Source organism: Palaemon carinicauda, chromosome 24 (assembly GCF_036898095.1).
Source record: "Palaemon carinicauda isolate YSFRI2023 chromosome 24, ASM3689809v2, whole genome shotgun sequence".
In the NCBI taxonomy this organism is placed as follows: Eukaryota; Metazoa; Arthropoda; class Malacostraca; order Decapoda; family Palaemonidae; genus Palaemon; species Palaemon carinicauda.
Genome location: NC_090748.1, coordinates 3,424,364 through 3,568,542, shown reverse-complemented (window position 1 = coordinate 3,568,542; position 144,179 = coordinate 3,424,364). Strand labels below are relative to the sequence as shown.

General features: G+C 41.0%; 5 protein-coding genes across 12 annotated transcripts in view; 2 read left to right on the top strand and 3 right to left on the bottom strand.

Annotated features, from left to right (window-relative positions):
* LOC137618047 (uncharacterized) overlaps nucleotides 1–10,643 on the bottom strand; it is a 590,306-nt gene extending 579,663 nt beyond the window's left edge. For 3 of the 7 annotated variants that reach the window (XM_068347975.1, XM_068347979.1, XM_068347981.1), the window contains exons 1-3: nucleotides 10,298–10,643; nucleotides 1,105–1,176; nucleotides 545–882 (exon numbers count right to left, since the gene is read on the bottom strand). In XM_068347975.1, coding sequence (XP_068204076.1) covers nucleotides 545–867 — 323 coding nt within the window. In that variant the 5' untranslated portion in view covers nucleotides 868–882; nucleotides 1,105–1,176; nucleotides 10,298–10,643. The remainder of the gene's footprint in view (nucleotides 1–544; nucleotides 883–1,104; nucleotides 1,177–10,297) is intronic. The other 4 variants (XM_068347977.1, XM_068347978.1, XM_068347976.1 and 1 more) reach the window with 3 other exon arrangements.
* A 19,192-nt stretch (nucleotides 10,644–29,835) lies between these two features.
* On the bottom strand, nucleotides 29,836–58,065 carry LOC137618046 (uro-adherence factor A-like). Its single transcript, XM_068347974.1, has 2 exons — nucleotides 57,936–58,065; nucleotides 29,836–35,982 (listed from the first exon to the last, which is right to left on the bottom strand). Exon 2 carries the CDS (start codon nucleotides 35,848–35,850, stop codon nucleotides 29,863–29,865), a length of 5,988 nt encoding a protein of 1,995 aa, XP_068204075.1. The 5' UTR covers nucleotides 35,851–35,982; nucleotides 57,936–58,065; the 3' UTR covers nucleotides 29,836–29,862.
* LOC137617987 (NHS-like protein 3) lies at nucleotides 45,612–54,262 on the bottom strand. Its single transcript, XM_068347911.1, has 3 exons — nucleotides 54,184–54,262; nucleotides 51,113–51,280; nucleotides 45,612–46,510 (listed from the first exon to the last, which is right to left on the bottom strand). The coding sequence occupies exons 1-3, from the start codon at nucleotides 54,260–54,262 to the stop codon at nucleotides 45,612–45,614; spliced, it is 1,146 nt and encodes a 381-aa protein (XP_068204012.1).
* Nucleotides 58,066–61,914: 3,849 nt separating the features above from the next.
* On the top strand, nucleotides 61,915–133,001 carry YL-1 (Vacuolar protein sorting-associated protein YL-1). Of its 2 annotated transcripts, none has more exons than XM_068347972.1 (11): nucleotides 61,915–62,055; nucleotides 86,337–86,483; nucleotides 87,231–87,369; nucleotides 95,383–95,473; nucleotides 108,381–108,572; nucleotides 109,144–109,307; nucleotides 113,111–113,310; nucleotides 116,150–116,273; nucleotides 117,038–117,404; nucleotides 117,618–117,880; nucleotides 132,617–133,001. In XM_068347972.1, the coding sequence occupies exons 2-11, from the start codon at nucleotides 86,350–86,352 to the stop codon at nucleotides 132,710–132,712; spliced, it is 1,770 nt and encodes a 589-aa protein (XP_068204073.1). In that variant the 5' UTR covers nucleotides 61,915–62,055; nucleotides 86,337–86,349; the 3' UTR covers nucleotides 132,713–133,001. The 2 variants fall into 2 exon arrangements, with proteins under 2 accessions (XP_068204073.1, XP_068204074.1); XM_068347973.1 differs by lacking the exon at nucleotides 61,915–62,055 and adding an exon at nucleotides 68,538–68,875.
* On the top strand, nucleotides 62,075–68,343 carry LOC137618044 (uncharacterized). The gene has a single exon (XM_068347971.1). It carries the CDS (start codon nucleotides 62,387–62,389, stop codon nucleotides 68,087–68,089), a length of 5,703 nt encoding a protein of 1,900 aa, XP_068204072.1. The 5' UTR covers nucleotides 62,075–62,386; the 3' UTR covers nucleotides 68,090–68,343.
* Nucleotides 133,002–144,179: the final 11,178 nt, after the last annotated feature.

Below are 144,179 nucleotides of genomic sequence, written 5' to 3'. Positions count from 1 at the left end.
AATGTGTAAAGACTAGGCCAGACTATTCGGTATGTGTAGAAAAGAAAAAATGAGCCGTGAACAAAGAGGGACCCAACGTAATACTATCCGGCCAATCAAAGGACCCAATAACTCTCTAGCAACAGTATCTCAATGGGTGGCTGGTGCCTTGGCAAGCCTACTACCTACAAACAGAATTGAGATTTAGAATAATAGACAGACTAACTACATATCTGCAATCATAATATTAAATACTGTATGAGTAGCCCTATTCTATTTCTTACTATCTACTACAATACTGGCTATCGTAGTCTTAAAAGACTAAGTGCCATACGCTAGTTTCCATTCAATTATTAGTAGTTAATAACTTAACTCTCAATTATAAGTAATTTTTCTATACAATATATCCTAACATGCTAAGCAAATGAAATATATTCAATATCAGATACTGTACAGTCATCCTACATGCTAACTATCATTGTGTAATGTTAGGAATATTAGTACGCATATAATAAAATCAAAAGCTTAATCTTCATCAGATTATCCATCAATTCAAATACTATACCTGTATAAAGCCTCCATTTTATCTTTTGGCGACTGAGCCTGGGGACAAAACTTGACCATGTTCATTACCGACTCTTTAGAAAACATCCACAAAAGCCACATTTCTTTTCTAACGCGAGCATGAGTTCCAAGCTTACATTTGGATTCCTTAGGTATAGCTCTCCTCGCTACCCTTCTAATGGCTGTAGCAACAAACTTTCCACTTTCGATATCTCTTCTACCAATCTCCTCCACATTTCCATCAAGGTTTGCCTTCCGCATCCCTTCAGTTCTTTTAGGGAATCCATGCACAGATGGAAATTTCAGTTTATGCTTTTTCTCCATCTTTTAACATTAATTCTAAAAGGAAGAGAAACAAGGAGTAAGAGCCCACACGGTTATCTGAAAGCGAGATCGGTAAGCAAATAAAAGGAACAGAGAAGCTGAATGACTTTAATTATTAATGACTTAAATTTCCTGAAAGCAAAATTGAAAAAGCTCATACTTAATTCAAACTATGGAATAATTGGATCTAAATTCCAACAAATACTGGAAAAAACAGTAGAAAGGTCTCTAACTTACAAACTTTCAAATCTTCTGTGGATAATCAGTAACTCTAGTAAAACACAACTTGTGTCAGTCCGAAAATATTACCTGAAAAGGGAACTTTGTTAAGAGTTTACAAAAACCAATTCGGTTATAGGAATATACAGTAGTTGTGCACCTGCCTCGTGTTGTCATCTACAATGAGCTGCAAAAAAAAAAATCATTTCAAGTAAAGCCATGGCCCCTCATTCACAGCGGTGTCTGAGAGGGAGTGAGAGAGAAGAAAGAGACGGAGAATACTAATACAGTATTGTTATTGTTTTCATTAATTGTCTTTCACGCTAGGATTACAGTCCAGAGCAATATACCTTGTTTTAAAACTATACATACATACATACATATACCAAGGCACTTTCCCCAATTTTGGGGGTAGCCGACATCAAAACAAAAGAAACAAAAAAGATGAAGCTTCATAACGCAGAATCTCCTACTGCTGCTACCTCCGCAGTCATCTAAGGCACTGGAGGAAGCAGTAGGGCCTACCGGAACTGTGTCACTATGCAGACACATATACATCCAATACATAATTTTAAACTTACACTATAGTGTATACCAGTTTAAAATCATCATATCTTCCTTAACCTCTATGAACAAGCCACTAAACTCATCCACAATACTAATTAATTTGGATAAAAATAAATTGATGACATCTCTCCTTTGATGTGCTACTCTTTCTTTCAAAAAAAAAAATTCCCATCACCAATGTTGTTTTAGTCCGAGTTGCAAGATCTGCATAAAATCTTTATTATAATTGTTGACAAAGTCATAAAAAGCCACATTACATTGAAAGTCCTCATTCAAATTAAGCAAAATACTTTGGATAATGAAATGCAATGCAATATAGGAAGTAGGTTGGCCTGGGCACCAGCCGCCCGTTGAGATACTACCGCTAGAGAGTTATGGGGTCCTTTGATTGGCCAGACAGTACTACATAGGACCCTTCTCTCTGGTTACGGTTCTTTCCCTTTGCCTACACAGACACCGAATAGTCTGGCCTATCCTTTACAGATTCTCCTCTGTCCTCATACACCTGACAACACTGTCATTACTAGACAATTCTTCTTCACCCAAGGGGTTAACTACTGCACTGTAATTGTTCAGTGGCTACTTTCCTCTTGGTAAGGGTAGAAGAGACTCTTTAGCTATGGTAAGCAACTCTTTTAGGAGAAGGACACTCCAAAATCAAACCATTGTTCTCTATTCTTGGGTAGTGCCATAGCCTCTGTACCATGGTCTTACACTGCCTTGGGTTAGAGTTCTTTTGCTTGAGGGTACACTTGGGCACACTTTTCTATCTAGTTTCTCTTCCTCTTGTTCTGTTAAAAGTTTTTATAGCTTAAATAGGAAATATTTATTTTAATATTGTTACTATTCCTAAAATGTTCTACTTTTCCTTATTTCCTTACCTCACTGGGCTATTTTCCCTGTTGGGGCCCCTGGGCTTATAGCATCCTGCTTTTCCAACTAGGGTTGTAGCTTAGCATTTAATAATAATAATAATTCAAGTTACCAGTGCAATGATACTGTAGGCTCTTTAAGACATCTCGCAAAATTATTAATGATGAAGTAATAACAGCAACTTGTCTTAAAGTATTTCTGATACAATAAAGTAGTTTTGTTGCTTATCTCGTTAATGGTAGTAGGTTGGCCAGGGCACCAGCCATCAGTTGAGATACTACTGGTAGAGAGTTATGGGGTCTTTTGACTGGCCAGACAGTACTGCATTGTATCTTTCTCTCTAGTTACGGTTCTTTTTCCCTTTGCCTATTCTCTACATATTATTCTCTGTCCTCTTACACCTGACTAAATTTAGATTACCAAACAGTTTTTCTTCTCTCAAAACTGCACTGTAATTGTTCAGTGGATACTTTCCTCTTGGTAAGGGTAGACGAGACTCTTTAGCTATGGTAAGCAGCTCTTCTAGGAGGAGGACACTCCAAAATCAAACCATTGTTCTCTATTCTTGGGTAGTGCCATAGCCTCTGTACCATGGTCTTCCACTGTCTTGGGTTAGAGTTCTCTTACTTGAGGGTACACTCGGGCACACTATTCTATCTCTTTTTTCCCCTCTTATTTTGTTAAAGTTTTTATTGTTTATATAGGAGATATTTATTTTATGTTGTTACTCTTCGTAATTTATTTTATTTTTTTCTTGTTTCCTTTCCTCACCGGGATATTTTCCCTGTTGGAGCCCCTGGGCTTATAACATTCTGCTTTTCCAACTAGGGTTGTAACTTAGCAAGTAATAATATACTTCAAATACAGCCTAGTATCTTGGCAAGACAAAAATCTTAAGTGACACTTCCCTCTCTTGTATATAATCAAGATAAAATACTCCTGGAAAGTTAAGTGAACAAACGTAGAAAGAAAACTTTGTTGATGTTAAAGAGATACAACCTCATTAAGCAAAAGTTAAAGGAAAATTCAGATTAAAGTTATGAGAATCAAACCCTGACGATATCATGCCATACAGTATTGTATTTGCATACATTCTGCAATCAACAGCCAATGGGTACTGTACTTAAATCCTTCGCATATATTTTTGGCTATAGATCCCATTCTATGAAATTCCCTTGATGTTCATATAGTATTGCTTCTTCTCTGAAAGCTGTTTAATTGTAATTCCCCGTATAATTTCTAAAATGTTCTAAGTCTCCCATTTTCTCTCCCTTCATTAAACACATGCCCGTAGTAAAGAATTAGAACATTCTAGGGGTAAATGGTAAGAAAACAACTCGCCAGTCTTTTTGCCCTTAAAGTTTCTCTGTAATTACGGTTTAGTTTAGCCGTTCTCCAGATTGCTTACCTACTACTGCGCATCAAGATGTTTTCCCCTAAATTTGATCATGATCTGCATTCTCTTTGTATATTATTTTGAGAGCAATACTGTGATTCGAATATCTGTTGTGAGGAGTGGGCTTGCCTCCCATTTCCTCTCATTGAAAACTATGTTTCAACGGTTACCGATCAAGTTAAAAGTTTACAATACAAAAAAGGAAAATCCAGGAATGACTAGACTGTTAATTATAGTGGAGATGACGACGATAATGACACGTATCCACCTTTATACAATTAACATAATCAGCCAATTTTCAAAAGCGATGAGCTTCAAAAGCTCTTGACATCACTAGATTCCTTTGTTAAAATTCTCAAGTTTTAAATCCTCTCTTGAAAAGAGGTAATTCTGAGCCTAAATGCCTGGTTGCCAAACCTGATCGAAATTCCCAAGTTGAGTCTAGTGTAAATGGTTTTTTTTTTCTTTTAATATAGTTTCTGGAAGTTCAGCAGAGATTCGAAAGCTTCGCATAGTGTCAAATTCATTCATTACTTTAGATCCTTCTGCTACTAAAACCTTGCATTACCAAAATCCTAGGTGCTCTATTAGACAACTATACTCAATTTTTTTTAATGAGGCGCATTTGAACTGACTCGCAGCGGTGCCCTTTTAGCTCGGAAAAGTTTCCTGCTATCTGATTGGTTAGAATTATCTTGTCCAACCAATCAGCGATCAGGAAGCTTTTCCGAGCTAAAAGGGCACCCTTGCGAGTCAGTGCAAATCTACCTCACTAAAAAGAATTGACTATAGATTGTGAGGCAGAAGACAAAGGATCCTAAAATCCCTCCACTCGCTAAAGTACGGGCCCATAAAATATTTCAAATTACATATGTGGATAGCATGGCATTATTATTATTATTATTATTATTATTATTATTATTATTATTATTATTATTATTACTTGCTAATCTGCAAACCTAATTGGAAAAGCAGGATGCTATAAGCCCAGGGGCTCCAACACGGAAAATAGCTCAGTGAGGAAAGGAAACAAAGAAAAATAAAATATTCCAAGAAGAGCAATAAGATTAAAATAAATATCTCCTATATAAACTATAAAAACTTTAACAAACCAAGATAAACATAAACAAGATAGAAAAGTATGCCCAAGTGTACCCTCAAGCAAGAGAACTCTAACCCAAAAGACAGTGGGTGACCATGGTACAGAGGCTATGGCACTACCCAAGATTAGAGAACAATTTGGAGTGTCCTTCTCCTAGATGAGCTGCTTACCATAGCTAAAAAAAGTCTCTTTAACCCTTACAAAGAGAAAAGTTGCCACTGAACAATAACAGTGATGTAAGAAGAATTATTTGGTAACCTCAGTGTTGTCAAGTGTATGAGGACAGAGGAGAATGTGTGAAGAATAGGCCCGACTATTCGGTGTGTGGGTGTGTGTAGGCAAAGGGAAAATGAACCGTAACCAGAAAGAAGTAGTACTGTCTGGCCAGTTAAAAGACCCCATAACTCTCTAGCGGTAGTATCTAAACAGGTGGCTAGTGCATATCGTACAATTCCCTTAAATTTTGATGGGGTGAACAAAGTTTCAACTAAAGTTAATCGTTTGTATCATGTTTCGGATGACTGTTCCGTTCGTTTACAAGCTCAGCCGCTAGCTCATTACTTGTTAACTCCATCAAGGGAAATGTAGGTGCTAGTACATCTACTTTCAAAACGAATCCTCTGCACCCATGTGCAGCATTCCCCGTATCAAGTTGTAAATAAACTGGGAAACCAGCTGATTTTCCCCCGTTTCAGCCTACAGTAAAGGAGGAGGAAGAAAACACAGGCAGACCCTTTTTAAACCTTACATAACGTTATTGCTGAGATATACCGTAGTAAGTTGATTAAGCTGATCTTTGAGGCTTTATTTTTATTCAGAGAGAGCAGAGCTCAAACTAATGTCTGTTTCTAAAAATATTACAGTTTCCACATTTAGATCAAATGCTTTAACATCAAAATTGTCAACAAGGAGGCCTTTGCATTCCAGTGGTAGAACATGAGTAATCTGTTATAGAAATTCTGGAAGGGTTACCAATCAAACTTGAAAACCCTAATGAAGAATAGTACGACAGTTCTTTCAAGTGAATTCCAGTGGAAGGGAAGACACTGTCAGTTCTTCCCTGTTTGGGAAAGCCTTCATCCCAATAAGATGGTACTAACTATGATCAAAGAAGATTATTGGATTCCTCTACTTCCCAATTCTCCCTTGTCAAAGAAAGCAGTTCAGTATCCAATCTATCTCTCCAATACCATACAGCAAAAGATCAGTTGTTAAACTAGAATTTGCAAACCATTTAGAGAATGATGTTTATCAGAGACCTGTTCTAGATGTCTCAGCCCTCGACAATTTAACAGAACAGTGCTCACAAAATTTTCGATGGAAACACCCTCAACAGTTCTGAGGGTAATCAAGCATAATGATCAGATGCTGTCAACAGACCTCGCAGATGCATATTTTGACATTCCGATTCATCTCAATTCAAGGAAATAACTTTGATTTGTCAACAGGTCAAAGGTTTACCGATTCAAGTGCGTGTGTTTCAGGCTCAGGATGGCCCCTCGCGTATTCACCAGAACGATTGGCTCTCTCTCAAAATATTTATGGTTCCTGGAACTGAAAATTTTTTTGTACCTGGACAAATTTCAAGTGATTCATTGAAAATAATTTAAAAGGTTATGATAATGGTAACAGTTCTTTTTCAGTCATCAGAGAAGAGGATCCGGTATTTTTCTTTTGCTACAAAAGTACAAAACATCAAAGCCCATGTCAGTTAGGATGTGGATGAGGCTTCTAGGAACTATGGCCTCCTTTAGAGAAATCCATCCCACTGTCCAGCCTGGAAACGAAGGCTTTTCAATTTCATCTCAAATCACATTGGAACAAGAGTACCGATCAAGATGCTGTCACATTTTTAGCAGTGTAAAACACGCAACTGCTTACAAGTTGGTGGGACAATTGCTGATGTTTATCTCAAGCGGTCTCTTTGGCCTTGAAAAACACAAACATACCTCTGCTTTGAGATGCTTCACAGATATAGTGAGGAGCAACTCTGGACTATTTACTTCTCTGAGGGGAATGGAATCTGCAAGAGACAGAATTGATTATCTGTTGTCTAGAATTACTAGCAATTTTCAAAACTCTTCATGATGAGAATGGGTCCGAGTCAAGACATTTCACGCACTCGGAGATGTATTGCTCACGAGCAGGTGTAACAGAAGTTGACAGGGCACGCTGCTCTACACACTAGCAGGAACAAGCAGGCTTATCACAATTAGAGGCGCTATGGCATCTCTTGTGGGAAGGAGAGCTAGTTCCTTCAATCATCGACTCCGTAGGGTGTAGGGCAAACAGGAAAGTCTGCCTCGAGGACCTAATAATAACCAGCTGCCCGAGATCAGGCTGATAGTCAAAATCTTGTGAAGACATTACAACCTCCTTAGCAGAATTAAATGCTACAGGTAGCCATTCTGTAGATGGAGTACCCTTTAGTCCATAAGGCCAAGTCCAAAGGTGTAGCATAGCTTTGTTAGTTGTAACACGGATAAACACAGGAGAGGCTCACCTGTTTTGCAAGGGAAAACAAGCAAATATCTTAGCCGAGAGATTTCACCAGGAGTTAATTCGTCACCTCTCTTCCCGGTCTTGCCTCCGGAAGAGACCAACAGTGAAGGGTCAAAGGGCAGAGTACCAGGGGTTATAAGAGCAAGTTTATTTGCTTTTTTAGACCTCAAAGATGAGCCCGAAGGGGGAAGAATTACATTTAGCCCTGTTCTTTCTCCTCCTACCATACACCTGCCACTGGGAGGGTGACCACTCCCTGCAATCCTCACATGAGGAATTTAAAATGCAAACATGCCCCCTGGCATTTAGGGGACAAAGAATGAAGATCAACCTCTATGCCATTCATGAAAGTGCTGCATTTATTCGACATTCCCAGGCAAGTTCGCATGTCCACCTAAGCACAAACATTCAATCTGGAAAAGAAAAAGAAGAACAACCTAAACCAAGTTTGTATGAGCGCCGACATTAAGTCTGTGCTGATCGGCTGCCAAAATCAAAGTGACTTCAGTGTACAAGCGAGGGGGCAAGGCTTCCCAGCTACTGGCCATCTACTGACACCTTGTTAAAAGTGAAATGGCCATGTTCCAGCTGTATTACAAAAATCTCTTGATAAAATGACATATTTTGTATTCGTGTAAGAACAAACCATACTTTAAACAGGAAACAAACACAAGGGCATCACCTAGCATATGGTCCTTCACCTGACCTAACCTAGGAGCTGTATCCTTATGGGGGGGGGAGGCTACGCATCCTGTAACCCCACCCCCTTAGACTGCCATATCTTTAGCTTACCCTAAGACCAAGTCTTAATCCTGCGCTTGCTTTCCAACCAGCTACACTCCTGAAAATGGATTTTCCAGACGTATTTTCTAGTTCAGCACATCCATAACATTTTAAAAAGAAGTATCTTTAACAATTAACAACATTAAAACCATTCAAAATTCAGTAACTGGTAACACACCTGTAACAATTTTTAACCTCAACGTGGGTTAAGACCACTTGTTTAGGTTTATATGAACATCTTTCTTAAACGTGGATGACAGATAACAGCTTCAAATGTGTGATGTAGTCAGAGGAGGAGCTAGTATTAGAAGGAGCGGAGCTAGTATTAGAAGGGGTGGAGCTAGTATTAGAAGGGGTGGAGCTTGTATAGTAGATGTGTACGTAGGATATTGGCCAAGAGAAAGTCACGTGACAGTAAAAATAGTTCTGACTGGAGATTACACATGGCTACCAGTACTAATAATACAAAAAATAGCAAATTCTTATAAATAATTTCTGGTTAAATAGGAAAATGAGTAATCAAAGTTCGGACAGAACCACCTGTCAACGATTTTACGAACTGTCATGTGGAACACTTTGTCATTAGAAATCAAAATAAAATTAATCTTTATTCATCCACATTCAAATTACTACTTACTGCTGATTATGAGTTATGGCATTTAAACTAATGATTTAGGAAGGATATATTCCGGTAAAATTATAGTTACGGACAGGCCAATATTTCAAAATAAAAAAAAAGTGTGTCCTTTTCAAAGAAAACGGGCATTTTTCTATTATAAACACCTATTTTAGTTAGAGAAGCTTGTCCCGTCCATAACTATAATAAAACATATATTCAATTTTGTTGGTACAAATCAGATCACGAATATTATACTACGGTAAAGTAAAACCAGTTAGGACATTTGCAAAATCAGGTTAAATAACCTCCTTTATTACAATGACCGAGCCAAACTGTATCTGCCATCCTACAAACTTTCTAAATTCGGTTTCTATGATAGATTTCCATGATAGATACTTTAGGTTAGGTTGTTTCTTTGGTATGATGTCGGCTACCCCCCCCCAAAAACTGGGGGAATTGCCTTGGCATATGTATGTATGTCCAATGCTACATTTCGGTATACAATTTATAGCGTCAGCTATGGTAGTCTTGCTTAATCTACCGGAAATAACTGTTCCTTGGTCCTCACTGGGTAGCCTCCGTTGCCAGCCGATACTTTAGAGTATACCTCAATAAATATTTAATTTGCATTGAAAATAAAGGTAATTTTCGAAGTAATTGGATGTTTTCCTGAAGGAGATAAGTTTATTAGTAAAAAAAAATATTGCTTTTATTATATAATATTTCTTTTATTAGAAAATATTGCACTGACTGGAACTATAAATACCAACTTGATTCAAAACTTTAACAGTACATTTGTTTGTACACAGAACAGAATATCAGTAAATACTAGGTCAAGTTCCTTTAACCTTTGCAGTATAGGGTAGGCCTATAGGCCTTGACAGCTGGAAAAAAAATAAAATTGAGAAATACGTGAAAAATACAAATTGGCAACTGCAGTCCCACACAAAATCCCACTTAAAACTTGAAATGAGACCAAACTGACCCTTTTATTCGAGATTTCAAATACCAATTGACATTTTAATTAATAAGATAAATGAACAAATAAATTACCTTCGTTTACGATAAATGAAAAAAAAATTTACGTGAAAAATACAAATTGGCAACTGCTGTCCCACACAAAATCCCACTTGAGACCCGAAATGAGACCAAAAATGAGACCAAACTGACCCTTTTATTTGAGATTTCAAATGCCAATAGACATTTTAATTTATAATATGATGAATTAACTGATAAATGACCTTCGTTTTTGATAAAATGATTTGAATGCAGAGGTCACACCCCATGTAAACAATGAGGACATAACATCACTTATCACGCCCATTATGGGCGTGATAAACCCCCCCTAATCAAAATAACACCTCCTTACCGGTCACCCATTCTGGAGGGTCATTCCTCAACATAAAATCCAAGAATTGTCCGATTAGCATAAGAAGAATCCTCTCCAGTTTTAAATAATCACCCCAGGAGTGCTTTTGGCAATACACAAACTTTGTTGATTTCACACAAGGTTATTTAGGCCGATATTAACTTTCACATGGTAGACACTCGATAGATTTCGTTTGATTCTGATTAATTTATCTTTCATGGGCAAGTTAACACATAATCCAGTCCTTAAATGGAGGCTGGGACACGTGAATTAACACGACCACTTCTGTCATTAACACAAACATAAGGCTGCCATATTGGTCGCCGCTCAACTACTACTACGCAACATAAACTAGGTCGTCACTTCTATAAATTCTATAAAATTTCCCCTTTAAATTGACTATTTCCTTTTTAAATATGTTATGTTTGTTTCCATTATAGGTTTCTTCTTATTTGATAACTTTCCAACGGCTATAGGAAACATGATTTTATGGAGTGAGATGAGATGTTCAGTTTTTGGCCGACTAAACAAGTTGGTGACTTTTAGATTAAAATATACAAAATTGGCCATTTCTTTGATCAAAAGTTTAATCAACATGTTTGAAACTTAAAATTAACCTCTAAAATGTATGATTTTGCGTCTATATACACGACATTGACATATCGCGAAAGTTAATTCCTGTGAAGTTTGCCGCTGACATCACTGTTAATAAATGTGAGTTGCTTACTTTTATCGTAATGATTAAGATGAAACAATTTCTTGTGAAATTACTTTACTTAATTTTAATATCTGAAGACATTTCTTATTTGCTATTAATAAAAAGATTATCTAGACAACGAACAAAAGAAATAAAAACAAGGTCGCGCCCATGAAGTTTTAATAAATGAATCACATGACAGCCATCATCTTGACATATACTTCAGCATTTCGGATTTCACCTTAAAATTCATCCCCTGATTCATCATGGCAGTTGGGAAGTAAGAGAAGCGTTTCAATTGCATTTTCAATTATATTTTCAAGAATGATTAGGCTATGCAAGACAAAATTTCTCAGAGGACATCCACCCACTCAGGTAAGATTCTAACAAGAATTTACCACATACTTGAAAGTATTCACTTCTATCTTTTATCAATCAAACAATAGTCCCCTAGAATGCTATTGATAAAGATATATCCTCTAGCGAAAACTAGGACTTCAATAGCTTTTATTCGTGGACTGTGTTGGCGATATGTTAGCATCTCAAGTGCCCGAGGCAAGACACAATGCACTATGAATGATGCACCGTTATCTAGCATGTTATAATATCTACATCTCAGCGTTCTTCCCTTCTTTTGTATTTCCAAGCAAAGTTGGACAGTATGCACGATAGCATACATAAATCTTTGCTCTAATTGGTATAACTGTTAATTTGCAGTGCATTACGATTGATGATATCGTAGTTTTGTGGCCAAAGCAAAGTCAGTTTGTTGACCTCGTACTTAGAATGATTAACTTAATAAAAGAAAAATAACCTCATGATAAGGATGTAATTTGAAATGAAATATATCCCGAAATATGTTGCTCCAAGGATCTCGAAAAGTTTGTGATTAATTGACTAGAAGGAATTAAACCGTCTTATATATATGTAAAAGTCATATTCCACTTAACGAAATCCTTCATAAGAAAAAAAAAAACCTTTTAACTGTGATTTTTGTTGAGATCTACATTCATCCTTAGCTGCTATATATCAGGAGTCAGGACGAATGATCTGTGATCAATCCTTGGTCCTTACCCACTTACTAAACCCCGTCCTCAACCCCCTCCCCCCCCCCCTCCCCAACCCACCCCCACATACAAAATCTCCTTCTCTCTCACTTGAGGTTTAGCGCCGCAATGACGCCCTGATCATGCCTTGCCCATTCACGTCACGTTGGCTCTCTCTCTCTCTCTCTCTCTCTCTCTCTCTCTCTCTCTCTCTCTCTCTCTCTCTCTCTCTCTCTCTCTCTCTCTCCTTAATTTCAATTGGTTTTCCTTAAAGTATCTCGGTGCATAACGGTTTAATAGTTACCCGTAGATTGGGATAAAACTTTAACAAGAATCTCTCTCTCTCTCTCTCTCTCTCTCTCTCTCTCTCTCTCTCTCTCTCTCTCTCTCTCTCTCTCTCTCTCTCTCTCTCTCCCTTAATTTCAATTGGTTTTCCTTAAAGTATCTCGCTGCATAACAGTTTAATAGTTACCCGTAGATTGGGATAAAACTTTAACAAGAATTGTCTGAGTATTTATGGAATTTATTCACACATATATTCTGTTTTATTATCAATTTTCTTATTTGTTCTTACATTTGTTGATGATATATTTTCTTCAATTGCAGTCCATCAAATTCCAAAATTCTCAAAACTGACTTGTCCTACTTTCTTGTGTCATACAAACAATTCTTAAGTTTTTCTCCTTCCTTCAGCTTTTCGCATTTCTTAAGCTTTTCTCCTCTCTTAAGCTCTATCCTTTCTTAAGCTATTCTCATTCCTCAAGCTTTTCTCCCTCCTTAAGCTTTTCTTCTTCCTTAAGCTTTTCTCATTGCTTAACCTTTTCTCCTTCCTTAAGCTTTTCTCCTTTCTTAAGCTCTATCCTTTCTTAAGCTATTCTCATTGCTTAAGCTTTTCTCCTCCCTTAAGCTTTTTTCTTTTCTTAAGCTTTTCTCCTTTAGCTTTTTTCCTTAAGCTTTTCTCCTTACTTAAGCTTTTCTCCCTCCTCAGGCTTTTCTCTTTCCTCAAGCTCATCTCCTTTCACAAGCTTTTCTCCTTTTTTAAGCTTTTCACCTTCCTTAAGCTTTTCACCTTTCTCAATGTTTTCTCCTTCCTTAAGCTTTTCTCCTTTCTTAAGGTTTTCTCCTTCCTTAAGCTTTCCCTAAGCTTTTTTCCTTCCTTAAGCTTTTCTCCCTCCTTAAGCTTTTCTCCTTCCTTAAGCTTTTCACCTTTCTCAATGTTTTCTCCTTCCTTAAGCTTTTCTCCTTTCTTAAGGTTTTCTCCTTCCTTAAGCTTTCCCTAAGCTTTTTTCCTTCCTTAAGCTTTTCTCCCTCCTTAAGCTTTTCTCCTTCCTTAAGCTTTTCACCTTTCTCAATGTTTTCTCCTTCCTTAAGCTTTTCTCCTTTCTTAAGGTTTTCTCCTTCCTTAAGCTTTCCCTAAGCTTTTTTCCTTCCTTAAGCTTTTCTCCCTCCTTAAGCTTTTCTCCTTCCTTAAGCTTTTCTCCCTCCTTAAGCTTTTCTCCTTCCTTAAGCTTTTCTCATTGCTTAAGCTTTTCTCCTTTCTTAAGCTCTATCCTTTTTTAAGCTATTCTCCTTCCTCAAGCTTTTCGCCTTCCTAAAGCTTTTCTCCTTCCTTAAGCCTTTCTCCTTTCTTAAACTTTTCTCCTTTCTTAAGCTTTTCTCCTTTCTTAAGCTCTATCCTTTTTTAAGCTATTCTCCTTCCTCAAGCTTTTCGCCTTCCTAAAGCTTTTCTCCTTCCTTAAGCCTTTCTCCTTTCTTAAACTTTTCTCCTTTCTTAAGCTTTTCTCCTTTCTTAAGCTCTATCCTTTCTTAAGCTCTATTCTTTCTTAAGCTATTCTCATTCCTCAAGCTTTTCGCCTTCCTAAAGCTTTTCTCCTTTCTTAAGCTTTTCTCCTTTCTTAAGCTTTTCTCCTTTCTTAAGCTCTATCCTTTCTTAAGCTCTATCCTTTCTTAAGCTATTCTCATTCCTCAAGCTTTTCTCCTTCCTTAAGTTTTTCTCCTTCCTTAAGCTTTTCTCCTTTCTTAAGCTTTTCTCCTTTCTTAAGCTTTTCTCCTTTCTTAAGCTCTATCCTTTCTTAAGCTCTATCCTTTCTTAAGCTATTCTCATTCCTCAAGCTTTTCTCCTTCCTTAAGTTTTTCTCCTTCCTTAAGCTTTTCTCCTTTCTTAAGCTTTTCTCCTTTCTTAAGCTTTTCTCCTTTCTTAAGCTCTATCCTTTCTTAAGCTCTATTCTTTCTTAAGCTATTCTCATTCCTCAAGCTTTTCGCCTTCCTAAAGCTTTTCTCCTTTCTTAAGCTTTTCTCCTTTCTTAAGCTCTATCCTTTCTTAAGCTCTATCCTTTCTTAAGCTATTCTCATTCCTCAAGCTTTTCTCCTTCCTTAAGTTTTTCTCCTTCCTTAAGCTTTTCTCCTTTCTTAAGCTTTTCTCCTTTCTTAAGCTCTATCCTTTCTTAAGCTATTCTCATTCCTCAACCTTTTCTCCTCCCTTAAGCTTTTCTCCTTCCTTAAGCTTTCCTCCTTTCTTAAGCTATTCTCCTTCCTCAAGCTTTTCTCCTTCCTAAAGCTTTTCTCCTTTCTTAAGCTCTATCCTTTCTTAAGCTCTATCCTTTCTTAAGCTCTATCCTTTCTTAAGCTATTCTCCTTCCTCAAGCTTTTCTCCTTCCTTAAGCTTTTCTCCTTCCTTAAGCTTTTCTCCTTCCTAAAGCTTTTCTCCTTTCTTAAGCTCTATCCTTCCTTAAGCTTTTCTCCTTTCTTAAGCTCTATTCTTTCTTAAGCTATTCTCATTCCTCAAGCTTTTCGCCTTCCTAAAGCTTTTCTCCTTTCTTAAGCTTTTCTCCTTTCTTAAGCTTTTCTCCTTTCTTAAGCTCTATCCTTTCTTAAGCTCTATCCTTTCTTAAGCTATTCTCATTCCTCAAGCTTTTCTCCTTCCTTAAGTTTTTCTCCTTCCTTAAGCTTTTCTCCTTTCTTAAGCTTTTCTCCTTTCTTAAGCTTTTCTCCTTTCTTAAGCTCTATCCTTTCTTAAGCTCTATCCTTTCTTAAGCTATTCTCATTCCTCAAGCTTTTCTCCTTCCTTAAGTTTTTCTCCTTCCTTAAGCTTTTCTCCTTTCTTAAGCTTTTCTCCTTTCTTAAGCTTTTCTCCTTTCTTAAGCTCTATCCTTTCTTAAGCTCTATTCTTTCTTAAGCTATTCTCATTCCTCAAGCTTTTCGCCTTCCTAAAGCTTTTCTCCTTTCTTAAGCTTTTCTCCTTTCTTAAGCTCTATCCTTTCTTAAGCTCTATCCTTTCTTAAGCTATTCTCATTCCTCAAGCTTTTCTCCTTCCTTAAGTTTTTCTCCTTCCTTAAGCTTTTCTCCTTTCTTAAGCTTTTCTCCTTTCTTAAGCTCTATCCTTTCTTAAGCTATTCTCATTCCTCAACCTTTTCTCCTCCCTTAAGCTTTTCTCCTTCCTTAAGCTTTCCTCCTTTCTTAAGCTATTCTCCTTCCTCAAGCTTTTCTCCTTCCTAAAGCTTTTCTCCTTTCTTAAGCTCTATCCTTTCTTAAGCTCTATCCTTTCTTAAGCTATTCTCCTTCCTCAAGCTTTTCTCCTTCCTTAAGCTTTTCTCCTTCCTTAAGCTTTTCTCCTTCCTAAAGCTTTTCTCCTTTCTTAAGCTCTATCCTTCCTTAAGCTTTTCTCCTTCCTTAAGCTTTTCTCCTTTCTTAAGCTTTTCTCCTTCCTTAAGCTTTTCTCCTTTCTTAAGCTCTATCCTTTCTTAAGCTATTCTCCTTCCTCAAGCTTTTCTCCTTCCTAAAGCTTTTCTCTTTTCTTAAGCTCTATCCTTTCTTAAGCTATTCTCCTTCCTCAAGCTTTTCTCCTTCCTTAAGCTTTTCTCCTTCCTTAAGCTTTTCTCCTTCCTAAAGCTTTTCTCCTTTCTTAAGCTCTATCCTTTCTTAAGCTATTCTCCTTCCTTAAGCTTTTTTCCTTCCTAAAACTTTTCTCCCTTCTTCCCCTGAAGCCAATCTATGCTCACTATAACAATTTTAACCTTAAGTGACACAAGGTCAATGCGGTAATTCTAAACATCTCATGATGACAAATTTACTTTAAATGTAGAAGTTTCTTGTTTCAGTTCCAGTTTCATCACAATACATGCTCACCAGAACGTCAGGTGGGCAAGCCTGAGCCTCCACTGTGGTGCCCTACCACAGCAGTGGCCTCCCTAGTAAACAGCTTGAACTCACGGTCCCGGGCGGGGATCGATCTGTTGTCACGCGAATGCAAGGCGAACACATTACCACTGTACTAGCCAGGAGCGAATTAATTTTCTAAACACGACGGTAAGGCTAATCATGAATTTCTTGATTTGCTGACTTCCATTTGGGATAGAGTTCTCTTGATTGAGGGTACACCCGGGCACACTATTCTATCTAATTTCTCTTCCTCTTGTTTAGTTAAAGTTTGTATAGTTTATATAGGAAATATTTATCTTAATGTTGTTACTGTTCTTGAAATATTTAATTTTTCCTTGTTTCTTTTCCTCACTGGGCTATTTTCCCAGTTGAGGCCCACGGGCTGATAAGCATCCTGCTTTTCCAACAAGGATTGTAGCTTAGCAAGTAATAATGATAATAATAATAATAATAATAATACTAATAATAATAATAATAATAATAATAATAATTATTATTATTATTATTATTATTATTATCATTATTATTATTTGATGGTATAAATGCCATATCTAAAAGATCTATAGGTGTATTGCAATGTCATGATCCACGTTTTTTTCTTTTCTTTTTTTTTAATCTAAAGTCATTCTGTCACTTTAATCATTTTGATACTTGCAATACCACCCTCAGGTGACAAACTCTATTGCAAAATCTTCAATGGAATAGTTATTCGTTTATTTGAATATTTATTCATTAATTCGTGCGTTTATTTATTAATACACTTATCATTTGTAGTCAGGTATATAATTATATGTTACTTGCTTTTTATGCAAGGCCTTCTGTATAGTGGTAATTTTGAAAGCAATTTGATATCATGTGGATTCTTTCTGGCTGTAAGAGGCCTAGACTTTAAAAGAAATTATTATTATTATTATTATTATTATTATTATTATTATTATTATTATTATTATTATTATTATTATTATTATTATTATTATTATTATTATTATTATTATTACAAACTAAGCTACAGCCCTCGTTTGAAAAGCAAGATGCTATAGACCCAAGGGCTACAACAGGGGAAAACAGCCTAGTGAGGTAAGGAAATAATGAAATAAATAAACTACAAGAGTAGCAATAAACAATCAAAATAAAATATCTCAAGAACAGTGGAAGATCATGGTACAGAGGCTATGGCACAACACAAAGACTCGAGAACAATGGTTTGATTTTGGACTGTCCATGTGCTAGAAGAGCTGCTTACCATAACTAAAGAGTCTCTTCTACCCTTACCAAGAGGAAAGAACCCACTGAACAATTACAGTGCAGAGGTGAACCCCTTGAGCGAGCGTCGAGTATATTTATATTGTATAGCCTGATGATTGTAGATGATGCAATGTTAATTAGTAGAAACTTTAGATATTGAAGAAACTAGAGATTGCAAGGGCATAAGAGGAAAAGATGACGATGCAAGTTAGCTACTAGCGCTGCTGTAAGAGTTAGACATGCTGATGACCCACATAGACTATTCGAAATTAGTGTGAATCATGCAATAGGAGGAAGAACGTTCAGTTATGCTGCACCGAGACTCTTCAACGACCTTCCACTTGATGTCAAGAATAGCAAAAATGTGGCAGCTTTCAAAAAAACCTGAAGACTTATCTCTTTGGAAAGTGTTATAATAGTGATCTGAAAACTATTAAGCCTGAATGCAAATGGTAGCGAATAACTGATAATGATACAGAGCAAAACATAAACTGGAAAGAAATTATTTTCACACACTAAGGCCCGCCTGAACAGACTCTTAGTGTCTGATGGAGGGCGAGAAATAAACCCCTCAAAGTAAAAAAGTAAAAGTAAGAGAAGAAACCCGAGGTAAAAGAAAGATTGAGAAAAGAACGCCACATTGGAAGGTGATATTTTTAAGGTGATTTATTTGTATATAGGTATAGGTAAGCATATTGGATGATAACAGTCGCAAAACAGGAACTGGGCAACGATAAATAAGCAAGAGGAAAAAATATCAAGAGAACGTCCTTGCACAAACAACTGGGTTATTGAAAAGGTTTTTTAAGATGTTCGGTGGTCAGTCAATTTTGAAGCGTTATCATTCTTACAGTCTACCTTGTTTCGAGAATTGTTCTCCTGTCTGGTCTTCAGCTCCTGAATCTCATCCTAATTTGTTGGACAGGACCTTACGGTTTATTAAACTTACCATTCCTCTTCTAGATCTTAATCTTTGGCACCGTCGATCAATTAGTTGATTATGCATGTTGCATAAGATTTTTCACAATTCTGACCATACTTTGCATTCAGATCTTCCCGGACAGTAGTCTATCCCTCTGTACGTAAAACTAGATACGCAGTTAATTCTAATAGCCAGGCCTTCTCCACCATAAGGCTCAATACTGCACAGTATTCTAGAAGTTTTATTCCAGCTGTGACCAAGTTATGGAATGATCTTCCTAATCAGGTAGTTGAATCGGTTGAACTTTAGAAGTTCAAACTTGCAGCAAAGGTTTTTATGTTGAACAGGCTGACGTAAGTCTTTTTTATAGTTTATATATGAAAGATCTATTTTAATGTTGCTACTGCGCTTAAAATATTTATTTTGATTGTTCATTACTTCGTTTGTAATTTGTTTATTTCCTTATTTCCTTTCCTCACTGGGCTATTTTTTCCTATTGGTGCCCTTGGACTTATAGCATCTAGCTTTTCCAACTAAGATAGTGGGTTTGCTAATAATAATAATAATAATGATAATAATAATAATAATAAGATAATAATAATAATAATAAGATAATAATAATAATAATAATAATAATAATAATAATAAAATAATAATAATGATAATAATAATAATAATAATAATAATAATAAAGATCCTTCTAATACTAATAACCAACAGACTAACATAGTCTAACGAGCTTCTGGGTGAGCAGGATCCTTCTACCCTTTAGTAGTCTTACCTAAGATTTATACCTCTTCTTACTAACCTGTTGACAGAACCACCTCAAAATACCCAGATGTATCCCTTTCATTCGTGTTATCCTTTTTACCCATTATTCTTTCACTAGATTTATTAAGCAAACTAAATATTCTGCCAAGCTTAGTGCTTCCTATACGAATATTCTACCAAAATTTTGTTTATTCTTCCCAGACAATTCTATCCTGTTCGTAATACCAGGCAGTCAGTTAATTCTAATAGCCAGGCCTTCTCCATCACGAGGCTCAGTACTACACAGGATTCTAGAAGCTGTATTCCAGCTGTGACCAAGTTGTGGAATGATCTTCCTAATCAGGTAGTTGAATCGGTTGAACTTAGTACAAACTTGCAGCAAATGTTTTTATGTTGAACAGGCTGACATAAGTCTTTTTATAGTTTACATATGAAAGATCTATTTTAATGTTACTACTGCGCTTAAAACATTCATCTTAATTGTTCATTACTTCTCTAGTAATTTGTTTATTTCCTTTCCTCACTGGGCTATTTTTTCCTATTGGTGCCCTTGGACTTATAGCATCCTGATTTTCCAACTGGGGTTGTAGCTTAGCTAATAATAATAATAATAATAATAATAATAATAATAATAATAATAACTAATGTTTCGATGTTTATCGAAACTGTAATTTCTTACCTCAACTTCTACCAACATTGATATGAACACCATGTTTCTGATGACGCCACTTAGCTTCACTGATTTGCTTTCCTTCAACTAGATCTTCCATGAAGCAACATTCGGATTCTTATCTTATACCTCGGTGATTTCGTCAACTTAGTAGTCCAATTTCTTTCCTCCCCAGGCAACCAGAACGAACAAGGTCTGCTTCATAGAAATCTGTTTGTTTTGTTCTTCTTCTTTCTGTGGGTCATCGATTCCTGTTTCTCTTTTATGGGAGAAAGACTGGCGTATTCTGTGATCAACGCCATGTATGGAACTGTGGTCATGTTCAAAAGGAGTAAATTATAGTTTTAAGGTCATGTGACGAAGATAGACATCTGTATCGTCATTTTTTCACTATTAATTCATATTGATAATATATGTAAAGTGGATATGCATGTTTACATATTGAAAATAATAGAAATGTACTGAAAAGGAACAATTCAAAAATAAGGGAAGGGAAAAATAATATTAAAGCTCACAAATATTAGCATAATATGAATATAGTTCACAGAGTGATCTTTCAAGTTGTTGGAGATTTTATGGAAAATACTTAATGGGAGATTATGAGCAAAAGTGAAGATAGTGAAATGCAGTATGGTCTCAATAGAGGGAGAGGTGCAGTTGAGGCTGTCTTTCCTATATAAACTATAAAAACTTCAAAAAGAGGAAGAGAAATAAGATAGAATAGTTTGCCTTAGTGTACCTTCTAGCTAGGGAACTCAACCCTAAGATAATGGAAGACCATGGTACAAAGGCTATGCCACTACCCAAGACTAGAGAACAATGGTTCAATTTTGGAGTGTCCTCTTAGAAGAGCTGCGTGATATAGCTAAAGAGTCTCTTGTACCCTTACCAAGAGGAGAGTAGCCACTGAACAATTACAGTGCAGTAGTTAAGGTAAGGAGGTGTATGTTGCGTTTATGGATCTGGAGAAAGCGTATGATAGAGTTGATAGGGAAACAATGTGGAATGTGATGAGGTTATATGGAGTTGGGGGAAGGTTATTGCAAGCAGTGAAAAGTTTCTACAAAGGTAGTAAAGCATGTGTTAGAATAGGAAATGAAGTGAGTGATTGGTTTCCAGTGAGAGTGGGGCTGAGACAGGGATGTGTGATGTCACCGTGGTTGTTTAACTTGTATGTTGATGGAGTGGTGAGAGAGGTGAATGCTCGAGTGCTTGGACGAGGATTAAAACTGATAGACGAGAATGACCATGAATGGGAGGTAAATCAGTTGTTGTTTGCGGATGATACTGTACTGGTTGCAGACACAGAAGAGAAGCTTGACCGACTAGTGACAGAATTTGGAAGGGTGTGTGAGAGAAGGAAGTTGAGAGTTAATGTGGGTAAGAATAAGGTTATGAGATGTACGAGAAGGGAAGGTAGTGCGAGGTTGAATGTCATGTTGAATGGAGAGTTACTTGAGGAGGTGGATCAGTTTAAGTACTTGGGGTCTGTTGTTGCAGCAAATGGTGGAGTGGAAGCAGATGTACGTCAGAGAGTGAATGGAGGTTGCAAAGTGTTGGGGGCAGTTAAGGGAGTAGTAAAAAATAGAGGGTTGGGCATGAATGTAAAGAGAGTTCTATATGAGAAAGTGATTGTACCAACTGTGATATATGGATCGGGGTTGTGGGGGAATGAAAGTGATGGAGAGACATAAATTGAATGTGTTTGAGATGAAGTGTCTAAGGAGTATGGCTGGTGTATCTCGAGTAGATAGGGTTAGGAACCAAGTAGTGAGGGTGAGAACGTGTGTAAGAAATGAGTTAGCAGCTAGAGTGGATATGAATGTGTTGAGGTGGTTTGGCCATGTTGAGAGAATGGAAAATGGCTGTCTGCTAAAGAAGGTGATGAATGCAAGAGATGATGGGAGAAGTACAAGAGGAAGGCCAAGGTTTGGGTGGATGGATGGAGTGAAGAAAGCTCTGGGTGATAGGAGGATAGATGTGAGAGAGGCAAGTGAGCGTGCTAGAAATAGGAATGAATGGCGAGCGATTGTGACGCAGTTCCGGTAGGCCCTGCTGCTTCCTCCGGTGCCTTAGATGACCGCAGAGGTAGCAGCAGTAGGGGATTCAGCATTATGAAGCTTCATCTGTGGTGGATAACGGCGGAGGGTGGGCTGTGGCACCCTAGCAGTACCAGCTGAACTCGGTTGAGTCCCTTGTCAGGCTGGGAGGAACGTAGAGAGTAGAGGTCCCCTTTTTCTTTTGTTTCATTTGTTGATGTTGGCTAACCCCCAAAATTGGGGGAAGTGCCTTGGTATATGTATGTAGTTAACCCCTTGAGCAAAGAAGAATTGTTTGGTAATCTCAGTGTTGACATGTGTATGAGGACAGAAGAAAATGTAGAAAGAATAGGCCAGACTATTCTGTGTATGTGTAGGAAAAGGAACAGTGAGTCGTAACCAGGGAGAGCGTTCCAAAGTAATACTCTCAGGCCAAAGGACCCAATAACTCTCTAGCGGTAGGCTATATCTCGACAGGGGCTGGTGCCCTGGCAACCTTCTAGCTTTGGATTAAACGTCCAAATGGAAGGTTATTACTCATCTACGTGCAAAAATCCTATACAAAACCATTATCAAGGTGGAATGGGATAAAATTAAAGATCTAGATTTTCATTAATAATATCATTTATGGTACAAGTAAAAAAACTTAATTCCATTAAGAAGCATAAGCTTAAAAGCTCTGCGCATATCTATTATGCGATAGAGTGCCCGCAAACTTATTTTGCGGCGTGAGCAAGAACCAGGACACATTAACTTGATGACCGGACACGACATGAATAAATTAACAAATAATGTAAAAACGTGAAAAGATCAAATTGACAAAAAATGGAAGCATTGATGTAGAGAGAGAGAGAGAGAGAGAGAGAGAGAGAGAGAGAGAGAGAGAGAGAGAGAGAGAGAGAGAGAGAGAGAGAGAGAGAGAGGGGTAATTCATCGTCATAAATTTTTAAGAATAACTATCAACCTCCGTCCCTATTCACACAAAAATTAAAATGAAGAGTAAAAGAATGAAATAAAAAGTATATAGCACTATTTGGCCATATTCCCAAAGCATGATCATTATAGACACATCGTTTCTAGATGTATAGCCTAATATTCTTAAATAAAAATGGCTAGCATCTGACAAATTTAAGTTGGGACTATTTATTTCATGGAAAATGAAAATACCCTCATAGACAACAATCAAAGCATAAAATCTTAGAGGAAATAATCTAGTATTATTACTGTTGGATCTTCTTCTATACATTTTAAACAATATCTGCAGGACACCGAAAGATTGCAGCATTAAAAATGGGAAAATCTTCCACAAAGGTAATTTAAAATGATGGTGGAGAATAATTTTCTTGATAAAAGAAATGGAGATTTAAATGAAGTAACATTCTTTTTAGATTAGGATAGAAAAATTTTATCATTATGCTAGACTTATAGTTATCAGTTTTGCTAGCTTGTCTTTATAAAACACTTTACTGTTGCAAGATTAGAAGACATACACGATAAATGATTTATATGATTAGTGCGACATGAATGAATTCGAAAGTTAAGGGAATAGAAAAATAAATATCCTACTTACCATCAACTTAATGCTGGTGTGAAATTTCTTTCAACGCTTTAGATTAGTTACGCTTCCTCTTCCGTTTTCTATTCAACATTTTCGATTCCATGTACTTTGTCTAATTTCCCCAAATTCCCTCAAATTGTTATACCCTTAATATCAATTTCTGTTCACATGTTTATCATCCAACTGTAGGCTACTGTTTCACTTTTCATAACCCCATTCTTGTTTGCAGATAAACTTATTTCAGTAGGCCTACCTTGCGCTCACCTGAAGTAATTTTTAACAAGCAACCCATCCCATCTGGTTGTTTTCTATGCAAGATGTTCATTCACATTGGATGTTTAACCTGACTTGTCCTGTATTCATATAACTCATTATTTTGAATAATTTATTATCATTATTATTTCTTTTTTATTCCCAGGAGACCAATTGCTACAACACGCACAAGGCCAGACCTAAACAAGATTAAAACCAAATTCAGAATCATATGCTTTAATGTTACGACCAAATTGGAATTTCATGATAACTTAGGGGCAGATATACTCTGTCTATAGGAGACACGCAAGACTCTGGTTCCCCCAAGAATGCTTGGAATGTACCTATTAATGTCCCACTCAAGTCCTGTCCATGGGAGTTCAATCTTTGCCCGGGATAAATCCAGCATCGTGAACAGCAGACATTTCAGCTGGAGGGCTGGAAATCGTCCAGGCGGACACTGAACACTTCAGAATCACGAATGTGTATAACCCACTAACAAACTTCACATGGCCACAAACTCACCAACTTGGAAACAAAGCATGCCTTGTTATTGGTGATTTTAATAACCGCAACACTACCTGGAGCCATACAAACAGTGATGGTGAAGCTGTTGAGAACTGGGCTAAAACCCATGACCTAACATTCTTGCATGATGCAAAGGATAAAGCATCCTTCCAGAGCACACATTGGAGACTGGGATATAATCCAGACTTAGGATTTGCCTTATCAAGACGTTGAAAAATCGATTGGGTACCCTATACCAAAATCTCAAAAACCGACCAATAATAATCAACACAAAATTATCAAATCCCAGCAAACTAAATCTATACCCAGTTTCAACTTGCGCAAGGCAAATTGCAAAAGCCTTGAGTCAGATCTGGAGACTGGGATATCCAATATCAGTACTACGATGACTTCTAATCACTGGTTTGGGAAGTTTTAAAGAAACATCCCTAGAGGTTGCAGGAAGAGCTACATCGCATGTCTCAACGACCCCTTTACCGAAAGTACCATGGAACTTGGAGAGGCCCTTCTGGCCAAAATCAGCAATGAAAGAAAAGAACACTGGCACAAAGTCATAACTATCATATCATGACCCATATTGCTATCATTATTACTAAGCTACAGCCATAGTTGGAAGAGCAAGCCTGCTATAAGCCCAAGGGTTCCTACAGGGAAAAATAGCCCAGTTAGGAAAGGAAACAAGGAAATAAGTAAAGTACGAGAAAGGTAATGAACAATTAAAATAATTATTTTGAGAACAGTAATAACAGTAAACTAAATCTTTCACATACTGTATAAACTATAAAATGAAATAAAAACATGAAGAGAAGTAATATGGAATAGTTTAAAGTTTAAACCGGGTGTGCCCTCAAGCAAGAGAACTCTAACCCAAGACAACGGAAGACCGTGATACAGAGGCTATGGCACCATCCAAGACTAGAGAACAATGGTTTGATTTTGGAGTGTCCTTCTCCTAGAAGAGCTGCTTACCATAGCTAAAGAGTCTCTTCTACCCTTACCAAGAGGAAAGTGGCCACTGAACAATTACAGTGCAACTTCTGCATTGTAATTGTTCAGAGGCCACTTTCCTCTTGGTAAGGGAAGAAGGGACTCTTTAGCTATGGTAAGCAGCTCTTCTAGGAGAAGGACACTCCAAAATCAAACCATTGTTCTATAGTCTTGGATGGTGCCTTAGCCTCTGTATCACGGTCTTCCGCTGTCTTTGGCTAGAGTTCTCTTGTCTGAGGGTACATTATTCTATCTTATTTCTCTTCCTCTTAGTTTGTTAAAAATTTTTAGTTAATATCTAAAATATTTATTCTAATTATTGTTTCTATCTTAAAATATCTTCTTATTTTGATTGTTAATTCTCTTATTTCCTTTCCTCACTGTGCTATTTTCCCTGTTAGAGCCCTTGGGCTTATAGCATCCTGCTTTCCTGACTAGGGTTGTAGCTTAGCAAGTAATTTAACAAAAATAAGTGGAAATAATCATAGAGGTTCTGGGATTCTTAAGAACCCTCCATATTTCTTTAGAGCACATATTCAAGATTTCTTCATTGTTAAACTCATAAAGGTCCCTGTTAAAATCACCCCTCTTCCCTACCTAAAATTCAAATGCAGTATGATATGGGACATTAAAATTTTCTATTCTTATGTCATTTAGCATAAAAGAATGCATTTTTTATCGTTTGTCACTTTAAATTCATCCTAATTTTGCTAATTTTACCCTATGGTTTAAAAGTCATCCATAATACTTCATAATAACAATTTATTGGCATTTCACATATACGAATGACTTTCAAATTCCTTACTTTAGTATAACTTTTCTGAACATTGGAAGAGTGATCCTTTTTACTGCCTATGTCATTAATAAAAAAATTTGTAATTGAATTGGTAGAGGTAGTCAAAAGTGTCGGGGGCTCATCAAGGAGTTCATGGATAGGGTTAATTGTCAATGTTATTCATTATATTTTTTGGGGGGGATAAAAATATGAATGAACCAAAAATATAGAAACAAGAAAAGTTTAGGGGAGAAAAATTCTAGATCCCACTAACCTTTCATGCAACTAATTCCTACACTCATGGCACCTGTGAGAGATGACTCCTAAATTTCCACTCTCTACCCTACCAAGGTGGGATGATGCCACTATGATTAGAGTGGCTCAAGTGTAAGTCAAACCCAATTGATGGGACTGGGAGCATTTCAAGATTACAATCATCCCAACTTTTAAAAGTGGCAAGACCACTACAGTTCCCACAATTGGTTTTGCAAAAATTCCAATTCCAGCAATGGTAACCCTTCCCGAAAATCTAAAAAAATAAAAGGGGAAGAGAGGTTGAATAGAATCATGTTGAAGCCAAATGACTACCCTACAGTAAGCATCCTCTCGTTAAGAGGGAGGTCCTAACGAGGGTCGTTGTCGGGCAGCACAGCCATGAGAGTACTTTGAGAGAGGCCGGGGGAATTACCTTTGCTGGGGAATGGTGATACTTCTGCCTCCTTCAAAGCACTCCTCAGGGGCACGACAGGGTCTCCCTTCCCTTTGAAGATTCCTTCCGAGGATTCAATCCTTGAAGAATACAAAGGCGATACAGTAGGCTTCAAACTCAAAGATGAGAAGGAACTATAGAGCTTCTTCCGGATCAGATTATGCGTTGCTAAGTAATCTGCCAAGGAATCCCTCTTAGGCTGCTGCTGCTTCTTCGTGCGCTCCACCCACCGAAGGGGAAGCTACATCATACACTCGTCACTTGGGGGATGACCGAGAACAGTTGTGGCCCCTACACTAAACGCACAGTTCATGGGGATCCAGCTCCAGCTTGCTCATCTACCAGCTGCAGTTATGGCTGGATTTCCCTGGGTAAAGCCGAATTTCTACCTGTAGAATCTCCATCAAGTACAAGCACTCTTTAAAGAGAAAAGAAAAAGCATCCAACAAGCAAGACTCAAGATGCGGAAGTACGTCAGTATAGAAGAGAGGGTTGCTCCACCTGACGGTGGGTGGGGCCTACCTTCCACTAACCAACAACCATACGGTATTTACCTCGTTAAAAGTTCAACGGCCATTCCGCCTTTACTGAAGTTATACTCCTATTGAGGGACAATGGTTTGTATTTGTGTAGGAACCAATACGAGCTCAAACCAAATGAAAGTCTGTGGGATATTTTCAATTATGATATCTGACATTTATTTTATCCACTTGAGCTCTTTAAATATTTTCTGCAGGCTGACATATGGTCCTTTCTTCTACAATTTCAGTGGGATGAATTTTGGTTTCAAAATACAAACATTTAACCTAGAACTTTGATGCTTGTAGCATATGGTCCCTCATCTCTCAAAACTTTTTCTTTTATTAATTTTTGGAATGACAAAATAGAATTTCTTAACTACCTAGTCAATAGAGTGGATTAATCAATCATACCAAGAATCTGTTTTACTGCACATTCAATTATAAAAGGAATCAAACTACTCCTCTAATGCAAAGAAACAACTTTTCTTCCACTCAGAAGAAATCTGTTATCCTTATCACATTCCAAACAATTTAGGGATCTTTGACAATAAATGGTTCTTTTATGAGAAAAGAAGACTAAGAAATCTCAAACCAAGGCTTAGAAAAGGTAACTTACTTATTTTCATCAAGTGATAATTTACTTAATAAATGAGGAGGTATTGAGAAGTGTGTATCAGGAGAGATCACTTCTAAAAGTGATGAGGAGGAGGCAGGTGGAATTTCTTGGTCATGTAATAAAATGAGAAAAGATCAAACTGTTGAGCCTTATGGGAAAGAAAGAGGGGAGAAGAACAAGAGGCAGGCAAAGAAAAAAGTTTTTGGTCAGTTTACAGGAGGATATAAATGAGAATGTAACAGCCGGACAATTTATAGAGAGCTAGAGACAGGACCAGGTGGAGGTAGTTGACAGCCCACGTCGAGGACATGGCACCGAGATATAGATAAACTTACATATTTCTCTCTTATCTAAGGCACTTTAATTCTTGTTTTTACAATAATTTTCCTATTATTTCAGGTCACAGATTCAAGAAATTTACCAGCACTTCTCATAGATTAGGATATAGCAACACCCAACGCAATTCAACCAAAGAAGCTAAACTACGATCACTCCCTTGAAGAGATGAATTAAAGGCTTACATTCCTCAATAATAATAAATGGAATGACTAAAGTATTAGTTGTGGTATATTTTGAACGATCAAGTGTTATGGCTATACTGAACTCTACACAAGGACCAAGCTCCCAAGGCATCTGACCAGTTGAAAGGCTATTGTACAAAAGGAACTAATTCTGAATCTCTTTCACTTTACTGTATTTTGAAACCTAATAAATATTAAAGTATAGTACAAGGAATTATAATCATAATTATCTTATTTTGTCATGAGATAATATTCATGTACACATACCAAACACATTTTTGTAGAATACATTAACACTACTTTAATATACAAATAAATATTGAATGGGATAACTAGATAGAAAAATATATACTATATCAACTTTCCTAATTATTTCTCACAAACTTCCCTTAGGTAAAGTTTGGCATGAAAATCTATAACAAATTTTAATTTTCAATAGTAGTTTTATTTCAGAGATCATTAACTTTGTACAATGTAGAGCATTGTAAAACGTAATGCCATAAAAAAATTGGTTCTTTGTATCGGCTAACATTCGATTCTTAAACTCCAGATTGATCAAATTTAGTACATTTCATCCAATCCAACCACTGCAATTTTCACAACTTGTATTCATCTGAGGAACTTTTAGTTTCTTCTAAACTATAATTAAGAATCAACAACTGAATGTGCTATAAAGACAGATAAATGGTTATTCATTCAAAAGTATATGTGATATGCAAAAACCAAATTTAGCACCTAAAAAAGGTAAGACAAGGAGGGAAACATTTTAGATTGCATAATACACCCAGCCTTTAGAATAGATTATGATTTTAATGATAGCAAATTGCAGTTGGCCACCTACTTATAAATAACCACTGGTACGCAACTATCAGTTGCTTAGAGTAGACAGCAAAATCATTTCTAAGGTTAAGATTGTCACCCCAGTCTATTAAAATAATGATTTTAACTCCCACAATCTGCACTACAGTTAATAATGATTTCAACTCCCACAATATGCACTACAGCTATCAAATACAAAAAATACAACAGCAAGAGTGGGTGTCATAATGCCCCAAATAATAGTTAAAATTGATAAATCATTCTTTGTGGGATTTATATAAAGTAACACCAAAAAAATATAATCATAAGCTTTCATAAGATACTGTACTAAGAATTTGGAGCTTTAGTTATAAATGTTTTACAAATAAAATTGATAGAAAATAATGACAAACTTTTTGTACTAATGTATATTAAACGATACATACAAGACTGTTATATCAAATGATACAAATATGTAATCGATTTCCTAATAAAAAAAAAAATGTACTGTATAATGGATTTTCTTATCAAGTGTCAACTACATCTTGTGAAAGAAAGGCCTTCTTTCAATTTCCCATATACAGTACAGTACTGTAGATTTATACATTACTCATTTCTATACTGAGTAGCATACAGTACTGTATCTAAAAAAAAATGCACAAATAAAATTTGCCTGGACAAATTCTTGCAACGCAACAAATTATGAGTAAATCTATATACTGTACATACCAAGTATGAAATATTATTCTAATTTATGAATTCATCTGAGCAAAATTTAGAATCCACTTTTCACTTGGCATTTTTAACATGTTCTCTTCTTTAATAATGCCACTCACAATACCTATAACATGTCGGACTTTGTCAGGTTTGACACCTTTAGAAAATAAATCTTTTATAAGTTCCTTGATGTGGGGCGAAACTTCTTTGCAAGAGGGATCCATATCAGAACCATTCATATCCGAGTCCCTCTTCCGCCTTTTGATGCTTCTCTCGCTGCTGAAGTGTTCTTGGCGTCTTTTCTGAGCCGCCTTGTGCAATTCAGATATTTTGGCTCGCATACTTTGTACAAGCTTCTTGGCTTCCGAGCCCTTAATTTCTCTCAGTAATTTTTCTCTTTTTCCAAGCAAATCTGTTAACCTGTCACCAATCCCCTCATAACTTTCCATGAAATCTTTTATTTTTCCTTGACCAATTATCACCTGAGCACAAAGATCTCTTAATACAGGTGCAGTAAGAGTTTCCTGTGCCATTTTTTCTAATTCTTCACATCTTTCTACAACAGATTTAAACTCTTCATCATCACAGTTTGGCAAACTTAATTTTCGTTTGTTAGAATTAACTAAATTTTGAAGATACTTCTTTGATGCAAAACTAAACCCGCCACTAAAAGGCTCATCTAAGAAAACTTTGGCCAATTCAAAATCTTTCTCCTCGTAAACAATTCTAATGAATTTGGTATACAATCTAAAACATATTCCAAAGTAGTCACCATTCCTTACATTGTGAAACTGCCAAATAGCATGCAATGCTTTAGACAGTGACTGGTTACTGGGGTTTTCCTCAAGGTTTCTCCAAGTGCAAAATATTGAAATAACATCTCTGTTGGTTACTTCTTCGGGATTTTTACCTTCAAGCCACACATCGTCTGCTGAGCATATGCTAAAGGGATCCCAGTTTTCATTCAAAATTTGGATACTCAAATCTTTGGACTTTTCTCTGTTGTATTCTCTTCTGATATCTTCAGTTACAACTAAAAATGTATGGCTATCAGGTATTAGCAAGACCTTCTTTCTAGATAGGAGAATTTGTACGAAAACCTCATAAAAACGACTTATATCTGGTGTCTCTGGGTTTAAAATGAATATGCTCTGTAAAGTTAAGAGTTCCCGCTTGGTTACAAACCTTCTTTTAGTAGATCCATATGGTGCTATTGAATAATGATTGTTAGACTCATAAAGCAAGAGATCAAATGCAATCAGAGCATTACCATTCAGAGCTTCCCGTTCCTTCAACATGCTCAAATAGCATGGGGATGTTTTATCATCATCAGAAGGGCATTCAAATTTCATTTTATTAGTGACTGGTTTGCTACAGTATGAAGAATAAATGTTCACATCTTCTATGTCTAGATTTAAGGCCTTCAACATTTCTCGTATTGCAGGGTCTCTACTAGAAATCCCAGATTCAACTCCTATTGCAGGACTTTTTACCCCTTCATGTTCACCTTTTCTGATGATACCCCTTTTGTCACTTCTTTTCCCAGACACCACTTTGTGCTCATGGTAATCTCTACTATCAACAGTGTTGTCAAAAACTGCTGCTTTGGTAGATTTAGAATTCCTTCCCTTTAAACTGGACTGATACATGGATGAAGAGGACACAGGAGATGATTTTTTGCTGCTGTTATTGCTACTAGCAAATTTACTGCTAACTACTTCTGTATTTTCTTCAGATGTCAAGCCTACAGATGAACCTGATGGAAACAATTTTGACGGTGCAGGTACCCTACGTGCGTCTGAAGCATTACTGAGGCTCTGGTTACTTTCCTTAGATCCCAAACGTACTGGATTTTTAAGAATTATTTTACAAGGTTTCATTAATGACGAAGCAGACTTTGGGAGAACGGTGCTTTCTTCGTGGGGTACTGATTTTGAAGCGAGTGCAGATGGCAAAACTGAAGCCACCGCAGGGGCTGGTACTAAAAATACTCTTCCTTTTGGCAATCCCTGGCATCTAGCCACTACTGGAGGTCGGCCTCTATTGGCTACTGGTCTTTGACTTTTTTTACCAGTTGGACTCTGACTTTTAGCATTCAAAGGCCCCTTACCTTTAGTATCTAATGATCTTTTACCTTTTGAAACAACCGAGTTCTGATTTTTAGCATCATAATTACTTTGAGTAGTTTGCGCAGCTTTAAGCATGTTTGCTTTTGCTTTAGTCTTGTGTAGCTTCATGTTCTTGCCTGGTTGGTAAACGGCTGTAAAAACCTTACAGCATCTATTTCTCCCCTTCTGAAGAAGTTCTTCCAGCCACTCATCTAGTCTGCTAATATTTAACTGGGCAATATTACTTCCCAAATCAGTTCTTTCAAAGACTTGCGTGATTGCTTCTTCCTTATCTCCACTGATGTTACGGTTGATCCAGTTATTAATACATACAATGGCACCATATGTAATTTTGGACTTTACAGTAACAGATTCAGTGCCTTTAAAAATGATACGTAACACTTCATCGTTCCAAATACTTCGACACTTTTTGCAAACCATATCAACAACATTCACCCGTTGACGGTTTAGCCGCCGTCCCTCTTTCTTCGAAATAACTACACATTCTACTCTCGTATCCATTGGGAAAGTTCCAGAGGAGGATGTTTCTACATCACTTTTTATATGATGATCACTGTGTTTTTTGGTGTCCAAAGAAACTCTGGAGTGCTTAGGTTTAGAAACACTCTGACATGTGCCAGGATCAGTATCCCTTAACCGTTTCTTATTTTGTGTCAGTTGTGTATTACCAGAAACCTCTTCTTCATGAGTGCCTCCTGTTACCTGCGATGTTTCACCACCACTTGTGCCTGGCAAGCTACTTTGGACTGTGTCTGGAGGTTCTAAAGTGTCTTCATGAGTGCCTCCTGTTACCTGCGATGTTTCACCACCACTTGTGCCTGGCAAGCTACTTTGGACTGTGTCTGGAGGTTCTAAAGTGTCTTCATGAGTGCCTCCTGTTACCTGCGATGTTTCACCACCACTTGTGCCTGGCAAGCTACTTTGGACTGTGTCTGGAGGTTCTAAAGTGTCTTCATGAGTGCCTCCTGTTACTTGTGATGTTTTATCACCACTTGTGCCTGGCAAGCTACTTTGGACTGTGTCTGGAGGTTCTAAAGTGTCTTCATGAGTGCCTCCTGTTACTTGTGATGTTTTATCACCACTTGTGCCTGGCAAGCTACTTTGGACTGTGTCTGGAGGTTCTAAAGTGTCTTCATGAGTGCCTCCTCTTACCTGTGATGTTTCATCACCACTTGTGCCTGGAAAGCTACTTTGGACTGTGTCTGGAGATTCTAAAGTGTCTTCATGAGTGCCTCCTGTTACCTGTGATGTTTCATCACCACTTGTGCCTGGCAAGCTACTTTGGACTGTGTCTGGAGATTCTAAAGTGTCTTCATGAGTGCCTCCTGTTACCTGTGATGTTTTATCACCACCTGTGCCTGGCAAGCTACTTTGGAGTGTTTCTGGAGATTCTAAAGTGTCTTCAAGCGTGCCTCCTGTTACCTGCGATGTTTCATCACCACTTGTGCCTGGCAAGCTACTTTGGACTGTTTCTGGAGATTCTAAAGTGTCTGATTTAGTTAACAAGTTTTCTTTATCAGTATCTACACAAGGAGGTGAGCCTTCTCCGCCACAGGTTCTCATTTCCGCACAATTCTCACTTCTGTTAATTAACCTACCCTTACTGTTGTCGTCTGAGCCTTGATCACTTTCATCAATTCCTACTTTTTTATCATCTCCCTGAATCCTTTCATTGCCTGTTGCTTCCTCTTCCTCCTTACCAGGTGCTGTGTCAATTCTTTCATCTCTGTCTTCCATTTCTACTTCATCTGTTTCTTGGTTTAGCAATGATTTTCTTTCACTAAGAGAGAGATCATCCTTAGGGTTGTTTACTTCACCTTCGTTCATGCTTGGTTCTTTTTCATTACAATCTAAAAGTTCTTTAGAATCATTTACTTCACAAGCTTTTTTATTCTCACCTGACTGAGAACAATCCATCAATTTTTTATCTCCCTCTTGAGAACATTGGTTTACAGAATGATTTGAATCTACAAATTTAGTCTTACCCAGTTCTTTACAGCAATTATTTTCATCTGACAATTTTTCTATTTCATTCAATTTATCAACTTCTTTATCCACACATTCAGATTCAGCAGGAGCATTTCCACTTTTGTTAACCTCTTTAACATCACAATCTTCCTCACAGACAGAAACCTTTGTTTTCCTATCTACTACATCTCCATCCAGAGGTCTCGCAACTTTCACAGGATTTTTGCTTTCGTTGAAATCTTCTTGACACTCGGTTCTATTTGAGGGATCACTTTTATTCTGGCACTCATTTGAAAGTAAGATTTTCTTTTCTGTTATACCCAAATCAGTAGTGTTTTCATTATCCACTTCCGTGTGTTGTGTCTCCGGTAATTCATAATTTTTCTTAACAGTTTTTTCCTTGATTTCTAAACTACTGGTATTCCCCTTTTCAACACTAGAACATTCTTTGCTATCCAATAATTCTTTTTGGCTGCAACTACTTTCTTCTACAGAAGAATTTCCTTTTGTTGTCACTTTTCTATCTGCCTCTTGCATATGGTTGTCATCACTGTTTTCATTTGAAATATCAGCACTACAATGAACTGAACTGCTCTCTGAGTCATTTAAAAATGTGTTACTTTCCACATCTTTTTTGTCATGACTGTTTTCAATTTTGTCTTCAGGTTTTGTCACACGAGTTGCAGAATGAGTTTCCCCCAAGGATGAAATACTGTTTTCAACTTCCTCACTTAATGAGGATTCACTTTTAACCTTATCAATGCCTGAAGAGGTGTGATCAAGAGAGGCTATACTAACTTCACCCTTTTCAGAAACAATCTCATTTTTCTTACAAATGTCTTCAGAAGATGAACTTTGTTTTTCTATATTATCAATAGTTTCCTTAGCTGATGAAGATGAATCTTCTGACCCTTTGCAAACTGGTGGTTCCTCTTGGTCCGGTAAACAACGTGATGTGGTTTCAGTATCAGGCAATGGCAAAGATGCCTTTTCCCTAACTTTTGTCTCCTCGTCCTTTCCCGAAATAGTTGGGGCTTGTTCGCTACCCTCTTCTACAACACTTTCACTATCTTTTCTTTCACTGGACTTTTCTTGTTTACATGTAACATCACTTGCAGTACCTAATTCTGTGTCAAAGACATGTACTTTCAGCCTCCTTCTGCCACCTAACTCAGGTGACCTGATACCTTTTTTGTCTGTCATTTGCGGAGATGTAACTGGAGATGAAAAAGGTGAAAACTGACCAATACTTTTTTTCCTAAAACCAATTTCTGGTGATTTTGGTTCCATAATCACAATACTTGAATCAATTTCAGAGCTTTTACTATCATCTGTTACGGAGCTTTTATCTAAATCATCTTTTTGACTTTCACCAACTAATTCATTTGTTGAATTTGGTTCATCATAATCTTCACAGACTTTCCTTATGTCACCAGGTACATTTTCTTTCGCAGCAATATACGTTCCACTATTTGGATCTTCCACCTTTTCATTACCACTCTTTTCATTTTCCGCTTTAGCAAGGGTTTCTCTCGTTCCCAAAGTACTTCCACTACTAGGATTATTTTCATCAACTAATTCATTTGTTGAATTTGGTTCATCATATTCTTCACCGACTTTCCTTACGTCCCCAGCTACAGTTTTTTTTACGCCATTATGTGTTTCACTTTTTGGATTTTCCACCTTTTCATTTTCAGTTTTAGCAAGGTTTTCTTTCGTTCCTAAACTACTTGCACTACTAGGATTACTTTCAGTCAAATCATTATTACCTTCAGGTTCTACATCAATATCTTCTTCATTGTTCTCTGAACACACTTTTACTTTCTTCTCATCCTTTAAGCTAACATTCTCATTAGATTCTTGTTCCACAAAACTTCCATTAGAACTTGATATATCATCAGGTTGTCCTTCAACGTCAGCCTCCATTTTTCCCGCTTATTCTAGTTTTCGTGCAAGGTGAAACAGTAGCTATAATTTTCAGCCAATCCGCTAAAACTTCTTGAAACTTGTCATCCACGTAAGCAAACTGTTTTCATGGGAATGCTTTTGTTTCCATTCCTGTCAAAAAAGAGATGGCATATATTTCTCAATAATGTAAATCATATTAAAGGAAATAATTCTAAAACTATTTTTGTTTCAGGGAAATAAATTCATTTTAACTTATGACTACATGCCTAGCCACAAAAAGACTGGCTAATAGCAGCTTATACTGACAAAAAGATCCTTAACCATGTACTGTATATGAATAAAACCTCTAGAGGAATTTAAGACATTTGCATAATTACTCCGTACTTTCATGGCTTTGTTTATCTAACCAGAGGTTTACAGTACACAAATGAAAATTCAAAACAATTAGTGAAAAATTGTGGCCTCTTACATGCTACCACAGAAAGGTAAACAACGGTATGCCATATGTACCTCACTTTCTAGCTGTCTAAATGTCGGTACAAAGGTTATGTGGGTTTTATGTGTCTATAGAAGGTCCTCAAATTACAAACTTAACCCTTTTACCCCCAATGGACGTACTGGTGCGTTTCACAAAACTCATCCCTTTACCCCCAATGGACGTACTGGTACGTTTCACAAAACTCATCCCTATACCCCCATGGACGTACCTGTACGTCCATGCTAAAAACTGCTATTTACATGTTTTTGCATATTTTTGATAAATTTATGAGAAACTTCAGGCATTTTTCAAGAGAATGAGATCAACCTGACCTCTTCTATGACAAAAACTAAGGTTGTTAGAGCAATTTAAAATAAATATATTGTAAAATGTGCTTGAAAAAGAAAAACGCCTGGGGGTTAAGGGTTGGAAAGTTCCAAATAGTTTGAGGGTAAAAGGGTTACTAGGTTCCAAGAAGCTGTTTGTAAATGGAATTGTCTGCAAGTCGAATTTTGTTAAATTTTGACCTGAGGTAGGCTTGACCCTTTCGCCCCCAAAGAACGTACCAGTACGGTCTTGCAAAACACCTTTATGTACATGTTTTTGATAACTTTATGAGAAACTTCAGGCATTTTCCAAAAGAATGAGACCAACCTGACCTCTCTATGACAAAAATTAAGGCTGTTAGAGCAATTTAAAAAATATATATTGCAAAATGTGCTCGAAATTTAACCTTAACTTGGGGGTAAAAGGGTTAACCTAACTCCCAAGCCTACAGTTTTCAGCAGCAAAAATCAGCATATAGTCCCGTTTTATATGAAATAAATATCAGGTTACTGTATTGCAAATGTTGTTTTGCTTAATGTATTAGATTATACAATTTTGTTTTATTACAGTATTTCTTTATCTTATTACAGTATACAAACTTTTAATATAATATCCCTTTTACCCCCAAGGTAAGGTTAAATTTTGAGCACATTTTGCTATATATCTTTTTTAAATTGCTCTAACAGCCTTAATTTTTGTCATAGAGAGGTCAGGTTGGTCTCATTCTTTTGGAAAATGCCTCAAGTTTCCCATAAAGTTATCAAAAATATGCAAAAACATGTAAATAACAGTGTTTTGCAAGAACGTACCGGAATGTCCTTTGGGGGCGAAAGAGATATCTGAAATTTATGATTTCACTTGGATTTGTGTTTGTACCTCTGAATGTTTGTAAGTTGAGGACCTTCTGTAAGTATAAAAAAAATAAACCCGTTTAAATTTAATTGAGATTTTTCTTGCCTAAACACACCCACACACCCGAGTCCTTTAAAATATAGGTATGTCTTCAGCAAAGCTGGAAGAGCCACCGAATCATTGACAAGGTTAATGGAAGATGTTGCGAGGGGGAAGCCCTGCCCACCCACTCGCAACAGACAAACGTACTCTTCTCCTAAGGCCTAAGACTGAAAGTGGTGGAAGAGGTTGAAAATTAAATTCTAATGATTTTTTTTTTTTTCAATTTATCTGATATCATGAGCTATAAACCTTTCATTCTTTGAAATAGCGAGCCTCATTCATAGGAGGGAGGAAATCCCCTAAAACCAAACTGAAGGGTTTTTCTATTTTTGGAGCAAAGAAAGTGACCCCCTTTAACCTTCTCATGGCTCCATCTAGGGACGTAGAAGCTGTGAAGGCCTCAGCCAGAACTGCATTAAAATGAAGTCAGTACATAACTATGACAAGGATACCTAATCTCCCGTTACAAATGCTTGGTAAGACACTGACCCATCCATCCCTTTACCAGCAGGATGGAGAAGTAGCTTCTTGGCAGGTGTATTGTACAAGAAAATTACTCTTTCAAGTAACTCACCAACATCAGACGTCTCACTAGCTGCTACTACATCCCTTCCAGAGGGGAACAAGATGGAGGTAGAGGAGGCAGTCATTCTATCTTTCCTTGAGACCTATGCTAAACACATCAACCTAGTCGAGAGGCATACTAGTCCGTGAAGGTACTAGGAGTGTTGCACAACTACTGAGGAGCCACCTGTGGGCAACATCCAAAAGGTTCAGAGAGGCAAAGGTGGTTTGAAACCTTCAGTTATGAGTAACCAACAGGTAAACCAGAAGTATACTGACAGGGATAAGGTCAAGATTTCTTCCCTGAGATGGAAGACGTATGCACAAACCAAAGTTGGATCTGCAAGCAAGTAGCCTCACCAATCCAGAACGAACATTGTCCGCAAACTTCCTTCTTGTTCCCGCTGGGGCTAATGACAAGGCTACATTACTCATAGGGAAGGTTTCAAGTCCTCAAGTAGGACTGCATGGCCCTCATGTGACACCAGGCATCTTCCTGTCAGCTTACACAGAGGGATAAGATTGACAAGGTCCTAAATTGGTGTTTGAGTGTGACTGGTACTGGCCTTTCACCACAGTCTGTGAAATGACGAAGGCAACAGAATCCCAACTCTCAAAAGTTCGACAACATAAAGTGTGCAGAGAAGAGAGACAATCTTGAGTGAAAGATTCTTATGATACATATCGAATGAGGATCTAATTACAACAATACAGTAGAGTGATAGCCAATTCATTTTAAAATCTACACATAATCTTCTTCTCCATACATTAAAAGTGAACAGAAAGTATAACCTAACATTTAGAGTGAACATAAATAAGAATACAATATAAAATATCTTTTTAATTAATTTGTATTTTTCCTAACTAGACAAACCGAAGACTTTTAACAGGAGTATGATTTCAGCAAGATAGAGACAACTGGTGAAATCTAACCGAGGCCCTTTGCGTCAACAGACATAAGGGAGGAGGATGATGATTGAATGATTGATTGAGAGTTTTCTGGCATCCAGAGATGATGATGATGATTTTGTCAGTAGTTACTGGTGGTTGGTGTAGAAGAACCTCCCCTAGCCAGCACACTGAATAGCCACTTTGAGCTGCACCTAGGACTTGTGGGGTGCCTGAAGCGTGAAGTGTAATTTAAAGGAATCAGATTTTTATGGTTAAGAAAATTACAAATTACATTTAAAATTAGTGATTTGTTCTTACACAGATACAAACCCTCAACCCTCAAAATGAGACTTGTCCTTAGGAATGAGGAAGTTCCTATAGCCAAGCTGACTGGTTTGAAATCACAGGATGTCACAACACTCGGACCTGTAGAGATACGGAAGTATTGACTCCTATCCACCTCCTTACAACCTGAGAAAAATTTCTTGGGTGACAGGGTAGGTTTTTGTTGAAAAGACAAACTGTCACGGAGAAACCTATATCCTAGGTGATATGATGCCTGAAATGACAAATTCGGAGATAATTTGTATTTTTCCTAACATTACAAACCTTAGCTATTTACATAGGGGTTTCTTTCGGTGTAGCTGAAATGACCAGCCATTAGATTTTTAACGAGGGTTAACTACCCCCCGCTAGTTAGCAGGGGGTAGGGAATGGGTAGCTTGCTACCCCCCCCCCCCACACACACACACCGGTGAGTTGTCTCACTTCACTTAGAGGTAGGACTTGACTTGGGGGACAGGGCTGGTGGGCAAATATGTGTAAATAGCTAAGGTTTGTATGGTTAGGAAAAATACAAATTATCTCCGAATTTGTCATTTGTTCTGTAACCGATATACAAACCACGCTATTTACATAGGGTGACTTACCCCTTAGGAAGGGCGGAAAGTCCCCAGCCTTAGTGGCTTTGGCTTTCACCCGGGGACCCGAAATCCGAGTGAGCAGCACTCGAGAAAGGGGGTACCTGCACCTCGCACTTATCGTTGCTTGCTACGAACGTGCAGCCTACATAAGTTGTGTGTGGAGGAAGTTGTGACTCGTCCTAGAAAGTTGACCTGGAGTTCTTTAGATAAAAATCTAGGCTAGGAAGTTCCCAATACCACCTCGTCAGGGTATGGGGGACGCAAACAGTATTATAGCTAATACTGTACTAGGAGCACAAGGGAGCATGGTTTACCTGCAGAGGTTGAGGTCAGCTATGCAAAGACCAGGCTGCTGCTTTCCCCAAGGGAGGGGAGAATGAAGAAAGAAGTAAGGGCCAGACATACTCTTTCAATCATGCAGACTAACACCGGGTAACAATGCCCCCAACCTTCTGCTACTTGTCCATTAAGGAGCTTGAGGTTAGACCAGCTGTTGTGCAGCCACCACAGGGCCAATAGAAAAGGTATCGAGGCTCCTGTGGGTCACGTCCTGCAGGTAGTGGGCTGTGAGGGTTGTTTGGCGCTTCCACACCCCAGCTTATAAGACCTACGGCACAGAGAAATTTCTCTTGAAAGCCAGGGACGTAGCGATGCCCCTGACATCGTGCGCTCTAGGGCGACGTGACGGAGGAGGGTCAGGATTCAAGGCGTGTTGAATAACCTTCCGGATCCAGGCCGAGATGGTGTTCTTGGTGACCCTCCTCTTCGTCCTTCCTGTGCTTATGAATAATGCTTGCACATGAGGACGGACTGCAGCTGTTCTTTTCCAGTAACGCCTCAGACTCCTCACTGGGCAAAGTAACAGATGGTCTTGGTCACTTGTTACAGAACGAAGACTCGTTACCCCGAAGGAGTCGAACCTAGGGTCTGACACCCCAGGATTCTGAGTCTTGGCAACAAACTCAGGAACAAACCTGAACGTTACCTCCCCCATCCCCTTGAATGGGCGACATCGTAAGAAAGACCATGAAGTTCACTGACCCGCTTGGCCGAGGCCAAAACGAGCAGGAAAGCCGTCTTCCAAGACAGGTGGCGATCAGACGCCTGGCGTAATGGTTCAAACGGGGCTCTCTTCAGAGCCCTGAGGACCTGACCCACGTTCCAAGGAGGAGATCTTACTTCTGACTGAGGGCAGGTAAGCTCATAGCTATGTATGAGTAGAGAAAGTTCTAACGAAGAGGAAATGTCCACTCCTTTCAGCCTAAAAGCCAGGCTTAAGGCTGAGCGATACCCTTTCACCGCCGGAACTGAAAGGCGCATTTCCTCCCGTAAATACACAAGGAACTCCGCTATTGCTGGAATAGTGGCATCGAGCGGAGGGATATCCCTCCCACGACACCAACCACAGAAGACTTTCCACTTCGCCTGGTAGACTCCGATAGAGGACTTGCGCAGGTGGCGAGACATCCTGTCCGCAACCTGTTGCGAAAATCCTCTCTCCGTGAGGAGACGCTGGATAGTCTCCAGGCGTGAAGCTGAAGCAACGCTACGGCTTTGTGGAATATGTTGCAGTGTGGTTGTCTGAGTAGCTCGTGTCGTGGGGAGAGTTCCCTTGGAAGCTCCGTCAGGAGCTGCAGAAGGTCAAAAACCATTCCGCGTGATGCCACAGCGGAGCTACAATAGTCATGGAGAGATTGACCGATAGTCTGGTCTTGTTGAGCACCCTTCTCATCAGACAGAATGGTGGGAAGGCGTAAACGTCGATGTTGTCCCACCTCTGCTGAAAAGCATCTTGCCAGAGAGCCTTGGGGTCCGGGATTGGAGAACAGTACAGGGGCAGCTTGAAATTTAAGGCTGTCGCGAACAGATCTACTGTCGGGGAACCCAACAAAGTCAGGACTTTGTTGGCTATCTGAGGATCCAAAAACAACTCGGTACCCACTATCTGCGTCACTCTGCTCAGACTGTCGGCGAGCACATTCCTCTTGCCCGGAATGAAGCAAGCCGAAAGTGTGACCGAGTGGGCTTCGGACCACCCCAGAATCTCTACTGCAAGATGGGATAGCTGTTGAGAAAAGGTACCTCCCTGCTTGTTGATTAAGCCACTACCGTGGTGTTGTCGCTCATCACTACCACGGAGTGGCCCACCAGGGTCCGTTAGAACTGTTGAAGAGCCAGGAAAACGGCCTTCATTTCTAGCAGGTTGATGTGGAGGTACTTTTCTGATTCTGACCAGAGGCCTGATATCCTTTGGTTCAGAATATGGGCCCCCCACCCTTCTTTTGACGCGTCCGAAAACAGAGTCAAATCCGGGGGGAGCACGAGAAGATCCACTCCCTTTCGAAGGTTCACGTCGTTCAGCCACCACCGAAGATCTGTCAGTTCCGTGGGTCCTATAGGAACCATAAAGTCCGGGGGATCGGAGCCCTGATTCCACCGGGACTTTAGCCGCCATTGCAGGGATCTTATCCTGAGGCGACCGTTCGGAACTAGACGTGCCAAGGAGGAGAGGTGACCTAGAAGACGTAACCAAGATTGGGCCGGAAGCTCTTCCCGCCTGAGGAAAGATTCTGCGACCCTCCTCAGCCTTGCTATCCTGTCGTCTGATGGAAAGGCTTTGTGGAGATCGGTGTCTAATATCATGCCTAGACATACCAGTCTTTTCGTCGGAAGCAGAGAGGACTTCTCGAGATTTACCATGATCCCCAGATCTCGGCAAACCTCCAGAAGCCTGTCCCGGTGTCGAAGAAGGGTCGACTCCGAGTCTGCCAGGAGCAGCTAGTCGTCCAGATAACGGAGGAGACGTATGCCATTCCTGTGAGCCCAAGGTGAAATCAGTGTGAACACCTTGGTGAACACCTGGGGTGCTGTGGAGAGACCGAAACACAGCACCTTGAACTGGTAGATCTTGCTGTCTAGGCTGAATTTCAAGTACTTCCTGGAAGACGGATGGATTGGGATCTGGAAGTACGCGTCCTTCAGATCCAGTGTGCACATGAAGTCTTGCGGTCTCACTGCAAGTCTGACCGTGTCTGCTGTCTTCATGCTGAACGAAGTTTGCTTGACAAACTTGTTCAGGGCTGAGAGATCAATGACCGGTCTCCAGCCTCCAGACGCCTTCTTTACAAGAAAGAGTCGACTGAAGAAGCCTGGGGAGCCGTTGTCGACCTCCTGGAGAGCATCCTTCTTGAGCATGGTCTCGACTTCTGCCTGAAGGGCTAACCCCTTTGCCGATCTCATGGCATAGGAGTTCAGCGACACTGGATTCGCTGTTAGGAGAGGTGGAGATGTCGTGAATGGGACGCGATAACCTTGGCCGATCACAGAGACCGTCCAAGAATCGGCCCCAAGTTGCTGCCACCTGTGCCCGCAACTTTTCAGGCATCCCCCCACAGGTGGACACGTGGGGGGATTGCTGATCCTAGAGCTTGCGGCCTCGGCCGCTGCCCCTAGGATTCTTTCCTCCCCTAGAGGACTTGCCGCGCCTTCTGTCCTTGGTCTGAAAGGGCTGCGGCTTAGACACCCCTGTCTTAGCTGCCGGAGTCTGCTTCGGAGTCTTGCGAGGCTGCTGTTGCTGTTGAGGTGCCGGAGGCCTGTAGGGCCGAGATGTCAGGGCCCTCTGGAGGAGAGAATCTTGATTTGATCTCCTCCACCTCTCAGCCGTACGTTCTATGTCCTTGGGCTCAAGCAGATCCCTCCCAGTGACGGAGGAGTGCCTGAGCCTGCAGACGTCCACGGCGGGGACCTTCGGATGGAACCTCTCGGTCACTGCGTCGCAACGCTTGAGGATCGAGTTAGCCCACAGGTTAGCAACCTGGTGAGCGAGGAACTCGATCGAATGCGTGCCCGAGAGGAGGAAGGTCTCCAAAGCCTTCCTATTGCTCTCCTTGGACAGATCCTCAAAGCGCAAAAGGATGCCCAGAGATCCCAGCCAAACGTCCAGCCACAAAGTTGCCTGCATGGCACTCTTCGCGACCTTCTCAAGGTTCAGGATCTCCGACGCCGAGAACGTCACCTGCCGGGCGGAGAGCTTCTCGAGAGGAGTTCCCCTGGTCAGCTCTTCCACGGAATGGTGGAGCGGAAGGGCCATACTGGACTCCCCCATGATCTCAAAGTACCTCCTCTGATGTACTCGAGAAGGCGGGAGGAGTTTGAACCCGGCAGAAGAACGACCGGAGGAGGCGAGCTCAGTGAGCTGGGCTTCGACCCTGTCCCTGGCCCCTTTCACCCCTTTGGACCAAGGCAAAGCTGCGCTGGACTTAGGGGGTTTCTGGGTGCCGTAGACTTGGTCTAGCACCGTGTCCTTGCCCTCACGAGGGGCAGTCTCCAGGTCCTTAAACTTGTTGAGTTGCCTCATCAAGCCTAGGACCTGCCAGAAAGCATGCTCCGACTCGAACTGATCTCCTCATTGCGGACTGGCAGCTAAGTCTCCGGTCCCCAAAGGCTCATCTTGGGGAGATACGTGGATATCCTCCCAGGGTCTAGTTTGGCTCTGGACAGATCCTGGATGACGATTTAGGAATCGTCTTGGAGTCCTTGGACTCCCTCCCAGGAGGAATACAGGACTCCAGCAAAGAGGTCCGGAAGGGGGCTTCCCCGCGCGAAGCTTCTCTCCAAAGAGGAGGAGTTCCTCCCATTGGTGCCGTGGGGGACAACTCCTCCTTGCTGGATTCTTCTGAGGACGGGACCACACCGTCAACAGGAGACGGAGAAACAGTACGCGAAGGAGAAGGTGAAGGAGTCGTCCTGACCGACCTCCGACCTCTTGGGAGCCAACTTCTCCCCAGGAGAAGTCACCACGAAGTCCACTCCTCTCCTTCTCTTCAGCGGGGATGAGTCTGCCGTTGGTTTAAAACCATATCAACAAGGGCAGGCTTCACAGCCTGAACCACTGCGTTCATTATGTGACGGAACCAAGGTTGACGGGTAACTGACACTGTGTCAGTTATCCCTGCCTGAGAGAAGGGGATCTCCTGACCCTTCGGAGTGGACACCACGGGGCCTGCCTGAAATGAAGAAAAAGAATGTTGCGGTGGCGATCCAGAGGCTGATCTGGAAGTATGCGTCCCTATCAGTTGGCCGCGCTGATGATCCCTGCGAGAATGGGGATCGTGGTGTTTCTCACGCGAAAAGGTATTTGAGGAATCGTGCACGAGCGATTTCCGAAGCGCGGGCGCATTGCCGCATGTGGAAGAATGCGCGTGGGTACGTTCGCTCGCGGGCGAGGGGGCGCGTGGGCGAAGAGACACGATGGCGCATTGGCGAGCGGTCGCGTTGGCGAGGGAACGCATTGGCGCGCACGTGACCGTGTAGGTGAGGGAGTGCGCTGAGCACTAGGCGACCAATGGTGGCGCGTAGGAGACCGGCGATGTTCGGGCGAAACAAGCCGCGAGCGACTTGGAGAGCGTTTGCCAGGCGGGGAGCGCTGGCGCGTTGAAGAACGCTGGCTCGTTGGCGAGCGATGACGCGTGTGCTCCGGAGAACGACGGCGCGTACCAAGGACGGGCGAACGACTGCGCACAGGCGATTTATCACGCTGGCGAGTTGGAGACCTGGGGCGATCAGCCTTAAGGGGGTGATGGCGTTCAGAAGAGCGTTCGCGCACAGGAGATCGTTGGCGCGTAGTAAGATTACTGCGCACATCAGAAGAGGTGGAAGGAGACAAACGCGCAGGTGAACGCTCGCGAACAGGAGCTTTGCGCCGGAGCAGAAGGGTGCGCAGAGGCGCATGGGCGAGGCGACGGGATGGAACCCTTGCCTAAGTCCAGATCTGGCGATCGTGGACGCGGTGGTGGTTGTTGGCGCGCTTGGCACGCATCAGGCACAGGCTGAGCAGTAGTGCGGCTGCGCACAGGAGAACGAAGGCGCTTAGGAGAACGTGGGTGCACCTTGAGCACATCAGGAACATGAGGGCGCTGCTTCGCAGGAGACCTGCGAGTAGGAGAGCGCTGGCGAGCAGGAGATCGCTGGCGAGTTAAGTCAGAAGACTGTAACTCGGGGGAGTGCTTATGCGCTACTGCACATGAACGCGCAGGAGGGCGTGCAGGGGAACCCTGACGCGCAAGGGACTTACCCACACCGTGAGTAGAGTCCCTTTTCCCTGAAGGGATCGGTGCCTGTTGGATAACAGGGTGAGAAGGCGCCCAAAGCGCATCTGCAGCCAGGAACGGAGAAGGTAGGTCGGAAGATCTGGCAGGCGTAGGGGATCGCGAACGATCCGCGGAGAGGTCAAGGGTCGCTGCAGCGAAGGTCTGCTCCAGACTGGAGGGCTCCTCCTTAGGGGGAGGAACAGGAGAAGACGACCCAAAGAGGCACCTCTTCACTCCCTTATAGGGAGAAGGAAGTCCTCTGCTGCGGAGAGGCCGACGGGCCTTACGTCGAATACGACCACGAGGAAGGGTGTCCGGGTCATCAGTCCTCCTAAGAGGAGTCTCTGTAAGCGCGCTCCCCCAAGAGGAAGACCCGTCCGGAGGAGAGACCGTGGGACTCCCCTCCCCCCTCAGTGTATCTTCGGAGGGGGGCGGAGAGCCTTCAGCAACGTCTGCAACAGGAGCAGTATCAAGGGTTTGACCAGACCCGTCGGAAGGCTCGGCCAAAACAGTGTTGACAAAATCCGAAGGGAATACCTCCGGTATTACCGGCGACTGTTTGACCGCAGCCCCCTACTGGATCAGGTCAAACAGGGCTTCCTTGGAGGGTGAGCCCTTAAGCCCCAAGGAAGCCCAAAGCTGGAACAAATCATTAGACACAGTTTGGTCATATTCATCAAATTCCAAATTATCCTCCCCCGGAGGAGAAGAGGGAGCTGCCACGCTAAGGGAGGCAACGCCCTCTCCCGCACCCCGAGGTCGGGAAACACCACTAGGGCCTGCGCTACCACTCGGCAGTCTCTCAGGAGAGACCGATCGAGTGGGAGCTTCCGAGGAGGTTCGGGCGGCGGAAGAGGAGTCCTTAGAGCCTTCCTTCTTCAAGGTTGCCCCTGAAGGAGAACGGTCTCTCTTGGACTTCTTGCGCCGACGGCCGAACTTCTCCCACTGGGAGGCAGACCACTCCCTACACTCACTACAAGTATTCTCCCTATCACACCGTCGGCCTCGGCACTGCGGGCAAAGGGTGAGAGGATCGGTGTCCTCCGCAGACATGAAGGTCCCACAAGGGCGGCCATCGAGTCCAAGGCACTTGCGCATAACGACGATAACGGTCGAGGCCAACTTCCAAACACACAGACACTAGAAAAAGCAAAGAAAAACAAATTAAGGCTGTCATTAATGAGGACGAAAACAGCAACGTCTGTACTTTGTCAGAGGCAAAAGTGAAGTGAGACAACTCACCGGTGTGTGGGGGGGAGGGGTAGCAAGCTACCCCTTCCCTACCCCCTGCTAACTAGCGGGGGGGTAGTTAACCCTCGTTAAAAATCTAATGGCTCGTCATTTCAGCTACGCCGAAAGAAAACCCTATGTAAATAGCGTGGTTTGTATTTCGGTTACGGAACAAATGTATGTTCAATTTAAAGAAATGAGTTGTATACAAAAAGGAAGAAGAAGAAGAAGAAGAAGAAGAAGAAGAAGAAGAAGAGTTGTCTACATTGTGTTCATCCTCCTCCTCATAAGGAAGATGAGGGAGAGATATGCTTCTATATTTTATAAACCAAAAAGTTGCTCAATACGTAAGATTACCTGCATCAACGTACAATCCAGCAAATAACGGCACAATCTCTGCACTCCAAGGGGGGGAGGAAAATAAGAGAAAAAGGGCCACCACATATTCTTACCTCTCATCCTATCTCAGATGAGATGTTACATGACCTGCTGTTCATGGTGCTATCAATGGCCCATGAGAGAACGTGTCTGAGGACTTTTGGGTATACAGTACTCCCACAGATAGTGGGCCAAGAAGGATGTCTGGCCTTTCCAGACTCTGGCCTTCAAAACTTACACCAATGACAGGTTCATCCTAAAGGCTAGCGTTGAACCAATCATTGTGAGCGTGTACTTGAGAGGGTTCATGTGGATTCAGAGCTGACAGTGGCTATGCTCTCCTAATATTTTCTTGGCAATCTTCTTCTTAAACCTGCTTGTGCTAAGGAAAATATTTTGGTGCTGCAGTCTAAAGGGCTGAGTCCACTACAGGTAGCACTGTAACACCCTCACAAGACAAAGAAGCAAACTACCTGTAACTCTGGTTGCATCTTTAAGGGACGAGATGGAGAAGGACTTGAACCTGAGATCATGAATGGAGAGGATCTGAGTCTCATAATAAACTCAGGAGCAAAGGAGAATGAGACCTTCTATCCTTTAGTTTGACTATTAACATATGACATGCCATAAAATTTACCTACTCTTGAGGTACTGCACTGTACCTAAGAATTTGGGTGACGTCCCATGTAGGTGGCTCGAGTTCCCTAGGAGGACAAGACTGCTTGAAGCTTCTCATGAACATATACAGTTCTATGAAGAAGAGCTTCGAGCAGTCGTGTTCCCCCCAGGCTGCTAGAGTGCCCCAGTGGGATGTGGCTAGGGTATTGAAGATGCTCTCGGAACCTCCCTTCGAGCCCCTCAAAGACATCTTGGACAAGGAGCTCACCCTCAAGACGGTCTTTCTGTTAGCCCTTGCATCAGCAAAAAGAGTAGGTGACATTTATGGTCTGTCTTACGAGGTCTCACACTCTAAGAGCTGGCGAGAAGCTACCTTCAGATTCTTACCCTCCTTTGTAGCCAAGACTCAGAATCCAGCTGTTTGGGAACCCAAGTTTGAAGGGTTCTCAGTGCCAGCTATCCCGCGTTCGGACAACCCGAGGGACTTGCTCCTGTGCCCAGTCAGGGCAGTACGGAAGTACCTAGAGAGAACGGCCAAACTTCGTCCCGAGACCAAGAGTCTGTTCGTTTCCTCGGGACTGGTGAAGAAGCCGGCCTCCAAAAATATGATCTCCTTCTGGCTACGACAGGTGATCATGACAGCCTTCAGTAGTGCAGGGGTCCCTCTTCCAGGAAGGCCTAGACCCCACAATATTAGAGGACTGAGTACTTCATTGGCCTTTGAAAAGAACATGGCAGTGGGCCAAATCTTGAGAGCAGGTACATGGTCTAGACAGTCTACCTTTATAGCTCACTACTTAAAGGATTGTTCGAAGAAATCCTTGGATGGGTTCTCTCTCGGACCCGTCATTTCCGCACTCCAAAAGATTTAAGGTGTAGCCCCGGGGGAACCGTAGGCGGTAAGTCCAAGAGACACGGGTTCCTTCCTTACCCTTTTTTCCCCTATCACCTTCCCCTACATAACCCTTAAATCCTTCAACTGCCATGGGATACACTGTCAGTGAAAGAATGCGTCTCCAAGGATTTTTGCAGAGGTGAGTTACTTAGACACTAAGATAGTTTTTTGCGTAGTTTTCCTTATTTTCTGGTTTTCCTTTGGGGTCAGTAGAACCTAGCCTCCTATCTAGGTCCCTCTTCTCTCTTCATCAACGGTCTCTAGGTCCGGAAGGCCACTCCCACCTCCTAAAGTATAAGTCTCCTAAGAAAATAGTTCAAGGTAAGTACTCCATGTTGGAAAAAAATCACAAATTTTAAGTAATTTGTATTTTTCCAACCAGTACTTACCTCGAACTAGTTTCGGGTTATGCCCCGAGTGCCTTACAGGACTTCATAGAAACCTATCCATCAAAACTTACTGGAGCTCGAGACCTGAGCAAGCATGCTCTCTGACCCCGGGTCGCCTCATGGCGCGTATCACTCCGCCAGAGGTTACCCCGCATAGAAAACGGGAGTAGGGTAAACTGGTCGGTTGGCAGGAGATCCCAGATACTCCTAAGAAAGTAGTTCGAGGTAAGTACTCCATGTTGGAACAAATACAGATTACCTTTAAAATTTGATACTTGTTCCTACGCGGTATACAAACCCTCGTCCTTTAAATAGGAACCCTCACTGCTTGGATGCTTGAAAGTCCCCAACGAATCAAACGGTGAAATTCTTGTAACTTTTCTCAACGTGTTCAACACTTGGTTTGAGGAGAGTGAAGCGAAGACACTACCACCCCCCATCTGCTTACCATAAGGATGATAAACTGACTGGACCTAAGGTGTCCATAACGTACTTTACCAAATACAAAAAAACCCTTTCCCTGCAAGGAAAAATATTGGCCAAATCGAAATCTAGGTAGTGAACCCTCGTTTATCGCGGTAGATAGGTTCCAGTCGCGGCCGCGATAGGTGAAAATCCGCGAAGTAGTGACACCATATTTACCTATTTATTCAACATGTATATTCAGACTTTTAAAACCTTCCCTTGTACGTAGTACTGTTAACAAACTACCCTTTAATGTACAGAACACTTAATGCATGTACTACAGTACCCTAAACTAAAACAGGCACGAATATTAAAGGTGATTTTATATCATGCATTTCCTAAACATGCTAAAATGCACGATAAAAAATGGCAACCAATGTTTTGTTTACATTTATCTCTGATCATAATGAAGAAACAAACTGGAGGTAGAGCTTTGCTTATTACCCAGACATATTTCCCATACTTTTCCCTTAGAACTACATCACATCTTCCTACTTTAGATATATATATATATATATATATATATATATATATATATGTGTGTGTGTGTGTGTGTATATATATATTTATATGTATACACATATACATACCTACATATATACATAAATACATGCATACATATATATATATGGGTTATGGAAAAAATCCGCGAAGTGGTGAATCCGCGATGGTCGAACCGCGAAGTAGCGAGGGTTCACTGTATAAGATTAATAGCTTCCTATTTGATTCACTTTTAGTTTAAAAAATGGAGCTCTGAAGAATAACCCATTATCTAGTCCGACAAGCTTGCAACACTTTGACCACTGACCTCAAGAGAAGGCCAGAAGAATGAAGAAGAGCCTGTTATATTACATTATACCAACTTGTCAATAACGTTAACATAGTAAGAGGCTGGGCTTGCTATACAATAGATTAGCATCCACCACTGGTCCAAGCATAAAAATGTCTAGGGACTTGTGGATACAGTCTCTCAGGTAAAAGGCTGTAAAGGTGCTCGGCCTCTTCCAGACATGTGCCTTTAAAACTTGGCCCACTAACAGGTTACTTTGGGATGAGAGAGATAGGGTAATAACCCTGACTTCCTGAGCTCTGATCCTGGCTGGTGACTAAACTGTCTCGTTGGTCAAGGAATAAGCTCTCCCGAATTGTCTCACAAAGCCAGAAAATGATCTTGTTCCTTGATACCTCTTTCTTGGACCTGCCAGTGCTAACAGAGTCCCCTACACTCAGGTCTGAGGTGTCAGGTCCTATTCGGATAACACGGCTGATACCTTACAGGACACAAAAGTATCTTGTCTTCATCACCACGCGATGAATATCAGACAGCGGGGATAGAGAAGGACTCAAACCTGGATCATGCACCACTGGATTCTGAGTCTTAGCTACAAACTCCGTCACAAAACTATAGGAGGTATCCTTCCATCCACGAGCATGGGTGATTACATAAGAGAGACTGTGCAACTCGCTCACTCTCTTCGTCAGTGCTATGGCTAGCAAGAAAACGGTTGTAGGACATAATGCCGACGGACATAATGTCGACGGACATAATGAAGATGGACAAAATGTCGACAGACAAAATGTAGACATTTGTTAGAGTAGGACAAAATGTCGATGGACGTAATGTCAACGAGCATTATAATAATAATAATGATAATAATAATAATAACATAATGATCATATTAATACTACTACTATTACTACTACTACTACTACGACTACTACTACTAATAATAATAATAATGATAATAATAACTTTTTTTTACGCTAACAAATGCGTTGAAACCATTCTATCTTGGTAGTTATCACATTAGATAACTCTTTTGTTGTTTACATATTTGCCAAAACCCAGCTGTTGTTTACTTATTTCTCCAACACCGGTAATTGTCTCGCTTCGCTTTGCAAACAATTTAATGACCAAAACTAATGTATTCTAAACGATAAAAAACTTTTCAAATTCTCAACGAAGAAAGATTTTTCAAATTTTATTATTTCTCCAAGATCTGCAGTATCTTGAAACCGTTTTTTCGGCCTGCCCATAGCTATAATGGAGATAACAAAACTAACAAAGGCGGCAAAAAACTTCTTTACGAAGGCTTTGCTTATGTTGTCGATAAGAGAAAGGAAGATAGGATCTTGTGGCGATGTGAAAAACGTGGATATTGTGGTGGACGAATAACAACTGCTAACGATACTGTGCTTTCTTTTGCAAGCCATTCTCGCCAGCCGGATAGTCTCAGATGTGATGTTTTAAAAATCCAGAACAACATAAAAGACAGGGCCAGCATTACAGAAGATATTCCCTCAAATATAATTCACAACGCTACAGCAAACATATCACTAGATGTGTGTGGGGCTTTGCCAAAGAAGGAGTCAATTGCGCGCACAATTAGGCGACAACGCAGTGTAAATGAACATGGAGATTTGACGACAACTACAAAAGGAGAAGCTTTTTTTGTTACACGATAGTGAGGACATCAGCATTTACTCAATGTCTAACAATCTAAGAATGTTAGAAACCTATTCAACATGGCTTTGCGATGGGACGTTTGATTCTCCTCCTATCGGGAAGCAACTTTATACTATTCATGCCCTTGTTACAAATAACAAAACACTACCAATGGTTTATTGCCTTACTAGCAAAAAGGATGAGCAAACTTACGAGTTCATTTTTAAATTTCAGAAAGACCGCAAGACGAACCCAACCTCAATCAGCGTTGATTCCGAAAGTAAAGCTATGCTAATTAAGTTTAGATCCAACGATTGTTCGATATCTGTTGGTAAAGTGGTGCAATTCCAGTCAAAGGAATATATTAATAAATTCATTTCATAAACAACAAGAAACATAATCTTTATGGGTGAACAAACAAAATTAAGAATAATGTATATGAATTATCAGGAAATAATAAATAAATGAAGATGTAGTATATATATAACTAAATGAAATGAGTCGTCGACATTTTGTCCTACTCTAACAAATGTCTACATTCTGTCAGTCGACATTTTGTCCATCGACATTATGTCCGTCGGCATTTTGTCTGCACACCAAGAAAACAGACGTCTTGCTCAAGGGCTCGAACAAGGTACGCATAAGAGCCTTGAGTACTAAGGTCACACCCTATTCTAGGCCTGAGGATTTCATGAAAAAGAAATCACTCTTGACCTTCCGTGAGGATCATGCTGTTGCAATCTGTCTGAGTGCAACTAGATAGGAAAGACCGGAAGCTCTGAAGAGCGACAGCCCTGTATATGAGACTTCTGAACCGAAAAGACCTCATCCGATCCCTTAACTGGAGACTGAGAGCGCTCAGAGGCACGAACAATCACTCATACCAGAGAAAGTTCCCTCTGTTAATGAACTCGGCTGAGGAAGCACGTCTTTATTAACTATCCCACATCCATTTGGGAGAGGAGTGAACGAGCGTGTGTGAGCAGCATGACAGCGCGACAAGGCGATTACTTCAAATGAGCTCGACTATCATCATCAATAGCTTAGATTGTCAAAACCCTGTGCGTAATCAAGATCACGATTTAGGGAGACACAAGCAAATCTCTCCACTAGGGTGAAGCACACTAAATGAGGCACATGTGGATCTTGGGATTGTGAGAACATCTGTCATCAGGAGGCACCTGAGCACAGACAAGATCTGGCGAGGCAGAGTTTTCCAGTCTAATTGGAGGAGAACGCAACCATGATGCAGCACATTTATTGGCAAAAGAAGAATCAAGAGTTCAAGCCCCTTCCACGCTCTCAGGCATGTTGCTCGTCAGGGCGCACATCATCGGGGGAGGATGCACGCCACTCTGAAGACAAGTGAGGGAGAATGTGATCATCTTATGTAAAAGAACAACGGTGTCTCTTCTGAGATGGTGAACTTGTTCCTCCTGATACTGTATTCTTCAGAGAACTCGCAGAGGGGTGGTTAATCAAGAAAGTCTGTCCCAAGCACAGAACAATGGCAGTCAGCTTGGGGTCAGAGTCACTATCAAGAACAATAGGATCATAAGGCGCTGGAATAAGCAACACAGCTGACTTCTCTCTGGACGGAGCACCTTGTAATCCAGGGAAGTTCAAAAGCATAACATACTGTAGAATCATCAAGCAGAATAATATTTGAAACTATAGAAAACTCCTCTCGAGGGAGAGGCTCACCTGTTTCGCCAAGAGAAACAGGCGAGTCTTCCAGCCTCGAGACTTGTCCAAGTGTTAATTTGTCACCTCTCTTCCCCATCCTATCTCCTGAAGAAACTGTTAGGGAAGGGTCAGAGTGCAGAGTATCAGGAGATTGAAGTAAGACTTCTAGCAGACTTCTCCAGCCTCAAGGATGAGCCCACGGGAGAGGAGCTACACTTAACCTTCTTAACCTCCTTGCCACTCATATAAGTGCCGCATTTTCCCAACACTCCAAGGCAGGTCAGCAAGTCCCTCTTGGGCCGACATACATACACACACATTGAAAAGAGAAAGAAAGGATATTAGAAAAGCCAATAGCAGGTAAGTCTTAGTCAGCGGCAGGAATCAAAATGACTATTCGGTGAACCGACATGAGGGGCGGGGCTTCCATGCCATTGGTGGTAACTATCGGCAACTGCCGAGTCCTAACTATGCTTGAATCAGTCTCCTATTAAATGGTGAAGGTTTATATTCGTGTAGGAACAACGTCTTTTGTAAAACAACATCAGGGAACTTATGCATAAATATTTGGAAGCTCTTAATTGGTTCAAAGAGCCACCTAATGTTTATGTCAACCAAATAACAGAACAGCTGTCAAAGCATTAGTCATACAGAAAAAAATGCCAAAATAGCCAGCACTCGTCCAGTTTTTATAGCAAGTTCCAGTTTTGCTAGAAACTAAAGGCTGAATATATAATATTTTAATTTCTAGCCAAATACACAAACCACATATTTTTCCTACTCCCTATCCAGTGTTTTATTCACTTCTAACCATGAATATTGGGGAAAAGCACCTGTTCATGAGATGTGCAATCCCCCATTATCATTATTATTATTATTATTACTTGCTAGGCTACAACCCCAGTTGGAAAAACAGAATGCTATAAGCCCAGGGGCCCCAACAGGGAAAATAGCCCAGTGAGGAAAGGAAACAAGGAAAAATAAAATATTTTAAGAAGAGTAACAACATTAAAATAAATATTTCCTATATCAACTATAAAAACTTTAACAAAACAAGAGGAAGAGATATCAGATAAAATGGTGTGCCTGAGTGTACCCTCAAGCAAGAGAACTCTACCCCAAGACAGTGGAAGACCATGGTACAGAGGCTATGGCACTACACAAGACTAGAGAACAATGGTTTGATTTTGGAGTGTCCTTCTCCTAGAAGAGTTGCTTACCATAGCTAAAGTCTCTCTTCTACCCTTACCAAGAGGAAAGTGGCCACTGAACAAATACAGTGCAGTAGTTAATCCCTTGAGCGAAGAAGAATTGTTTAGTAATCTGTGTGGTCACGTGTATGAGGACGGGAGAATATGTAAAGAATAGGCCAGACTATTCGGCGTATGTGTAAGCAAAGAGAAAGAACCGTAACCAGAGAGAAGGATCCAATGTAGTACTGTCTGGCCAGTCAAAGAACCACATAACTCTATGGCGGTAGTATTTCAACGGACGGCTGGTGCCCTGGCCAACCTACTACCTAATTACAGGGGATCCCAGTGGGAAACCAGGGTTTTTTTTTAGGGGGGGGGGGGGCAAACACAAAAAAACAGTGATTTGCAGAATTAGTAATGGTTATAAATGAATAATAAATGCAAGCTAACCAGTTGGAAAAATACATGGTTCATGTAAGTAGCATGAAATCAAAGAATCATGATTACCTACAATTCATATCATGTCCTGCAAATGAAATTTGCTCCACTGTGACTAGCAAATAAACATAACCTCACTACTCCTCTGTTCTGGCAAGCGGTGCAAGGATGAGCTGCGCACAACTGACATGCGGGTCATTATTTTGTGGCTATCTTATGTCTTCAAATGAACAACAATAGCTATATACTGAACACAGCGTGTTTTAAATATAATCAATTACTAAAATAAAGGAAATTACACTAAATTGAAGTCATGCTGGAACTAAAGTGGAGGAGGAAAATGGTTTTTGTAAAGCATCATCAGTAAACATATTTATAAAACTTAGATGATCTTTAAATGGTTAAAAAAAACAGCTTATGATTAAGTCATACAAAAATTAGAAAGCTGCCAAAAGCAAATAGAAACAACGCATCAGTCCTTCAATAGTAAACAATGAATTTAGAATTAAATTGTGTTCACATTTTAGTTGATCGATACGTATCCTCCAGCAGTTACCATTGGTAATAAAGAAAATACCAAAACAGCCAGCAGTCGTCCATTTCGGTAAATATATGATAATTTAATTTCTAGCCAAATACTGTACATGAACCATATATTTTTCCTACTCACTATCTTGTGTTTCATGCATTTCTGACCATAATTATTAGGGTGAATCACTCATTTATGAGTTTTTGGAACCGCTTATATTAAAACAATTATGGGGGACCAATGGGGGAAGCCGGGTTTTGGGCAGGGAAAAGCCAGAAACAAGTGATTTGCAGTAATAATAATGATCAGAAAAGAAAAATAAATACTGTATCAGGTAACCCGTTGGAAAAATATATTATTCACGTAAGTGGCTGAAAATTGCCAGTCTCATAATTATTAATGAGTCACTTCCCGTCCTTCTAATGGTTTTGGCTCTGCCGTTGCTTGCTGCAAAAATTAACATTACGGCACTGCTCCTCCGTTCTGGCAAGGGGTACATAGATGAGCTGCTATCGCAAGCCCCATGGGTCATTATTTCAGGGATGTTTTTATATTCATATAAGCAACAATATTATACACTGAACGGAGTGTTTTCATCATAATCAATTCCCGTCATCGATAAAATTACACTAAATTTTGAAACCGATTATACTTCCCTCTTAAGAGACATCTTCATGTGATGGCGATTAATCTGAAACTGAAAGGGAAGGTGGAAAAAGAAATGGCTGTTACTGAACAATATCCAGGATGCTCGTAATTGGTTAAAAAAGCCAGATAATGATTATGTCTACCAATAAACAGAACAGCTTGCAAAAGCGAATGAAAGCAATGCATGTGCAATGACTCACCATCAGTCTCCAAAATGTATACAATGGAGTTAGTGTGTGAAATAGACTTTGTATTTTAATCGACCGATACTTGCGTAATTTCCTCAAGCCCCAATCAAATATATAGTAAAAAATTAAAAACTAGCCAGAAATCGTCCATTTCCTATATCAAATTTCAGTTTCGCTAGTAATTAAAGTATATAATAACTTCCATTTCTTATAGGGAAATCCAGCTTTGGTAGAAATTAAAAAACTGTATCATATGATAAACAGTAATCTAAAAATAGGGGTGTATGTATGATAGCGGCCATCTGTATGGATGATGAAAGCCAACTTAGTATACGGCAGTAAAATGGGGGTAGCATGGGGGTGTTAGCCACCTTGTCATGTAAGTAAGTATGAAAACGACTTATAGGTTAGGGGGAGGGAGTTTACGTGAGTTGGTCTCCATTTTTTATGGGCGGCGGGAGGAACTGGCCGCTAATATACTAAGGCGCCATTCGGCATTTCCCAAAACAGAGGAGCTTTGAAATAGTGATAACTTGCGGCTGAAGCAAGCCATGGCGGAGCATTATTTATTAAATAGTGGTAATTTGGAGGACTGTTATATCCATAAAGAGGCTTATGACTTCCGACGCTCCAAGACCTGTTCGATTTTGCATGCTTCAATGTCCTAATATTGTAATAGACTATAATAAAAGTAAAATAACCTATAAATACACTGCAAATACTTCTTGATTACAAATATAAACCAATATAGTAATCAAAATAGTCCCCAATTACCTTGTTATTAGTTTTGGTTACGCTATTGTTGTTCCAGAACTTCCAGGGTCCTTCCGGTTCCTCGTTGCTCTCTCCACAACACGGTGAATCTGTGACTGTGGGCAGACTACTAGATGAAGCAAATTCATTATCATGAAATACCTCTTACACAGACAGCACAGCTTACATACTTTTACTTCTAACTTCTAGGACCTTTCTAATATACTGAGCAACCTCTTTAGTAGGGTTTATAAATTCCCCATTTCTATGTTATTATTTTTTTAATTTCCTTAATTCATTACAGTTAAAAATATGCTCAGTAGTATCCTATGCCTCCCTACATAACACTCAAAGGCTATCATTATCATTTCTGTTTCTGTATTTTTCTGTTAATTCTAGCATATTTAATTTTTTTTAAACTATTAGGCTACTGCCTCATTATTGTTAAGTTCTCCTATGTAGTCTCTTCTGCCATTTCTATTCACAAATCTCAGTTTGGTCATTTCTGCATTTTTTTTCTTCTATTTTTCTTTTACGTTCATTTGCAACTTTAGTTTTTATTTCTTTTTTTAGTTCTTATTTTTTTATAATTTCTTACTTCTTAAATTTTAATATTATATTTATTGCATATTTCTATGATACTTTTCCCCCCCCCCCCAACATTCCCCATATGGTTCTCCTATTTGCTCTTCCATTGCCTCCTTAACTAGTTGTTTAGCATCTGATGTTCTGGAAAAGCATTACCTTTTTGTACTCTATAGTCTCTATTCAATTTTCAATGGGCCACAAGGAACTTGTTATAAATTTGTTTTTATTGTATTCAATTTAATTCATAATAATTCATATGCATTCTAAAAGAAACAGAATTTAAGCTATTTTTCATAATTAAATCTAGAAAACTAGGTGGGAGTTACTAACACATATCCGGGTGTAGAAAAGCCTTGCCCTGTGTGATTTTTCTTTTGTTTAATTTTTCACTTTTTTTTCAATGTCTTTTAAGAGTTATTATTATAGTTATCACAAGCAGGATGCTTTAAGTCCAAGGGCTCCAACAGGGAATAATAGCCCAGTAAGGAAAGGAAATAAATCAACTACAAGAGAAATAATGAACGAATGAAATTACTGTAAATATTTTAACAGTATTATTATTATTATTATTATAATTATTATTATTATTATTAAGCTACAAGCCTAGTTGGAAAAGCAGGATGCTATAAGCCCAGGGGCCCCAACAGGGAAAATACCCCAGTGAGGAAAGGAAACAAGGAAAAATTAAATATTTTAAGAACAGTAACAACATTAACATAAATATTTCATATATAAACTTTAAATAATTTAACAAAACAAGAGGAAGAGAAATTAGATAGAATAGTGTGCCCGAGTGTACCCTCAAGCAAGAACTCTAACAATATTGAAATGAATATTTCTGTTCTGGCGCTTCAAAACTGTAAATATATAATATTTCTATACTTAAATATATTTTCCTCACTTTCTATTTCTTACATTTGCAAGCTTTTATTGTGTCTTTTTCAGGGTGTGGTTTCATTAGAAAAATACAATTATTTCTTATGGTATTTACTCTTTTCCAGTCTAATAAGAAATGCTCCCGGTTGTCTTCTTCCTCTTTACATAATTTGTATTCTGTATCAGTATTTCAAAATATCTTTCTCCACTGCAGGTCTAGTTGGTTCTCATGCTTTGGTCGTTTCCATATTATTATTATTATTATTATTATCATTATTATTACTATTATTATTATCATAATAATTATTATTATTATTAATTTTATTATTATTATTATTATTATCAATATTATTACTTGCTAAGCTATAACCCTAGATGGAAAAGCAGGATGCTATAAGCCAAAGGGCTTCGACAGGGAAAATAGCTCAGTGAGGAAAGGAAATAAATAAACTACAGGAGAAGTAATTAACAATTAAAATAAAGACAGTGAAGGACCATGGTGCATAGGCTATGGCACCACCCAAGACCAGAGAATAACAGTTTGATCTTGGTAATCTCAGAGTTGTCAGGTGTATGAGAACAAAGGAGAATTTGTAAAGAATAGATGTTTTCTTTTCAGTTCTAGTTTCATCAGAATAGATACTCACCAGAACGTCAGCCGGGCAAGCCCAACACCCGACTGTGGTGCCCAACCACAGCAGCGGCCTCGCCAGTAAACAGCTTAAACTCCGGTCCCTGAGTGGGATCGATCTAATGCCATACGAGTGCTAGGCAAACCTGTTACCACTATACTAGCCAAAGGCTATTATTTTCAATAGTTTCTTTATGCATTACTACTTTGTATATATTTTTGTAACATACTTCTCTGTATTATATTACTTTATTTTGGCCATTGACGTTGAGGGAGCCCCGGATATTTAAGATCAAAACTTTAAGATGTTTTATTTTCATTTGCCAATTTCCCATGTGACTTTTTTTTTTTTTTTTTTCAAACAGAGCTGTCTTTTATGGTAAATTTCAGAGTTGTCAACTATTAGTTGAGTTTAGTTTTCCTTTCTCTAGTGTAGTAAGAGGAAGACCCAACTTAATGCACTAATTGATGTAGGCCTATATTATTATTATCATTATTATTATTATTATGACTAGGTAAGCTACAACCCTAGTTGGAAAAGCAAGATTGTTAGACTGGGGTTCGAGTCCAGCTCAAACACGTTAGTTCCTTTGGTCACTGCAACCTCACCATCCTTGTGAGCTAAGGATCGGGGTATTAGGTGAGCTTATAGATCTATCTGCTGAATCAATAGCAGCCATTGCCTGGCCCTCCTTGGTCCGATATGGTCAGTCTCTAGGGCATTGTCCTGCTTGATAGGGAAACGTCACTGTCTTTTGCCTCTGCCATTCATGGGTGGCCTTTAAGCCTTTAAAAGCTATGCAATCTAGTTACTGACAAAGTGAATAGCCTCACAGAAAAAAAATAATATTTAGAATTAGTATTGAAATTGAATTCCTGATATTTGTAGAAGATTTCTTTTTCCCATGGTAAGGAAATAAGGAATAGAATGTACTATAAGTATCAGTCATAGATTGGAGATCCTAAAATAGTTCAAAACCAACACCCCCCCCCCCCCCACCCATAAAAAAAACGAAAAAAAACAACTGGTGTATTAATAATCAACAAAGGAAAGAATAAGAAAGAATGAGAGATTAAAACAAAAATGAAGAAGGGACCAGTAAGTATATGTAAGGAATAAAAGTACCTCATAGAATATTATATAGAGAAAGAAGATACATAAGTATCAAGAAAAAGGCCAAAGGCTCGCATACATGACCCAAGAAAGATGGAGACACGAGAAAAGTATAAAAAAATGGCATTAGAAATAAAAAAGAAAATATATGAAACAGTAGTTGTTCAAACTATATTTGCTAATGTAGAGATATAGAGGGAAATAAGAGATAAAGATATGAAAGATCTGGAAAACCTTCAATACAGAATTATAAGAAATATGTATGAACAGCCATCCATTACTCCATATTGGGGTATATTAGCAGGAACAGGGATATGGCCAGTGTCTAGCAAAATATATTGAAATGATAATACTCTTCTATAATATAATAAACTATTAGGAACAGAGATTAATACGAGATAATTGAAAATATGGTAAAAGATTCAACACATTTATTTTGCTAGGAATTGGAGGCAGGAATGAACCAATTGAGGTACAATACTCACATGAAGGCTACTTAAAGAAAATAGGACTATATTTATTCAATAAGACATTTAAAGAAATAATAAATAATAAAAGAATTTTATACAATATGTGGAGAAAAAATATATTATAAAAGAATTTCTTTCTCAAAACTATAAAATACATTGCAAGATCACTAGAGGCGCCGTTGCATAGGATACTCCACGAACCTGAACCTTAACTTGAGCCCAACTAAGTAAATTAGCATTAGATTTTAGTACAATACTGCTCATAAACTTTATAAATAAATTAACTATAAATTTTGAGAATATTACCTTAATAAAGTATTGACTATGAAATAAACATATTTCCAAACGTTTTGACTTCATTTTTTCACATACCGATGAAAGTGTTTAGATTGTGTTATTGTTGTAATCTTCCACAATTAGAGGAATATTTAAGACGACCTAGTATCTTTTTGGCACTTACCGGTAAGTCGATACTACTCTGAATATCTCTAGACATCACTGAAGGGAAAAGAGAAGAAAAGTTTCAATTATATATTGACATAATCCCGACAATGAAGTGTGTGTTGACGGGGCTGTTCCTGTTTTGTCCTGACGTGCGTTTCATCATCCGCTTTGTTTACGTCTGGACGTGTTGATTTGGAAATCGAGTGCTTCTCTGTTGTTGTCAGGTTTTTGTGTAAAGTTTTGTGCTGAATAAGCAGTCGGCACCTTTGCATAGGTTGTTTAACATGTGAAGTTATCTAATGGTTTCACCAGCGGCTGTAGGTTTGTCTAGGATTTGACCGGTTTCATAATGAATTCTTCGTTCAGTGTCGAGGACGATGCGAGTAGCTGCTCCGAGGAGGATTTTGGTGAAGGTTTGGAAGGGAAAAGCGACGGGTCAAATGTTGTGTTACTTTTGTCTGAGGACGAGGGTGATTTTGAAGAGGGGAGAGTAGGGCAACACCAGTATGTTCCAGTTGTTGTGGGGAACGTCCCTCTTTATTTGGCTGAAGATGGGAAGCCCGTCTACATGCGCCAGCTTCCCACGGATCCTCCGGCGGGCGCGGCGGCCAGTAAACAAAGTTCTCATGATTCCGACGATGATTCTAGTTTCGGAGGATTTTCCGATAACAGCGATAGCACCTTTGAAGGGTTTGGTCCCGATATGTTTGAAGGGTTTACTGATGACGATACGTGTGATAGTGATGACTCTCAGTTCGACGGGTTTTCGGAGGAGAGTGCAGAAGCGGTTGAGGGAAAACAGAAGATCGAATATATCAGGAATTGGCAGAAAACAAGTCGGCGTTATGATGACTTAGATTTGTGGCTTGAGGATTCTGCCGACAGTTTACCCGATCTTGGTCGTAGTGGTACGAGTAGGTCCGGCTCTTCGAAGACTTCTACCGCTAGGCGAAGGCCTGACCTTAGTCCTCAACACAGTAATGATGATAGTCAGTTAACAGAAACAGGCCTATCACGTCCCAAAAGGCGCAGAAATGTCACACCTCAAGAGAAGCCCAAACCAGTTTATAAAAGTAGTAAACCTGATTTAGGCCAAGACAGTCCCAAGACCACTTCTCCACGTGGAGTAGTTTACGAAAGGAAGGGGAAACAACAGTGTCTTGTTTTAGCGCCTCAGTTAAAGTCAAAGGACGTCCACCCTCTGAATGAGAAGGATGTTTCCTTTAGGGTCAAGAGTGGTAAAGAGAAAACGCAACGTGTATATCTCGCTCCTGACGCACACATAAAAGAAGAGATTGAGATCAAGGAAGAAGTTGATGAGAGTAATGAAGATTTCATAGGACCTTATTGTAATTCTGTAGGTTGCACAATAAGTTGGTTAGAAAGTATGAAGACTAAGAATGTGTCTGTAGTTAATGGCATGGTGTACGAACTAGCCGAGTTTGCCAAGAGGATTAATTGGGAACAGTCTGACGTAGTTAAATGGATTTTGCGCCTTCTTGGTGTCTTGGATGTAGAGCCAACAGAAGTAGATGTAAATAAGATAAGGTCTGTATTGAAGCGCCGCAAAGCTTTAATGGTCACTCTAGCAGGAAACAAGAGGGGGCAACAGAAACTTGAAGAATTTAATGCTGCTGAATTTACCCTTCCTTCATATATTAAAAAGGAAATAGATGAAGCTGATGATACTTTGGAGAATGTTGTAAAATCTGGTCATGTTAAGAAAAGGAAGGATCAAGACGATAAAGACGAAGGTTGTTCAGTGCCCAGCAAGAGGACTAGGAGTAGATCAGTTGATGTATCAAGCTCTTGTCATGACAAGGTTAGTAAGACAATGATGGAAGCACAAGACAAATCTGTTATAACACCAGTAAAGCCAATGACAGAACGCAGACGTAGTCATCTAGATACAGAAACTGTGGATTTTTCTAATGCTATAAAAAAATCAAAAAGAGCAGATAATAGCAAGGTTTCATTTCATTATCATGGAAGTTATGTATATCCTCATTTCAAGGAAACAGATGTATGCCTTGGAAAGTATTGTAGGGAAGCTGGATTAACAATTGATGACCTAAATTCTTCTGGTAAGAAAGACATACTAATAAAAAATGGACTAGTTGCTGAACTTTATCGTTTTTATCGTGAGCGGAGTTGTACTGTAACCTCTTTGGCCCTCAGATTATTACAACTGAAAGATGCAAATTCTTTAAATCTTGTTAGTTTAGTTGTGAAAATCACAAAATTGGTTCAAAAGACTAGACGCACTGGTCCTTTCATGGAAGAAGAGTTTCACTTTCCTCGCCCTAAAAGTGACGATTCATCAAAATCAGTGGTTGAAATTTCTTCGTTGGAGTTAAAAGGCAAAGAAAGATTACCAGATCATTCGCATGGAGAACAGAGGAGTCAACAGTGTTTACTTGGTGAAGACCGCTTAGAGAAAGTAAGCAAGGAAAATTTGGATGAAAGTTTTTCAAAGAAATCGGATGTTGATAAGATTGCATCCAAAGTTGATGAGAGCAAAGATGCAGGAAATTCATCTTTATTGAGAAAGAATATAATTGACAAGAATGTTGATAATATTATTTGTGACAAAGGTGTTGTTGAAGCACAACCAGTAAACGATAATGAGAAAAAGGTTTTAGGGGAAGTTGTGAACGATGAAGATGTCAGGAAAATGGACTCCCCAGACTTGGGTAAAATGAAGCCCATCTCAGGAAAGCCATTACTAAGACGAAACAAAATACCAATGGGTGGCAATCAAGAAAATTCCCCAATTATCGATAAAGAGACGCTTGAAAGTAATAGAGAATTAGAGCCTGTGCCTGACAAAACTTCTTCATTGGGTATAAGTCAGTCAGGAAAATATGAATTGCCAAATGAGAAATCAGCAGCCATGCCTATTTCTTCCAACCAGAGTGTCAAGCATTGCAGTCTTGAGCAACTTGATGTGCTTAGTGTACAAAATAGCGTTGAAAGTTCAGTTAAATCTGTGACTGGAAATTGTGAAGACACTCCTTTTGAAAAAGAAGATAGAATAATTAAAGCAGAACCAAAATTCAGTTTAGAACAGGATGGAATTGCTATTGAGACCAAGATGGAAACTTTGAGGGAGGAAAACAAGGAGGCTGTCAGGGAGTTTGTGATTACTGGTATTGTAAAACCAGAGCAACTTTGGGATGATGATTCTCAGAGCCTTGTTAGTAGTGGTCATAGTGAAAATGATGGCAGTAGTCATATGGATATTGAAGAAAACATTGATGCAAATATCTCAGATTTTGGAGTGAATGAGTGCAAAGCTGTTAAGAACAGTTCAAGCAGTGGACCTGAATGGGGGCAAAATGTGAGAGATACTTCAAATACAGCCCAAACCAATAAAGGACCAACTGTTGAAAGGAATCTTATTAGCGGTGATTTTCAGTTGCTAGGTCTGAGCAATAGTTCTTCAAGTAAGGATTATTCTACACAGTTGAAACATCTCGGAAACAAACCATGCGAAGTTAGGAGAAGTGACAGAGAACGAACTTTAAGCGTTAAGGTAAAAGAATATCATAGTGTTTCTGAGTTTTATGATGAACCTTTTCCTTCTATTTTTCCTAAAAAGCTAAAAATGATTAAACCTTCTGAAGAAATGATTGAACACTCTGAAGAATCACAAGAAAATTACAAGACACGGGTTGGTCGTATTGTTCGCAAGTCCCGAAAACGGGTAACAAATGGTATGGCCTTAGAATTCATAGGAAGAAGAGACCCTAGAGTATCTTTTAGCATTATTGATGGTCGCATTACTCCAGACTTCAAAGATACAAGTTACTATTTGGGGAAATATTGTGAAGCCGCTGGTCTGACTGTTCATGATTTAAATACCCAAGAGCCTAAAGATTTATTTCTTACTAAAGGGGCAGTAATGGAGTTGGTAAAATTTTATAAATTAATGGGTTGTACTATGACTTCACTAGCAGATAGATTGCTGCGTTTGAAAAAGGTTTATCTCGATAGTATTTTGAATCTGGTTGCAAGGTTTCAACCTCTGATGAGGCAGGAGGGGAATGCTGCTAAAATGAGGCAGGAGTTTAATTTTCCACCTGGGCAACACAATATTCTAAAGAGAACACCAAACAGAAAAAATCCTAAGACAAAAAATAAGAATGACTCAATGAAAAAGGATAAGAAAGGAAACGAACCCACCTATACCTGTGAGGTATTTATCAAACCAGACAAAAAGAAGAAGAAGAAGAAGAAGAAAAATAAAGAGTCTGAATTGGATGTCAGTAAAGTACATAGTCAGGTTTTTGTAGATAAAGAGGTAGAAAAAGCTAGGGGCAAAGAAGGGTCTGTGACGCGAGCAGACATCGTCTTATTATATGCAAATTGGTTAAACAATAAACATAAAACTGGGAATAATGTATTTGTCACAGATCTTTTGCAAGATGTTATGAAACTAATGGAAGAAAGGAAAGTGCAGACAATACGTATTCCAGCCGGTACTTTGATGTCTTCGTCTGTCAAGCTATATGAAGAATATAGGCAAATGTGGATCACAAACAAAGCTGACGCTATGATGTACTTGGAGGATGATTGGCTGGAAGATATACAGTATCTTGTCTCTATCACTCAAACTTCTCGAAGAAATACAATGGAAATGAGTGAGGGAGGTGGAAATTTTACTAATGACAATAGACTTGCTGCACCTAGGTCATTTGAAGATGACGTAAGAGAATTTTCAGATTCTTCAAGTGAAAAAAGTTTAAAGATTGATGAGTCTTACTTTTCATCTGATGAAGGTCTTGGGGACTTGAAGAAAGAGGGTAAATTAAAGATAAAGATTGAACAGAAACAGAAAGATAAAAATGTACCTTCAATAAAAATGCCTAGTTACAAAAGTAAACCAAAAGAGAAATATTTACAGTGTAATGAGGATACCGCTATTACGTCTAGTTCAGAACTTCAAAATAAAAGTAGTAACTTGTCAAAGAGTTGTGAAGTTGAGGAAATTATTGATTACAAGTGCACTTTGGATGAAAACTCAAAGAGACACGTTTTATACCTTGTACGCTGGAAGGGGTGTGAACCTCAGCAAGATACCTGGGTCAGTGAAAATCAGTTGTATGGCCCTAAAAACTTGCAGGGTTCTTTGATGGGAAGTAATCTCTCTATTAAACCCTCGGATAAGCTAATTTGGCAACCACCAACACGTCAACAAACTATGGATGCAACTGGGAATTTTAGAATTGCAAATGAGGCTTTTGTTCCACAAGCAGGTAATTCATTTCACGATGAAGCAAATGATAAGGAAAATTCACCTCATAATGTATGTAATAATGAATATGACACTGACAAGGGGTACATGACCAATGGCGAGTTGTTACATATTTATGATGGTTGGAGACGGGGGAACATGAAAATCTCCGATAAGAATTCAGTTGATATTATGACTTTAACTTATAAAGTTCAGAAAGCCATGGAAGAGTATGGCATTAAAACAGATTACTCTGACTATCTGCTGCAGGCATGCTTCACTTTAAGTCTTATTTGCAAAATGCTGAATACTGAAGATGCTCTGAAGGAATTTCTTGATAGAGATTGTTTGCCTGCTTTAGAATCCAGTAGATCAAACCAGGAACAAAATAATCTGAACAATTGTGGATCGACTAAAATTGCACCTTTGTCAGCTAGTATCTCGAAACTGAAGGCTCAATTTAGAGAAGTGAGAGGGAAAAGATCGGGAAATCAAACAAGAGTTCGTCTGATTGAAGATGAAGTGGAAAGGTTGGAAAGATCGTTAGATAGAGCTCAAGGCAAATCCGAATTGTTGAGAGGAGCTCTTCATCAAGAAATTAATAAGTTGAGTAAGAAAATTAGCAGACTCGATGAGGAAGAGGATGGTCACTTAGCCAAAGAATTTAATTCAGAAAACCCTGAAAAGTACAAAAAGGCCTGCCAAGATATACGCAATTGTGGAGTACCTGAAAAAAATCTAGAGTCTGTGATGAATTCCATCTTACAAGTCATTGGTAAATTTTCAGTTGATGTGAAAACAATCGGTGATAAATAGAAATTGTTTCAATTCTGCTATCGCAAATTTTATTGCTCAACATTGGGGAGTACACGTTCCCAAGTATTGTATAATGATACATTAGGAACTTTTAGTCAAAGAATTTTGTCCATTTTGTTTGAATTTGATATGTGCAAGTTTGGAACAGAGCATGTTACAATCGTATTGGATTGTCTTCACATGGAGATCATGGGCTGTGTTTTCACTTGATGGTCATATTTGTAATATTATTCTCCTTTTTTCTTCTTTTAATCTTCCCGTTAGCACCTTGTGTTGTCTATGTAGCTTTTGTAGGTATACAGACGTAATATATTTCACTGAAGTTATGTATGCAAAGGATTGTACAAATTATGATAATGATTCACTCTTTACAGTATTCTAGCGTTGCGCCTAACTCTATAACTGCACCATCATGTGCAATAGTACTGATTTATTTGATTTAAACAGTTGTATTTTTGTACCAAGGAAAGTTTTTAGATTTTAGTTGGATTAAATCTCATTTTTAGAAGCCTTAGATATTTATTTTGTAAATTTGTTGTTCTAAGAATTACTGTACAGCATATTTAGATAGTTTACGAGACCTTGGGCCACCTGATTTGGTGAGAGCATCATGTGTAGGATATGTGGGGTGGTTGGTAATGCAATGTAGGAATTTCTTTGATCGTTCTGTGGTTCGCTGCTTCTTTGGCTGGTTGGGTGAGATAACAAACAAGTCTACTCTGCTGTGCTTGCTCTCAAGGACTCCGAAACATGTTTAGGTGTCAAGATGGACTCGACCCCATTCTGGTGAGTATCAGTTATGTATTTTTATTGAGTGATGAGTTATTTTAATGAATCTACCCAAAATGCCTGTGCTGTATTTTAAATGAGGAAGAAATTTGACTAATAAAGAAGTCTGGTGCGGTACAAAACTTTTTTTCCGTACTTTGTATCTGGCTAAAATAACCTACAGTACTGTAATTTTGTGCTGCACCCTCAATTGTATTTCCGTACAGTATGGTGAAAATAATGTATCTTCATTCCATAATTGCATCGTACCATGAGCAAACTCAATTTAGATGATTTAAATCTCCTCATGAAATTGTTAATGTTAACAGATATGAATTAGTAGAGAGATGCTATATGTGCCTGGGAATATATTTAGTTTTTCAATATTAAACTTACCCGATAATCATGTAGCTGTCAACTCCGTTGCCCGACAGAATTCTACGGGAGGGATACGCCAGCTATCACTATACTAGAAGGGGGTGTACTCACCAGCGCCACCTGTGGCCAGGTACTGCAGTACTTCTTGTTGACACCACCTCACTTTTTCCTCTGTCGTGCTTCCGGCAAGACATTCATGGGATACGCTTATGATCTTGGAGTATTTTCACGGCTTTTGGTGAAGTATTTCTCTCAGATTTCGGCTGTCGCTTTACTGGAAAACTTCTATATTAGCTTAGATAGCTATTATTTAGTTCTGATTAATGGTTAACGATCTTTTTGCTTGATTTGGAATCCCCACTTGGCTAACTCTTTGATTCAAGATGTCTGACATTTCACAAGCCCCACCCCATAGACGATGTAGGTCTTGTAATAGGCGTATTCCGAAGGCCTCGGTAGATCCTCACACCGCTTGTTCTGACTGTAGGGAAAGACCCTGTCAGTTGGAAGATCGATGTGAGGAATGCGCCGGACTTTCGGAACTTGATTTTGTCCGATTTCTTAAATATTCAACCAAGTTAGAGAGAGAGAGAGTTAGGAGGAGTTCTTCTCGCTCTTCACTTTTTTCCTCACCTCATGATCCCCTACCTTTTCCTCCCCCTGTAGTGGCTACCCCCGAACCTACTATTTGCCCTCAACCTGATATGTCTGTTGTTTTGCGTGCCATTCAGGCTTTAGGTGACAAAGTGGAATCGGTGGTTAGTGATCATAAGTCTCTTATGGCCGAAGTCAAGGAACTTAAGGTCAAAAGTGCAGTGGGAGGTAATAGTGCCACGAGTGTCAGTGCAGTGCCAAGTGCTAGTGTCAGTGTCAGTGTGGTGCGTGAGGGTACTTCTGTGCGTGCCAGTCGTCCTCCCAGTCCGGGACCTCTTGCAAACTCCCAAGCCCAGGGGAGAAGCAATGTCGAAGGGCAAAAGGGTTCGGCAGGCCTTGATCGGCGCACAGAAGTATCCTCGGTGGTTGCGGGCGTGTCTTACAAAGACCGTCACTCCCACCCGCAGACGATTGAGCCCGTCTTTTACTCGTCTGCTGAAGAATTAGCAGGGAGAAAACGTTGGACTCAGGTCTCAAGACCTCTTAAACGCAGAGTCCAGACCTCAAGAGCTCTACAACCTGGCTGCAGTCATTGGATCAGCTCTGACTCGCCGCAGTCATCAGTTGAATGCACTCCTCCTAAGAGGAGTAAGGTGCTCCCGCAACAGATCTCTTCTGTTAAGGCTTTGCCTCAGCAGACCTTAGCGTCTGCCGACCCCAAGTTGACTCTACTGCAGTCCATGCAGTCACAACTTGCGGTCTTGATGCGTGAGTGTCAGGCTGAGAAGGTTACACCTCCTCCTGCGATCGCTCCGCCTAACCGCAGTCCTGTCTGCCAGGCGTACGATGTTGAGGCTCCTCAGGATACCTTACCACGTACTGAGTTGCCAGTTTCCAGCGGTGTGCAGCTACCTCCGCCTTCCTTAAGGCAACCTCAGCAATGGGAACAGGAAGCTTATACCTTACTTCCTCCGCTTCCACTTGCGGTTCCACCAGTGAGGCAACACTCTCTTGAGGTACAACAACCTCTCCCATCCATGACAACCCTCCTCAAGGCGAGAGCCTCAACACCTTAGCCTTGCGCCTCAGGAACCTCTACTCGCGAGACAAGAACTGCGTTCTGCACAGCCACATCCTCAACTCTCGCAGCTCACACCTCAGGAACCTCAACTCGTTCCTCAGGAACCTGCTACTGCGCATCCGCTAACCTTACAGCAAGCGCAACTCTTGAGTCAAGACACTCATGCCAGGAGTCAGCCTCCTCAACCCATGCGCCTACCTTCTGCTACTCCTTTTGACCAGCCTTTGCAGCCTGAACCTCAGGTTTTGCCTCAGCAACAGAGACTTGAGGATGAAACCACAAGCGTTTTTGCTCCCGCTCGTGCAGATTCTGCTGTTCAGCATACCTTACCTCTCACTTCGCTACACTCTGGTGATGAGGTTTCTGATGATGAGGCTGCACACCTGGATCCCTCATCAGACGTGGAAGAATCCAAGTCTTCTCCTCCTCCGATAGACTTTCGTAAGGTCCTGGCTCTTTTCAGAGAGGTATACCCAGACCATTTTGTCTCTGCTACCCCCCGCTCTCCGCCATCTAAGTTTTCGCTGGGCATGCAGCCAGCCAAGTCAACTTATACTAAGCTCGTCTTTGCAAGGTCCTCTAAGAGAGCTCTAAGAATTTTAGGGGAGTGGTTGCAGTCTAAGCAACAACTAGGAAAGACTTCCTTTATGTTCCCACCGACTAAGCTCACTTCTAAAGCGGGCGTATGGTATGCCACAGGAGAGGAACCAGGCTTGGGAGTACCTGCCTCTGCCCAGGCTGACTTCTCGAGTTTGGTCGACTCTCCTCGTAGAACAGCAATGAGGCGCTCTAAGGTTTGCTGGACCTTCTCCGATCTAGACCACTTACTAAAGGGTGTATTTCGGGCCTTTGAGATGTTCAATTTTCTAGACTGGTGCCTGGGGGCCCTTAGCAAGAAGACCTCCCCTGCGGACAAAGACTCGGCCATGCTTTTAATGTCCTGCATGGATAAAGCTATTAGGGATGGATCTGGCGAGCTTGCTTCAATTTTTGTGTCAGGAGTTCTTAAGAAAAGGGAGCAACTTTGTACCTTCCTTTCTTCCAGCATCACACCTTGTCAAAGGTCTCAACTCCTTTTCGCTCCGCTTTCTAAGTTCTTGTTTCCCGAAGAACTTATCAAGGACTTGTCTGCGGCAATGATTCAGAAAGACACTCATGATCTTGTGGCCTCTTCAGCTCGTAAGACTAAGGTTGCTCCCTCAGTCCCCAGGACTTACCGCACCCCAGTTGCTGATACGCCTGCTACGAGGTTTATTCCGCCCTTTCGTGGTAGAGCCCCCAGCCGAGGAAGCTCCCGTCCAGACTCTTCCAGGAGCAAGTCTAGGAAAGGTTCCAAGACTTCTCAAGGCAAACACTGACTCTCCTCCTCTCCAGACAGCAGTAGGAGCCAGACTCAAGATCTTCTGGCAAGCTTGGGAAAAGAGAGGTGCAGACGCCCAGTCTGTCAGGTGGCTGAGGGAGGGTTACAGGATACCATTCTGCCGCAAACCCCCTCTGACCACTTCTCCCATCAACCTCTCTCCCAACTACAAGGAAAAGGACAAGAGGCTAGCGTTGCACCAGGAGGTGTCGCTCCTGTTACAGAAGAAGGCAGTGGTTATAGTCCGGGACCATCAATCCCCGGGCTTCTACAACCGTCTCTTTCTGGTGGCCAAGAAGACAGGAGGTTGGAGACCGGTGCTGGACGTCAGCGCGCTCAATGCTTATGTCACCAAGCAGACGTTCACTATGGAGACGACGAAGTCGGTCCTAGCAGCGGTCAGGCAGGAGGACTGGATGGTCTCGTTGGATCTGAAAGACGCATACTTTCACGTTCCTATTCATCCAGACTCCCAACCTTTCCTGAGATTCGTTTTTGGAAAGGTTGTGTACCAATTCCAAGCCCTGTGTTTTGGCCTAAGCACAGCTCCTATGGTGTTTACGCTTCTGATGAGGAATATTGCAAAATTCCTCCACTTATCCGACATCAGAGCCTCCCTTTACTTAGACGACTGGCTGTTGAGAGCCTCCACGAGTCGTCGCTGTCTGGAGAGTCTCAACTGGACTTTGGACTTGATCAAGGAACTGGGTCTGTTAGTCAACTTCGAAAAGTCCCAGCTCATTCCCTCCCAATCCATTGTTTACCTGGGAATGGAGATTCGGAGTCAGGATTTTCGGGCTTTTCCATCGGCCCCAAGGATAAGCCAAGCCCTAGATTGCATCCTGAGCATGCTGAAGAGGAGCAGTTGCTCGGTGAGACAGTGGATGAGTCTCACAGGGACCCTGTCATCGTTAGCACTGTTCGTCGAGTTAGGGAGACTCCACCTCCGCCCTCTTCAATTCCATCTAGCAGCTCATTGGGACAAGGATTTGACGCTCGAAGCAGTCTCTATCCCGGTCACCAAAGAGATGAAGACCACTCTCTTGTGGTGGAAGACCAACCTCCTTCTCAAAGAGGGCCTATCGTTAGCGATTCAGACCCCCAATCTTCATCTCTTCTCGGATGCATCAGACTCGGGCTGGGGCGCGACCTTGAACGGACAGGAATGCTCGGGAACGTGGAACAAGGAACAGGTAACGCTCCACATCAACTGCAAGGAGCTCCTGGCAGTTCATTTGGCCCTATTGAACTTCAAGTCCCTCCTGCTAGGCAAGGTGGTGGAGGTGAACTCCGACAACACCACAGCCTTAGCTTACATCTCCAAGCAGGGAGGGACCCATTCGAGGAACCTGTACGAGATCGCAAGGGACCTCCTCATTTGGTCAAGAAGTCTAAACCTCACCCTACTAACGAGGTTCATTCAGGGCAACATGAACGTCTCAGCAGATCGCCTAAGCAGAAAAGATCAGGTCATCCCCACGGAATGGACCCTTCACAAGAGCGTGTGCAACAGAATTTGGACCTTGTGGGGTCAGCCTACAATAGATCTGTTTGCCACCTCCATGACCAAGAGACTTCCTTTGTACTGTTCCCCAGTTCCAGACCCAGCAGCAGTTCATGTGGATGCTTTTCTGCTGAATTGGTCCCATCTCGACCTTTACGCATTCCCACCGTTCAAGATCATCAACAGAGTCATTCAAAAGTTCATCTCGCACGAAGGGACACGGCTGACGCTGGTTGCTCCCCTTTGGCCTGCAAGAGAATGGTTCACAGAGGTACTACAATGGCTGGTCGACATCCCCAGGACTCTTCCTCTAAGAGTGGACCTTCTACGTCAACCTCACGTAGACAAGTTGCACCCAAACCTCCACGCTCTTCGGCTGACTGCCTTCAGACTGTCGAAAGATTCGCTAGAGCTAGAGGCTTTTCGAAAGAGGCAGCCAGTGCGATTGCCAGAGCAAGGAGGGTATCCACTCGTAGAGTCTACCAATCCAAGTGGGAAGTCTTCCGGAGCTGGTGTAGAGCCAATGCAGTTTCATCCACCAATACCTCTGTAACCCAAATAGCTGACTTCCTATTACATCTAAGGAATGAGAGATCCCTTTCGGCTCCTACGATTAAAGGGTACAAGAGTATGTTGGCTTCAGTTCTCCGCCACAGAGGTTTGGACCTTTCTTCCAACAAGGACCTTCAAGACATCCTTAAGTCTTTTGAGACTACTAAAGAACGTCGTTTACCCACTCCAGGCTGGAATCTAGACGTAGTCTTAAGGTTCCTTATGTCGCCTAGGTTCGAACCTCTCCAGTCAGCTTCCTTCAAGGACCTTACCCTCAAGACTCTTTTCCTCGTCTGCCTTGCAACAGCTAAAAGAGTCAGTGAGGTTCATGCCTTCAGCAAGAACATTGGGTTCACATCCGAATCTGCAACATGTTCTTTACAGCTCGGTTTTTTAGCTAAGAATGAACTTCCTTCACGTCCTTGGCCTAGATCGTTTGAAATTCCTAGCCTTTCCAACATGGTAGGTAACGAGCTAGAAAGAGTTCTTTGCCCTGTCAGAGCTCTAAAATATTATCTTAATAGGTCAAAACCTATACGAGGACAGTCAGAAGCCTTATGGTGTGCAATCAAGAAACCTTCGATGCCCATGTCCAAAAACGGACTTTCGTATTATATAAGGCTTCTGATTAGAGAAGCCCATTCTCATATGAAGGACGAAGACCTTGCTTTGCTGAAGGTAAGGACCCACGAAGTGAGAGCCGTAGCCACTTCGATGGCCTTTAATAAGAACCGTTCTCTGCAGAGCATAATGGATGCAACTTATTGGAGGAGCAAGTCAGTGTTTGCATCATTTTATCTTAAAGATGTCCAGTCTCTTTACGAGAACTGCTACACCCTGGGACCATTCGTAGCAGCGAGTGCAGTAGTAGGTGAGGGCTCAGCCACTACATTCCCTTAATCCCATAACCTTTTTTAACCTTTCTCTTGAATGCTTTTATTGTTGTTTTTATGGTTGTTACGGTAGGCTAAGAAGCCTTCCGCATCCTTTTGATTTGGCGGGTGGTCAATTCATTCTTGAGAAGCGCCCGGGTTAGAGGTTGTGTAGAGGTCCTTTAGTAGGGGTTGCAGCCCTATATACTTTAGCACCTTAGAGTTGATTCAGCCTCCTAAGAGGAACGCTGCGCTCAGTAAGGAAGACGAACTTAATAAAGGCAGAGTAACGGTTCAAGTCGACTTCCTTACCAGGTACTTATTATTTCATTGTTATTCTGAAATAACTGATTATATGAAATACGGGATACTTAGCTATCCTTTAGTCTTGTACACTGGTTTTCACCCACCCCCCTGGGTGTGAATCAGCTACATGATTATCGGGTAAGTTTAATATTGAAAAATGTTATTTTCATTAGTAAAATAAATTTTTGAATACAGTGAACCCTCGTTTATCGCGGTAGATAGGTTCCAGTCGCGGCCGCGATAGGTGAAAATCCGCGAAGTAGTGACACCATATTTACCTATTTATTCAACATGTATATTCAGACTTTTAAAACCTTCCCTTGTACGTAGTACTGTTAACAAACTACCCTTTAATGTACAGAACACTTAATGCATGTACTACAGTACCCTAAACTAAAACAGGCACAAATATTAAAGGTGATTTTATATCATGCATTTCCTAAACATGCTAAAAAGCACGATAAAAAATGGCAACCAATGTTTTGTTTACATTTATCTCTGATCATAATGTAGAAACAAACTGGAGGTAGAGCTTTGCTTATTACCCAGACATATTTCCCATACTTTTCCCTTAGAACTACATCACATCTTCCTACTTATATATACATATATATATATATATATATATATATATATATATATATATATATATATATATATATGTGTGTATATATATATATATATATATATATATATGTGTGTGTGTGTGTGTGTATATATATATATATATATTTATATGTATACACATATACATACCTACATATATACATAAATACATGCATACATATATATATATATTACTGTATATATATGGGTTATGGAAAAAATCCGCGAAGTGGTGAATCCGCGATGGTCGAACCGCGAAGTAGCGAGGGTTCACTGTATACTTACCCGATAATCATGATTTAATTGACCCGCCCTTCCTCCCCATAGAGAACCAGTGGACCGAGGAAAAAGTGAGGTGGTGTCAACAAGAAGTACAGTACTGCAGTACCTGGCCACAGGTGGCGCTGGTGAGTACACCCCCTTCTAGTATAGTGATAGCTGGCGTATCCCTCCCGTAGAATTCTGTCGGGCAACGGAGTTGACAGCTACATGATTATCGGGTAAGTATATTCAAAAATTTATTTTACTAATGAAAATAACATTTTAATGATTAGGCTATGATAATGACAATGATGATAGTACGTTGTCAGTCAGCTTACTTAATACACACTTACCAGTCAGAAGAGAAGGGAGCTGCTGCCCCTCCTTTTTCCCCTCTGGGACAATTACAGTAGTCCAGAAGACTGATCGGTAGAAGTTTTGGAGCCTTCGTAGGGTGACGGCCAGGTCCGTTTTCATTCATAGAAAATGGGAATATTATAAAGTGGGGCGGACTGTGGCCGTCATTCTAAAATCGAGTTCGTAGAAAACTGGAATATTCTGAACTGTGGCCGTCGTTCTAAAAACGATTTTGGCGGGAGAAGCTAACTTAAAAAACCCACCTAACCTATGCTAAAAGCCGTATCCTTACCCAGGGGGCTTCGCCCCCCCGGACCCCCCCCCCCTTACCTACTACGGGAGCGAGAAGATTCGTGGCCGGAGTAAGAACTCGAGCCACAAATTTTCAGGTAATTTAGGGTTTTCGGCAAAAAACATAAAAGTTTGCGTTTAAGCACATATTTAAGATCCGTAGACCATTTCCAAACGTTTTTATTCTATACAAGATAACAGTTGGAGCGATAATAAGCAAATTAGGACGCTTGGCCGTAGCGCTACAAACTACCCGAAGTTTTATAAGTCAATCTTACCGTTTTTCTCCTCGTGGGAGAGACAGTGGTGCCCAATCCTTCACTGAGGATAATAAAAGAAAGCAAGATGTCACATTACTTGGCTGTCCCCTTAGTTGGTTGGGACTGTAGCAGCATTATGGATTCTGTCAACAAGAAAAGCATCACAGGCTTTTTGAAATAGTGCCGTTGGTGCGTGAATGGGCAATCTGCACTGCAGTACAGTCTGCCCTCAATCATCGTGGGGTTAAGGTAACAAGAGACACCCATAAAGAGCGAAAATTCACAAATACTTGGTGCTCTAAGGTGAGTCGACTTGTAACCCCCCCTGAACATAGACCACTGCCTACGCGTTGTTGACTAACGCAATAGGTAACCTACTGTACTGTACTACATTGTTTTCATGTGGTTTCTATCACGGTATTGTATAGCTCATGTCACTTTTCAGAGGTAATTTTACATTATTAACACAGCTTCGGTATAAGGTAAGGTAAGATGACGTCATTGCCACACTACACTATGTAACAACACTCACTGATACAGTATTGTAATATATCTACAGTTCAGCTTAATTAGTTAAGGTGAGACTACACATCACTTGTAAGTGATTGCTGTCTTGGCTCATCATCTAATGTACCCACAGTACGGTACTACGGTAATTTATATACAATATAGTACTGTAATTACACTAAAGTTCTTTTTCAATGAACGTATGAATATTTATTCTACCGCAACTTTGAAGCCTGTATTTCTTTGTCTGCCTGTTTATATATTTACAAGCCTCAGAAGTAATTTTCATTTGTTCCAACACAAAATACTTACCGAGAACTACTTTCTTTTGGAGTCACTTGGCGATCTCTCTTTCCCGACCAAGGTTTTTCGCGCCGTTACCCCCCTACTCCGTTCTCTATATAGGCCTACCCCCGCCGCCAAGGAATGCGCCCCGAGGGCAGGATTAGGGCTGGTCACTGCTTCTCTGGGCCATTCTCCTCATTAAGTTCCTTGGTCGTGAGGTGTTCACACCTCACTCTCGTCTCTCTCGATCCTTTGTGCGCGTTTAGTGTTCCACGTGTTCCCAGCGTGGGGACTTGTGTTTTTTCGCAGTGTGCTTTCCCAAGTGTTCCTGTGCGTTCACTTTTCAACCGTGTGCTTACCCGGTGTTTAATTCATTTCCTTAAGTGCTTGTGCCGGGCGTTGTGTGCATTATGGAACAGTATTCCTTGAATTCCTTCAAGGAATTAATAGCTGAAGGGAACAATTTTACAATAAATCATTCTTCCTCCCCTTATCCTCGGTGTTAGCCGTGTAGGGGCAGCTTATGTTCCCCTTCAACCACGTGTCAGGACTACTAGTCCTGGAACGTAGTGCAGTGAGTGCACTTGGGCACCAAGAGGAAGAATACATCCAAGAGGCTCATAGGAAGACGAGCCTCTCCTCGCCACTTAATTCCCGATGCCTCGTCGAATAGAGATTCTTATACAGCCATCTTCCCCTACCCAGAGTAGGGGACGAGGTAAGTCAGTTGCGGGGAAGTGCCCATTGCTCTTCCCCAGGAGTTTGAGTGGGTGCGGTATAGCACCAAGAAGAAGTAGGCGACGAAGGGTTCGCCTAAGAAGACTAGCGCCGGGCATCTCGCCTGACAGAGCTTCCCGACCACCCTCTCCTACCCAGAGTAGGAGACAAGGTTGGTTTATTGTGGAGAAAATAACTCTTAAGAAGTAGTTCGAGGTAAGTACTACTTTCGAGAGTGTGTGGGGAGACGGAGTCCTGGTGCAAGCAGGCCACGTCTCCTCTGATGACCCCATGTGGGGGAAAAATGTCCCTAATTCTTCTCCAGTCTCTTGGCGTATTTTTCAGTCTCTTCTGCAGCCGAGGGCCTCGCCGAGAAGGAGCCTCCCAGGTCTGTATTGCAGCGTTCCCCGGACCGACAACCCAGGGTTTTTCTCACCACGAAGGCCATCCTCCAGACGCAGATATAACCCTCGCAGAGAGAAATGCGAGAAGGCCTCTTCAGGCAGGCGTAAGGCCGCGAAGCTTCCGGTTCACCCCGCCAGCGGGTGTAACCGGGCTTCTTTACGGGCAGCCTGGCCGAATCAGCACAGCTGGTTCGGCCCTCGGACTTAAAAGGAACGGTTCCTCCGTCGGGTCAGCCCACGGGGATCCGCGTCCCCCAGAGAGAATACACGAACGGTAGTCCTCGACGGTACGGCGATGCCGGTTCTGACCCCCGAACCTGGTGCGGAGCTCCCCGCCGGGGAAGACCGGTACCACCGCAAGGGAGTGCCTGGTATTCCAGAACCGAAGTGCCCGGGGAGTGCCCGGTGACCCGGCTCCTCGGGATCAAGCCGTATGAAGGACTCTACAGGTAAGCGTAAGTCCCCGAAGCCTCCGGTTATCCCCGCCCAGCGGGGGGAAACGCGCTTCTTGTTGGGCGGCCTGGCCGAACCACCCCAGCTGGTGCGGCCTTCGGGTCAGAAGGAACGGTTCACGCTGTCGGGTCAGCCCACGGGAACCGCATCCTCGGCACCCAGAGCCCTTGGGCGGACGAGAGTCCCCCGCTGAACCAGCGTTGCCTGCGTTAACCCAGGCCCCTGGTGCGGACGTCCCCGCAGATGAAATCCAGTACCTCGGCAGGACGGCGCCCCTGGCCCCAAAGAGCTAGACGTCCAGTCGGCGTGCCCGGTAACCCAGCTCCCCGGCCCCAAGCCGAGACCTCGGCTGACGGAGAGGAGGACTCCGTCTATAGGAGAGTGGTTAGCCTTTTCAGAAGGCACCACAAATACCGGAACCTGCGACTACGGATGAAGTTTCCTGGAAGTCAAGCCTTTTGAGGATCATGCAGACTCCCTCCCAACCTAAGACGTCCCTAGCACTTCCTCTAACCCGAGATCTAGTCCTAGAGCAGGAGTATGTCAATAGAGTAGTGGCCAGCAATGCCGAGGCCCCCCCAACCCTTAAGGTGGAGTCAGAAGTAGACATCCTTAGTCAAGGCGTTTCAGACGGTAGAGCCTCTTCGGCCCCAGTCTGGTTCTCGCCAGCAGAAGCCTCCATGATGGAGAAAAATGTCGAGGGACTTAGTAAACGTCTCCTCTTGGCTGGACTGGTGGGCTTCCACTTTGGAAGGTGTACAAGCCTCCTTTGACCCCGAGGACCCTGTCCAGCAAGGCCTACTGAGGGACCTCATTACCTCCGGGGGTAAAACCCTTAGGTTATTGACATATCAGTCTCTCGCACTAACAGCTAACTGGGTGCTCTGGAAGTGAGACACTGTTCTGGCGAAGGTGTCTTGGAAGGTACCAGACAGGGAGGCACGAGCCATTCGCAGCCTTCCCCTGTGGGGAGAGTCTTTGTTTCCTCGGAAGGAACTAGAAGCCATAATGGAGAAGGTCTTGAAAAAGAAGGAGGATAACGTCCCCGGACCTACGACTCCTAGGAGACCGCCCTATAAGAGGTCCGTCTCGGATAGTGCCGCGACACCCCAAGCCTATACCAGCACTACGAGGAGAGAAGCCCCCCTCTTCCTCCTGGTCCGCAACGCCTCAGCCCCCCCGCAGGGGAGCTCCAGCGCCCTCAAGCTCCTTCAGGTCGGGTTACTCCGCCTCTAGGAGAGGCAGATCAGGCCGCTCCTCTAGAAGAAGATAGAGTGGGAGGCCCCCTATCCCCGCCCAACCCTCGGGTTGGAGGATGCCTCAGACGTCATTGGCAAGCATGGAAGGCTCAAGGAGCAGAACCTTGGACAGTGTCCGTACTAAAGGAGGGCTACAGACTTCCGTTCCTAACGGAACCACCCCCACTTTTTCCGGCCAACCGGATAGAATGGCTAGATCCCAAAGACCCGTTAAAGAGGACCGCCCTTCAAGAGGAGGTGTTGTCCATGCTAGAGAAGGGTGCCATGGAAGAAGTTCTTCTCCTAGGGCCAGGTTTCTACAGTCGCCTGTTCCTGGTGGAGAAAGCGACCGGGGGGTGGAGACCGGTTATAGATCTGTCAGCTCTCAACAGGTTCGTCAAGAAGACGGACTTCAAAATGGACACTCAGAATTCAGTCCTGCTGTCCTTGAGGGAGAAAGATTATATGATGACCATCGACCCCAAGGACGCATACTTCCAGATTCCGGTCCACACCTCGGGTCGGAAGTTCCTCCGGTTGAAATAGGGTTCCCAGATCCTGCAATTCAGGACCCTTTGCTTTGGTCTGTCAACAGCGCCCCAAGTGTTCACGAGAGTCTCCACGGCTGTCGCAGTGGGGGCTCACGAACAAGGCATCCGCCTTATCAGATACCTGGACGACTGGTGGCTTCTTTCCGCCTCAATGGTCCTCTTGGAGGAACAAGGGAGAAGTCTCCTCCAGTTTTGCAAGGATCTGGGGATCGTAATCAACCCGAAGTAGTCAAATTTATCCCCATCCACCGGAATGAACTACTTGGGAATGACATTAGACATCATTCGAGGAAAATTTTCCCTTCAGAGGATAAGATAAGAAACCTCAGGCACATTAGTCAGCCGTTCCTGTCAGAACACCCCAAGAGGGCGGAAGACTGGCAGAGGCTGATAGGTCACCTGGTCTCATTGGAGAACCTAGTTCCCCAAGGGAGGGTAAGGCTCAGATCCAGCCAATGGAATCTCAGGAACCTCTGGTGACAGACGGATTCACAGCAGGTGCTAATCCCAGTCCTTCCAAACACGAGACCCTCCCTAGAATGGTGGCATTGCCAGTCGAACTCACTCGAGGGAACGACCTTCGGGACCGGCCCTCCCGAGTTACTACTGTTCACAGAAGCCTCCAACCAGGGATGGAGCCCTTCTCCTCGACGAAACGGCACGAGAGACCTGGTTGGAAGGGGAGAGGCAACTCCACATCAATGTCCTGGAGTTGGAAGCAGTCCAGAAGGCGTACCTACACTTCGCAAGTCTGCTAAAGGGGAACACCGTGGCGTGGATGTGCGGCAACGCCACGGTAGTGGCACACATAAAGAAGCAGGGTACTTGTAATCGAAGGAGTTGTGCGATCTCACCATAGAGAGTCTAGATTGAGCGGAAGAAAATCAAGTGGTGATGTTAGCAAGATTCATTCCCGGGAAGAAAAACGTTCTGGCCGACGGCCTCAGCAGAATGGGCCAGATAGTAGGGACAGAATGGTCCCTTCTCCCAGGAATAGCCAAGCTCATCATTCAACGCTGGGGTTCCCCGGTGGTTGACCTCTTTGCAACAACCTCAACGCCCAACTCCCAGTCTATTGCTCCCCTGTACCAGACCCGAAAGCAGCCTTAGAAGACTCTTTTCAGCACAAGAGGGACAATCTGGATGTGTACGCCTTTCCCCCTTTCCACGTTGATAAGACAAGTGCTCAACAGAGTAAAGACGGCCCGAAACCTAAAGATGACTTTGATAGCGCCGTGGTGGCCGGAGGGAGAGAGTGGTTCGCGGATCTAAAAGACCTATCGAGTCAACCGCCGTGGCCTCTGTCCGCCAGGTCAGACCTTCTGCACCAGCCTCACTTTCTCAAGCTCCACGACAGCTTCTCTCTACGTCTTCACGACTGAAGACTAAAGAGCGGCTCCTGAAGAAAGAAGGATATTCTCCCTCCACAGCTAAGAGAATGTCTCTATTCCTGAGAAAGTCGTCAGCCGCGGTCTACCAGACAAAATGGACCTCCGTCACGAAGTGGTGCTCTGAGAGGCATATTAGACCTCTTAAGGCCTCTGTCCCAGACATAGCAGATTTTCTGGTGTTTCTCAGGGACAAAGCAGGGATGTCAATCCCAGCCATAAAAGGGGTTCGGGCTGCCTTAGGCCAAGTCTTCCTCCTGAAGGGCATCGACCTGGGGGCCTCGAGACACATAGCGATGCTTGTCAAAAGCTTCGAGCAGTCTTGCCCCCCTCAGGCGGGAAAGGTGCCCCAGTGGGACTTAGGCAAGGTCCGGAAGATGATGTGTCGTTCCCCCTTTGGACCCTTGAAGGGTATCGTGGACAAAGATCTCACCCTCAAGGCCGTCTTCTTGCTGGCCTTGGCGTCCGCTAAGAGAGTGGGAGAGATCCATGGTTTGTCATTCGACGTCTCTCACTCAAAGGGGTGGAAAGAAGTATCCTTCAAGTTCGTACCTTCTTTTGTGGCCAAGACTCAAAACCCGGCAGTCTGGGACCCGAGTTTTGAAGGTTTCTCGATTCCTGCCATCCCTAAGACAGGTAATGCAGAAGACTTAAAATTGTGCCCAGTGCGAACAATTAGAAAATACCTGGAAAGGACAGCGCATCTCGGACCGGATATCAAGAGCCTCTTCGTTTCCACAGGTATTAATAAGAAACAAGTTTCCAAGACACCATCTCCTTCTGGTTGAGACAGGTGATCGCCAGATCCTACAAGGAAGCTGGTTCTCCATTGGGACAGTCATTGCCGCCCTCCAAGCAGTGTAGCGGTGAGGCCAGAGGCACCTGCGGTGCTAGCCTCCGATAGGAGCGAGTGCGAAGCCCTCCTTATCGCCTACCCGCTCTCTGGCTCTCTTCTTAGGAGTTTACAGGCTGTCCCCAAAGATGAACACATTCTTCGCGACTTTTTCAAGAGGTGAGTCTTAGATAATAGCGTAAGGTTGCGCAGTTAGCCTCACTCCCGCACTCTGATAGGCCCCCGCATTCCATAGCCCTCTAGGCCCTCGCATTCCATAGCCCTCTAGGCCCTACGTGCCAAGTCAAGTGTCAGAATTGCACTCCCGCCTCCTAAAGTATAAGTCTCCAAAAGAAAGTAGTTCTCGGTAAGTATTTTGTGTTGGAACAAATAAAAAATTTTAAGTAATTTTTATTTTTCCTAACATACTTACCGAGAACTACTTTCGGGTAATGGCCCTCCCTTCCGTCCCCGAGTGCCATCCTTCCATTGCCAAGTTGGGCTATACGACGAACTTAATGAGGAGAATGGCCCAGAGAACCAGTGACCTGCCCTAATCCTGCCCTCGGGGCGCATTCCTTGGCGGCGGGGGTAGGCCTATATAGAGAACGGAGTAGGGGGGTAACGGCGCGAAAAACCTTGGTCGGGAAAGAGAGATCACCAAGTGACTCCAAAAGAAAGTAGTTCTCGGTAAGTATGTTAGGAAAAATAAAAATTACTTGAAATTTTTGATTTTTCCTAACTATTCAAACCTGATTCCTTCAACTTCCCACCATCACCTCCCCCAAAATTCCCAGATGCAATCAAAGTGACGTTCGGTGTACCGGCAAGTCCTCATAAGGTTTAACTGTCAAGTTCTAGCTGTGCTTGAACTAATCTCCTTTGTATACTTAGGAAAAATACAAATTACCTTTTAAATTTGTGATTTTTTCAAATTAAGTTGTACTAGGAAGAGAACTTATAGTAATAGTAGGATCATTTCTATTCATTGGAAGAAATACAGACAAAAAATAAGGAATTTATCATAATGTGGGTAAAAGGACAATTAATAAAAAAGTAAAGAAATATTAGTTGAACATCTTAGAAATGAAACTATAGAGAGAGATTACATGAGTGCCATATGCGGATGAGATCTTGATGAGGGGTAAATGGAGATGGTTTGGGCATGATCTTCACACTCCCGAGAGAGATTAGTTCACCAAACTTTTAACTGGGGTCCACAAGGCACTAGAAGAGTTGGAAGGCCCAGACCTACATGGCTGGGGAATATGAAGCATGATGTAGGAGATGATGAATGGAGAACTATTGATGTAAAAGCCCAAGATAGAGAAGACTGGCTAAATCTAAGCGAGGCCCTTTGCGTCAATAGGTGTAGGAGGAGATGATGATAATGATTTTTGTAGTTAAATTTTAAGCCATTGTTGTTTTGTGTGGTCAAACCCGTCTTTAGTGAAATATATTTTAGTTCTTTAGTGCACTGCAAATTGAATTTACATCATGTAATGCTACAAATTTTTAAAAACAATTAGTATTTTTCCCATCTATAACTCTACAAACCGAGTCATTTAATTGAGATTACTTCTGAGCAAAGCCACTTATGGCCAGTAGAAGAATTATTGAGGTCTGGCAACCTGGTATGGCTGCCTCAGAATCCCTCCTACTAAGTGGGTTGGTATGATGTTGCCTGTGGTTAATTAATTGCTCTTCTGCCCGCAGAAGCTATCAGACATTAGTTACTAGCCTCCAGTTTTTCTTACTTCTTTAATCTGTACTTCTTTTCTGTTACAGAATGAGTGTTATAATTAAATAAATTATGAAAAGAAAAATATAAGTTTTTATCTTAAATCTAAGTGCTAGTTATGCTTGTTACTGCTTGTATGAAAATATAGAAAAATATTCCAACACTAATTAGAATAGTAGTAAGATCATCATCTATAAACACCTTGTAGAATTTTAAAAGTTGGACTTTGGTTATTCCCAACACCATGCACATGTCATGCCAATGCTATGTTATGTCAAACTATTTACAGTATTTGACATTTGTATGACAGTGTGATATCAAAGAGTTGAAATCCATCACCCAAAAAGGAAAGCCTGCGTATACTTTGTTGTGAAATGTAGATTCCTTTTATTTTTATTATTATTGTTGTTAGCCAAGCTACAACCCTAGCTGGAAAAGCAAGATGCTATGAGCCCAAGGGCTCCAATAGGGAAAAATAGCCCGGTGAGGAAAAGAAATAAGGAAATAAATAAATGATGAGAACAAATTAACAATAAATCATTCTAAAAAAAGTGACAGCGTCAAAACAGATATGTCCTATGTAAACTATTAACAACGTCAAAAACAGACATGTCATATATAAACTATAAAAAGACTCATGTCAGCCTGTTCAACATAAAAACATTTGCTGCAACTTTGAACTTTTGAAGTTCTACTGATTCAACTACGATTAGGAAGATCATTCCACAACTTGGTCACAGCAGGAATAAAACTTCTAGAATACTGTGTAGTATTGAACCTCATGATGGAGAAAGCCTGGCTATTAGAATTAGCTAGATATTAATCACTAAATGTAGTAAAGTTTATGAAATGATAATCTTATGCAAAGAGGATTTCCATTTATCAGATTTGATCAAAAGTGTGCTAGACTTAAAGTAAGCAATTTTTTTTTTTATTTGCAGAATTCTTGAAACAATGGCTGCCTCTCGTGACCGTCGTAACAATGCCGGTACAAAGATGGCCAAGTTGTTGGAAGATGAGGAGGAAGATGATTTTTACAAAACAACGTATGGGGGTTTTGAGGAAGAAGCTGATGACATTGACTACCAGTAAGTTCTGATTTATTTTTTATTGGTGATACTGAAAAATTTCTGTGATAGTAGAAATTCTGAGGTTTTGATCAATTGTTTTATTGTATTATTTTAAATTACTGCACGCATGTTTTAGGGTGATTATATTTTAAGGATATTAGGAGGCATATGATTTCAGGGACAAAGGCAACAGTTTGCTACTGAACCCAAGTGTTTAGTAATAGGTTTCTTTTCCTATTGTATCATAAGGAGGTGGTTTGGATAATTATCAGTGTGATTTGGCTAAATTATATAATTTAAAGGAGAATTTTTCATAGATTGGGGAAGAACTCAGATTGTTGAATACAGAAATAAAGTCCTTAGAATTTGGTGAACAACTGTGAAAACAGAGTGCTTTAATTGAAGAATTTTGTGGGGAAGCTAAGGTTATATATTTCAGTTATACTATGTGTTTGTTGATACCACAATTAAGAATACTGACGTCACCTTTGAAATTATTAAAAAAGTAAGTTGCGTCAGGATGTTTTAAAAACATGGATCATAGATTGTAAGAGGAGATAAATGGAAAGATAAAGGGAGGCAATATGATATCCAACAACTAAGTACAATATCAAAACTGAACGTTTATCAAGTGATGTACGATCTTTACGGGAACCACTGTTCATGTCCAATTATTTGTTCATCAAGGAAAGGTGCAATATAACATCTCTATATTTAATCACAGATTACCAAGTGAAAGTTAAATTGTGATGCTTTGATTTTCAGGTCAGAAGTGGAGCAAGATGATGAAGTTGACTCTGACTTCAGTATCGATGAGAACGATGAGCCTGTCTCAGATCAGGAAGATGATGGTAAAGGAGGGAAGAAGAAGCCCCGTGGAAGGCTTGTAACTAAAGCCTATAAGGTGATATGCAATTTTGTATTTTTGTAAGAATGATAAAACGAATTTAAGAGTTACATACAGTCATACCTCTCTTCACGTAAGATCTGCTTACAAAATTTTCAGTACAAACCGAGATGCGAATATTTTTCTGAATCACATTGTGAAAAATGTTTCATGATAGGAAAAGAGATTTGTCAGCAAGGCCTAGAATAAAATAGTCACTCATTAAAATTTTTTGAAGGAAATGTATTGCTACAGTAAGGGTAACTATAATATACAGTTCATATGGTGCTGCATATTTTGTATATGTACAGTAATTTACTGTATGTATTGTATTATTTTCCATATATTATCGCATTATGTTCTAATAACTACTTAATATTGAATTTTTCAATATTAATCTTACCCGATGATCATGTAGCTGTCAACTCCGTTGCCCGACAGAAATCTAAGGTCGGGATACGCCAGCGATCGCTATACAGGTGGGGGTGTACACAACAGCGCCATCTGAGAGCAGGTACTCAAGTACTTCTTGTCAACAAGAACTCAATTTTTCCTCTGTCGTGCCACCGGCAAGACCTACTTGGATACGCTTTTGATTCTGGAGTTGTTTCTCACGTTTTGGTGATGTATTCGCTCTAGATTTTAGCCTTCGCTATTCAGGAAGCTTTATCATTAGCTTAGCAAGCTTTTGGAATTAATTTGGATTAATTGTTAACGAACTTTGCTAGTTTTTGGAATCCCCCCTTGACTATTTCTACAATTCAAGATGTCTGACCAGTCTCAAGTCCCTAAGTACAGGCAGTGTAGTGTTAGGGCTTGTACTATGCGTCTTCCGAAGGCCTCCATAGATCCTCACACCGTTTGTTCCAATTGTAGGGGTAAATCCTGTCAATTGGAAGATCGGTGTGAGGAATGCGCTGGGCTTTCGGAATTCGATTTTAACGAATTCCTTAAAAATGCACGTAGGCTAGAGAAGGATAGGATCAGGAGGAGTTCTTCTCGCTCTGTTGATTTTTCCTCTCCCCATGCCCCTCAACCTTTTCCTTCCCCTGTAGTGGTGACTCCCGACCCTGCTACTAGTGCTCAGCCATCCATGGCGGATATGATGCGTGCCATTCAGGCTCTTGGTGACAGAGTGGAGTCATTGGCTAATGACCGTAATCAGCTTTTGGCAGATGTCAAAGAGCTGAAAGCGAAAAGTGCAGTGGGAAGTGTTAGTGCAAGTGAGGTGAAAAGTGTCAGTGTCAGTGTTGCGCATGAGGGTACATCTGTTCGTGCCAGTCGTCCTCCCAGTCCGGGACCTCTTGCAAGCTCCCAAGCCCAGGGGAGAAGCAATGTCGAAGGACCAAAGGGTTTGGCAGGCCTTGATCAGCGTACGGATGTACCCTCAGTGGTTGCGGACGTTTCTCTCAGAGATCGTCCCATCCACATACAGACGAATGAGCCCTATCATCCCTCGTCTGTGGAAGAAGTTTCAAGGAGGAAACGATGGACCAAGGTCTCACGACCTCTCAAGCGTAAGGTCCCTTCCGAGCGAGTCCAACGGCCCAGGTGTAGCCACTGGGTCAGTTCGGACTCGCCGCAGTCTTCCGAAGACTGCACACCTCCCAAGAGAGGTAGAGTGGTTCCACAACAGGCTACTGCTCCGTCTGTTGCTGCTCCAACCACGGTAGACCCTAAGTGGTCCTTGCTGCAGACTATGCAGTCTCAGCTTGCTGCGTTCATGCAAGAGTATCATGCTGAGAAGGTTGACACTGCCCCTGTTAGCCTACAACCTGCCGCGGTTGTGCGCTCAGCAGATACTGCGGCTGCCTGCTCCCACACTCCACCTGTGAGAGCTCCACCACCGATGCGCAGTCCACCCTGCCAGACGCATGTTCTTGCTGCACCATCCGTTGACATGCGTGAGCTACCGCATCAGCAGTGGGAAGGTGCTGTAGAGCTGCCGTGTTCTGACACTATGCGGCATGCTCCGCAACCCATGCGGCATGCTCCGCATCCCATACGGCATGCTCCGCAACCCACGGCAGTCCCTCCCACGCACCAGCACTCTGCTTTTGTTGTTGCCAGCTCGCAGACTGACCAGCTGCGGCATGATGTTGAATCCGCAGCAGCTACGCATGCACCCGTGCTGCCGGATTCAGCCGTTCAGCTTTCTGCTCCGCCTTTGCCACTTCCTACTCAGCTTTCGGATGATGGAGTATCGGATGACGAAGATGCACATTTGGATGAACCGCACTCCGACTTAGAAGGGCCCAAGTCTACGCCTCCCTCCTTAGACTTTCGTAAAGTCCTTGCCTTGTTCAGGGACTTGTATCCAGAACAGTTTGTGTCTGCAACCCCTCGCTCTCCTCCCTCCGAGTTTGCTCTGGGCTTGCAGTCTGCTGCTCCTGCCTTCACCAAGCTTGTCCTCGCACGCTCATCCAAGAGAGCTTTGAGGGTTATGGGAGAGTGGTTGCAGTCCAAGAAGCAACTGGGAAAGACTGCTTTCATCTTTCCGCCTACCAAGCTTGCTTCCAAATCTAGCGTCTGGTATGCCACGGGAGAGCAACCCGGCTTGGGGGTTCCTGCCTCTGCCCAGGGCGACTTTTCAAGTCTGGTTGACTCTCCCCGCAGGCTGGCTATGAGACGATCGAAGATTTGCTGGTCCTTTTCTGACATGGATCATCTGTTGAAGGGAGTCTTTCGTGCTTTTGAGATCTTCAACTTCCTCGATTGGTGTTTGGGAGCGTTAAGCAGAAAGACTTCCCCTTCGGATAAGGACTTTGCCATGCTGATCATGTCTTGCATGGACAAAGCCATTCGGGATGGGTCTGGTGAACTTGCGGCTTCGTACACGTCGGGAGTGCTTAAGAAGAGAGAACATCTTTGCTCCTTCTTGTCGTCTGGGATCACTCTTTGCCAGAAGTCGGAGTTGTTGTTTGCTCCTCTCTCCAAGTGTCTGTTTCCGGAGGAGCTGATCAAGGGGATGGCTGCCTCGCTGATCCAGAAGGATACCCATGATCTGATGGCATCTTCCGCACGTAAGGCTAAAGCTTTACCTTCCGTGCCTAGACCTTTCCGTCCTGCAGCAGTGGACACACCAGCAACTAGGTTCATCCCGCCCTTTCGTGGCAGAACCTCCAGCAGAGGAGGTACCCGTGCCGACAGTCACCGTGGCAAATCCAAGAAGGGTTCCAAGTCCGCAAAAGGCAGGATCTGACTGCCTTCCTCTCCAGACAGCAGTGGGAGCCAGGCTCAAGTTCTTCTGGCAAGCTTGGGAGAGCAGAGGTGCAGACGCTCAGTCTGTGAAGTGGCTAAGGGAGGGGTACAGAATTCCGTTCTGCCGCAGTCCCCCTCTAGCAACATCTCCCATCAACCTCTCTCCCAACTACAAGGAGAAGGACAAGAGGCTAGCGTTGCAACAAGAGGTGTCGCTCTTGCTACAAAAGGGAGCGGTAGTCATAGTCCGGGACCATCAATCCCCGGGCTTCTACAACCGTCTCTTCCTGGTAGCGAAGAAGACAGGAGGTTGGAGACCGGTGCTGGACGTCAGTGCTCTCAATGCTTTTGTCACCAAGCAGACGTTCACGATGGAGACGACGAAGTCGGTCCTAGCAGCGGTCAGGAAGGAGGACTGGATGGTCTCGTTAGACCTGAAAGACGCGTACTTTCACGTCCCCATCCATCCAGACTCCCAACCTTTCCTAAGGTTCGTCTTTGGAAAGGTTGTGTACCAGTTCCAAGCCCTGTGCTTTGGCCTAAGCACGGCACCTCTTGTGTTTACCAAACTGATGAGGAATATTGCCAAATTCCTTCACTTGGCAGACATCAGAGCCTCCCTCTATTTGGACGACTGGCTTTTAAGAGCTCCGTCAAGTCGTCGCTGTCTGGAGAATCTCAGATGGACTATGGATCTGACCAAGGAATTGGGCCTCCTGGTCAATATAGAGAAGTCCCTACTCGTCCCATCCCAGACCATTGTCTATCTAGGTATGGAGATTCAGAGTCGAGCTTTTCGGGCTTTTCCGTCGGCCCCAAGGATCAATCAAGCCCTAGAATGCATCCAGAGCATGCTGAGAAGGAACCGATGTTCTGTCAGGCAGTGGATGAGTCTAACAGGGACACTTTCATCGCTGGCCCAGTTCATCGAGTTAGGGAGACTCCACCTCCGCCCCCTTCAGTTTCATCTAGCTGCTCACTGGAGAAAGGACATGACGCTAGAGGCGGTCTCAGTGCCTGTTTCCGAAGAGATGAGGTCTACACTGACGTGGTGGAAGAACAGCATTCTTCTCAAGGAAGGTCTACCATTGGCTGTTCAGACCCCCGACCACCGTCTCTTCTCGGACGCATCGGACACGGGCTGGGGTGCGACACTGGACGGACAGGAATGCTCGGGCACGTGGAATCAGGAGCAAAGGACACTTCACATCAACTGCAAGGAGCTTTTGGCAGTTCATCTGGCCTTGATAACCTTCAAGTCCCTCCAGCTAAGCAAGGTGGTGGAGGTGAACTCCGACAACACCACAGCCTTGGCTTACATCTCCAAGCAAGGAGGGACTCATTCGAGGAAGTTGTTCGAGATCGCAAGGGACCTCCTCATTTGGTCAAAAGATCGAAAGCTTTCGCTGGTAACGAGGTTCATTCAGGGCGACATGAATGTCATGGCAGATCGCCTCAGCCGGAAGGGTCAGGTCATCCCCACAGAGTGGACCCTTCACAAGAATGTTTGCAACAGACTATGGGCCCTGTGGGGTCAGCCCACCATAGATCTATTCGCTACCTCGATGACCAAGAGGCTCCCGATGTATTGTTCTCCGATTCCAGACCCAGCAGCAGTTCATGTGGATGCCTTTCTGCTGGATTGGTCCCATCTAGACCTGTATGCGTTCCCTCCGTTCAAGATTGTCAACAGGGTACTTCAGAAGTTCGCCTCTCACGAAGGGACACGGTTGACGTTGGTTGCTCCCCTCTGGCCTGCGAGAGAGTGGTTCACCGAGGTACTGCAATGGCTAGTGGACGTTCCCAGGACTCTTCCTCTAAGAGTGGACCTTCTGCGTCAGCCTCACGTAAAGAAGGTACACCCAAGCCTCCACGCTCTTCGTCTGACTGCCTTCAGACTATCGAAAGACTCTCTAGAGCTAGAGGCTTTTCGAAGGAGGCAGCCAGAGCGATTGCCAGAGCAAGGAGGACATCCACTCTCAGAGTCTATCAGTCAAAATGGGAAGTCTTCCGAAGCTGGTGCAAGGCGAATGCAGTTTCCTCAACCAGTACCTCTGTAACACAGATAGCTGACTTTCTGTTACATCTAAGGAATGTAAGATCCCTTTCAGCTCCTACGATCAAGGGCTACAGAAGTATGTTGGCAGCGGTCTTCCGCCACAGAGGCTTGGATCTTTCCTCCAACAAAGATCAACAGGACCTCCTTAGGTCTTTTGAGACCTCAAAGGAACGTTGGTGGTCCACACCAGGCTGGAACCTAGACGTGGTTTTAAGGTTCCTGATGTCATCAAGATTCGAACCGCTTCAATCAGCCTCTTTTAAGGATCTCACATTAAAGACTCTTTTCCTCGTTTGCTTAGCAACAGCTAAAAGAGTCAGTGAGATCCACGCCTTCAGCAGGAACGTAGGTTTTACATCTGAAACGGCTACATGTTCCTTGCAGCTCGGTTTCTTGGCTAAAAACGAGCTTCCTTCGCGTCCTTGGCCCAAGTCGTTCGAGATCCCAAGCCTGTCCAACTTGGTGGGGAACGAACTAGAGAGAGTACTTTGCCCAGTAAGAGCTCTTAAGTACTATTTAAGACGGACAAAGCCATTACGAGGACGATCAGAAGCTTTATGGTGTTCTATCAAGAAGCCTGCTTTACCGATGTCTAAGAACGCAGTTTCTTACTACATCAGGCTTCTGATTAGAGAGGCACATTCTCATCTGAAGGAAGAAGACCTTGCTTTGCTGAAGGTAAGGACACATGAAGTTAGGGCTGTCGCTACTTCAGTGGCCTTCAAACAGAACCGTTCTCTGCAGAGTGTTATGGATGCAACCTATTGGAGAAGCAAGTCAGTGTTCGCATCATTCTATCTCAAAGATGTCCAGTCTCTTTACGAGAACTGCTACACCCTGGGACCATTCGTAGCAGCGAGTGCAGTAGTAGGTGAGGGCTCAGCCACTACATTCCCATAATCCCATAACCTTTTTTAATCTTTCTCTTGAAATACTTTTTATTGTTGTTTTTTGGGTTGTACGGAAGGCTAAGAAGCCTTCCGCATCCTGGTTGATTTGGCGGGTGGTCAAATTCTTTCTTGAGAAGCGCCTAGATTAGAGGTTGTGATGAGGTCCTTTAGTATGGGTTGCAGCCCTTCATACTTCAGCACCTAGGAGTCGTTCAGCATCCTAAGAGGACCGCTAGGCTCAGTAAGGAAGACGTACTTAAAAAAGGCAGAGTAATAGTTCAAGTCGACTTCCTTACCAGGTACTTATTTATTTTATGTTTGTTATTTTGAATAACTGCTTAAATGAAATACGGGATACTTAGCTTCTAATGTTAACATATATACTGGTCTCCACCCACCACCCTGGGTGTGAATCAGCTACATGATCATCGGGTAAGATTAATATTGAAAAATGTTATTTTCATTAGTAAAATAAATTTTTGAATATACTTACCCGATGATCATGAATTTAAGGACCCTCCCTTCCTCCCCATAGAGAACCAGTGGACCGAGGAGAAAATTGAGTTCTTGTTGACAAGAAGTACTTGAGTACCTGCTCTCAGATGGCGCTGTTGTGTACACCCCCACCTGTATAGCGATCGCTGGCGTATCCCGACCTTAGATTTCTGTCGGGCAACGGAGTTGACAGCTACATGATCATCGGGTAAGTATATTCAAAAATTTATTTTACTAATGAAAATAACATGTTTCAAATGTATTTGGCTGTACAGTATTTCATTGTGGCTATACTGTAGCTTTATTATAAAATTTAACGTGAAGTTTTTGTAGGGTTTGTAATGAATTTCGCGATATATGTGTAAACTGTGACTCTTAGCACAAGATTTTCACTAAACAGAAGCCTCTCCAGAACGAATTAATTTCGTGTTGTGAGGCATTACTGTACATAAGATATTCAGTTTATTAGGGCGAATACCTTCTTCATAAGAATTTAAAGTGGATTACATCTGTACGGCTGTATGTATGTTGTCCTTGCACGTATTCTTCCCAGGTGTCCATCTTTGTGATTGCGATTGGAAATATCAATTAGCATAGAAACAATATGCACATCAGCTTCTCTAACTATACTCAAAGGCTGATTATGTCAACAAATCTTAAATGTAGATTCATATGTGATAAGTTCCATGAATTTTATTGAAGTCGGGGAGCTGGAATGGGTTTAATCATAATATTGGCTATAAGATATTTGAATAGCTAATTATAATAAACTTTACCCATAAAAAATGAGATGTCTGAAGTTACACATGCCTGGGGTTAAGTCAGAGGAGGTAATTTCTTAACCCTTTTACCCCGAATGGACGTACTGGTACGTTTCACAAAACTCATCCCTTTACCCCCATGGACATACCGGTACGTCCTTGCAAAAAACTGCTATTTACATTTTTTATTTTTTGCATATTTTTGATAACTTTATGAGAAACTTCAGGCATTTTCCAAAATAATGAGACCAACCTGACCTCTCTATGACGAAAATTAAGGCTGTTAGAGCAATTTAAAAAAAAAATATATTGCAAAATGTGCTTTAAAATGAAAAACCTGGGGGTTAAGGGTTGGAAATTTCCAAATAGCGTTGGAGGTAAAAGGGTCAATACAATATTCCCTGTAAAAAGTGTTAAACTTTTTAGTGCCATTTTCAGTTTCTTGATATCTATTCGTTTGTTAGTTTTGCTACCGAACATCAACCTAAGTCATGGGTCTGATAGCGATATTGTCATGGCAGGGATCACCAGTGGGTTAAAGAATAGTTCTAGGGTTTTTGCTGACCATAACTTTAAATTAAGAGATTTATACTTGATAACCAAATTTTCTCTCTCTGATTTTCAGGAGCCTAAACCTGTGTCCAAAGATACGGTAACAAAGGTGAAAGAGAAGAAGTTTGCCAAAAAGAGCAGTCCTTTTGACCTTGCAACATTAGGTAAAGTACTTATGTTTTTATAAATAATAGTCTGAGAAATAGTTGTACTGTTGAATTATCTTTATTGTTATGATATTAGTTCTTGATATAAATATTTACTTTTTATGTATGTGATAATGGGGTAACTTTTATCACTGTTGGCTCTTAAGTAAAATTGTGAAATGAAGTTACCTTGGCCTTAGCTTTGGAAAGGTACGAAGCATGTTGTCTTATAATACTGTCATTTTTAGTGATGTGGGTGCACTACAGTGTAGTGCAACTACTTTTCTTGCAATGGTGCACAGTTTACTATTTTGCTGGTCAGCTGTTTATTCAATGTTGTGATATACTGAAAGGTCTGGCAATGCTGCAAGAAAAATGCCACTTTTCAGATTATTCACTCTAATGGAAAAGTAAGATATTTTTCAATATTTAACTTAGCCGGTGATTATAATAGCTGCAACTCTGTTGCTCGACAGAAAACTCTAAGGTAAAACTCGCCAGCGATCGCTACACAGGTAGCGGGTGTGCCCAACAGCGCCATCTGTCGTCCAGATACCCAGTACTCAATGTAAACAAAGACTCAATTTTCTCTCTGTCGTGCTATCGACAAGACGTACTTACTCGCTGTTGCTAAACTGGAGTTTTTTTACAACTAATTGGTGAAGTACATTATTCTAGTTTCATGCAGTCTAAACTAACGTCTCTTATGCAGGACTTTCGTGCGGAGAAGGTTGCTGCCGCACCAGCTAGTGCAGCTCCTTGCCTACAACCGCCCACACGATCGGTTGTGCGTCCGGTGGACGCTGAGGTAACCTTCTCACGCACACCAGTTGAGAGAGTTCCGCCACCCATGCGTTCCAGTGTGATCTGCCAGCCGCATGTTGACGTTCAGCGACGCACGGAGGTCTCCGTTGACGTTCGTGAGGTTCAACAACCGTCAGAGTTGTTTTGTTTTGACGCGGTGCGTCAACCTCCGCAACCCAGTGTGGTTGCCACTGCTCACCCACATCAGTCCAGACAGTCTGGAGTAGACGCTGTGCGTCCCCGCGCTGCTATGGTTGTTGCCAGCTCACAGACTGGGCAACAGTTCCATGACGTTGCGTCCGGCTCAGTCACGCATGCACCCGTGCGACCGGACTCAGCTAACCAGCCGTTACCCACTCCGTTGCCGTTCCCTCATCAGTTATCGGATGAGGGACTTTCTGATGATGATGTTGCTGCACACGTAGATGAACCGCATTCAGAACTGGACGAGCCTAAGTCTACGCAACCCTCTTTGGACTTTAGGAAAGTTTTGGCCCTGTTCAAAGAGATGTTTCCGGACCAGTTTGTTTCTGTGGCTCCGCGTTCTCCTCCGTCAGAGTTTGTGTTAGGCATGCCGTCATCCACTCCTGCCTTTACTAGACTCGTCCTCGCACGCTCGTCCAAGAGAGCTTTGCGTGTGATAGGAGAATGGCTGCAGTCCAAGAAGAGTTTAGGGAAGACAGCTTTTACGTTTCCCCCTGCTAGACTCTCTTCTAGATCGAGCGTCTGGTATGCCACGGGAGAAGTTCTCGGCTTGGGAGTTCCTGCCTCTGCCCAGGGCGACTTCTCAAGTCTCGTAGACTCTCCCCGCCGCCTTGCCATGAGACGCTCAAAGATATGTTGGTCATCTTCGGACCTGGACCACCTGTTGAAAGGTATCTTTAGAGCCTTCGAAGTTTTTAACTTCTTAGACTGGTGTCTAGGAGCTCTAAGCAGAAAGATCTCTCCGACAGAGAAGGAGACTTCCTTGCTCATTATGTCCTGCATGGACAAGGCCGTACGTGATGGGTCTAATGAGCTTGCTGCATCATTTGTGTCCGGAGTCCTTAAGAAGCGTGAAAACCTATGCTCATTCCTTTCAGCTGGAGTTACACCATGCCAGAGATCCGAACTTCTGTTTGCTCCTCTTTCCAAGTGCCTTTTTCCAGAAGACCTGATTAAGGAAATTGCCGCTTCTTTGATACAGAAGGACACTCACGATCTTGTTGCGTCCTCCGCTCGCAAAGCCACCCCTTTGCCTACCTTGTCAGCTAGACCAAGGATGGACACTCCAGCGTCCCGTTTTATTCCGCCCTTTCGTGGCAGAGCCTCCAGCAGAGGAGGTGCTCGTGCCGAAGGGAAACGAGGAAAGAAGAAAGGAACCAAGTCCTTTAAGGGCAGAGTCTGACTGCCAGCTTCTTCAGACAGCAGTGGGAGCCAGACTCAAGAACTTCTGGCAGACCTGGGAAAAGAGAGGCGCAGATGCACAATCTGTGAAGTTGCTCAGAGAGGGGTACAAGATCCCGTTTGTACGGAAACCCCCTCTAGCAACGTTTCCCATCGATCGATCTCCCAGGTACAGAGAGGAAGACAAGAGACGAGCCTTGAAACAGGAAGTGTCTTTTACTAGAGAAGGGAGCGGTGGTCAAAGTCTCGGACCATCAAACCCCGGGATTCTACAACCGACTCTTCTTGGTGTCAAAGAAGACAGGAGGGTGGAGGCCGGTGCTAGACGTCAGTGCTCTGAATGTCTTTGTCACAAAGCAGACGTTCTCCATGGAGACCACAAAGTCGGTTCTAGCAGCGGTCAGAAGGGAAGACTGGATGGTCTCTTTAGACCTAAGGGACGCCTACTTCCACGTCCCCATCCACCCGGACTCCCAACCTTTTCTGAGATTCGTTTTCGAAAAGGTTGTCTACCAGTTTCAAGCCCTGTGCTTTGGCCTAAGCACAGCTCCTCTTGTGTTTACGAGGCTGATGAGGAATGTAGCCAAATTCCTTCATTTAGCGGACATCCGAGCCTCCCTCTATTTGGACGACTGGCTTCTCAGAGCTTCTTCCAGTCGTCGCTGTCTGAAGGATCTAAAGTGGACTCTAGATCTGACCAAGGAATTGGGTCTCCTTGTCAATATGGAAAAGTCACAAGTGGTCCCATCCCAAACTATTGTGTATTTAGGGATGGAGATTCACAGTCTAGCTTTTCGGGCTTTTCCGTCGGCCCCCAGAACAAGCCAAGCCCAGTTATGCATCCAGAACATGCTGAAGAAGGAACGATGTTCAGTCAGACAGTGGATGAGTCTGATAGGGACGCTATCATCCCTGCAACAGTTTGTGTCATTAGGAAGACTACACCTCCGTCCTCTTCAATATCACCTAGCATTTCACTGGAAAAAGGACAAGACGCTAGAAGCGGTCTCGATCCCCATTTCCGAGAAGATGAAGTCTTGCCTGACTTGGTGGAAGGACAGTATCAGCCTCAGAGAGGGTCTGCCCCTGGCTGTTCAGACTCCCAACCACGTTCTCTTCTCGGACGCATCGGACGTAGGCTGGGGCGCGACATTAGACGGTCGGGAATGTTCGGGATTATGGAACTCGAGTCAAAGGACAATGCATATCAACTGCAAGGAGCTACTGGCAGTACATCTGGCCTTGAAAAGCTTCAGGTCTCTCCTTCAAGGCAAAGTGGTGGAGGTGAACTCGGACAACACCACTGCTTTGGCGTACATCTCCAAGCAAGGAGGGACCCACTCACTGACGTTGTACGAGATAGCAAGGGACCTGCTCATCTGGTCAAAAGGTCAAAACATATCGCTAGTAACGAGGTTCATCCAAGGCAACTTGAATGTCATGGCAGATTGTCTCAGTCGGAAGGGACAAGTAATTCCAACAGAATGGACCCTCCACAAGGATGTATGCAAGAGACTTTGGGCCACTTGGGGCCAACCAACCATAGATCTCTTTGCAACCTCGATGACCAAGAGGCTCCCAATATATTGCTCACCAATCCCGGACCCAGCAGCAGTTCATATAGATGCCTTTCTCCTAGATTGGTCACATCTAGATCTATATGCATTCCCACCGTTCAAGATTGTCAACAAGGTACTGCAGAAGTTCGCCTCTCACGAAGGGACAAGGTTGACGCTAGTTGCTCCCCTCTGGCCCGCGAGAGAATGGTTCACCGAGGTACTTCGATGGCTAGTAGACGTTCCCAGAACTCTTCCTCTAAGGGTGGACCTTCTACGTCAGCCACACGTAAAGAAGGTACACCAAAGCCTCCACGCTCTTCGTCTGACTGCCTTCAGACTATCGAAAGACTCTCGAGAGCTAGAGGCTTTTCGAAGGAGGCAGCCAGTGCGATTGCAAGAGCAAGGAGAACATCCACCCTTAGAGTCTACCAATCGAAGTGGGAGATCTTCCGAAACTGGTGCAAGTCAGTATCTATATCCTCGACCAGTACCTCTGTAACTCAAATAGCTAACTTCCTCTTATACCTGAGGAAAGAACGATCACTTTCAGCTCCCACTATCAAGGGTTACAGAAGCATGTTGGCATCAGTCTTCCGTCACAGAGGCTTAGATCTTTCCAACAATAAAGATCTACAGGACCTCCTTAAGTCTTTTGAGACCACGAAGGAGCGTCGTTTGGTTACACCTGGTTGGAATTTAGACGTGGTACTAAGATTCCTTATGTCAGACAGGTTCGAGCCGCTACAATCAGCCTCCCTGAAAGATCTCACCTTAAAGACTCTTTTCCTGGTATGTTTAGCCACAGCTAAAAGAGTCAGTGAGATTCATGCCTTCAGCAAGAACATCGGATTTTCATCAGAAAAGGCTACATGTTCACTACAACTTGGTTTTCTAGCCAAAAACGAGCTGCCTTCTCGACCTTGGCCGAAATCGTTCGATATTCCCAGCTTATCGAATATGGTAGGCAATGAACTGGAAAGAGTCTTATGCCCTGTGAGAGCTCTTAAGTTCTATTTAAAACGAACTAAACCTTTACGAGGCCTTTCTGAAGCTTTATGGTGTTCTGTTAAGAAACCATCTTTGCCTATGTCAAAGAATGCTTTATCCTATTTTGTCAGACTTAATACGAGAAGCTCATTCCCATCTGAGTGAGGAAGACCAAGCTTTGCTGAAGGTAAGGACACACGAAGTTAGAGCTGTCGCAACTTCCGTGGCCTTTAAACAAAATAGATCTCTGCGAAGTATAATGGACGAAACCTATTGGAGAAGCAAGTCAGTGTTCGCGTCTTTTTATCTTAAGGATGTCCAATCTCTTTACGAGGACTGCTACACACTGGGACCATTCGTAGCAGCGAGTGCAGTAGTGGGTGAGGGCTCAACCACTACAATTCCCTAATTCCATAACCTTTTAATCTTTCTCTTGAAATGTTTTTATTGTTGTTTTTTGGGTTGTCCGGAAGGCTAAGAAGCCTTTCGCATCCTGGTTGATTTGGCGGGTGGTCAAAGTCATTTCTTGAGAGCGCCTAGATTAGGGGTTTTGATGAGGTCCTGTTGTATGGGTTGCAACCCTTGATACTTCAGATCCTAGGGGTCGATCAGCATCCTAAGAGGATCGCGAGGCTCCGTAAGGAAGACGTACTTAAAAAGGCAGAGTAATTGTTCAAGTCGACTTCCTTACCAGGTACCTATTTACAGTAGGGTCCCGAATTAAGCGTGTTCGAATTACACGATTCCCCTTTTCCGCGATCGCCATTTTTCAAAAATAAATTTTCTGTATCTGCGAGGCTGTTCAAAGTTCGCGAGTCAAGCACTACAAAATGTATCAAATCTATTGTCTTTTTAAGTATATTGGTAGCCCTAAATACGGTGATTTATAATAAATGTTACAAAACAATATCAACATTACATTTCATTAACATAATTTCATAATGAATAGCCTATTTAAGGATAAAATTCCACATCAACAATGAAATCAACTGTTAACTGTGCGAGTCCAGCTGACAAAATGTAAACAGAAATGTGGTTACGTTCTCGGCAATCTTTATCTTTCTCCAACCTTACGATAATTGTAATGGTAGTGTTAATGATGGTATATTAAAGCATTATTTTTGTTTAGTACAGTATATTTAAAAGCCTTATTTTTCCCTCTGGGCGTTCAAGGTTTTTACGAGTAGACTGGGTTCGTTTATCGGCAGTGTAAATTTCGGTAACGAGTCGTCAATATTTTGTCATATTTTAAACAGTATACATTTGATTTGCAAACATTGGTTTTGTAGAGTAGACGGTAAAATAAAATCTAGAGAGAGAGAGAGAGAGAGAGAGAGAGAGAGAGAGATTTGCTCTCTCTCTCTCTCTCTCTCTCTCTCTCTCTCTCTCTCTCTCTCTCTCTCTCTCTCTCTCTCTCTCTAGATTTTATTTTACCGTCTACTCTACAAAACCAATGTTTGCAAATCAAATGTGTACTGTTTAAAATATGACAAAATATTGACGACTCGTTACCGAAGTTTAGGCTATTCACTGCCGATAAACGATAACAAACCCTTTAATGCAAACTAACTGTATCCTTTGATATTCCTCTATATTTATCACGAATTCCTTCTATACCTCCTCAGACACTCTTATTTCAAATATCTAAATTATTCTTATCACAACTAACACCATCTAGTCATTTTCATTCCATTATATCTATTATTCCTCTGGATCTTATTCCCTTTCCTTATTCTGTTTATTCGATGGGATTCGTTTTTCCCTTTACCGTCTTTCAGAATCTATTTTTAGCCACTGGTAACCAAATCCCCCCTTCTCCCGTCTCCTACCGTCTCCCCTGCGAGTCCACCCAGCCTATCTCATCACTCCCCCCACCTTCATCCTCCCCTGTTCTAGGTCTGTAACCTTCTGCGTCATAATTCTCTCTCTCTCTCTCTCTCTCTCTCTCTCTCTCTCTCTCTCTCTCTCTCTCTCTCTCTCTCTCTCTCTCTCTCTCTCTCTCTCTCTCTCTCTCGTTATACAATACTTACAAATAGATGAAGAAACCAAAATCGGTTTTCTTGAGTGTCAATTAAATACAAAACGAAAAAATTATACCGTGTATACATCCATTTCAATCATAGCTTAAAATACGGTAACCGATTTCGTCCGCAAACCACTATTTTTTAGGAAACACCATTCTATTCCAGAAAATTTTTACTCTTTAAATGTCAATTGCGCTATAATAAAACATGTACTTATGTTGTTAAATTTTGGGTGTGTTTTAAAAATCGAGTATTGCTAACTTATTTTTGTTTTACTTTTGGCTGTGATCACATCAGCTGATGTCTAGCTTCCGCGCGAATACAATAACAAAGAATTGTTTACACCATTTCTTAACTTATTCAAACCATCTAAACAGTTAATATTACATAAACACCAATGTGTTATAACCTATCATATTTATTGTTTAGTACTTTAAAACATCTCTCTCTCTCTCTCTCTCTCTCTCTCTCTCCTCTCTCTCTCTCTCTCTCTCTCTCTCTCTCTCTCTCTCTCTCCCTCTCTCTCTCTCTCTCTCCCTCTCTCTCTCTCTCTCTCTACCTCTCTCTCTCTCTCTCTCCCTCTCTCTCTCTCTCTCTCTCTCCCTCTCTCTCTCTCTCTCTCTCTCTCTCTCACATCGAACGTTATAGCGGTAACCTAATTGTTCGGTGACTTTAAAAATAGGCCTAGTACTTTCTTCTTTTACCTTTTTTGCATATGGATCCATAATTGAGGTGGTACAAGTTGACTTATAACTGAAGTTAGGAAAAGTATTTGGATATGGAAAGGACAATTATCTTTCGTAACAGTTAGAATTATCGTAAGTTATCACTCTGTCATTAGCGGCAGTTTGCTATTGTGGATTAAACGCATAAGGAAAAAAAAAAATTTCCAGCTTTGCTACGAATTTAGGAATTTATATGGATACGGTAAGTAAAATATTTGTAATAACATAATGTTTACTAAATGTTTGTAATATCATTAGTTATGACTTAGATCATGTGTGTTTATGCATTCGTTTGTTTATGATGATCGAAGATGGAGCGTAAACAAATGGAAGGTTTCCGTTTCAGGCGGCATCATAAAGAAAAACATTTCATAAATGGCATTCATTTCATTTATTTGAAAGTTCTAATAAAAAATAATTAGAACATTGGTAATAACAAATTCAACATATAATCTATACTTGGTAAAATTGCTGTCAATTAAAAACACAGATGTATAAATGCGTCTGTTTCTTCGTTGTGATCAGAGATAAACGTAAACAAAACATTGGTTGTCGTTTTCTATTGTGCTTTTTAGCGTGTTTAGGAAACGCATGATATAAAATCGCCTTTATTTTGATAATTCTGGATTTTCAATCATACAACAAGCTAGTCTATAGAGTGATGGTTTTGCTATTCACCAGCTGTATTATACAATAGATATGACAAACATTAAATTTGTCTATTTTGGGTTGTGTTATAACAGGAAATATATGGTGTTTACACCTATCCTGGTTGTAATTTTAACCATTTTTCAAGTTATTAGAACTTTAAAGTATATTAAATGTTTTATTTATTTACAAAAACAATTTGATATTATAAAGAAATACAGTATAGTACAAAGAAAATATTGGAAATGGGTAGTAAACACATTTGAATAGGCAAATTGCTGGTTGCCATGGCCACAATGGAATTATTTCTGTTGTGTGTTTCGAAATTCGCGATTTTCCATTTACACGAGGTCATTAATCGACCAAATTCTCGCATAATTCGGGACCCTACTGTATTTTGTTTTTGTTATTTTGATAACTTCTAAAATGAAATAAAAACTCTTAGCTCATAATAATGTAAACATATATTGCTGGTCTCTACCCACCCCCCTGGGTGTGAATCAGCTATTATAATCACCGGCTAAGTTAAATATTGAAAAATGTTATTTTGATAATAAAATAAATTTTTGAATATACTTACCCGGTGATTATAAATTAAAGGACCCTCCCCTCCTCCCCAATAGAGACGCAGTGGAACGAGGAGAAAATTGAGTCTTTGTTTACATTGAGTACTGGGTATCTGGACGACAGATGGCGCTGTTGGGCACACCCGCTACCTGTGTAGCGATCGCTGGCGAGTTTTACCTTAGAGTTTTCTGTCGAGCAACAGAGTTGCAGCTATTATAATCACCGGGTAAGTATATTCAAAAATTTATTTTATTATCAAAATAACATTTTGAGATATAGTAACTGTGCTAATCTCCTTCAAGACTCAACCTTATAGTTGGACTGTAGTATGGAATTAAAAAGTGATGCAGATATGCACTTTTTTATGCGTTAGATAAGCTTGAGATATCTATGGCTAGTTAGGTAATTTTCATCATTTGATGCCTTCCTTTGGTTATAAAAGCTCACTGTCTTTATGGTGTAAAAGTCATGTAGCATACGTGAAAGAATACAGTAAAGTAAAAATTTTTCTAGAAGTAAGAAACACCACCATTATGATGCGTGCGCTGATGAGTGAACTTTGACGTTTCTATGTAAGAGGGTTGTTTTTAATAATACTCGCATAAAAGATCCAAGGCAACAAGAGACTATTTAATCTTTAAATAAACTCATTTAGTCTTAATTCTGGGGATTTCTTTGTCCTTTAATATCCATGTATATTGAAGGAAGTGTAAGGATGTGCATTATTATACTTATCCAATATTCTCTGGCTATTAGATCTGTTCTTACACAAATACAAACCTTCGTCCTTTAATTTGGAGATTGATTCAAGCGCAGCTGAAACTCCGCAGATGAAAATTATAACGAGGTGTTGGCAGTAGTAGGCAATTGCTGGCCAGTGACAGGGAAGCCTCACCCCTTTGCTGGTACATTGAAGTTGCTTTGATTCTTGCCATCAAATAACGCAGATGGGCTTTCGGCTTCTCATCAAAGGCTGGGAGAATCGCCTGTTTCCCTTAACGATATAGGTGAGCTGCTTCCTCGGGAGGAGTTAAAGTTTTATATCTTGTTCCCATTGATGATGCTCTTCTAGGGTTTTGGACATAATCCCTTGAAGGGGAATAAAACTTCAGCGTTTTATGACATTGTCAAAGGGTTTGAACTCGAACAGCCGTCTAATATTCCGTCCTCGAGTTGGACTTCCATGTTTGTCCAACCCACTACAAGTTTGAGATAAAGGCAATATCAGTAGGAACAAGTTCTTCACGAAAGAGAAACTTGAGTCCTGTGTATGATGCACGTACTCATGAGTAATACTGTATGTCTCCGAGCCCATAGTGAATTTGGACTGGGAATCATCGTTTGCTGATAAACACACTGCTTCGCTGCTTGCTCCAGATAGGCGTGCTTCTGGATCGAGCACAAAAAGAGTGCCTACTCTCACTAGCATGCTTAACATTAGTGAGCCTGTGACATGCACAATGACAATGTGCGCCCACACTAGCGCGCTTAACACTAGTGCACATGGTGACAAAGTTAATGTGAACCTATGGATCTGCAAGCACTCTCCCTAAAGGAAGAATTCCCGAATATGTAATTGCAATTTATTGCACGTGTTCAATGATTGCAAAGCTGCAGATGATGACAGACACTCATTTCAAGCTTGTCTTGGTGCCATCATCTATACCCTTCCCAGAAGGACAGGGGATAGCTGGTAAACAAGTACTGTATGCCAGGATGCAACTTATGGTCGCATTCATCCTAGATCAGGACGCTTACTGACCTGAATGAAGCTATTCTTGTTCGAGTGTCAGCTGATTATATGTTGCCAGTTGGAAGAAAATGGGGCTGCCTCCCTTTTTTTTCCCCTATTCGACAATTAGTCCTTTAAGCCCAATCGAGTTGTTTTATATCTTTTAAGGGCTGTCTGTTATGGATTATTATGCAATCAAATAATCATTTCACGATGGATGTAAATTTTTTTTTCTACACAGAATCACAGTGCTTTACTATTATTTTGAGTAAAATAGTACAAAAAAAAAATTATTCTATAATCACTTCATAATGAACACACAATTTTTCAGTGGTTTAGTGTGAAAGACAATAGAAATACTGGTATGTAAGCCTGAGTTTGTCTACCACTAGGGAATGGAAAAGCATGGTTTATCTCTATATTTTCTATTAAGGTCTGGATGACAATTTTACCGCAAACACAATAATCATCAATGCCTTTTCCCCAGGGGACCCAAAGCCAAGTAACTTAACAAATTTATAAAATCTCTTTTGGAAGACTCCCTTGCACCATCTGTACTGGAAATCGTATTGAAGGGATCATGAGAATTGTTTTCAGTTTGGTGTTTACAGTTTTGCACTTTGCTACAAACTTGTCACACAACGCACGTACACAAAAAGTTCTTCCCGATGTCATGACACGATTGCGTTTCACTCTCGTTACCACTCATGATGGAAAAATGTTTCAATGATTGCAGTTACTTGAGAGGAGAGAATAGGGAAGAGTACGGGATTATAATGGGGAGGACTACAATATTGGCATGCTTCCACCTTTAGACAACACACAAGTTCAGCCATCTTTTGATTTATAGATAAGCTTCACAAGCTCTTGATCTCACTCACTCTCTTTGTTAAACTAAAGAAGTTTTAACTTGTGTAAGGTATTTCCAGTCATTCTCAACCCCTTGCCAAACCTAACCCAACCTTAGTGATTCTAATATAAATAGCATTTCATTCAGCATGGGTTCTGAGCATACATGGGGCTCCACAGACTCAAAAGCCTCACACAGGACCTCAAAATCTCTACATGCTATAGCTCATTCTGCTGCTAAAGCCTTGCAATACCACAATTCTAGTCAACCTTTAAGACAAAGACTGGGTGGGTTGTCTTGATCCTAATATCCCTGCTCTCGCTAAAGTAAATGCTTCCCATAACTAAAGTTGTATGTTTTTACGGTATTGTAATTATTAACTACTCTTTTGGTTATCTTTTGGGGGAGTTTCATAGAGATGGATAAAATTTTGAAAACAAAATTTCTTATTTCTATACTTGCCTTACGTTAATATACATGTCCATCCTCCTCCCCACCAATTCATGGCACCAAGAGAAGAGATAATGTTGACTTCAAAATTGAGGCCATGACTTGCTGATGTGGCAACCGGGATTCCATACCACTTACCACTAGAGGGCTCTATTCTTTTTTTTAAGGTCATGTATTTGTTGAATCAAAAGAAAAGGGAAATTTTACGGGTCTGTGGCAGTTAAACCTGACATAAGTACTTGGGGTCTGTTGTTGCAGCAAATGGTGGAGTGGAAGCAGATGTATGCCAGAGAGTGAATGAAGGTTGCAAAGTGTTGGGAGCAGTTAAGGGAGTAGTAAAAAATAGAGGGTTGGGCATGAATGTAAAGAGAGTTCTATATGAGAAAGTGATTGTACCAACTGTGATGTATGGATCGGAGTTGTGGGGAATGAAAGTGATGGAGAGACAGAAATTGAATGTGTTTGAGATGAAGTGTCTAAGGAGTATGGCTGGTGTATCTCGAGTAGATAGGGTTAGGAACGAAGTGGTGAGAGTGAGAACGGGTGTAAGAAATGAGTTAGCAAAAAATGGCTGTCTGCTAAAGGTGATGAATGCAAGAGTTGATGGGAGAAGTACAAGAGGAAGGCCAAGGTTTGTGTGGATGGATGGAGTGAAGGAAGCTCTGGGTGATAGGAGGATAGATGTGAGAGAGGCAAGAGAGTGTGCTAGAAATAGGAATGAATGGCGAGCGATTGTGACGCAGTTCCGATAGGCCCTGCTGCTACCTCCGATGCCTTAGATGACTGCGGAGGTAGCAGCAGTAGGGGATTCAGCATTATGAAGCTTCATCTGTGGTGGATAATGTGGGAGGGTGGGCTGTGGCACCCTAGCAGTACCAGCTGAACTTGGTTGAGTCCCTTGTTAGGCTGGAGGAATGTAGAGAGTAGAGGTCCCCTTTTTTGTTTTTGTTTCATTTGTTGATGTCGGCTACCCCCAAAATTGGGGGAAGTGCCTTGGTATATGTATGTATAAATAATTACAGTATTAGTATCTATGTCCCGTGACATCGCTATGACAGAATTTTTAAGGCTATACAGTACGGTATGTAGGTGATTGATGGAATTATGGAAAAACTAAATTTATTACATAATTTTATGTCTTATATTTTTTTGTTGAATTCCTCCCATTGAAGTGTATGATTTTTGGTTTTCAGAGAAAAAGGGTATCAGAAAATCCACCCAGTTGAAATCGGCAGAAACTGTGAAGCGGCAGAGAGAGAGGGCAGACCTGGAAAGGAGGAGGGCAATGAAGAAGAGAGACAAGGTGCCTTTGTATCCAAGACTCACCCAAGAGGAGTTGCTGGAAGAAGCCAAGATAACAGAAGAGATAAATCTCAAGTCTTTAGGTATTATGGTTTTCTTTCTCATTTTTTTTTTAACTTTATTCATAGTTTCAAGATGGTTTGTTTTAGTATAATCTTATGGGGTTAATATGCGGTGTGGTCTCTAAGGAATTTTCAGCTAAAGTTCTAATAGTTTATATAGGAAATATTTATTTTAGTAGTGTTACTGTTCTTTAAATATTTTATTTTTCCTGTTTTCCTTTCCTCACTGGGCTATTTTCCCTGTTGGGGCCTCTGGGCTTATAGCATCCTACTTTTCAAACTACAGTTGTAGCTTAGCTAGTGGTAATAATAATGGTAATTATCCTGGAATTTAGTTGGCTTATCCTTTGCCTAGGACTTTGTATCCAAAAAGCAAATCATGTGTCCTTCAGATATGTCCACAGTAATAACCTGCCCTACATTGCAATGCATCTTTTTGATATTGTCTTCAATTTGATAGTTTGTATAAAAATTTGTCATAATATAGTTTTTTTGTTAAGTTATAAGGTGGGTGTTGTTGTTGTTGTTTTTTTTTCTTCTTTTTTTTTTCTTTTTTTTTTGGGTGAATTTAAAGATGGTGTATATTTTGCAGAAAAATACGAATTAGCCGAGTTAGATCGTAAGAAACCAAAAGTTGTACGACGAGGATTCACTACAGCATTCATTCGATATCAATCAACTGCAATGCCTCTCATTCAGGAAATTAAATCTGAAGAAATGGAAACGGAAGAACCCAGCGTGGATGTGGATACACAGGTATTTCCCTCTTTTACTAGAAAGTTGTCTGCTTGATATGTTTTATTTGATTAATCTTAATGGTCGTTTATACATGACAGAACCTTGATTTACAATGCATGTATCCCGTTGTATGACAGCTGGCCAATATAGGGTTTCTCTTGAAAGGAGATGTATTCCATTCGCCAATTCGAGTGTTTTGAAATTACGAGGAAGCTCTTCCTCATGGATCTTAAATTGTTATCCATCATCTGTCCTCAGTTTGCCTTACATCCAGCAGCATTAATCTGTTCATGTTCAATTATTTTATTTTTATGAAACCCCTGATGTTCATAATGCTTCTACTGAATTTCAAAGCCTGGAGTTATATCCACATAAAACCTGAAAATAAATCTTTTTTTTCTTTCCTTTCAATAAGGCTTAGTCCTTTAGTACTGTATCGAGATGGTCTGGTGGTTAATGGAAATATCCTCTGCTTGGGAATGTTACAACCACATCTTCCTTTCAATCATCTTGTTGATTTTGGTTAGATAGTATCAGTGTGTACTCCCGCCAGATTAGGTGGTTTTTTTATTTAAAGTTATTAATGATAATAAGAGATGTTTTCTGTATTCATATCTGTATTTGTTAGTGGTCCCTGTGAGAGTTGTTCAAGAGTCATTAGTGAGAGATCATGATACTCATTCACTTTTTTGTCCTGTGCCAGAATATTGCGATTCAGAAAATCGTTGTGAGAAATATGATCACTTACCGTTCCTCTTATAAAGCTGTCAGAATTCCAAATCCAAACAGTTAGTTCTTGGGAAAATCCAAAATAGTACTAGGCTAGTTAATAACAATGAGAATGAGATTGATAATGCATTTAGCTATTAACGAGGGTTTGTCGTTTGATGGTAATGGGCTTCATAAGATTTTGTTCCTCTGCTTCAGTAGTTGAATCTAAGAAGACTAGTGAGAAGGCAAAAGCAGGGATTCTAGCCTAACCTGCCCTGTTTCGAACCCAAGGCTGACTTGTCAAGTTTGGCCAAGTGGTTCGAGTGCACCATTCAGTATGGGTTCTGATGGGGCCTAGCACTAACAGTCAATCGTCTCTACATGAGCCTCACACTCAAGATACTAAATAGGGTCTATTTTGAAACGCCGACCTGCTCTTTACGATTACCGGATTCCGAGATAGAAAACTAAGCTGGTAGACTGGATCCTAATAACCACATTACCTGAAACAAAAATCAGAATAGAATTTACTCTTATACCTCAACTGATTGTCACCCTCGAGTCATCAGGGACTTGGTTAACCTGTTTCAGTTAACTTGTTCCTTCCAAGGTCTCCTACCACCAAAGAGAAGGAAGGATTCACCAAAGCACAGCACGACCGATTGTTCAGCATCTCTCAAAACACCAGCCAATATCTCTGCATGGTTTCGTGAGAAGAGCAGCCGTGTACCTAAATCTAACCCCCAGTAAGGTACAGGAGCTCGTGCTCCTTCCACCATTACTCGGTCTCGTACCAGAGTGACCATGAGATCTGGCAGCCACTCCGTCCCTGTCTTACCTTGTGCCTTTCCCAAGGTGCTTCGAAAACACCATCACACGAGATGTCCCTTCTATTCGATACCTAGATCTTCCATCTCTCAGAGACTGATCCGTGATTGCATTTTCCTAGACATCAAGGGTTGGTGTGGCCCTCTTCTCCGGTAGCAGAAGCAGTTCCTGACATGACCTCACCCATAAGTAGCCCCATCACCCCCTGATAAGGTCCTCCTATGGATGGTGACTGGGAAAGGGAGGAAGCTGTTAAAAGAGAGCCCTTCTCTTGTGACCAATCAGTTTTCCCCTCTTCACATAAGCTTGACGGCACCGCCAGTTCCTGCAGGTAACAATCACCAGTTGTTATTATTATTAAATGTTAAGCTACAACCCTAGTTGGAAAAGCAGGATGCTATAAGCCGAGGGCCCCCAACAGGGTAAATAGCCCTGTGAGGAAAGGAAATAAGGAAAAATAAAATATTTTAAGAATAGTAACAATATTAAAGTAAATATTTCCAATATAAACTATAAAAACTTTAACAAAACAAGAGAAAGAGAAACTAGATAGAACAGTGTGCCCGAGTGTGCCCTCAAGCAAGAGAACTCTAACCCAAGACAGTGTAATACCATGGTACAGAGACTATGGCACTTCCTAAGACTAGAAAACAATGGTTTGATTTTGGAGTGTCCTTCTCCTAGCAGAGCTGCTTACCATAGCTAAATAGTCTCTTCTACCCTTACCAAGAGGAAAGTAACCACTGAATGATTACTGTGCAGTAGTTAACCCCTTGGGTGAAGAAGAATTTTTTGGCAATTTCTGTTGTCAGGTGTACGAGCAGCATCTGTAAAGAATAGGCAGACTATTCGGTGTCTGTGTAGGCAAAGGGAAAGAACCGTAACCAGAGAGAAGGGTCCTATGTAGTACTGTCTGGCTAGTCAAAGAATCCCATAACACTCCAGCGGTAGTACCTCAACGGGCGGCTGGTGCCTTGGCCGACCTCTGGCTCTCTAGTCTTTTCATCGTGATGTACAACACATCTGTAGAGAGATATGAAGACACTTGTGTGCTCCACAGAGTGCACTCACTCTGGTAGAAGAGTTCTTCAATAATGTTGACACTTGAGCACTTCAATCGTATTCATTTTAAGGGAGATGGTTAATGTTTATTGTATTAAAGTTAACGTCTTACAATCCAGACCAATTACCATTGACTTGCAATTTATTTTGTTTAATGTCATTTAGGAGAGGAAGGATAACAGTAATGCAAGTAAAAATAAAAATGGGAAAATAGATTCTCCCCACTAATAAAGAAGGTCTCTGCAAACTCTTCTCAGCCTTTTTACCAGAATTATAGTACAGTACAGTACAATACTTGCAATTTGAGGGATATTTCAAACACCTTTTCATGGCTAGCACCTCTGCAGGCCGGGTGGATCAGTCCTGATAGATTAAAATAATGTATCAGGATCATCATGAATGATGAGATGTGAATAGAAATTCTAGTTTTATTTTAATGATACCCAACACCAAAACTTGAGGCATGATGTTCATGATATAGTACAAGTAAAACTTTGAAAAGTTATATTAAAAAACAGGAGTTATAAACCATTAAAAACCTCCATTATTATTTTTCAAATTTCAGTGAAAATCATGTGTGAAATGGCAAGACCTATAAAGAAAATGTAACTTTCAGCATTTTTTATATCACTATGAAAATTAAGGAATAGTCTGTTTCTTACATTTTTATTTTATTTTTAATGGAAAAAGAATTCTATACTGTATTGTGCAAATTAATTATTCCATCTTTAAAACAATCACCCTTTTACCGTAGATATGTAAAAGGTTCATTTGCTGCATAAATTTCATGGACTCTACCATTGTCTTGAGAGTAGGATTTGGAGACGGGCTTAATGCCAGCAATGGGAAAAAGATTCTATACATACATACATACATATAACAAGGCACTTCCCCCAATTTTGGGGGGGTAGCCGACATCAAACAAATGAAACAAAAAAGGGGACGTCTCCTCTCTATGTTCCTCCTATAATACAACAAAATAAAGGATTTCCAACTCAATTTATATGGCTAAAATGGATTTATGTTGCAAAAACAGGTTGTAACTCAAATTTTTCCCTTGAATCCACACCCTCTTTGAATCTATTAGTTCCAATGATAGACGGTCATGTCTTAGTCGGTATGTATAAGGATTTTTTTCAATATTATAATTATTAAAGAGATGCATTTCCTAATAAAGATGTGGGCATAAAGGAGTTAAATTATCTATATTTTTTCTTCAGGAGCAGTTAGGAGAAACTGCAGATATTCTGAAAGCAACCAATGTTAACGTTGAAAATCAGCTGGTGCGTAAAAGTCCCAGTAAACCAGTCGAAACTTGTGAGAGGACGTTTATTACATTTTCAAATGAGGGATCATATAAAAGGGCTTTTCGGAGAGTCAAACCCAAGGTAGTGCAAAAGAATATCTGCCCCATCACAAGGTATGTGCATGAAAACCTCTCTTATCATATGCTGCATCTTGTATTAACCCTTTTACCCCCGGGCTATTTGGAACTTTCTAACCCTTAACCCCCAGGCATTTTCTTTTTCAAGCACATTTTGCTATATATTTTTTCTTTAAATTGCTCTAACAGCCTTAATTTTTATCATAGAGAGGTCAGGTTGGTCTCATTCTTTTGGAAAATGCATGAAGTTTTTCATAAAGTTATCAAAAATATGCAAAAAACTGTAAATAGCAGTTTTTTGCAAGGACGTACTGGTACGTCCATGGGGGTAAAGGGATGAGTTTTGTGAAACGTACCAGTACGTCCATTGGGGGTAAAAGGGTTAATATAGCAGTTGAGGAATATAAGGTCCTAGGTATTAAGTTGTTTTATGGATTCTTTACTGCATTTTTTATTTGTTCCTACACAAATAGAAACCCTTGCATTTTGCATAGGAAATGATAATAGTGAAGTTGGAATACGAGGTGTCAACAACCGACAGGTATTTACCTACCAATAGTGGGGAGGCAACTCCCCCCCCCACCCCCCCACTGTGCTGGGTTACTGACAAACCATAATGGGACTGTCCGCCATGGTGTTTTGACATACCAACTTTCAGAAATCAAAAATAGTTTTATTTCTTCTATGTATGTGTAAGCATATTGTACATGCTCTCCAGAAGTTTCAGCCAATTATTTTTACAAATAACGAATGATGACGTCATCCTTACTGCATCGTCTGCATGACTGAGTTTGACAGAATCATCTTTGTGTTTATTTTTGCACACACACTCTCTCTCTCTCTCTCTCTCTCTCTCTCTCTCTCTCTCTCTCTCTCTCTCTCTCTCTCTCCTCTCTCCCACCATTTGCTGCAACAATGCACCCCAAGTACTTATACTGATTCACCTTCTCAAGTAACTCTCCATTCAACATGACATTCAACCTCGCACCACCTTCCCTTTTCGTACTTCTCATAACCTTACTCTTACCCACATTAACTCTCATCTTCTTTCTCTGACATACCCTTCCAAATTCTGTTACTAATCAACCAAGTTTCTCTTCCGAGTCTGCAACCAGTACAGAATCATCCACAAACAACAACTGATTTACCTCCCATTCATGATCATTCTCGTCTTATCAGTTTCAATCCTCGTCAAGTACCAAAATTTTGGATTTTTTAAATTAGATGTAGGGTGCCAATAGTACTTGAAATCCTGTAATGTACCAAATTTGATACATAGGTAACAAAGACTTGACCATGGTAATCCTGGGTGCTCAATCCTCTTGAACTAAGCAGGCTAATCTGTAGCAAGTGTGGGCATTTTTCACATGACAGGAGCGCCACTCCAGTCCTGCAGACAAACCGTACGGTCAGTCCTCTGTGTGTTTGGCTGGCTTTAGATCTCAGTCATCAGGGAAGATATTTGCAGCTCTTCTATTATAATCTTTATCTCTTTCCAGCATGTTTGAGACTTCAAGTGTGACTGCTTTTGACTTTGAAGATGCCTGCAGAAATGCAGAAGTGCTCTGCCTAACACCTGCAGCCTTTTTATGAATGCTGCCGCACTTTTATGAATGCTACTGAGACAGATCCTCATTAGTTGTGCCCTACCTGAAAAGGACATTCCTGTTTCCAGGCCTCCCTTTGCAACAAGTGATGGGAGTGGTCATCATCCCTGTGGGAGAAGTATGGCAGGAGGAGGAAGAAGCCGAAAAGGAATTCTTCGCCTTAAAGGTCTAAGGTCTTCTTCCATCCCCGGTACTCTGATCTTTGATATCTCCTTTAGTATCCTCCCGGGTCCAATCGAGCAAGATTAGTGACTCCTGACTTAATACCTTTAGGGCAAGCCCTGGGGCAAGAGTCCTTCCTTTCCCCTAGTGAAACGGTTGGCCCTCCTTTTCAGAAATGTGATGTGCTATTTTAGCTGGGGCCCTTCTTGGGTAACCAGTATTCCCCTTCAGAGGAGAAGTTACATCAGTTACTATCGTCTCGACTCCAGCAGGAGGAACCTGCTTTGGAAGATAACAGCCCTTTGGGGTATCCAGGGAAGTCTTCAGTCGTACCAGTCAGGTACCTTCAGAGTGAGATTTGTCTCCTGGGCATTTTTCCTGAGGGAAATGCCCATCACCTGCCAGAGGACTTCTAAGCGAGTGCCTTACCCCTCACCCTTACAGGAGGTCTCCTCGTTCAGAGCACTGTCTCTTTGGAATGTGCTCGCAGGTTTGTTGCACAACCTCTGCTAGATCCCTCCTCCTTGGGTGGGGACCGTAGGCAAGATAAAATTTGAATATCTATTTATCATAGGTTTTAATTTCTAACTTAATATTTTATGAAAAAGAACTCTCCCAAATATATAATTCTGAAGAATTCCCATCCCTTTAATGGTAATAAGGCCATCTACTTTCTTGTTGAGGGAAATATTAATTTTAAGACCAAAGACAAAATCCTTTGTTTATGTGAGGGATGTGGTTTAGTTTTGAAAATATTTTGTTGCTTGTGCTAATGGTTCTATTAAATTTTCATCAATCCTTTCCCACAAATATGGACCTTAGGTTGCTAAACCACTTAACAGAATTGCCACTAAAATTAGTGGATTTGTAGAGATGAAGTTTGTCCAAGAAAAAGAATTGAACATGAATATTGGTCGATATAGAACACTATTCTTGCCTTTCCTAACCAGATCTTTTAATTGACAAGTATTGAGAAACACGAGTCTTTTCTATTCTGTTCTTTATCCCAGATTCTAGTATTTATCTCTGACACCTTTGTTCAGTTAGTTAGCATCTCAATAGATTTGAAAATGCTCACTTATATTAATGAACATTTGTATTTGCAGGCTGCCAGCAAGGTATTTTGATCCTGTAACACAATTACCATATGCCACTCTACAGTCATTTCGTGTTTTGCGAGAGGCATATTACCAGCAACTTGAAGATAAGGGTGATCGTAATAATAAGGATGTAAGTATTTTTTCCTTTTTTTATGTAATTTACATCCTTTGGAAACACTTAAATGTGTTCATTTAATTGCAATTTTATTACTTTAGCCTTGGGCCTTCGATGCTTTTAATTTCCTAGACCAATTGATAGGTTGCTATTAAAGTGAGTGAAGCATTAGCTAGGGGAGACTTTCTCGAATTAGAAGGGTTCTCTGACTTTAACCTAACTATCTTATATTACTTATTTTTTTACGGTAAGTAATTCAATCTTCTCTGACTTTCCTTTTCATTTACTATATATGGTTATTCATACTGAGCATAATGGTAATATCAAACAAACAAACAAGGTTTTTATTGATAGTACAGTATGCTATGAAACAAGAAAATTAAATGATGATATACAGTAAGAAAATATGAAGTAGGACTTAGATGATTGCCGAATCATGACGCAGCTTAATGAATTTATGGAAACTTCACTTTTTATCTCGGTTGTAAGTCGAACCTGTACATTTTTTTCTTGAAGTGTTTCTGTATGTTGTTTAAAATTTCCTTAATACTGGGTTTTATGAGTGGTATCAACCACGGTATCTTAATGTTCAATAATCTTCCATGTCTTGTGGAAGCTTTATAGAACAAATTTTATGAATTCAAGTAGATGTGATATATAATGCTCTATTTTGAAATAAAATATTTCGAGTTTACAGGTGCTTTATTTACTGTTTTTTTGATGGAATACACATTTGAAGTGGTATATCTCTAATGTTTCAATAATGATTTTTACCTTAGGTAGCAAAGTGGTTAGCATGGCGACGAGAGTATAAAAAGGCACGTGCATCTGCGCAAAACATTAAACCCACTGTTACGCCGGTGCAACCTGCAACAAACTCGCCGGCCCCGGTTTCAGTAGCAAGACCAGTAATTCAGGCTGCTCCTACACCTGTTTCATCTGCTTACACATCAGCCATCACCTTAGCAACCACCCCCACTTCAACCGTCACCTCTGTTGCTGCTGTAGCGCAAATACTTCGTTCTGCTGTGTCAGCAACCAGTGCTATGCCAACAACAATCCCAACAACTTCTATAGCAACTGTGCCAGCAACTTCTCTTCACATACCTCGACCTGCAGTTACAGCTGTCACCAATGCTCAGACAGGTATAGTGTAAATAGATATATAGATAGATGATATACTCTAATGAAGAATTTTGAGTTAATATTTATATAGAACTTGATTTTATGTTTAATTGCAAATTATTTTCTTTTTAAATTAAAAACAATAAAAACTTCTTACAATTAATATAAAAGTATAATTTGTGGTTGTTTTAACTTTTATGATTGGAATATAATTTTTAATTTGATTTTAAACAGGTGGAGGATTTACTAATCTTCAAGGGCAAACAGTTCAGTTGGTTCAGACAGTTGGTCGTAATATGGGAAGTGCAGTGCGTCCAAGCCATCAAATGGTGGTTGTAACTAGTGCAGGTCCAGCAGGTGGTCTCCAGCTTGGTGGAGCCAATCTTTTGGTGCAAGGAGGAGCTGGAGGGACCACAAATCTTTTGGTGCAAGGCAGCGCATCTGGTACTGTTGGGAATCTTCAGATTGTCCAGGCTGGTGGGGGAAGTGGTGTCCAGGTATGGTTTTTCCCAGTTTTTTCTATTTGTAAATGTTTGTCTTCACCTAGAAACCCCAAATGGAAAAACAATGATGAGATTTTTTATAGGTAGGTACCTTGGTTTAACTGACATATGAAGGCGGATTTATACAACCACCCAAAGCTTTTTTATTTCATGAACTAAATTTAGGTCAAACAATTCGGTGGTTGTTGTCATGCTATGGTTTGCATGATTTCATAGGGGGATGAAAACCTATTTGATCTCAGAGTCAAGGCTACTCGTTCTCATCAGACTGCAGTTAATGTAAGAGAAATACTTGAAAAATTTGAAGTAATCATCTGATACATTTCCCTGGCAATTAGTGTTTTATGTACCACATATGTAGGCTAGATTAATTGGTGAATTCACACACATACTTTAGAATAGATATGATACAGGCAAATACCCAAGTTGATAACAGGATGAGATCTCCATTTATTATTTCTATTAAACAAACTTTTGGTATGATGATAACCTATAATTTTTTGTATCATATCAAATAACTGGGGAAGATTACGCGAGGAATTTAAGACTTTTCCTTTGGCTGCTTTGTTATGGCTAATGTAATCTTTGAGTTATGTGGATAGTTTTATAAGTTCAGTGGGAAGAAATAAAGATGGCATCTGCCTTCAAGTCTTCCAGGGTTTACCTATTCTATAAAAGTCAAATGCCCACTAGTCTAGCCAGCCTGAATGGAGTCTTTCAATACACTAGAGCTAATACAGTAGAACGTACCCATATAATCATGAAAGGTCTTCCATACCCTTAGAATTTTGTAATCTGACTACTAGACAAAAGACAACTACCAACAGATGAATTTACAATACAGTATTGTACATTGTGTGCCAAAAAATTTACCGTGTTGAAGTCCTATGTTAGGTATGTTCTCGTGCCTAAAGGTTTTTGTTTGTAAATGTGTGAAATGGTAAATATGTTTACGGGCATTTAAAGTTTTAGGACATTGTTAAACCGAGGTGCTACTTTTGTTTCCTTTCTTGATTTTTGGATCTTTTTCCATGATTGTTTACCTGTGTATAAAAACATTCTGGATCCTTACCTTTGTCATATGCCTTGTACCCTGTCTCATTGTTAAGTAAAACGCCCTAGCTAAAGAGGGGAAAATAGATTAGATTGTGTCCTATTTATGTGTATTTATTGGTGAACAATAGCCACTTTATTGCTCTATAAAATTAGATTGTTCCAACATGGAGTACCTACCTCGAACTACTTTCTTAGGAGTATCTGGGAGACTCCTCCCAACCGACCAGAATTTTGTGTAGTTTACCCTATTCCCGTTTTCTATGGGGGTTAACCTCAGGCGGAGTGATACGCGCCTGAGGTGACCCGGGGTCGGAGAGCATGCTTGCTCAGGTCGTGCTCCTCAGTAAGTTTCTGGTCGCGACGTGATTACCATCTCGCCGCGCTCTCCTCTCCCAGTGCGACCCTTTGTGTCCCCCGACCCTTTGTGTCTACCACGTGTTGCTCACGTGTTCACGTTACCCATGTGTTCATTCCCTATCATTTTCCTCTGTGTCCCAAAATTCTGGTCGGTTGGGAGGAGTCTCCCAGATACTCCTAAGAAAGTAGTTCGAGGTAAGTATGTTAGGAAAAATACAAATTACTTAAAAATTTGTGATTTTAGGTAAATATTTTATTCTTGGTAAATTGACTCAAATTATTTTGGAAATCTAATTTGTATTGAAGTCAAGTTCATCATTTCAATAAGTAATGATTGTCTGATCTGGATAATTTTTTGGGGGAAATCAAACCAGTATACTTTTCTGAAGGCTTTTAAAAAGTTGAATAAATTTTAAGTTTGTGTAGATAAGCTTTAAGATCTTTGAAAAGCAAGAGATGTAGGTTTTATGTATGCATTGTAGAAAACAGATAGGTGTTTACATATCTTCCATGAAATGTTATGTAGATACTCTCAGATTGGATTGTGACAGTTTAAGAAACATTTCCTGGAATTATCTGCCAAACTTGAAACTATGAGGAAGCATTTAACAATATTGAATAGCAATAACATTTTGCATTTTGCTTTTATTCACTCACTTGTTTTCTTTTCATGTTACTTCTGATAAGGTAAAGCAAGAAGAGCTTTGATGGTTCAACCAGTGAAATATATGTAGGCTGCTACAAGTTAGTGCCCAAAACTGCATCCAAGTACAGTATCAAGTTGAAGGGTCAAAGTTTAATTTGGGTTTCTAAAATGTCCTGAGCTCGGCCAGCTTTATGAAGGTCAGAAAGAATCGGTTCAAAATCTTACCTGTCAAAGTCCTTTGAGGAAAGTTTTTAGAATACAGTGTGCTAATGTAAGTCTTTACCTAGGCAGATATAAGATTCATAGTTTTTTATATCTGAATTTCTTACCTAACAACCCATCCTGATAAAGTAAATAAAAAAAAGGACTAAAATTATCTGTTCATTACAGCATGATTATAAATACAGTGCATTATAATACCTTGGGATACAGATGGAGAAGGCTGCCTATTCCATACGGTATTGACCATGCCTGTACTCTATCCTTCCTTTGAATGTCACATTCTTGATGTCATTTAAGGACCCCCATAGTAGTTAAAGATAAATTCTTTTCCTTCTAACCAATATTGGTCAGGTTTTTCCCAATACTTCCTGGGTTTCCATGAATTGCTCATGTCAGTAGAAACTAATATTTAATGAGTACATTGATTCCTATGCTCTGTGCTGATATTAAACTCTGTGCAGATGACATTTTATAGTGTGATGGTGCAATTAAGGTTACTATGACAGAAGCACTTTATAGTGTGTGGTTTATTTTTTTGATACTGGATTATTTTGATGAATCATACCTGGGAGTCACAGTGCTAATACCCTCGAGCGTAGAGCTGAAAATTTGACCTAACCAAAGAAGAATAGTGTCATCCTCTATCAGGGAGAAGTAAGACTTGCTAGTGCCGTCTTACTTGGTTTTTCCTGTTTCCCTGGTTAGTGGCTGTGTGAACGTGTCATCTCCAGGTCCCACCAATTTGTTTTTTTTTAATTTTATACTTTTGAGTTTTTCCTTTTGTTAGTAACCATTAAAGCCAGATTAGCAAGGTAGGTCTGTCTTTAGTTTTAAAATTTGTGCATGTTTCAAATGCAGAGAAAATAGGCTTTTGTTAGAGGAGAAAGGTTCTCATTCCTTTTGTGGCATATGTACGGGTTATACGGAGTACTGTGATTGTTCACTGACATTTGTGGCAGATTAGGACAAATTAGCATCTAAAGAACTCGAGATAGGGATTTAAAGAGTAGCAGAAAAGACGAGAGTAAATTGGGTGATTATGCAGTGCAAGAAGCCACTCTAATGTCCAGTATGGTTGAAAGTGTTTAAACAATATGTGAGGAACACACCTTTCTTTTTTCCAGTTCCTGATATGCAGTTAGATACCTGGCTAACTTGCCCTGACTTAGATCTAAGGCTATGTAATTCAGTTAAAGCATCTTTCAATGAGAATTAACTTTCCTTGATTGTTCTCGTGGTAGTTGCTAAGCACAATAGAGAATCTAATTCTTCCTTTCAATTCCTAATGTGTACCTCCATCGGATGAGTCATATGGCTTCAGACCCTCCTATTCAATAAGCTTATTCTTGTCCAGTTCTATCGGAATTCATCATAGAAGGTCAGATGAGGGTCATAGGTGCATTGACTTCCTTTATCTGAAAATTCGATGTTCATGATTAACATTTATAATTCATTATTAATAATTTAGCCTTTCCTATTTCCCCTAGCCAAGCAAAATGCCTATTGCTTTGGTGAGTAAAAGTTTCCTAACCGATAGTCCCACTTAAAGTGTGACAAATTCTGGATAACATTGTTCCTTTAATCAGTAAATTGGAGCTTGAACAAGTTTCTCAGAATAAGATATGTTGCGATAGGACTAGCATTTACTTGAAAGGAATGGTTCAAACCTTTACTTTCCAAGAGCTAAAACATACTGATGGTAATGTAGGCGTTAGGTAGGACATGAAATATTTTGATTATTCTCGTATACGTGAAGCCTATAGAGTGGTCTTGAGCATATGACAGGGATAATAGAATTTAATGAGCCAAATTTTCTAATTGAGGTCTCCCATCTTTTTACTTCAATATCCTTGTAATGAAACACATATTTGATGGTTTGATTTATTAAGTACAGCAGTACCCTATTATTATTATTATTATTATTATTATTAGGGACGAGGGGGCTGGGAACCCCCTCTCCTGTAAAAAAATCCTATGAGACACCAACAAAGAGATGGAGCTGGGGGGAGAGTGACTGCTCCCCGCACTCTAGTTTTGGGGTGTTTGAATGTGCGTGAATGTAGTATGATAGAGAGTAAAAGATGTGAGATTGGAAGTATGTTTAGAAGTAGAAGGATGGATGTATTGGCCTTGTGTGAGACAAAGATGAAAGGAAAGGGTGAAGTGATGTTTGGTGAAATGTCTGGTAGAGTGTCTGGGATTGAAAGGGGAAGAGCGAGAGAGGGTGTGGCTTTATTGCTGAGTGAATGGATGACAGGTAAAGTAGTGGAATGGAAGGAGATATCATCTAGGTTAATGTGGGTAAGGGTTAGGTTGGGTAGGGAATGTTGGGCGTTTGTCAGTGCGTATGGGCCAGGTAGTGAGAAAAGTGAAGAAGAGCGGAATGAGTTCTGGAATGAATTAACTAGGTGTGTAGAAGGACTGGGTAGAAGGAATTATGTAGTTGTTATGGGTGACTCAAATGCTAGAGTGGGCGCTGGAGAGGTAGAAGGTGTCATTGGGAAGTATGGCATACCAGGTGAAAATGAGAGTGGTGAGAGACTGGTAGATATGTGTGTTGAACAAGAGATGGTAATAAGTGCTAGCTTTTTTAAAAAGAAAGATAAAAATAAGTATACATGGGTAAGAGTGGCAAATGGAAGAGTAGTAGAAAGGGCATTAATGGATTATGTGTTGATAACTAAAAGAACGTTTGGAAGATTGAAAGACGTTCACGTGTTTAGGGGTATGGCTAACGGTATGTCTGATCATTTTTTGGTGGAAGGAAAATTAGTTGTAGCAAAAGAGTGGGGGAATAGAGTAGGTGGATGTAAAAGGGAGCTAGTGAGGGTTGAAGAGCTAATAAAACCGGGGGTAAAAAGTAAATATCAGGAAAGGTTGAAAATGGCATATGACGAGGTGAGAGTAAGAGAAACTGGTAATTTAGAGGAGGAGTGGAAGTTAGCAAAAGAAAATTTTGTTGGGATTGCAAGTGATGTATGTGGCAAGAAGGTTGTTGGAGGCAGCATGAGGAAGGGCAGTGAATGGTGGAATGAAGGAGTGAAGGTAAAAGTGGAAGAGAAAAAGAGGGCTTTTGAAGAATGGCTGCAGAGTAATAGTATAGAGAAGTATGAAAAATATAGAGAGAAAAAGGTGGAAGTAAAGCGCAAGGTACGTGAGGCAAAGAGGGCAGCTGACCTGAGGTGGGGTCAGGGACTGGGTCAGTCATATGAAGAGAATAAGAAGAAGTTTTGGAAAGAAGTGAAGAGAGTAAGAAAGGCCGGCGCAAGAATTGAAGAGACAGTGAAAGATGGAAATGGAAGGTTGTTAACCCTTTTACCCCCAAAGGACGTACTGGTACGTTTCACAAAACTCATCCCTTTACCCCCATGGACGTACCGGTACGTCCTTGCAAAAAAATGCTATAAAATTTTATTTTTTCATATTTTTGATAATTTTTTGAGAAAATTCAGGCATTTTCCAAGAGAATGAGACCAACCCGACCTCTCTATGACAAAAATTAAGGCTGTTAGAGCAATTTAAAGAAAATATACTGCAAAATGTGCTGGGGAAAAAATTACCCCTTGGGGGTTAAGGGTTGGAAATTTCCAAAGAGCCTGGGGGTAAAAGGGTTAAAAGGAGAGGAGGCAAGGAAAAGGTGGGCGGAATATTTTGAAAGTTTGCTGAATGTTGAGGATGATAGGGAGGCAGATATAATTGCTGTTCCAGGTGTTGAGGTGCCAGTGATGGGAGATGAGAATGAGAGAGAGATTACAATAGAGGAAGTGAGGAGAGCACTAGATGAAACGAGAGTAGGAAAAGCATCTGGTATGGATGGTGTGAAAGCTGAGATGTTGAAGGAAGGGGGTGTGACTGTACTTGAATGGTTGGTAAGATTGTTTAATGTGTGTTTTGTGTTGTCAATGGTACCAGTAGATTGGGTCTGTGCATGTATTGTACCACTATATAAGGGTAAGGGAGATGTGCATGAGTGTTGTAATTCAAGAGGTATTAGTTTGTTGAGTGTAGTTGGAAAAGTGTATGGTAGAGTACTGATTAATAGGATTAAGGATAAAACAGAGAATGCAATCTTGGAAGTACAGGGTAGTTTTAGAAGAGGTAGGGGTTGTATGAATCAGATTTTTACAGTTAGGCAGATATGCGAGAAATATTTAGCAAAAGGTAAGGAGGTGTATGTTGCGTTTATGGATCTGGAGAAAGCATATGATAGAGTTGATAGGGAAGCAATGTGGAATGTGATGAGGTTATATGGAGTTGGTGGAAGGTTGTTGCAAGCAGTGAAAAGTTTCTACAAAGGTAGTAAAGCATGTGTTAGAATAGGAAATGAAGTGAGCGATTGGTTTCCAGTGAGAGTGGGGCTGAGACAGGGATGTGTGATGTCGCCGTGGTTGTTTAACTTGTATGTTGATGGAGTGGTGAGAGAGGTGAATGCTCGAGTGCTTGGACGAGGATTAAAACTGGTAGACGAGAATGATCATGAATGGGAGGTATATCAGTTGTTGTTTGCAGATGATACTGTACTGGTTGCAGACACAGAAGAGAAGCTTGACCGACTAGTGACAGAATTTGGAAGGGTGTGTGAGAGAAGGAAGTTGAGAGTTAATGTGGGTAAGAGTAAGGTTATGAGATGTACGAGAAGGGAAGGTGGTGCAAGGTTGAATGTCATGTTGAATGGAGAGTTACTTGAGGAGGTGGATCAGTTTAAGTACTTGGGGTCTGTTGTTGCAGCAAATGGTGGAGTGGAAGCAGATGTACGTCAGAGAGTGAATGAAGGTTGCAAAGTGTTGGGGGCAGTTAAGGGAGTAGTGAAAAATAGAGGGTTGGGCATGAATGTAAAGAGAGTTCTATATGAGAAAGTGATTGTACCAACTGTGATGTATGGATCGGAGTTGTGGGGAATGAAAGTGACGGAGAGACAGAAATTTAATGTGTTTGAGATGAAGTGTCTGAGGAGTATGGCTGGTGTATCTCGAGTAGATAGGGTTAGGAACGAAGTGGTGAGGGTGAGAACGTGTGTAAGAAATGAGTTAGCGGCTAGAGTGGATATGAATGTGTTGAGGTGGTTTGGCCATGTTGAGAGAATGGAAAATGGCTGTCTGCTAAAGAAGGTGATGAATGCAAGAGTTGATGGGAGAAGTACAAGAGGAAGGCCAAGGTTTGGGTGGATGGATGGTGTGAAGAAAGCTCTGGGTGATAGGAGGATAGATGTGAGAGAGGCAAGAGAGCGTGCTAGAAATAGGAATGAATGGCGAGCGATTGTGACGCAGTTCCGGTAGGCCCTGCTGCTTCCTCCGGTGCCTTAGATGACCGCGGAGGTAGCAGCAGTAGGGGACTCAGCAGTATGAAGTTTCATCTGTGGTGGAAATGTGGGAGGTTGGGCTGTGGCACCCTAGCAGTACCAGCTGAACTCGGCTGAGTCCCTGGTTAGGCTGGAGGAAAGTAGAGAGTAGAGGTCCCCTTTTTTGTTTTGTTTCTTGTTGATGTCGGCTACCTCCCAAAATTGGGGGAAGTGCCTTTGGTATATGTATATGTATGTATTATTATTATTTTTACCTGCTAAGCTACAACCCTAGTTGGAAAAGCAAGATGCTATAAGCCCAGGTGCCCCAACAGGGAAAATAGCCCAGTGAGGATCCAGTTACAGTATAATGAAAGACTCGAAGGTTAAGGTCAATGGCATGGGTTAAGTCCTACATTTTTGCTTTATTCATATTCATTTTCAGTCATACATTTCTGGTTCATTCAAATTTTCTATCGTCTTTTGCAATTCCTCCCATGATTCACTAAATAGAATTGTCATCTGCAAATCTTCATTTTTAAGGTCCATCCAACCATATACCAAGGCACTTCCCCCAATTTTGGGGGGTAGCCGACATCAACAAGAAACAAAACAAAAAAGGGGACCTCTACTCTCTACGTTCCTCCAGCCTAACCAGGGACTCAGCCGAGTTCAGCTGGTACTGCTAGGGTGCCACAGCCCAACCTCCCACATTTTCCACCACAGATGAAGCTTCATACTGCTAAGTCCCCTACTGCTGCTACCTCCGCGGTCATCTAAGGCACCGGAAGAAGCAGCAGGGCCTACCGGAACTGCGTCACAATCGCTCGTCATTCATTCCTATTTCTAGCACGCTCTCTTGCCTCTCTCACATCTATCCTCCTATCACCCAGAGCTTTCTTCACACCATCCATCCACCCAAACCTTGGCCTTCCTCTTGTACTTCTCCCATCAACTCTTGCATTCATCACCTTCTTTAGCAGACAACCATTTTCCATTCTCTCAACATGGCCAAACCACCTCAACACATTCATATCCACTCTAGCTGCTAACTCATTTCTTACACCCGTTCTCACCCTCACCACTTCGTTCCTAACCCTATCTACTCGAGATACACCAGCCATACTCCTCAGACACTTCATCTCAAACACATTCAATTTCTGCCTCTCCGTCACTTTCATTTCCCACAACTCCGATCCATACATCACAGTTGGTACAATCACTTTCTCATATAGAACTCTCTTTACATTCATGCCCAACCCTCTATTTTTTACTACTCCCTTAACTGCCCCCAACACTTTGCAACCTTCATTCACTCTCTGACATACATTTGCTTCCACTCCACCATTTGCTGCAACAACAGACCCCAAGTACTTAAACTGATCCACCTCCTCAAGTAACTCTCCATTCAACGTGACATTCAACCTTGCACCACCTTCCCTTCTCGTACATCTCATAACCTTACTCTTACCCACATTAACTATCAACTTCCTTCTCTCACACACCCTTCCAAATTCTGTCACTAGTCGGTCAAGCTTCTCTTCTGTGTCTGCTACCAGTACAGTATCATCCTCAAACAACAACTGATTTACCTCCCATTCATGATCATTCTCGCCTACCAGTTTTAATCCTCGTCCAAGCACTCGAGCATTCACCTCTCTCACCACTCCATCAACATACAAGTTAAACAACCACGGTGACATCACACATCCCTGTCTCAGCCCCACTCTCACCGGAAACCAATCGCTCACTTCATTTTCTATTCTAATACATGGTCCAGCACTTTGCTGCAGAAGAGGGGCTTGAGTGTCCCAATGATGGGCTGGGCAATGGCGGTGGGGTAGTTTATCCACCCTGGCAGGCTCAACCACACCGCTAAGGCCAGTTCTGAGAGACCAGACCAAGACTGGACCCCTATAGGCCTTCTCCTTTATTTTAAGATAGGCAAAGGCTAGGAGAAGGAAAACTCCAAAATCAAACCCAACAAGACCCCAATGGTGGAGCTTCCCAGCGCCGGCGGAAGAGGGCAATGCCTGTCGGGCAGGCAACAAGGCGGGCCTTGACATAACAAGAACCCGGCAGCCCGATGCAACCAACATCGGAGAAGACGCCTGTCTCATATGTCTTGAGCCGCGGTGAAAATGATGTGGGCCAAGTGTGTGTGCGTGGCCGTTGCAAAGCCACGACCACCCAAAACAATATACCTAGCTACTGGCATTCTGTCGTTTCCTCCACCCTTCTTCATCTCTTTCTCACCATCATCATCATCATCACCACCAGCAAGTCATGAGGCGACAGCACCGTGGGTGAAGGGGGCAGGCCTGGATAGCTGGAAGCCCTTAGCCCACAACTGCACTCAGGCGGCGAGTCTAAGATTCAGTCGCTCTCTGGTGACGGTGCCGTGACACCAGAGTTCGGCAGCTGGACCCGTGACTGGGCTGGCCTATTGAGGACACCGCAGCCCACCCCACATGGGGAGGCCCCTAGAAAAGGTGGGGTAAACATCGGACACGGCAAACCCGTCTGGTCAGCTCACCGCGGCTGGCGGACATCCCACTAATGCGGTCGAAATAACAAGAAAAAAATATTAACCTTAGGTGCGTGGAACATCCGCACCCTCCAAGACGCGACGAACACCAACCGCCCGGAACGACGTACAGCCCTCGTCTGTAAGGAGCTAGCCCGCTTCAATGTTGATGTGGCGGCTCTTAGCGAGACCAGACTACCCGAAGAGGGCAACATCAGGGAAGCTGGAACAGGCTACACCATCTTCTGGAAAGGCAAGGCCCTAGAGGAGCCTCGCATCCACGGTGTCGGCTTCGCCATCCGTTCCCAGCTAGTGCAGCAGCACAACCTCGCTCCCAAGGCCATCAGTGAGCGCCTGATGACTGTCCGCATCCCCATCACGCGGGACAGACATCTCACCCTGATCTCTGTCTACGCCCCGACTATGACCTCAACCGATGATAACAAAGCTGCCTTCTACACCCAGCTCGACCGCACCATCCAGGCAGTGCCCGCCAATGACAAGCTCGTTGTGCTTGGCGACTTTAATGCCCGAGTAGGCAAAGACCATCGCCTGTGGGAGGGAATCATCGGCCGCCATGGCATTGGAAATTGCAACGCCAATGGCCAACTCCTACTGGGTCTGTGTGCAGAACACCAACTTGTGGTAACCAACACCATCTTCCAGTTACCAAAGCGACAAAAGACCACATGGAGACACCCACGGTCTAAACACTGGCACACCCTGGACTACGTCCTGACCAGAGCCAGAGACCGAGGAGACGTCCGCATCACCCGATCCATGCCCGGAGCGGACGACTGCTGGACGGACCACAGACTCCTCATCTCCCGACTCTCCGTGACGACCCTACGACCACCCAGAAGGGCACCTGACAGCGTACCACACCAACGCTTTGATTGTAGGAAGCTCCGCAACCCACAGGTGGCACAGAACTACAAGGAGGCCTGCGAACAATACCTCGTAGACCCTGTGGGTCAGGCCACTGTCGAGCACCACTGGACCACCCTCAGAAACGCCATGGCCCGTGCCACGGAGGAAACACTAGACTACACCACCAAGAAACGGCAGGATTGGTTTGATGAGAATGATGCTACCATCTCTCTTCTCATTGAAACCAAACGACAAGCACGCCTGACTTTGGAAAACCAACCAAGAGCAGCTAACAAATGTGCTCACAAGGTGGCTGAAGCTGGTTGCCAAAGAGGTATCCGTGAAGCCCAGAACACCTGGTGGCAAAGAAAAGCTGCAGAAATACAGAGTTTCGCTGACCAACGTGACCTGCGCAGCTTCTATGCAGCAACAAAAGAAATATTTGGTCCCACACGGTCATCAGTGGGCAGCCTGAAGGACGCGGATGGGGCCACGACCATCACTGACAGCGAGGGCATCCTGGCCAGGTGGAGGTCTCACTTTGAGAACCTCCTCAATGACCAAGCAGACACCCCAGACGATCTCCTGCGAATGACCCCGCAGCATCCCGTCCGTCACTGGATGGCACTACCACCCTCCATCCATGACTTTAACAAGGCCCTGCAGCGCATGAAGCCCGGCAAAACCCCAGGGCCAGACAACATCCCGTTGGAGCTCCTCACTCACGGTGGCCCCGGCTTGAGGAACCGTTTGATGCTCCTTATACTGAAAATATGGGAGACCAAGACCCCCCCCCCCAGTGACTTCCGCGATGCAAACATCGTTACCATCTTCAAGAAGGGAGACAGGGAGAACTGTAACAACTTGGTTCCGCGCCAGAACCAAGACCACCTTGTGTGCAGTGCGAGAACTGCAGTATGCTGACGACAATGCCACCCCAGGTCAGACGGCAGAGGACCTGCAGTCGTTAGCTGATGCATACAACTCTGCCTACGAAAGTTTTGGGATGCAAGTCAACTCAGACAAAACCAAGACCCTCGTCCAACATCCACCAGGTTTGATGCTCCCCAACTTCAATACCACAGTGAATGACCAACCGTTAGAACAGGTGGACCAGTTCTCCTACCTAGGGAGCATCCTAACATCAGATCCCACAAGCAAAAAGGACGTGGAGAACAGGATCAGGGCAGCCCACTCCGCCTTTGGCCGACTCAACTGCCGCGTATTTAACAACCACGCACTGACAATGACCACCAAAATAATGGTGTTCAGGGCAGTAGTCCTCTTCACGCTCCTGTATGCATGTGAAACATGGACGCTATATAGAAACTATATTAAAATCCTAGAACGCTTCCAACAAATGAAACTGAGGCAGATCTTGAAAATCCCTTGGGAGAGCCACACCACCAACATTGAAGTCTTAGAACGTGCCTCGCTGAGCAGCGTGGAGGCCACCATCATCCACCACCGCCTCCGCTGGATAGGACACGTGCATAGGATGGATCCATCTAGGCTCCCAAAGAAAATATTCTACGGAGAACTGACCCAGGGCACCAGACCACGAGGAGCCCCGAAAATGCGCTATAAAGATCAACTAAAGCGCACCCTGGCTCTAACTGACATCGATCCTTCCTCATGGGAAGAAACAGCCAGGGACAGGAAAACCTGGAGGAGTACAGTACACCATGGCACCGTGGACTTCGAGGAGAGGAGGAGACAAATTGAGGAGGCTAGGAGGAGAAGGAGAGAGCGATTAGAACAGCCCCGCCCACCACCTACCCTCCCATGTGAACACTGTCCGCGACTCTTCCACCACAGACTAGGACTTAACAGCCACATCAGGCATAAGCACCCACCCCACAGATAAGGAGGCTGATGGCTAACGACAGAACCCAATACTCGGACACGAGTGGGCGCCGACGACCTTTGCAGAAACTTTTCACTGCTAGCAACAACCTTCCACCAACTCCATATAACCTCATCACATTCCACATTGCTTCCCTATCAAGGAAGGTATTTTAAGGTATTCCCCATTAATGTTCATTTTACATTTTCCCAATCTAAATTCTTAAAAGCTTTTAGGCATGCTATAAATGGTTTAGGAAAGATGTGGTCTTCCTGTCCAACTCCTTTCTCAGTCAGCATTTTCTCACGATCTTTGTAGTATTGGAATTGCTGTACTTCCCCTATTGATATTTTCAAGTGTTTTAACATAAAGATTCATCTATTCCTTGCTTTTGAAGGACTTTCAATGCTGCTGAAGTTTTGACGGAATCAAAAGCTTTCTCATAGTCTCTAAATGTTGTACGTAGTGGTTTGTCTCACACTGTTGATGCTTCTGTTACCTTGTTAACTCCTTGGATATGGTCAGTTGTTGAATATCTGCTTCTAAAGCTTGGTTGCTCTCCTGGTTGATTAAAGACTAACTGTCTTTCTGTTCCGCCTAATATGATCTTTTTAAATGTTTTATATATTACCGAGAGTAAACTAATGGGCAGTAATTTTTCAGGTCGTTTGTGTCTCCCTCTTTGTGAATTAATATAATGATGAAGTTTTTCCAAGCTGTAAGGATAGAGTAGTTTTGCAGACATTTTTTGTAAAGTTCAACAAGTTTTACTACTTTGAAATCTCCATGTATTATTAGGGTAATTGTTAGGTTGATTTCTGCAGTTTTGTCTTATAATGTTTTTTCTTTACTTCTCCTAATGTTACTTTTGGTACCGGCACAGGTGTTTCATTATGTCTGTGGGCAGATTTTTTCTTATATTACTTGTAATTATAAATACACAATGCTCTTCTCACGTTAAGAGCCAATAAGATTCAAAAGTATACAGTATATAGCTATCAAGAAGCATGTGTTGAGACTAAAGATACATACATAGAAACCTAAAGGCAAAAGACAGACAAAGTTTTATATTACACTAGTATGGTATTGATAAAAATGCTCACAGTAATTGTTATTGTAGCCTGCTACATTTACCCTGTGGAAATAATTACTATATTTTAGATAGAGTACAGCTAATATTTAATTTATTTTTGTATTACCATATTGTGAAAGTGTTATAGTATATTGCCAAGAGTTTCATAAAATAGATTCTCTCTTGGAGAACTTTTTTTGTACATGTACATTTGCATAGGGGTCTCTACAATCAGCTGGCAATCTGAGACCAATGTTTGATTCTCAAATTTGACAGAGGTGAATGGATGCATCCCCTAGTCCAATGCACCTCTAACTTAAGTAGAAAATGAAATAGTCATAAGTTGACCATTGCAAGCCAAGAAGGAAAGAGAAAAGAAAAATACGAGTATTCACTGCTCTGTTTGAAATACACAGGATTAACCCTTTTACCCCCAGGCTATTTGGAAATTTCCAACCCTTAACCCCCAGGGGTTATTTTTTTTCAAGCACATTTTGCAGTATATATTTTTTGAATTGCTCTAACAGCCTTAATTTTCATCATAGAGAGGTCAGGTTGCTCTCATTCTCTTGGAAAATGCCTGAAGTTTCTTAAAAAATTATCAAAAATATGCAAAAAAAAAAAAATTTAAATGGCAGTTTTTTGCAAGGACGTACCGGTACGTCCATGGGGGTAAAGGATGAGTTTTGTGAAACGTACCAGTCCGTCCTTTGGGGGTAAAAGGGTTGAAGTATTCATTCTCTAATCATAAAGAGATTTAGTTTATGGTGTGTTTTGAATCCTTAATGCTGCTTTATAAGTACTTTTCAACACTTGGAAGATTCCATCGTAATTTTTTATTATTTCTTTTCTACAGGTCGTTCAAGCTAGTCAAGTGGTTCCAAGTGGTAGATTCACCATTCGTCCAGTACCTAACCAGACATTCACGAATTTACAGTCTCTCCTTAAATGAGTGCAAGATCCTTCGTAGCGGAAAATGGTATAGATTAAGTTACCCTGATGAGTAGGTTATATTGCATTTTCACAATGTTCACATTAAATCAATGTTAATTCAAGTTGCATTCCTATGTTATTAATATGATTATTTAAACCAGGATCCTCTCTTATTCTAGGAAACACTGATGCTAACTCTATTGAAGTAATGTATATAACCATTTCTTATTTACCTCTCAGGTGGTTTCAAGTTGATGATGAAAATTTTTTTTTTTTTTTTTCAACTTTTGAATTTAAGTTTACTTAATTCTTCATCAAAAACATTATTCTAGGGAACAAGTCTTTTATTGTAGTTGCAGTTTTTGAGATACATAAATTTTGGGGTTTTATTTTACTGGAGAGAATCTTTCCACTTAGGCTGGATTAATACAGCCGTGTGTTGCTCTTCGAACCATTGGTTTATACGGGGTTTGGAAGCTTTTTTTTTTTTTTTATCAGTTGGTGAAGTTATTTTATATTTTATTTTGATACCTTTTATCAGTTATAGCAAAATACATGTATATACATTATATGATATATATGTTATTCCTAATAAAAAAAAATTAAAGTTGGTATACTTTTTCTTACTAAATGGAATAAAAGGACTCCATTGTGATGAACCTTTGTGACATTTTGCACCTTGAAAGTTCCCATAACTAATGTGCAATGCACTGTGAAGTGATCTAAGTGTGACTTGAAGAGACACGGTATGGTTCTGAGCTTCGTCGCACAATTGTCTGGGATGCAGTGGTCCATGATCTCTGAATCTCTCCTGGTGTTCATATTGCTTCTAATCCAGAAGTGAAGTTTAATCGACACTTGCTCATTTTAAATTTTAAGTTTTCGTATTTTCTTTTGCCTCGGTAAATACGTAGTCTTGATAAAAAAATGAAACTTTCTAGTGGTAAGTGGTATGAAGTCTAGGTTGCCATGTCTTGTCTTCAGTTATTTTCATTGACTGGTCGTATTCACATGCTATCAGATTATTTACATTTAAGATGTTTTCCTCTGGATTAGTTAAATTATTGCCTGGAATGTGTATGGGAATTATTTTTGAGAGATCATGTTCTGCATTCTCCTTTTGTCTCATTTCAGGGATAATGCTGTTATTTAAATAATCTTTGTGTGAGGAATGCATTTCACTTTTGGTACCATTCATGGAAAATTGTTTCATTGGTCCTGAACCCATTGCCAAACCTAAACCAAACCCTTTATAGTCATTCTAATATTAATAGCATTTCATTCAGTAAGGGTTCTGAATGTTAGATATGCTCCACGGATTCAAAATCCTTACATGGACCCTTGAAGTCTTTACTTTAGTTCTTTCTGCTGCTAAACTCTTGCAAAACCACAATTATAGTTTGTCTATAATACAACTAGATTGTGAGGCAAAAGACTGAGTGGGTTGTCTTGATCTTAATATCCCTCCACTTGCTGAAGTAAGTGCTTCTTACCCGTCTCATTATTAAGGCGGATGGTGTAACATATCGTATGCTTCTCATAAGTTCATGATGGGTTAACAAAGTTTTGAATTATTTGGATAATTTTTATCATGTATCAGATGACAGTGTTTGCTAGGAAGCTCTGCCACTAGCTTGTGTCATAATAATGTCAACATGGTTAATGTACAGTAGGCACTAGTACATCCAAAGCTATATAATTCTACCTACTCCCGCAGCTACTCCTTTTCAAAGGGTAAACAAACTGAGAAATCAGCTGATATCCACTCTGATTCTCCTGCAGGACAGGAAATTAGGAAGAGGAAAACTCAAGAGGCACACAATAAAAGTGAGGAATTTTCACCTCTTCAATCTTTGCGTTACTTTATTGCTGAGATATACCCATTATAAATACCCTAACTTATTCTACCACATCGGTAAATTTGGCTACTTCCAAGACAGTTTTCATACCTCAACTCTCCAACTTCATTATGGATAGATTTTTGGGCTTGAGCCATGTTGTCCTGATGGTAACAAAGGTCACCAAAACTCAGGAGATTCTTCCAGAAAACAACACCTTATCTGGACCAATGTATATAAAACTTTCTGAAGTGAAGAGTTATCTGTTTCATGAGATCTATGTGATTTCAAGGTAGTCTATTTGCGTGCCTAAGATGATTTCGAGCATTCCTCAAACTATTCTAGTCTTGTTTCGTTTAAACAAGTTCGTTCAGTGCGACAGGTTCTGGATGTTGACTATTTCGCAAATACGGACCTTTCCACCCCTGGAGGCTTTCACTGTCTCTATAGATCTTACCGATGACTTTTGGTATATTCCGATAGGTCGACGCTTCTCCCCCTATCTTGGTTCAGCCGGGAGAGAAAGGGCTACATATTCAGAGTTACAGTATACCATTCAGGCTCAACATAGCTCCGAGGATTTTCACGAAGTTTACCGACGCAGTTGTACAACAACTTCGGGAGAAAGGCCTTCAAGTAGAGGCGTGCCTGGACGACTGGCTAGTGTGGGTTCCCTCAGCACTGAGTGCTCGGAAGCAGCCACTCAAGTCGCACGGTTCCTCCAGTCCCTTGGATTTCAGATCAACTTCAAGAAATCCAGACTGGCTCCAGCTCAACACTTTCAGTGGTTGGAGATTCATTGGAATCTTAGTCTCACTCCCTATCTATTCCTCCCTCCAAGAGAAAGGAAATAGAGATGTCAGTCAGGTCCCTGATCAAGTCGAGGATGATCCCCAGGCGACGTCCAGAGGAGGTTCTAGGTTCTTTACCATTTACCTTGGTAACGAACCCTGTCCTCCAAGTACGACTCAAAGATGCAAGCAGAGTTTGGGAAGGGAGAGCCTCCTAAGCTCTTCTCAACCATCAGAAGCAGACTCTGGTTTTACTGCACAAGCATCTTAGACCGTGGTCCACTGCCAAAAGTCTTTCACAGACGGTGCTGTTGCGCTTTCCTCCTCCAGTAGTGACACTGTGCGGATGCCTCGTTGGATGGTTTGGGGGTCATAACCCACTCAAGAAAGTGCAAAGCCGTTGGTCTCAGAAATTTCAACTATTCCACATCAATATTCTAGAGTCCATGGCAATTTTCTTGTCCCTCAAAAAATTATACTTGAAGGAAAACATGCTTATCTGTCTAGACCTCAACAACAGGGTGTTGGTCCATTGCATCAACAGATAAGTCGAGGTCTCCTTAAATAAACCACGTAATTATAGTCGTCTTTACATCGGCTCAGAAGAATGGTTGGCACTTGTCAACATCCCACCTTCAGGGAGATCAAGTCCCTGGCCCTCAAGTGGATCTGTTTGCGATGAGTCTCAACAAGATACTCCCCTGCTAGGTAGCACCGAACGTGGATCAAGCAGCAGTGGGCACGGACGCGATGTCCCTTGATGGGAATCGTTGGGGGAAGATTTACCTGTTTCCATTGTTCAACCTCCTCATGAGAGTTCTGGACAAGCTTCAATCTTTCAAAGGGACGGCAGATCTTGTGGCTCCTCTGTGGCCAAAGAGCAACTGGTTTCCCATTGTCATGGATTTGAACCCCAAGTTGGTTCCGTGACCAACCTGATTCTGTCCCAGGAGGAACAGCAGGAGATTGTTTGTGCTTCATCATGGAGAACGAACAACCTTGATCTCATGATTTTTCGCCCCAGCCCTGGAAAAGAAGTTCCAACTTCAACCTGATAAGTGGGTATTTGCGGAAACTATGAGTCGTCTTACACCATGACTCATTATGAAACGTCATGGACATATTGAGTCAAATACGTCAGACAAAAATCCAGGTTGATTGCTATGGATTTTTGTATAGGTTTCCTGCTTGCTTGGCACGTTTAGGGTCTAGCTTCCTCCTCGATTTCGTCATACAATTCGGCCCTCACTAGACCTACTGTATACTGTACTGTATGTCTTTGATGTCGACTTTAACTTGGATCTCTTCAACAAAATTCTGAAGGTTTGTGCAAGGCTGCGGCCGTCGGCTCCACTGCCTATCTCTGGTCTTTGGACAAAGTTTTGCAATTCTCTTCAGACATAGACAATTGAACGGCTTCTATTCGTGTTCTTACGCAGAGTCATCTTTTTAATTGCGATGGCTTCCGGTGGTCGAATTAGTGACATTGTGGCGCTTTCTGGAGACGAGGACCACATTGAATTGTGGATAGTGGTGAGATTGATTTTTACCCTGATCCCACTTTTCTAGCCAAGAATGAACTTCCCTCTAAACGTTGGGGTGTATGGAAAATAATTCCCCTATCAGGTGACCCTTCCCTGTGTCTAATGCAGTGTTCTAAAGGGTATTTACTATGAACAGTGCAGTTTAAGGGCAGTCTTTTCTTTCAAAAAGAAACGCTGTGGTTTGATTTGTCTCTGAAACAGTTAAGAGAAATAATTATTTACTTTATACAAAGAGCGGACCCGGCTAGTATGCCATTGTGTCACGACCCTAGGGAAGTGGCTTCCTCCTTGAACTTTTTCCCAGTATATGTCCTTTGAGGGACTGCAGGCATATACTGGTTGGAAGTCCACTTGGGTTTTCTTCGGGCATCATCTGAAGCAATTGGAGGAGATAGGCCATTATGTGGTGGCTGCGGGTACTGTTATCAAACCCGCTGCAACGGCGTAGCTCACAATGCGTCCTAGGGGCACTCCTCCAGCTTGTTATTTACAATGAGTAAACAGTTGGTTTTTGCTTCTGGGAAAAAGGAAAAAATGCATTTACTCCTTTCATTTTTGGGTTCACATGTGTCTTTCCAATGCGATGTTTGTTTCTTCTGTGCTAAAGCCTAACTACCTAAATGGTAGTTAAGCGATATCTCATTTGGTTTGGGTGATTACCCCCATTTTTGTACAGGTGTGATCATATGTATATCGATCAGGTTTATCGTGTCATAGGTTCCTTATGTTATGTATTTGTCCTCTAATGTTCCCTTATGTCGGAGTATGGACGGAATGTATTTACTTTGTACAAAAATTTTCCATATGCGGTTAATGATGGTTGCTCGTTAACCTTGGCACTGATTCTTGTGAGTAGAAGGCTGTAAATGGTTACATGCCTTTTTATTTTACTCCCTACTATTATGATTATAATTACCATAGAGGCGATAACTTTAGTGTGCTTTCTCATTATTATCCTTCCTGAACATAATTGGATTTAGTCTCCTAGCGGGTTTTGGTTCCATACGCCTTACCTACGATGCCTTCTTCAGTTTAAGGTTCTTTAGGGTTCTCAACACTAGACTCAGGTGATTTTCCAATTGCAGAGGTGGTCCTTCGGTCCTTATTGTCCTTGTCGGACCATCATGCTTGTCATACTGCCTCCGAACTGTTCTGGATATATAGTCGAGAGTGATACCTATGCCTTGACGGAGTAATCCTGTTAGAGCATTTCGGTATTGGAACCTCTCTTTGAGGCCTCCTACCGGATTTTGACATAAGAAAAATCTATTTTTGGGTGAGATAGCCAGGTCGTCCTGATGGCCCACCCGTTATGTTGTACCTCCCCGAGTCCTCGTAGGGTGCCTCTTTTCACAGTAGTAACGTTGCTATGTGGAATGACTCATCAGAGACAAATGGGGTCACCATAGGGGGAGAGGATATGTAATGGCTCCTCTCTTATCCTTCCCCCTAGTTGACTAGACTAGGTAAAGTCTATTGGGGGTGCAGATATCTATGGTTATCTACGGATATGTCCCTGATTATACACGATATCTTTGGATAGTCGTTCCGGGGGTTAGAACCCCGTGATACTTGACGGTAATTCTCTCGTAATATCACTCGCAGAAATATTATACAGTAGGAAGCTGCCGAAGGGACCTTCCAAAATCAGTTTCAAAGAATTGTCTCTTCCAGATAAAGATTGAAGAGTTAGGTTCATGTTAGGTGCTTAGACCCTCTGTAACACAGAGGCATGCTAATTTGTACAAGACTAATTACTTGACCTATCTTGAATGGTAATTTAATAAGCATGAAAGAAAATCTCTAAATTCAGGTTATGCATGAAATGCTTATGACTACATGGTTTAAAGTTCATGAAACTATTATGTAATTTCTAACAATTCCAATCGCTTGCATGTATAAAATTATTGTTACCTAACTTCGTTATAGATTATACCACTCTTATAGTCCATCCTTACACACAAAGTAAAAGATTAATGCATGATCTGCCAGATAGTTTACTAATGGCTCTTTGTGGGTAAAAATAATGAAAGTGTTATTGGAATGAATATTGGCAGTTAATTCTAATTTTCCAGATAAATTCCTTTTAAGCAGAGAAGGCTAGGCTTGTGTATAGAGAAAATGACAGTACTACCACTTCGCCTTTGCTATACAGCCTAATTTTTAAATTTTTTTTTTTCATATCAATGCTAATAGTTTCTTTTTGGTTAACTAGTTCTAGATTCAGTTTAATATTTCATGCTTAACTTACCCAGCTTTACCCCTAACCTAAATGCTCCAGTGGTAACTATGAGGTAGGTTGGCTAAGGTACCAGCCACCCGTTACATATTACCGCTAGATGGATGGTCATTATGTCCTTTGATAGGTCAGATAATACTACGCTGGATCCCTTTGTGGCTACAGCTCATTTTTCCTTTACTTACAACATGCACCAAATGATCTGGTCTACTCTTTACACATTTTCTTTTCTCATAAACCGGACATCACTTAAGATAACCGAAATATTTCTCACTCAAATGGTTAAGTACTGTACTATAATTATTTTATGGGTACTTTCCAGTCGATAAAGGAGGCAGAGACTCTTTAGCTATGATAAGTAGCTCTTTTAGTAGAAGGACACTAGAATTGAATCATTGTTCTGTAGTCTTGGGTAGTGCCTCTCTGTCTTCCACTGTCTTAGAGTTCTCTTGTTTGTGGGTATACTCTGGCACAGTATTCTAACAATTTTCTCATTTCCTTTCCTCACTGGGCTATTTTCCCAGTTGGAGCCCTTGGTCTTAGAACACCATGCTTTTCCAAGGATGGTTGTAGCTTAGCTCGCTATAATAATACAAATAATGGTACATGTCTTATACCAGTTTCATTTGTATTATTGTATTATTTTGCTTTTTATCATACAAATCTATATTTAATATATATTTATAGATTAGTATAATAGCAACGATTGTGGAACACTGTAGGTAACACAAACAACAGACAATATTTGGACAATTGTTTTACTTTTTTTTCCTGAACTTCAGTAGTACATCATTTGAAAGTAGTAGTTTTGCAGTCCTTATAATGAAATATCAAATTTAAATGCATTAAAATCACTCTTTGTGTCATGGTTGTTTTATACACACTGCAATGGTCACACTAGCCTACATGAAGACTATTATGATAGTTAGAAATACAGTCTTAAAGTTAAACATTTACTACTTTTCTGTTACACAAAATATTGCTTGATACAAATAGTGTTATGATAATTTATATGGAGTCTGTGGCAGTTATTGTAGGCGATTTTCCGATCATGTAAAAATTAAAGTCTTAATTAATCAAAGTTTGGGAAAACCATGTTACCTAGCAATCGTGAGAAATAGGCTTAAGGGGAAAAAACAGGATTGGTTGAAGAGAAATATGTATTTTATAGCTGCTTTAATATAGATTTATTATAATTTCAATTGAGTTTCTTCTTTAGATAAAATTTTTGCCTAAAATAGTCTTTTTACTTATTAATAGATGCATTCCAAGGTGAAAATTAAAATAGATGAATGTTTTCGTTTATGCTGACCTTATCCCTTTCACAGTAACACTTACAGAACTGTTTCAAGTTGTTGAAGTGTTTATAAGACCAAAGTAAGCAAACCATACCAAGCTTTTTAAGGCATCCTTTATTTACTTTATTCAAAATGAAATCAAATATTAAAAGATAAGCTGAATAAGCATTGAAGTCAGGAAAAGGATGATATAGAGAATTATTCTTAACTCAGAAGAAAAGCTACTCATTCCCTTGAAAGTGTCTGTGTTTGAATAGTGTGACCACGCTCTGATCAACTTGGGTTAGATACTATTACTAAATGAGAATGTTCACAACAGCAGTATTTTGATATGAAGAGGGAAAATTTTATTAAATCTATTTTGTTATCTCGAACTTAACGCATGAGTTTTGCCTGGCAACTGCTGCTAGTTGTAAGTTTAATGATAATGGGGGCATATTTAATGTAAAACTAGCAAAGTTCAATCATGGCATATAGTAAAAAATGTAAAAGGTAATTGAATAATTTTTTATGTGAATTTCTTATATTTTATCTGCAGTTTTACTTGAATGGGTCAAGTGTTTTGGACTCATAAATTTTGTTCTGGTATTTTTTTTATATTTTCTGCACCCCTTTTTAAATTGTAAAGAATCTGAGACTGTCTGGTATGTGATAACATAGTTTTCTTGTAACTAAAAATCACAGAATCATATATGAATATTGTTGGGAACTCTTAAATGTTGCAGCAGTCGAAGAAGATGTAAATGCTGCCAAATAAAAAAATCTTTTGTGCTGCTTGTATATATAAAAGCATTAAACAAGGTAGATTGGCAACTTGATATAACTGGAACCCGTCATGCAAGGATGTTACGAACTCTGCAAATGATTATAGTGTAATGCATACTAGGGTAGGGTACAAGGATATGTAAAGCTCTAGGATCATACCCACTGTCAAATAGATCTCTTTGAAAGGGTATCATAGATTTCATGGAACTTCTAGAGAAAATATTATCTAATAATTAAACAATTTATCTTGTCTTGGTAGAGTTGAAGGAATACATTATCTCATCCTTCATTTAATAGGAATTTAGAAAAATAATTATTTAGTCCAATTAAAACTCATTAATCTTGGTATAATGGTATACACACAAGTGCGCGTGTGCACGCACGCACACACACACACATATATATATATATATATATATATATATATATATATGTATATGTATATATATATATATATATATATATATATACATATATATATATATAAATATATATATATATATATATATTATATATATATATATATATATATATATATATATATTATATATATATATATATATTGGGTACCTTGTTCTTAGCAAAATGCCCAATGACTTGATGATTTAACTAGTATAAAGTTTACTATTGAAATTTTGTGGAGAGAGGGGAACTTGGAACAAACAAATAGTTTATTTTTATTAGGATTAGGTTTATGCTGATGGTAAGGTAACATTTATAGGACATTTGATGCTTGAATATTGTTTGAAGAGAAATAAACATCAAGAAAACGAAGAAAAAACGCAAATAAAGATTAATGATAGATAAAAAATCTTTGACTGCCTTTTTTGTGTAAAATGTTGATTTATTGAATAAAAAAAACTACTGAGTTGAACATATGTTCGAATTCTCATATCTGAGGATGTATTTGCTCCTCCTTGTAATACATGTATCCATACATTATACTGTATATATATATATATATATATATATATATATATATATATATATATATATACACATATATATACATATATATATATATATATATATATATATATATACATATATACATATATATATATATACATATATATATACTGTATATATATATATATATAATATATATATATATATATATATATATTATATATATATATATATATATATATATATACATATATATATAATATATATATATATATACTATAGGCTATATATATATATATATATATATATATATATAATACTTTATATATATTTATTATTATATTTGTCTTACCTTATGTGTTTAATCTAGATTTTTATCTATTTTGATTTTGGACACTGATACATATAACACATTATTATATGCTAAGCAGATTACATTAAACATGACATCACTGAGAAGTATCTCGATAGAAAATCACAAATACCAAATGATACTACAATGGTATAATATAAACTGTACCACATAGAATATATTTCATTAATTCTGGAAGTCTAGAATGCTGGATTAAAGGTAGAATTAGATAGTATTATAAAAGGGAGAATGCCCTCAAAGTTATAAAATTTTGTTAAAATTTTTGGGTAATGCAACCGTCATTATTTGATGTTAAATGTTGAATCATAGTTTTGTATCGTATAGGGAATATTTCCATACCGTTTTGAAATTCGAAGCTCAAATATCAATGTAAATATTTGTGGAAATTGCTATGTGATTTTTTTAATTAGAAAAGAGTTATTCTCAAATTGCAAATTGGTTAGGTCTGCATTCTAGACTTCTTGACAAACTCAGATTCTTGAGTAACTATAAAGAAACATGCCTAGAAAAAGGTAAACATTTATTTATTAACGTATCAAAACGAGTAATTTTAAAAATTAAAATCTATGCTAGCTTTGGAAGCCTAACATTATCACCACCTTAATACTGTACTTCAAAATACATGATTTCACGTGTGCTATTCTTGAGCTATTGTGAACATAATAAATGACTATAATGCAGTTATATGAAAGAAATTCTAAGACCACATGCCAACATTACTTGTTTCCTTAACTTACATTTATGGAAGAATACAGTTATATGATTTTATATTTGTAGCAGCAATATCTCTAGACCAAAATTATAATGTGAGGACTAGAGGTAATGATACTTAACTTATATATATATATATATGTATATATATATATATATATATATATATATATTGATTTTTTTTTTATCTTTTTATGCAGTGACTGTTATAATCGAAGGTGCAGTTTAGGTTGACGCATTGTTTTTGTTTACTTTGTAATCTCTGCAACCTTATAAATGTACAATATCTCTGTTCATGAGCAAATGTGTTAATATTTTCGTTATTACCAGGATATTTTGAGTAGGACAATGAAGACGTTATGTATTTGTCAGCCTTTGTCAGTCATATTTTTGTGTCAAAGAGTTAAATGGTGATCTGTTTGAGTACCATTGCTTGGATTGTTGTTCTTATATTTTATTGAAAGGAGCTAGATAAAAAAGAAATGGGTGACCTAGGCTCCCTACTGACACCAAACCAGGTTTTAGTGTAAATGTTGTCGACAGTAGGTGACGGATAAATCTTGTAGCATTCGATTCTCTCTGTAACCTACAAAAAATGTAAGAATAAGTTTTACAAAGTCAAGTTAACATCTTCTTAAAGGTATTCAACTCATTAATTTAGAATTCCTATAACTACTTTAAAAATACCTAATCTATCATGTAGGCAGAAGCCAAACATACCTCTTGTAGTCATGAAATATTAAAAACTTGACTATATTTCAATCATAGCCAACGTCTGTTGATTACAAAAACCTCGAGATCTGAAGTTAAATGAACTCATACTTCACAAAACACATCCAAATTTTAAGTTATTAAAGAGGCTGAATATATTGGAGTGTCGTATAATTATCTTCATTTTGCTGTATATTCCTTTAGGGTGACAATATTTGGATCGAAGTTCTAGTCCACTAGCACCCACGAACTCTTTCTTCTCTAACGGGGTTGGGCCAGAAATCTCTTGTTATTTTATTGTTTTGAA

Excerpts from the sequence above, each read along its gene's own strand:
- LOC137618046 (XM_068347974.1), bottom strand. The coding sequence starts at position 35,850 with ATGGAGGCTGACGTTGAAGGACAACCTGATGATATATCAAGTTCTAAT.
- LOC137617987 (XM_068347911.1), bottom strand. The coding sequence starts at position 54,262 with ATGGGGAAGAGAGGTGACAAATTAACACTTGGACAAGTCTCGAGGCTG. Across the intron at positions 51,281-54,183 it reads TGTTTCTCTTGGCGAAACAG|GACCTGACACCTCAGACCTG; the intron begins GTGAGCCTCTCC and ends TTATCCGAATAG. Across the intron at positions 46,511-51,112 it reads CCAGGATCAGAGCTCAGGAA|ACGTTGCTGAAGGCTCTCCG; the intron begins GTCAGGGTTATT and ends CTCCTGTTGCAG.
- LOC137618044 (XM_068347971.1), top strand. The coding sequence starts at position 62,387 with ATGAATTCTTCGTTCAGTGTCGAGGACGATGCGAGTAGCTGCTCCGAG.
- YL-1 (XM_068347972.1), top strand. The coding sequence starts at position 86,350 with ATGGCTGCCTCTCGTGACCGTCGTAACAATGCCGGTACAAAGATGGCC. Across the intron at positions 86,484-87,230 it reads GCTGATGACATTGACTACCA|GTCAGAAGTGGAGCAAGATG; the intron begins GTAAGTTCTGAT and ends TTTGATTTTCAG. Across the intron at positions 109,308-113,110 it reads GCGTGGATGTGGATACACAG|GAGCAGTTAGGAGAAACTGC; the intron begins GTATTTCCCTCT and ends TTTTTTCTTCAG.